General features: G+C 38.9%; 2 protein-coding genes across 4 annotated transcripts; one reads left to right on the forward strand and one right to left on the reverse strand.

Moving 5' to 3' along the window:
* Positions 1–28,116: 28,116 nt before the first annotated feature.
* Positions 28,117–44,342, forward strand: LOC114657641 (asialoglycoprotein receptor 2-like). The gene is made up of 3 exons (XM_028809516.2): positions 28,117–28,337; positions 28,701–28,801; positions 44,076–44,342. Exons 1-3 carry the CDS (start codon positions 28,149–28,151, stop codon positions 44,188–44,190), a joined length of 405 nt encoding a protein of 134 aa, XP_028665349.2. The 5' UTR covers positions 28,117–28,148; the 3' UTR covers positions 44,191–44,342.
* A 3,344-nt stretch (positions 44,343–47,686) lies between these two features.
* Positions 47,687–118,521, reverse strand: ano10b (anoctamin 10b). 3 transcript variants are annotated; one of them, XM_028810175.2, is made up of 12 exons: positions 118,408–118,521; positions 106,085–106,237; positions 94,957–95,130; positions 88,532–88,669; positions 71,360–71,476; positions 65,414–65,983; positions 61,013–61,068; positions 60,149–60,223; positions 53,076–53,240; positions 52,407–52,598; positions 51,180–51,317; positions 47,687–49,717 (listed from the first exon to the last, which is right to left on the reverse strand). In XM_028810175.2, exons 1-12 carry the CDS (start codon positions 118,409–118,411, stop codon positions 49,586–49,588), a joined length of 1,914 nt encoding a protein of 637 aa, XP_028666008.1. In that variant the 5' UTR covers positions 118,412–118,521; the 3' UTR covers positions 47,687–49,585. The 3 variants fall into 3 exon arrangements, with proteins under 3 accessions (XP_028666008.1, XP_028666010.1, XP_028666011.1); XM_028810177.2 differs by lacking the exon at positions 71,360–71,476; XM_028810178.2 differs by lacking the exon at positions 65,414–65,983.
* Positions 118,522–122,769: the final 4,248 nt, after the last annotated feature.

The following is a 122,769-nucleotide window of genomic DNA, read 5'->3' on the forward strand; positions in this document are numbered from 1 at the left end:
CATTTTATACGTCTGTTTCTCCGTTCCTCAATTGGCATAACAACAACAGTTCTTTCTTGGTTATCGATAGATAGTATATTGTTACAATTGCTAAATGTAAATCCTTTTCTGCCCCTGTTACTCAAGGTGTACCATAGGCATCTGTCCTTGGTCCATTTCTTTTTCAAACACACAGAACCAGTCAAAAGTTTTAGAATACCTTGGGTTTTCCACTTTTTCTAGTCCTCAAATTTAATCAGGTGAAGTGCAATGAATGACTTAAAACAGTGGAAAGGTAAGCAGTAAACACCCAGAGGTTTAAATTTAAAGTTTAGTTTAGCAAAAACTGAAAAAAGGAAATATCTGAATATTATAAATGTGTTTTCTTCAGAGAACAACTAATATGTTACAACCTACAGATGTTCTGCAGCAATTAAAGCAAATTAAAGTTGCAAGTTGATGCAAACAATTTGCACAGGCGTCCCAATTTCTGTTGAATAATAAAAACCCTGCCTGTCTTAAGGTTTTGTTAGAACAGACTGTGTTACTACACCCTCTGAAATACTACTTGAACAATATTCTAGAGATAATGGCAAGAAAATGGCAATTAACAAATGAAATGAGACAGAGCATTATTATCCTTAGAAGTATAGGCTTTTGATCTAGAGAAATTACAAAAAAACAAACAAAGGAAACACACACAAACACTGGAAGAAACTTTGATAAGAAGAGATCTGGCAGATCCAAAGTCACAGTCCAATCAGGAGACAAGTTTCTGAGGGTTACCAGTTTGCATGATAGGTGCCTCGCCACACAACAACTTCAAAAATTGTCCTCACAGGTGGCGCAGTGGTAGTGCTGCTGCTCTGCAGTAAGGAGACTGTGGAAGATTGTGGGTTTGCTTCCCGGTTCCTCCCTGTGTGGATAGCGCTTTGAGTACTGAGAAAAGCGCTATATAAATGTAATGAATTATTATTATTATTATTAACCACACCTTAACAGTGGTCAAAAAAAGCAAATCTCAATTTCTACTGTGAAGAAGTGACTTTGTCCAGTCTGCAGTAGTCCACAGCCAGTATTTCAAGGCCCTATTTTGTCCTTTAAGGAATGGCTTTCTTAATGCCACTCGCCCTGTCAAACCTGCAGCACAAAGTCTCATCTTCACAGTAGAAACCAGGACTTGCTTTTTTCAACCACTGTTAAGTTGTGCATGAAGCTGTTGTGCTATAAGGCACTTATCATGCAAGTTGATGACCCTCAGAAACTTGTCTTCTGATTGAGTTGTGACTTTGGGTTTGCCAGATCTCTTCCTATCAGAGTTGCTTATTGTTTCCAATTGAGACTTGAGACTATAGGATTTGAGATGATGTGCCATCAGGCTTTCATGACCTTTAACTATTCATAAACTATCATGCATGTTTGGCATTGGCTGTAAAGCCCGACTGCTGAATTGTCTGCCCATTGTGTCTGATACCCAGTATATATGCAGATCTTTCTTTTCACAAAAGCACATGCAGAGCTTGTTCTTATGAGCAGTTTTATGGGTACATTTGTGCATCTTTCTCTTAACTGGCCTCCCATTTCAGTAAAGAAGAGCAGCTAACTCTGAAAAAAATCAAAAATGGAAAAGGAACACCAGCAGGCCTTCAGAACAGTCTGTCATTGTTTCTTAATATGCTTCACAAAAAAAATACTAACATTTAAACCAATACACTCTGCACCTACCTCGAACAATACAATAAAAAGTAAATAAAGAAGGTGGTCTGCAATTACTGCCACATTCAGCTTTTAGAATCCTCTTTCACATTACTCCATGTTTAAAAAGTTTTACATTCAAAATATCCACATATTTTAAATAGTTAGATACAGCATACTTATCCCAAATCTTATGGGGACATATGAAGACAAAACATATTCTGAGTAGTTTGTCACCTAAAGAAAGACAATGGCTGTAAAATAAACATTTCTGCTTTTCTGGACCAAATGTTTCTAAATTTAAAAATTACTGCAAATACCTGTAGGACTTTTTAATTTCTTACCAGACAGCCATCAGTAACCCATGCTTCAACTTATGCTGTGTAATGTACATGTTCAGTACCTATATTATCCTAGTACTAATTTTAGTGATTGTTTTCCTAAAGACTTTGGGTAAGTTTTGCATTTGTATGACATTTCTGTATGCATTGATTTTCAATAAAGATTAACAAAGACGGGCGGCACGGTGGCGCAGTGGGTAGCGCTGCTGCCTCGCAGTTGGGAGATCTGGGGACCTGGGTTCGCTTCCCGGGTCCTCCCTGCGTGGAGTTTGCATGTTCTCCCCGTGTCTGCGTGGGTTTCCTCCGGGCGCTCCGGTTTCCTCCCACAGTCCAAAGACATGCAGGTTAGGTGGATTGGCGATTCTCAATTGGCCCTAGTGTGTGTTTGGTGTGTGGGTGTGTTTGTGTGTGTCCTGCGGTGGGTTGGCACCCTGCCCGGGATTGTTTCCTGCCTTGTGCCCTGTGTTGGCTGGGATTGGCTCCAGCAGACCCCTGTGACCCTGTGTTCGGATTCAGCGGGTTGGAAAATGGATGGATGGATTAACAAAGACAGATTTGTTTTATATTGTTATCAGTGCTGATATCCAATGCAAATCTCCTATAAAATTCTAATAGAGAAGGTAATTCCTTGTAAGTGACCTGTTGCAACATTCCCAAACTTTATAAAGCTCTAAACCGCCATTCAAGAATTATTATGAATGAACATTAACATATATTTTTTCTGACTTATAAGTGACAAAAGTGAATGCAAAAGGGGAAAACACTACTGACTCATTAGGAAAAAGCACCACAAAAAAGCTGAACATTACATTAAATTAAACATTACATTAACATGACATTAAAGGAGCCTGCATATCTGGTAAGAGTGTTTTATTAGGAGAAAAAAGGCCACTGCTATTAATTTTAGAAATAACTAAATGTAATATTTGCATGATTATTTTTTAAACTGCTGCCATGGTTGTATGTCCTCTAGTCAGTCAGTCAGTCATTTTCCAACCCGCTATATCCTAACATAGGGTCACTGGGGTCTGCTGGAGCCAATCCCAGCCAACACAGGGCACAAGACAGTAACAAATCCCGGGCAGGGTGCCAGCCCACCGCAGGGTACACACACACCCACACCCACACACCAAGCACACACTAGGGACAATTTAGGATCGCCAATGCACCTAACCTGCATGTCTTTTGACTGTGGGAAGAAACCGTAGCACTCAGAGGGAACCCATGCTGACACAGGGAGAACATGCAAACTCCACGCAGGGGGGACCCGGGAAGTGAACCCAGCTGTATGTTCTCTAATACTATTTAAATCAAATCAGTATAGTATACAGCAATTTATTTATCATATGCCTGCTATGTACAGCTTGAAAGGTAGAAATGGAGAATACACACAATGCTTTATATCATGGTAAAGGTTCACTTTGTGAGGCTTCAGTTGTCACACACTCTTTGTTTTGTTGTTACAGAGGAAGTGAGGAGGTTACAGAGAGACTTTTATTGTCAAAACTGTAAAAGGTCAGCGGAAACAACATTAATGAGTAAGGAAAATTAAGTGGAAAGAAAGAAATGATGTCATTTTCATAAAAGATACCACCACTGTAAGGGAGGCAGGGCTAAAACAGAAGATAGAAAATGCATGATTTTAATGGAAATAGGAAGAAAATGAATCAGAAAAAACAGAAATCCTGTCAAAAGATAGCACTGTTATCTAACAAAAACACATGGAATTAATCTGGTGGTATTTTAGTTCACAACAGATGATTAACATCAACTGCACATTTTGAGAAGAACAATCTACAATCAATAGCTGCATAATGAAAAGAACATCACAAAGTCTATCTTAAGATTGATCATTAGTTTGCAAATGTTTCTCAGAATGCATCATAAATAAAGTAACATGTTAAATGCATCAGTCTACAGTATGTACTCCCCCCCCCCCCCCCCCCCCCCCCCCCCCTTCTTTGCTTCTTAAACTGGCAACCACCTCTGCTAAGCATGTTGATAGACACCAACTATGTTAAGCATATTTGACATGACAGTTGTCTAAACACTAACATTTACACTTGAAATTATATAATTTTTTTATGCAATACACTAATGATTTTGTGGGATTACATTGTTATAAATAAATTATATTGATTTAAATAATCTGAATTGTTGATACAAATGCATGTTAATATTTAAACTTTCTATAACTATTTTGTTGGGAGATTCCTAGTTGTAAGTTTGTTGCTATCTTTACTTTGATGGAGACATTTCTGAATTACAATTCATTTTCAGAAGAAGTGGAAAGAAAGAACATGGAAGGATATGAATTGGGAGTTGATGTGTTTGGGTCAATATAGTATGTGTAAAATAAAGAAAACCTATCCAGAAGAATATCAGTTAAATTCTGTGTCTGATTCTCCATATTATTTAAATTAATTCATTGGATTGTAGCAGATACCTGTTCATACTTCCAGCCTCTTGGAACCTAATTACATCTGCCATTAATGTTCTCTTCACTAAATGTGCAGGTGATTTTACAATCAGTAATGATGCTTCATGAGTATTAGGTCAAAGTGACCAAGGAATACCCATGATGCCTTCATCTGAGCTAATTCTACAGTGTATCACAACCAAGAGTGACCAACACTACTTTCCTGCTAGACCACAACAAGTACAGAAGCAGAATCATTAATGATCATTAAGGCCCCTGTGCAGCGCCTTGAGGTGGGCCCATCCTGTCTAGCATAACTGTTAGTAATTTATTTGCAATTAGATCCTAGGGGCCGGTTGGGCAGTGGTGTCCGTGACCGCGTCACTATCAGATCACACACTGGTGACAAACAAACCAGCTCTCTAAATGGAATTTGTAATAACTTTTTTAATTGCTTTATTATAGCCATTGTAAGTTACCAAAAATAAAATAAATTGTGGGAATGGAATGTGGGAGGTGTGGGCAGTAGTAATACATAAATATATGCAAAATATGGACCTGCTTACTTTTCCAAGACAACTTTGTGAAGGAAGATGATTAAAATGTAATGTAAGCTAGAAAGTAGAAACTGTTCTGTGCTATAAAATGAAGCAATTTCAGTTTGTAACAAATTAAAACAACACCTGCTGACAGGACACTACTACACAATTGACCCATTGTACACAAGTTCTGAGAAAATGGACATCATAAAGTGGTCATGCTCACAAATCCTCACAGAAGTGACACTAATGCATAGTAAGTCATACTAAGATACACAATAAAACAAATTACTGATATGTTAAACTGTTAAAGTTTACTAAAATGGAACTGACTGACAAATCATAAATCATATTAGTTATAATATCACTAGTACCTTAAAATACTCACAAAGTCTTAACAATGTTTGGCTTGTCAAGTTGTCTGGCACGCTCATTTACAATTGAGAGTACAGCCAAACCACACTCTGTCTTGCGCCCTGGTGATTCTGATGTCATTTTTGATGACTTTTAACTTGGAGAACGATCGTTCACATGCAGCAACAGTCACTGGTTTAGCCAGAAGTAACATGTGAGCTGTGCAAATGTCACTAAAAATAGATGACAGTGCACAGTGACCTATCAGCAACAGTTCAGCTACTTCAAAAAGAGTCAACTTAGTTGACAGGATAGACTGAAAACATGCACAAAATGACAACAATTGAGAGGAAAATGCCCATAAAATGTATGCATTGAGACTATGAAACTGCTGTTTTAGTTCTTCTTATTCTTTTGACTGATCCCGTTAGGGGTTGCCACAGCAGATCATCTTCTTCGATATCTTTCTGTCCTCTGCATCTTGTTCTGTTACACCCATCACCTCCATGTCCTCTCTTACCACATCCATAAACCTTTGCTTAGGTCTTCCTCTTTTTCTCTTGCCTAGCAGCTCTATACTTAGCATCCTTTTCCCAATATACTCAGCATCTCTCCTCTGCACATGTCCAAACCAAAGCAATCTTGCCTCTCTGATTTTGTCTCCCAACCATCCAACTTGAGCTGACCCTCTAATGTACTCATTTCTAATCCTATCCATCCTTGTCACACCCAATGCAAATCTTAGCATCTTTAACTCTGCTACCTCCAGCTCTGTCTCCTGCTTTCTGGTCAGTGCCACCGTCTCCAACCCATATAACATAGCTGGTCTCACTACCATCCTGTAGACCTTCCCTTTCACTCTTGCTGATATCCGTTTGTCACAAATCACTCCTGACACCCATTCCACCCTGCCTGCACTCTCTTTTTCACCTCTCTTCCACAATCCCCATTACTCTGTACTGTTGATCCCAAGTATTTAAACTCATCCACCTTCGCCAGCTCTACTCCCTGCATCCTCACTATTCCACTGACCTTCCTCTCATTTACACACATGTATTCTGTCTTGTTCCTACTGACCTTCATTCCTCTCCTCTCTAGAGCATATCTCCACCTCTCCAGGGTCTGCTCAACATGCTCCCTGCTATCGCTACAGATCACAGTGTCATCAGCAAACATCATAGTCCATGGGGACTCCTGTCTAATCTCGTCTGTCAACCAGTCCATAACCATTGCAAATAAGAAAGGGCTCAGAGTTGATCCCTGATGTAATCCCACCTCCACCTTGAATGCATCCGTCACTCCTACCGCAGACCTCACCACGGTCATACTTCCCTCGTACATATCCTGTACAACTCTTATATACTTCTCTGTCACTCTCAACTTCCTCATACAATACCACAACTCCTCTCGAGGCACCCTGTCATATGCTTTCTCCAGTTCCACAAAGACGCAATGCAACTCCTTCTGGCCCTCTCTATACTTCTCCATCAACACCCTCAGAGTAAACATCACATCTGTGGTGCTCTTTCTTGGCATGAAACCATACTGCTGCTCACCATACTTCAATCATCACCTCACTTCTTAACCTACGTAGCTTCCACTACTCTTTCCCATAACTTCATGCTGTGGCTCATCAATTTTATCCTCCTGTAGTTACTACAGTTCTGCACATCCCCCTTATTCTTAAATATCAGCACCAATACACATCTTTTCCACTCCACAGACATCCTCTCACTTTCCAAGATTCCATTAAACAATCTGGTTAAAAACTCCACTGCCATCTCTCCTAAACACCTCCATGCTTCCACAGGTATGTCATCTGGACCAACAGCTTTTCCATTCTTCATCCTCTTCATAGCTGTCCTTACTTCCCCCTTGCTAATCCGTTGCACTTCCTGTTTCACTATCTCCACATCATCCAACCTCTTCTCTCTCTCGTTCTCTTCATTCATCAGCCTCTCAAAGTACTCTTTCCATCTGCTCAACACACTCTCCTTGCTTGTGAGTACGTTTCCATCTTTATCCTTTATTACCCTAACCTGCTGCACATCTTTCCCAGCTCAGTCCCTCTGTCTAGCTAATTGGTACAGGTCCTTTTCTCCCTCCTTAGTGTTCAACCTCTCATACAACTCATCATATGCCTTTTCTTTAGCCTTCGCCACCTCTCTCTTCACCTTGTGCCTTATCTCCTTGTACTCTTGTCTACTTTCTGCATCTCTCTGACTATCCCACTTCTTCTTTGCCATCCTTTTCCTCTGTATACTCTCTTGTACTTCCCCATTCCGCCACCAAGTTTCCTTTTCCTCCTTCCTCTGTCCACATGTCACGCCAAGCACCCTTCCTGCTGTCACCCTTACTACATCTGCTGTAGTTTCCCAGCTGTCTGGTAACTCTTCACTACCACCCAGTGCCTGTCTCACCTTCTCCTTAAACTCAACCTTGCAGTCTTCCTTTTTCAACTTCCATCATTTGATCCTTGGCTCTATTCTCTTCCTCTTCTTGATCTCCAACGTCATCCTACAGACCACCATCCTATGCTGCTTCACTACACTTTTCCCTGTCACCACTTTGCAGTCTTCAATCTCCTTCAGATTGACTCTTCTGCATAGGATATAATCTACCTGTGTGCATCTTCCTTCACTCTTGTACGTCACCCTATGTTCCTCCCTCTTCTTAAAATATGTATTCACCACAGTCATGTCCATCCTTTTGGCAAAATCCACTATCCTCAGACCTTCTTCATTCCTCTCCTTGACACCATACCTACCCATCACCTCCTTGTCTCCTGTTCCCTTCACTAACATGTCCATTGAAATCTGCTCCAATCCCCACTTTCTGTCCCTTGGGTACACTGTTCATCACTTCATCCAACTCACTCCAAAAATCTTCTTTCTCGTCCATTGCACACCCAACTTATGGAGCATATGCACTCACAACATTCATCATCATACCTCCAATTTCCAGCTTCATAATCATTACTCTGCCTGACACTCTTTTCACCTCCAAAACACTCTTGACATACAGTTCCTTCAGAATAAACCCTACTGCATTTCTCCTCCTATCCACACCATAATAGAACAATTTGAATCCACCTCCGATCCACCTGGCCTTACTCCCCTTACATTTAGTCTCTTGCACACACAATATATCAACCTTCCTTCTCTCCATCATATCTGCTAACTCTCTACCCTTACCAGTCATACTGCCAACATTCAAAGTTCCTACCCTCAGTTCCACTCTCTTTACCTTCCTCCTCTCCTCCTGCCTCTGGACACATCTCTCCCCCTCTTCTTCTCTTTCTTCTTCTTTGGCCAACAGTAGCCCAATTTCTGCCAGCACCCTGTTGCCTAACAGTACTGGTGGCAGTCGTTGTTAACCCGGGGCTCGATCGATCCGGTATGGAAATTTGTATTGTTGTCTGCATATTGATTTGGCAAAAAAAATTTATCCGGATTTGGGACCGGCACGAAGAAACACACTGGTGTGTTTGTGCATCCCCTGTGGCTGGGTTTTAGTTAAGTTATTAAAATTTTTTTTAAAATCTATATGGCCCCAAGTGGGTCCCCCAAGATCATAGGCCCTTGTGGTTTGCACAATCTGCACAATCCATTCCTACACCATAGATATATAAAAAATACAAAATATGTGCATGTTCGGTTAATTGCTAGTTTTAAATTGTCCTTGGGTGAGTTTAAGTTCTGGCTTTGTACGTGAGTGGGCTATGAATGTTTGCTTTCTGCCTTGCATCTGTGGCAGCTGGGACAGGCTCTTGTTCCTATAACTCTGAAATGCATATGACAAATTTAATAATACTATGTTCTTTAGTTTCACTTGAAAACAATATACTGAAGAGAGATTTTACTGTATATGTAGTGTAGGAGTTAAACACAGCACATCTGTTTATATTAGATTAACTTATTTCTAACAGTTTTTGATTTTGATTTGATATACTTTATCCCCAAGGAGAAATTGTCTTTTTGCATGATCTTTACAGGTCAGATTGAAGTTCAGCTATTGTATTGCACCCCAGAGCAATTTTCATTTTAAGGGCATTGCTCAAGGGCTTAATGGAGTATGATCCCTTCTGGAAATTTGTGATACTATTCCAAAATGACTTCAAGTAGAGACTGGCATTACTATAAGCAGAAAGCTATCACATATTCAATTTATATTTATTATGTGTCTGTTGCAATATTGTAAGCTTTGATGTGAATCTATCAATAAGTAGTCTAATTTATATGCTTGTTCTTGCAAACATTTTACAAATAGTATTATAATAGTCTGTTAAAAAGGTAATATAAACTTATATTTAAAAAAAATTGTTTTCCTATTGTAGGTGCTCGAAGTGGATTAAAAATTGCAATACTTGGTACCATTGTGACGATTGTTGTTGTACTTGCTGCAGTCTGGATTTTCAATTGTAAGTATTTTGTGAGAACTACAATTAGGTCCATAAATATTTGGACAGTGACACAATTTTCATAACTTTGCATCTATATGCCACCACAGTAGATTTGAAATGAAGAAATAATTACATGATTGAAGTTTAGACTTTCAGCATTAATTCAAAGGGCTTAACAGAAGTATTGTATAAGCCATTTAGGAACGACAGCCATCTTTATTCATGGTCCCTCCATTTTCCGGGGCTGAAAAGTATTTGGACAACTGACTGACAAGCTGTTCCATAGCCAGGTGTGATCAGGCCTTTTATTATCTCATTAAGTATTAAGCAGGTAGAAAATCAGGAGTTGATTACAAATGTGGAATTTGCATTTGGAAGCTATTGCTGTGAACTCTCAATATAATGTCCAAAGAGCTGTTTAGGCAAGTAAAAAACAGTCCATCATTAGGCAAACAAAACAAAACAAACTCATCCAAGAGAAAGCAGAAACATCAGAAGTGGTAAAATCAACTATCTGTTATATTCTTAAAGAGAAGGAATGAACTGGTGAGCTCAGCAACACTTGAAGGCTCGGACAACCATGGAAGACAACTGTGGAGGACAAATGGATAATTGCAGAATTCATTCCTTGTTAAAGAAAAATCCCTTCACAGCATTTAGCCAATCCAAGGACACTCTCTGGGAGGTAGGTCTATAATTGCCAAAGTCTACAATCAAGAGAAGACTTCACAAAAGTAAAGACAGAGGGTTTGCCACAAGGTGCAAACCATTGGTAATCCTCAAGCATAGGAAGGACAGATTAGACTTTGGCAGAAATATTTTTAAAACAACAGTCCAGTTATGGTACAGTTTTCTTTGGATAAATGAAATTAAGATCAATATGTACCAGAATGATAGATAGAGAAGTGCATGGAGTAGAGAAGGAACAGCTCATGATCTGTAGCGTACCACATCATGTGTGAAACACAGTGGAGGCAGTGTTATGGCATGGGCATATGTAACTGCCAATGGAAGTGGGTCACCGGTGTTTATTGGTGATAGATAGATAGATAGATAGATAGATAGATAGATAGATAGATAGATAGATAGATAGATAGATAGATAGATAGATAGATATATGACTGCTGATAAAAGTTACAGGATGATTTATGAAGTGTACGGGGTTGTATTGTCTGCTCAGATTTAGACAAATACTGCAAAAACTGACAGGACAATGCTTCACAGTACAGAAGTAGAATGAGCCAAAACACACTGTGACAGCAGACCAAGTGCTTTTCAACAGAATGAAGTGAAATATTTTTCAGTGATCAAGTCAGTCAACTGACCTCAGCCCAGTTACACATAAATTTCACTTGCTGAAGACAAAACTGATGGAGAAACTCCAAAGAACAACCAGCACCTGAAAACAACTACAATAAAAGCTTGGCAAAACATCAGTAGGGTGGAAACCCAGCACTTGGAGAAGGCAATGGGTTCCAGACTTCTGGCAACCATTGACTACAAAGGATTTTCAACCCAAGTATTGAAAATGATTGTGATATTCATTATTGTGTTAGTCTGTCGAAATACTTTTCAGCCCTTGAAATTGGTGGGAACATGCATAAAAATGGTTGTCTTTTGTAAATGGTTCATACAATGTTTTTGTTAAATGCTTTAAATTAAAACTGCAAATCAACACTTCAATAACATTACTTCGTTTCAAATCAATTGTGGTGGCGCACAAAGCCAAACTTATGAAAATATAACTCTTCAGATACTTATGGATTTAACTGTATGTGTAACATAAGCTAAAACATGTTTAAAGTTATAGAGCTCAATTTGAAATATATCTCTTTCCAATGTTCCTTTAACATCATTAATTGCAACCACAGACACAGTGGTTAATGCTAATTGTGTCACAGGAAACTGAGTTCAAATTCTGACCCAGTTAATGTTTATTTGAAGTTTGCACATTCTTGCCATATTTTCATTTTTATTTTCTTTCTGGGCATTTTTGGTCTTCTGTAAACATCCCAAACACATACACATTAGATTAACTGGCCCACTATATAGCCCACTGCGAGTGTTCAAGGGAGCCCTGTAATGGATTTGTTGCTTTGATAGGCTCTGTTGTCCAGTAATTGTGAAACAGGATTAAGCAGATTTAGCTATCAGCAAGAGTGAAAGGGAAGGTCTACAGGACGGTAGTGAGACCAACTATGTTATATGTGTTGGAGACGGTGGCACTGACCAGAAAGCAGGAGACAGAGCTGGAGGTAGTAGAGTTAAAGATGCTAAGATTTGCACTGGGTGTGACAAGGATGGACAGGATTAGAAATGTGAACATCAGAGTGTCAGATTAAGTTGGACGGTTGGGAGACAAAGTCAGAGAGGCGAGATTGCGTTGGTTTGGACATGTGTAGAGGAGAGATGCTGGGTATATTGGGAAAAGGATGTTAAGGATAGAGCTGCCAGGCCAGAGGAAAAGAGGAAGGCCTAAGAGAAGGTTTATGGATGTGGTGAGAGAGGACATGCAGGTGGTGGGTGTAACAGAGCAAGATGTAGAGGACAGAAAGATATGGAAGAAGATGATCTGCTGTGGCAACCCCTAACAGGAGCAGACGAAAGAAGAAGAAGAAGAAGCAGCAAATAAAATAATAATTGCGCTACACTTTAAGGTATTCCTTTTAGTCTACTTAACCTTATTTGAGACAATTACTTCACCATGATATGCTGATACATCCAATTGGATGCTCTAGCTCTTATCATCAGTGATGTACCCTGAGTTCAATGGGTGTTTCAGGTCTTTCAACTTTAGATACCCTCACTCAGGAGAACCAGCCAGGGTTAATCTGGTCCCGATTTGTTCCCCAGTAGCATTAATCCACGTATCACCCATCTTGATCCAAAGTCATTTAGAGGTTCTTTCCACAGCCTGGGTGATGGTTTGGATAGCGTTCCTCTTTGCAAAAGTCATGCCTAGCAGTGTTCATACTTCACTGAGTGAGCAGTCTGCAAAGCCTCTACATCCTATTTCAACTGACTGGCAGTGAGCTCATCGGTTCTGTCTCAGTCATTCCTACAATACTGTAGTTCTTGGTACTTACCAAGCTTCCTCTCATACACCTCCTCCATGCATTCTTCCCAGGGCACTGTCTAGTCTATTATGACCAATTGTTTGGAGGTCCCTATATCAGGCCGCAGTGATGTTATTGTAATGTGGACTGGAAATTTCAGTTGCTTTCCCACGTCAACCCTTAGCTGCCAGTCTTGTACAGTTGTAAGCAGACCTGCTGATGTTCTCGGCTGTAAATGGGTTTGCTCTCCTTCTTTCAGGATGTGTTTTCTGAGAGGGTGGGAGGTGTTTTCTGGCAATGATGACTGAGGAGACATTATTTGCCTGTGCTTTCATCATTTGATCGTTTCTCTAGCAGTAGCATCCTTCTCCCAGAGCCCTTTGAACAACTGTTAAGAATATGTTACAGTATCCCTTTCCTAGAATAGAGGTGGCAAGATGGTGTCTTACTCTTGTCCCAAATGTTGAGGTTTGCTGGGCTAGATAGGACATAACAGACAGCCTGTACCAAGAACTTTATGTACTGAGTTATGTGCTGGGTTTCTTCCTGTCAAATGTCAGACCGTGAGATGTCTACTTCAGTGCACTCTCCCACCTTGTCCAAACCCTCTACACTGCTTTCTTAGAGCATATAGTACATTTCTTTTATTAGTAACTAATGGATAACTTATTGTTAGAAGGTTACATGGATAGCATTTCAATACAGGGAATGCAAGATGCCTGAGCTATTACCAATACAGAAATACCGAAACCAATTAAAAATGCAACCTAGTGTAAGAGGTGTATTTTAGCATTTATTTTAACTGATGTTCCTAAGGTATATGAACTGAGCTCTTTTGAAACAGAATAGTAGAACTCACATCCAGATAAGTCATAGGCTGGGTTTATACTTCACGTGACGCATGCTCCAGCAGACACTGCTACTACATAAGAGTTGTACTTTTTATACTTGTGCACATGCTTTACTTAAACTGGAAGATTCACGGTGAGAAGACGTTTGGCTTCCCTGTGTTGTGAATTGCCTGAAACATCCATTACATTCCGAGGACACCTTGCCTCAATATCTCTGAAAAGGATGTTTAATGATTACATCCATCAATCCAGGGTTGTGCCCATTCCAGCAAGCATAAGACGCTAGGCAGAAACAGTCCTTGAACGGAGCATCAGCTCATCACAAGGTGAATACAAGCACACACTTACACAAGCATCATTTTAGCGTCACCAAATCCCCAAACCTTCATGTCTTTGGAAGGAAACCTAAGCACACTGTGGAAACCCACCAGGAAAACATGCAAACTCCAGGCAGGGAACACCAGGGATGTGACTCCCTGTGTTTCAACAGCGCTACCGTTATGCCACCGTGCCACCCCCACATGTGTAATTATTAACATTATTCATTATTTAAATGAAGTTTAATGCATTTCATCATGAAAGTGATATCAAGTATAAATCTAAGGATTCTAAATGTGCAGAGAGCTGGAATATCATAAATTTAACGTGTTCTGTGTGGTGATTGCTGCTTGCCACTGCTGTCATTTCAAGAGGAAGCCCCAGAAGTGCGTAGCGATTAAAAACTGGGTCAGTTTTAAGATAACATTTACATGGTCTACTTTAATGATAAAATAAACTGTGAGGTTAAAGTGGACATTTCGAGTTTAAAAGCGAAAAAATTTCCACTTTAATCACAAAATACACCTTTTCACTATGTCCTTATTTATTTTTCCTGTGGCTCAAATATGCTTCCATACATTCTGATGCTGTTGTGAAGGTGCAAAAAAAAAAAAAGACAGCACAGAAGATGGTATGTGAGACTTTTAAAAAGTATTGTGTCATTACATTGGGGAATACTGTATATGACGATTGAATATAAAAGCACCACAAATCCATTTGTATGTCGGTATTTTCCTTCACCACGTTGAACCATTCATCAAACATTGGAACACGCACATCAACCTTGTAGCATCCACAAAGCGGCTTTCTGTCACATGTAGACAGTAAACAGTGTAACAGATAAGGGCGCTATCGCCCTCTTGAACCCTCGGACATCACGCCAGACACCAGATAAAATCCAAATATTGAATTTATTACAAAATTCAGTGCACAAAGCACCTCCACCTCTACTATACTTCAATAAATCAATAACACTACAATAATCAATAATCCTCCACTCTCCCTGACGCGTTGCCACCCTTCCACCCAGCTCAGCTCGTCCGTCTGGTTTTTCCCAGAGTCCATTATAGTCCGTGACCCGGAAGTGCTTCTGAACCCTCAGTCCATGTGACTTCTTAGCACTTCCGGGTCAGATGAAAAACTCTTCTTTTTCATCCCAGAAGCACGTCATTCCTTCTGTCCATGTGACTGGGACGTACTTCCGGGGTGTAGGGAAAATAAATGTCCTTGTGCCTCCCTGCAGTGACTCCTGGCGGTCCCCATGGCAGCCAGCAGGGCTGTGCATAAAAACTTCGTTGTCCATAATTCCTTGCTGGCATTCGGGGCACCTCCATGCTGCAAGGAGGGCAAAATCTAGCAGCCTGGGGGTATTGGCCGGGATGAATGACCGGCCATATCTCACAACAGAAACTCTGACATCACGTTCCAACTTGATTGCACTGTGCAACTCATGCATGTGTTGCTTTAATTTCTGAGGACGTACTCAGAGAACGCATCAAATGAATGCTGCTACTGCATGGCAGCCATGATGTGTGTGTGTATGCGTTCTGAGCATGAAGTACAAACTGGCCTTTAGTGTTTTGAGATCATTGAACTACATATGACCAAGTGTTATTGTCTTCAGACAACAAATGGTGCAGCTTGAAAAATATTCTGAAAGTATTGCTATTTGATGGGATGGTTAACTTTGCTTGAAAAATATGACAGGAGTTACTGAGTTATAGCTATGTAAGTAAACTATCCAGCAATTACTGTGCAAGTATGTTCAAGTCGCAGCATATGATGCAGTAAGGTATATTCTAAAGAATTTTAAAAAGATAATGTGGAGAACATATGCATTTAAAGATATCAATCTTTCCTGAGAAAGTATTCCAGTTAAAAAAATAACACTCCATCCCTTTAAACAAGGTTCATAACTGACATGAATTGAGGTTATAGATTAATGAATATGCTGTATAGCATGATATTACTATGCTCATTTGGCTAAAATTAATTTAAAAGCCTGGCATCCTGCTGTACTAATCACACCAAAACCTCTATTGGATAAGTCTTGTCAAATGGTGAATCTATATAAAAAGAGGAATAGCTACAGAAGAAGAGGAAGTACATTATTGATACCACAAAGCTTTTTTAGAATTCTGCCTGCTGTAAAGTGAAGTTGTGCCGACATGCTTTTTTAAAAAATGTATTTTGTCTCATTTTCTCGAAAACTACATGTACTGTATAAGAAATAGCTTTTTTGCTTAATCACTTAAGACATTTGTTGCTCTTGCAGCTCAAAACGTAATGCCTAATAAAAAGCTCATTTTGTGGTGTAAAAGTAGAGTCTTATTTACAGTATGTATAAAGACTCATAGACAAGAGCATTAATTTAATCCATATTACTAACCGAGAATGGTAAACCGGATGGACGCAGGGACATCCGGCCATGGGCCGTGGACGCAAAAGACGTACTGCGCAGGCGCCCCCACAAAACCCCCCCTTCCAAGCAACGGAAACCGGATGCAAAGCAACATAAAATAAGAAATGAGGCGCCCATAGCACACAGAAAAAAGGAGTCAGACGCCGGCGCCGCACGAAGCCCATGGCACACGAAACGGAACACACACAAAGAAGAGAATTGAGACCCACGACACACAAACACCCCCTCCACTAACAGAGATAAAATAAAGTGAGGCAACGCCCCCTAGCACACAAAAAAAAAAGAAGTCAGACGCGAGCGCCACACCAACCCATTGGACACGAAACGGGACAGACTACGGACATAGCACACGAAACATACACAAAAAGCAGGATTCGGACCCACGACCACACTAACATAAATAAGAAATGAGACACAAAGCCCCATTACTGAACGAACCGTCCGTATTAAATATACGTCATCTGAACACATTCAAATTATGCAGCATAGGTCGATCTCATTACACTGATGCACTATTAACCGTTCAACCACAGAAAAGGCTCCATATTAACAGTGAGTGCGATCCTGCTTATTACTTATCCATATTTCTAACGCTGAAGAACAAACAAGTCATGAATTCACGCTCACGGGTACAAAACGATACGGCTCGAGTGACGGGACCAAACACACGAACCCGCATGAAAAAAAACAATACATGTCGGTCGACTAACCGACATACAAAAACGGGCAAAGCTCAATACAAACAATGAACACCGTAAACTGCAACGGGCTTCTCACACAGCACAGGCAAATCGATTACAGCTCCAGAATAGCACGTCCCAAATCCTGCACATACAACGACGCGCCTCTCAAACGGCACAGACAAAACATACACGTCAAGGACATCAACGACAGACACCTGCTAAACGATTGCACCAGTTAGCTGACAACGCGTTCAATAATGAGTCCACTATTCATGAAAATTCATTGGGATTAATGAATGTCATTTGCAATCATTCTCATTCACTTAACTTCCCTGAAGAAACAACTGCCAATACAAGTAATGAATTTACACGTTATTGTCAATAGGGTCAAATTTGACTGCCTCCTTTACATTCATATCCTGCATATCTACAGAAGCTTCTAACTAACGAAGTACCTGAAAGTAAAAACTTTATGAACTGCATTAGATCCTACAATAGTTCATTTGCTTTTGCATCTAATGGCATCCAGTCACTTACTCAACACCATTGATAAACTTCTACAAACGTTGATGAATAATAATATTCCCTTTGGAGAAAAGGTACTTTTATTAGGAGGAGATTTTACACAGTGCTTAACTATTGTTCCACATGCCATGCGCTCGGCTATTCTTCAGTCCACCTTAAAATACGCAGACAATTGGCATTGCTTTCAAAAGAGTTACGGAGATATTTGGAACAACAATCTCATTACACCAAATACCCCTTTTAACACAACGAACTATATTATGTCCAAAAAATATTAATGTTGATCACATTAATAACCAGGTCATTTCATTACTTCCTGGAGTGGCACAGCTCTTTCTAAGCTCTGACAAAGTTGACTCTGATGACGACAATGACCATCTTAATTTCCCCTTAGAATATTTGAGCACTATTAACCCAGCCGGATTACCACAACACAATCTTAGCCTTAAAAACGGAACAATAATCATGCTATTAAGAAACCTTAACACTAAACAAGGTTTATGCAATGGTACACGTTTAGTCGTCAACACCATGCCACACAATGTTATTAAAGCAAAACTTCTTACAGAATCACATTCTAACAATGCTGTTCTAATTCCTACAATTATCCTTACAACTTCTGACCTGGAATTATCTTTTACACTTAAACGGCGACAGTTCCCCATTAAACCTGCCTTGACTATGACCATCAACAAATCACAAGGACAAACCATAGACAAAGTTAGCATCTACCTTTCTGAGCCCGTTTTTGGACATGGACAACTTTGTTTGCTTCCTATATGCGTCATCTACACCTTCACACTATGCAATATCTCATTCATACATCACGCTCTTTGTAATTTCACAACACCAGGGGTTGGCAAGCGAAGCGAGCAGGGGGCGAAGCCCCCTAGTTACAAAGAAAGCACAAAAGACCACTTTATACGATTGTAACATATTACCTGCAAGTAAAAATAAATCCTTTTTAAAACTGACTTTTCTAACTTTTCCTGAACATCTACTGTGGACAGGGATTTGCACAGGGCCTTGACTGTATGACTGACGTGCCTTCCCACTTTCTCCTCATTGGTCCAAGTGCTTTTGTCTCCCCATTAGGACCAAGTGCATCACTTCTAAGCACAAGCACAGTAATTTCCCAATAAAGACAGATTTTCCAGTAGGATTGTTATGGTTTTTATCATCTCCCCACTGTCAAAAATTATTAGAGATTTATAAAATAACTGTTTCACAGTGCACATATTTTCTACCTTTCAGTTCAGGCCCATTGCAGGAAAGAAAAGCATTTTATATCTGTAGATATTGTGACAAAAGGCTCTATACGAGTGCTCAGCCCTGACACAGACAGACACAGGAGGCACACTGAAAAAACAAATAAATGTTTTATTTTCTTTTTCTTTGCCTGTGGGCAACACCTTCTCCGTTCGCACAGGCACAACACAGTTCAAGCACTAAGCATACACACAATCCCAATACTTTTCTTCTTCACTGTCTATCTTCACCACTCCTCTCCAGCAAACTTAGTCCTTCTCCTTCAGACTCTGGAGTGGTGGCTGCTGCCTCCTTTTATAGCCCACCCGGAAGTGGGAATGCAATCTAGCGTCCTGGGGGAGGTATTGTTCTGACCAGGTTTACTCCCCTGGTCCATACAGTGAAGAAGTGTCCTGGTCAGACAAGGACCCTGGCCATCTGTGACAATATCGATGAGAATGCATCTCTGTGTCTGCTAGCTGTGAGTGAAAAAGAGTTTTTGAATTCAAGTTTCAGATTTGACAGTACCATTCCAGCTCAGTTGGGTTGTGTCTGCTGACAAAGCTGAGAATATTTCATTCTGCATATAAATTTCCAAAGAATATTATCCAAGCAATTCTGGGTACATTCAAAATTAATGTTTATTTTAAATTGCTGAAAATCTATGTAATATATTAATAATCAATAGCAACTGCTGACGTGATATTAGTGCATGTTCCCAATTCAGTTAAGTCTAAACTCAGAAACCTATTGATGCTGTGAATATCACTATTAAAAGTTATTATCATTTTTATTTTGTTTTTGTTATGGAGAGGTCTTAATACGTAGAGTATATACAAAATTGTTCTATATTATACTTCCAGGTTCTGGAAGATGGTAATAATTTTATGATAACATATCAGTTTTAGTATCCTCCTAAATATCTGACCCACAATGTGCACTTTATTTAGGGAAAAAAATTTTTATTTTAATATGCTATGATGTGAACTCCCACTGTTAAGATGAAAAAAAAAACTATTTTTGTTACTTCATTTGTTAACTCATTTATCTTATAACAAAGAAGCATTGTCTGCAACTTCAGTTAAAGATTAGTTTACTGTTTTGGAAGAGGCATCTTCAACTTATATATTTTGTAAATGTACTGTATATCTTTTAATCATTTAATAGATCCTCAATAAAAGTTAGTCAAATGCTGCAGGAGGCACATGCATGCTGGTACAACATGCAATTTGAAATCGCTTGGCCCCCACTACCCACACCAAAAACAGAGATGACTATTGAACTGAAAGTGTTTGTATCATGGTCTTCTTTTGCCTGTTGGCCTCTGGTTCCAGAGAAAGAGGCTTGGTTAACTGGTTTGTCCTTTGTTCATCCACCCAGTCTTCCTCACTCTATCATTCCACCTACATTTTGTTATGAAGGTCATTGAGTTTCATCATGTTTTCAACAGACTTCTAGGTGTGATGTTGGACTGACTTAGAAAGAGAATCTGGAAGAGCCTTCAAGAGTTGTTCCACTATTACCAGTCCAATCGTTTTTTTCAGCACTGTGGGCTCCTACTTCTAACTATCTCTTCACCTTATCCCAAAGGTCAAATACATGGGCCCTAAATGGCTTGAAGGGTTAATATCACTACTCCTGGTATCTGTAGGATTTCTTTCTTCAGGAATTGATAGTCAATCTCCATATATTCTTTTAGATCATAGTAGACCTGCAGAACCTCACCAGTTATGGCTGGCATAAAGATTGAAGAAAAGGGTACTGAGTGGCATTGCTCCTAATGGCTTCTTCCACTATAAATTGTTCCAGAACCTGTATCAGTTTTACCTTCTGTGTTCATGGTTGGGGCTTCTCCACCTTCTTCTCCTTTCCATACTACCTCTTCAGCCAATATCATCTGCTTTCTGGACAGCTTCAGTTGTATTATATTGTATTTATTCAGCAAGTGTCTCCAGGATTGCTCTCTATTCAGATCCATTTAAGCCAGTATACCCTATGCCAAAATGGAAAAGAACAAGTACGTATGTGAAAAGGGTTAGTGTCCCTCCTTGAATTACCCCTTTTAATGCAACTGTCAGGTGTCATTAATAAAACAGAAGAGGAAAGTAACGTTTCATGCTTCAGCCACATTTCTGAGTCTCTGTCACTCATTTGTTTAAACTGATGTAACTTTTGGAGATCTTTGGGGCTGCATATCCCTGACACAGCAAGGGGTTCACTTACTGGCTGGTTAGAGGCAGCATGACAGAATTCTGGGTTGGCCTTCTTCTAACTGAGAAAGATCACTGTTAATTTTGTATTGCCATCTCAGTAACTATCACCAAGGTAGCATTTGAATCAGCCCCCATAAAGCTCTCAACATTTCCTAGCTTGTGACAGTACATATGATGCAGAACAGTTAAACAGGCAAATTCTTAACTATATCAGGGCAGGCCAGGCCAGGGCATGGAGTGCAACTTGAAGTAACATTATGCTTAACCTACTCTTGTGAAAATATATTGCATATCATTTTCTAGCCATGCATATCAAATATGTAAGCCGAAATTGTACAGTAGATTATATTGCAGATTTTTTTCTAAAAATGATGTAAAACCCAATAATGACAAGCAAATGTTGTACTCAATAAAATGTGTAAAATAATGGTTTAGAAATAATGTATTTTTTTTTAGTTCTAGGAAATATGACTACCAGCTCAGTTAAGGACAGTGAAAGTGAACATAACGATACAGGTAACTTTTCCATGGCTTAACCATTTTCCTTCATTCACAATTTAGCAAAAATTTATAGAATTAAATAAACATAACTTTAAATATCCTATAATAGTGTTTGTTTTATGCTGGGACACCACTATGTTCCACTCTACTCAGGAAGATAGGCCATCAAAGTCCATATCCATTATAATGACTGTTTCTTTTTTTAAACACTTATTCAATAAATGCTGTAAAGATGAAGAGAAAGCAAATGCTAGCTACCCTCCAGGTCCCAGCTGTAAGAGGTTCTGGTCCTTAGATAGAGTGACTCTCTCTTTTGTACGTCCCACACAAACACTGTGCCGCTCCCTTTACTTTCTCTTTCATTTTCTGTGTACACTTTCTGTCCAAATTACTTCTCTACCAGTTCAGCCCTTAAACTGGGCCATTGGCAGAGACTTTAGTTAGAACTGCTCTCTGTAAGTAAACTCCTGAGCTCCAACTTGAATTTAACAGTACAAGACACACTTGATAATATTCAGTGAGGACCCATATATTTTTTGTTTTTGGTGTAAATATGTTTTATCTAACTGCCTTACCTTAACCTTTCTTATTTCTATTTGTCTGTTTTATTTCATTCTGTCTGTTACCTGTTATTAGATGCAACTGAGAATGCGAATTTCATGTTTTCTTGTGTAAACATGACTAAATAAAGAAACCTAAACCTAAACCTATATTCTCATCAGGAACGCTTTCCTGACACCTGCCTAGCCATTTTCCCATCCGTTATGACCTCTTTCTCATTATTCTCTTCAGATTCCAAAAGATAAACTATTCGAGAAGCATGGTTGTTCAGTGGTTAACACTTTTGCCTCTCAATGCCTGGTATGTTTATAGATATTTATGCAAGTGTGCCTGGTGATTTGGTCTCTGATGTGAGTAGAGTTCTACCTTGTGCCCAATGCAGATGAAACTGAATCTCTTATCTTAACTACAATGAAAACTTCACTCGATCATGTATAAAACAGAGAGTAACTACTGTACTTCCTATTTCTATACTGCCTATATAAATATGCATTTTCTGCAACTGTTACACATCTACTGGATTCTGTTTATTATATTTTTAAAGGTCTTTTGCTTAATAGTATTAACAGATTAGACCAAATTCAAAATGCTGTTGCAAGTCTTAACTGGGTGAAATCGAGTGACTACATCACCACTCACCTGTCTTATCTACACTGGCTCCCATTATATTACTCGTGTTGTACTAGTACTGCAACACTACTAGCAAAAAATGCTTCTAACAATGAACTTCACTAAAAAAGTAATTAAAGTCACACTATTACCAGGATTCAGTTGGCTGTGGATCACTATAACCAAGATTATTATGGTTGGTGGAAACTGATTAAAAAGAACTTTGTTAAATTAAATAATAATTAAACTAAAAGCTGAGTGTAAAATGAAAACTAAAATTAATATTGCCAAACTTGTAAAACTAACCAAAAAAAATGGGTGGAAGAGAAAATCTATTTCTTCAATTCTTTAAAATGAACCAGTTACATTTAGACTGTTGACCAACGTTGTCTCTGAGATGCATACTTGCACAGTCAAATACAATTAAACTTCTAGGACAGAACATTTTCCTGTCACGTGCAAAGAAAAAAATCAGAAACTTCCCTCACAAAAAGTTTCCAAAGGAGGAGTGGTGTAATGGCCTCAATTATCAAACCTTGACATGGAAAGTCCGTATGACTTCCTTTGAAATCCTTTGAAAATTTACATTAAAATGACCCAATTAGTTTGTCTATATTTGATTATAAGCTGTTTACAGAGGAATTAGTTAGGCAGTAACTTTACATCAAACCTTTCATTATATGTTTGAATAAACCCTTAGCTTGTGTTTTGTCTGTTGTTTTATGTACCACAAAATTAAATTCTGAAACCACCAGTCACAATCCTTATTATTATAATATACATATGAAACTAAAATTGTTCCTTTAATGGAGTGCTTAACTTCTTTTTTGTTAATCTTTGGATGAAAACTTCTAGTAAGCTTTTTAATCACCCCAATCATGACAATAAGGATTCCATGTTGACCCCAATATGACAGAAGATATTTTAATATTCCTTTGCCCTCTACACCATTCCTATAATTTTTTATATAATGAAGGTGACTCTATTTTGCACAGCAAATACTCAATTAGTTACAATTGAGCCTGAACAATATTTAAAAAAAAAAACATATTTTTTGAAGACACAAATGTGCCACTGATCCATCTTCTGTTTTAACATTGAGGAAAACAAATGTACAGAAAGTATTAAGTATGACATTTTTGTTCTAAATCTGTCTCATTTACATCTATTACCATGATGCTGACTTTTGATTCGTTATATGGACCTTTCAAAGCTTTCCAATCCAATGCAGATTTATTAGATTGTTTTACATTTTGTTTATCATCAAGATATTTTCAGTCACTTTTCAGAGTCAGTTTTTCAGTAGTAATTTTCTTATAGAATATTTAAGTGTATTTTACTCTGATGACATTTTGAATTTTCAGCTTTTCGGTTGCTATATTGGGTTGTATTCTCCAGCCATCTGGAGTTTTTTTTTTTTTTTTTCTGTCCTCCCTGGCCATCGGACCTTACTCTTATTCTATGTTAATTAGTGTTGTCTTATTTTAATTCTTACTTTGTCTTTTTTTCTCTTTTTCTTCATCATGTAAAGCACTTTGAGCTACATTATTTGTATGAAAATGTGCTATATAAATAAATGTTGTTGTTGTATTCATTTGACCAGTGTCACATTACATGTGACATCATCAAATTCAGCCTGCAAAACACAGTGGCACTCTCATAGGTCTGTATCCTAGATGTCATGAAATGGAGTCTTGAAAAAGGCTAAATGGGTTTGAAGCCTCCAAACACAAGCTAAGAAGCTGACCAGGACTTTGACTAACCTGCCCAGAAGATGATTGCCTAAACCTATTCAGGCTTCAAATACTACTTGCTGGATTCAGCCAGAGCAGCTCCCAAAATAGGGAACTGGCAAAACAACACTAAATGTCCACAAAAGCCCAAAAGCCCCACGGGAGGGAAGAGAACTGTCAACCCTTGCCTTGTGAAGAAAAAGGGCAACAAGGAATCTTAATCAATTGGAGATTTATAACAAAAATAGAAAAATGCAGAAAATTACTTAATTGAGGAAAAGAGACAAAAGAAGTTGACTAAAAGACAATCTTTCAGCAAACAAGTCAAAACACTATCCAGAAAAGAGAAACCTAGGACAGAAGTGGGAAAGTCACAAAATCTAAATCAAATTAAAAAAGAAAAAATTATGCACATTTACAGCCTGCATAATAATTTACTCTACTTTCAACAAAAAAGATAATAGTCTTTAATTTCCTAGGAACATCTGAGTACTGGGATCTTTTCCGAACACAGATTTTTAGTGAAGCAGTATTTAGTTGTGTGAAATTAAATCAAATGTGAAAAACTGGCTGTGTAAAAATTTGGGTACCCATGTAATTTTGCTGATTTGAATGCATGTAACTACTCAATACTGATTACTTGCAACACCAAATTGGTTGGATTAGCTCGTTAATCTTTGAACTTCATAGACAGGTGTGTTCAGTCATGAGAAGGAGTATTTAAGGTGGTCATTTGCAAGTTGTCTTCCCTTTGACTCTCCTCTGAAGAGTGACAGCATGGGATCATCAAAGCAATTCTCAAAAGACCTGAAAACAAAGATTGTTCAGTCTCATGGTTCAGAGGAAGGCTACAAAAAGCTCAGAGATTTAAACTGTCAGTTTCAACTGTAAGGAATGTAATCAGGAAATGGAAGGCCACAGGCACAGTTGCTGTTAAACCCAGGTCTGGCAGGCCAAGAAAAATACAGGAGCGGCATATGCGCAGGATTGTGAGAATGGTTATAGACTACCCACAGATCACCTCCAAAGACCTGCAAGAACATCTTGCTGCAGATGGTGTATCTGTACATCATTCTACAATTCAGTGTAATTTGCACAAAGAACATCTGTATGGCAGGGTGATGAGAAAGAAGCCCTTTCTGTACTCACGCCACAAACAGAATCACTTGTTGTATGCAAATGCTCATTTAGACAAGCCAGATTCATTTTGCACAAAAAGTGCTTTGGACTGATGAGACAAAAATTGAGTTATTTGGTCATAACAAAAAGTGCTTTGCATGGCGGAAGAAGAACACTGCATTCCAAGAAAAACACCTGCAACCTACTGTCAAATTTGGTGGAGATTCCATCATGCTGTGGGGCTTTGTGGCTAGTTCAGGGACTGGGGCCCTTGTTAAAGTCGAGGGTTGGATGAATTCAACCCAATATCAACAAATTCTTCAGGATAATGTTCAAGCATCGGTCACAAAGTTCAAGTTATGCAGGGGTTGGATATTCCAACAAGACAATGGCCCAAAACAGTTTGAAATCTACAAAGGCATTCATGCAGAGGGAGAAGTACAATGTTCTGGAATGGCCGTCACAATCCCATGACTTGAATATCATCGAAAATCTATGGGATTATTTGAAGCAGGCTGTCCATGCTTGGCAGCCATCAAATTTAACTGAACTGGAGAGATTTTGTATGGAAGAATGGTCAAAAATCCCTCCATCCAGAATCCAGACACTCATCAAAGGCTATAGGAGGCGTCTAGAGGCTGTTATATTTGCAAAAGGATGCTCAACTAAGTATTGATGTAATATCTCTGTTGGGGTGCCCAAATTTATGCACCTGTCTAATTTTGTTATGATGCATATTGCATATTTTCTGTTAATCCAGTAAACTTAATGTCACTGCTAAAATACTACTGTTTCCATAAGGCATGTCATATATTAAAAGGAAGTTGCTACATTGAAAGCTCAGCTAATGATAAACAAAAATCCAAAGAATTAAGAGGGGTTCCCAAACTTTTTCATATGATTGTATATAACGCTTTTTTCACCACTCAAAGTGCTTAACCTAGTCAAAGGAGAGCAGCTTCAACTATTCCCAAATGTGTAACACCCACCTGGATAGGTGACAGGAGCCATTCTTGCACCACTATATTCATCACACAGTAACTATTAGATGGTGAAGGTTGGTGAGAGAGACAGTTAGTTAATAAGAGAGAGGAGACGATTGAGAGGCCAGAATGGGCAACCGTTTTTACAGCACAGCATCTTCATCCCTGCACTTGGTGATTAGGGTCCATACAGAGACCATATGGTAAGCACCCCCTGCTGGTCTCACCAACACCTTTTCCATCCGCATCCCAAGCTTTTCCTAGATGGTTTCCCATCCAATTGTTAGCTAGGACCTAACATGCATAGCTTTAGATGGATTACCTATTCTGCAGTGCAGGTGGCATGGCTGCAGTTCTTTCAGAACTCTGCAATAAATAAAATGACCTCCTGCTTCTGAGCCTTCTCAGTTTACTTAAATTGTCATCGGGATGGCTGACGCTTAGTGACATTGGTATGGCATTTCCTCTTGCGGCTTCACTCACAAAGAACAAGAAACAGAGGTACATTTAAAAGGATAGTACATAATAATATACATAATGAAGTAAACATAAAAAATATACAATAAAATAAAATATATAAACAAATATTAATATATAACACTAGCATTGGAATAAATCCTAAAACCTTACCTCATGTTCAGTTTGAATTTTGACATTTCATTAACTGTTTTTGTCTTTGCTGTAATCCACGTCAACTAAGATTTTTGCTTTCTGTTTTGGTTTTGGTACGTGTTCATGTCTGAATCTCTGGTTGAACATTCCTTGCCACATTTCTTCTCTCCATATCCTAGTCCATTTTTAATGTAGGCTACTGTTTATGTCAAAACAAGGTTGCACAGTACTCTCTGCCTTTTTATCCAGCAGTTTCTCTGTGTTGCCATTTGTTTCAAAACAGCATAATCTTGCAAAACAAAGAGACCCTGATCAAGGTGAGTATTGTTATAGTTACTACTGCAGTAACTTAGAGGCTGACTCTTTGTGTCCTTATTTTGTTATGAAAGACAAAGGTGCATGGTATGGATTCCAGAGCTCAAACAAGGGGTAATATATGTGTAATCCAGCAGTGTATCAATGTCACAAAGCTATGTAGCACAGATGTGAGAAGCAAGGAAATTGGACTGGGCTGCAATATTGACCATTCAGTGCCCAGGAGTAGGTAGTTATGCAATGGTTAACACTCCTGTGCAGTATTGCATACCTTGCTGCATTCAGAATTGCAGATTGCAGGGGATTGGGAGACAGTTGTGTTTTGCTGCCAGTTGAGGTGCAGGGCACCAAAGAGTGTGAGGCCCTGGATTTGGTAATAGTTGATCCTTGCAATAAGTATAAGTGAAGAGAGATAAAATGGTTGAATGTGCAGAGTGTGATAATGCTCTGTGACTGGAGGACATTCAAGACAATCACATTTTCAGGACATCTACTGTGGGTGAAAACATAATGGGTATTAGTTCTGGGGTTGTAATCACCTCAAGATTAAACAACATTAATACTTATTACACACAATTTAGGAGAATGGCAATCATTAACAAATACATTGTGAAATGTAAATGATTTAATTTAACAAATATAAATGGAACATGAATGGAAAAGGTGATTTATGAATGCTATTTTTTATTTTGTTATGTATCAATCAGATGAAATTAAAAGTAAACAAACAGAATGGAAGACTTTTGAATCAAGATCATATTATTTTGAGAAGGAGCAAAGAACCGATTGGGATTCTGCTAATTTATTTTGCAGAAATCAAAATGCAAGCCTTGCAGTGATTAATGATGAAAAAGAATGGGTAAGTGATCCTGTCAGTAATGTAACCATAAAGATAACAAACAAGCTAATACAATACCACTGTTAGCATTTTCTTTGTAATTCCATCTATCAGCTATTTAATGCAAATGATGTAATTAATGATAAAATTAACCAAATTAATAACATAAAGTGGATATGACTCTTTGTAAATTGTACTGACTCAATTCAAGATAACGGAAATATTACCTTTTTTATGTATATTTATTCTGATATTAACTTATTAGTACAGCATTAAACAAAAATTGTCTTTATTTTGTTTGTTTATATAAGTTTTAAAATAAATAATTAACAATAAGTTGATCTTTCTTGTCAGGAAATAATAAAAAGTTTTGCATTTTTAAAGGAATACGTTAAGCTTCACTATAAGGGTCCTACTTGGATTGGTGTGATAAACGACAATAACATATGGAAATGGATTGACAAGACTGCTTTCAACTACAATATGTAAGACATTCAGTTTATTTATTAGGAAAACTACAATATTTACCAAATTATATTAGTGTTGCCATATAAAGGTTCTCAGTTTCTCATGATCAGATAATCAGAGTAGTAATAATATTAAAGCAGTCTACCTATTCAGTTTTCCTTAAATTTGCAAAACCTATCACTATTCATGTTTTTCACATTCACATTTGGCATAATAAATGTTAAAATAAGGCATTACACTGCTATCTGTTTAATATTATAGATAAACTAGTTTTTTGATGACTGTAGTGGAGGTTAAAGGGCCCACAGCAAGTCACATCCTATAGATAGATAGATAGATAGATAGATAGATAGATAGATAGATAGATAGATAGATAGATAGATAGATAGATAGATAGATAGATAGATAGATAGATAGATAGATAGATAGATAGATAGATAGATAGATAGATAGATAGATAGATAGATAGATACTTTATTAATCCCAAGGGGAAATTCACATACTCCAGCAGCACCTTACTGATACAAAAAACAATATTAAATTAAAGATTGATAATAATGCAGGTAAAAACAAACAATAACTTTGTATAATGTTAACGTTTACCCCCCCGGGTGGAATTGAAGAGTCGCATAGTTTGGGGGAGGAACGATCTCTTCAGTCTGTCAGTGGAGCAGGACAGTGACAGCAGTCTGTCGCTGAAGCTGCTCCTCTGTCTGGAGATGATACTGTTTAGTGGATGCAGTGGATTTTCCATAATTGATAGGAGCCTGCTGAGCGCCCGTCGCTCTGCCACAGATGTCAAACTGTCCAGCTCCATGCCAACAATAGAGCCTGCCTTCCTCTCCAGTTTGTCCAGGCGTGAGGCGTCTTTCTTCTTAATGCTGCCTCCCCAGCACACCACCGCGTAGAAGAGGGCGCTCGCTACAACCGTCTGATAGAACATCTGCAGCATCTTCTTGCAGATGTTGAAGGACGCCAGCCTTCTAAGGAAGTATAACAGGCTCTGTCCTTTCTTACACAGAGCATCAGTATTGGCAGTCCAGTCTAATTTATCATCCAGCGGCACTCCCAGGTATTTATAGGTCTGCACCGTCTGCACACAGTCACCTCTGATGATCACGGGGTCCATGAGGGGTCTGGGCCTCCTAAAATCCACCACCAGCTCCTTGGTTTTGCTGGTGTTCAGGTGTAGGTGGTTTGAGTCGCACCATTTAACAAAGTCATTGATTAGGTCCCTATACTCCTCCTCCTGCCCACTCCTGATGCAGCCCACAATAGCAGTGTCATCAGCGAACTTTTGCATGTAGCAGGACTCCGAGTTGTGTTGGAAGTCCCATGTATATAGGCTGAACAGGACCGGAGAAAGTACACTCCCTTGTGGCGCTCCTGTGTTGCTGACCACAATGTCAGACGTGCAGTTCCCAAGACGCACATACTGAGGCCTGTCTTTAAGATAGTCCACAATCCATGCCACCAGGTATGAATCTACTCCCATCTCTGTCAGCTTGTCCCTAAGGAGCAGAGGTTGGATTGTGTTGAAGGCGCTAGAGAAGTCTAGAAACATAATTCTTACAGCACCACTGTCTCTCTCCAAGTGAGAGAGGGATCGATGTAGCATATAGATGATGGCATCCTCCACTCTCACATTCTCCTGATATGCAAACGGCAGAGGGTCGAGGGCGTGTTGAACCTGTGACCTCAGGTGGTGAAGCAGCAGCTTCTCCATGGTCTTCATCACATGTGATGTCAGAGCAACAGGCCGGAAATCATTCAGCTCACTAGGATGTGATACCTTTGGGACTGGGGTGATGCAAGATGTTTTCCAAAGCCTCGGGACTCTCCCCTGTTCCAGGCTCAGGTTGAAGATGTGCTGTAGAGGACCCCCCAGCTCCGATGCACAGACCTTCAGCAGTCGTGGCGATACTCCATCTGGACCCGCTGCTTTGCTGGCACGAAGTCTCCTCAGCTCTCTGCTCACTTGCGCTGTTGTAATTATGGGTGGGGATGTCTCTCCTATGCTGGTATCAGCAGAAGGATGTGTGGAGGGTGCAGTACTCCGAGGTGAGAGTGAGAGTGAGTTAGGGTGGTCAAACCTGTTAAAGAAGTTGTTCATTTGGTTTGCCCTCTTCACGTCTCTCTTGATGGTGGTACCCCGCTTTGAGCTGCAGCCAGTGATGATCTTCATCCCATCCCACACTTCCTTCATGCTGTTATTCTGCAACTTCTGCTCCAGCTTTCTCCTGTACTGCTCCTTCGCCGCCCTGAGCTGGACTTGGAGCTCCTTCTGCACGCGCTTGAGCTCATGCTGATCACCGTCTTTAAAAGCCCTTTTCTTCTGGTTCAAAAGGCCCTTGATGTCACTTGTAATCCATGGCTTGTTGTTAGCATAGCAGCGTACAGTTCTTACTGGAACTACAATGTCCATACAGAAGTTGATGTAGTCAGTAGTGCAGTCAACAACTTCCTCAATGTTCTCACTATGTGATCCCTGCAGGATATCCCAGTCTGTAGTTCCAAAACATTCTCTCAGAGCATTCTCAGACTCCGGGGTCCACTTCCTGAATGATCGTGTGGTTGCAGGTAGGACCCTCACTTTTGGTTTGTAGTGAGGCTGAAGAAGAACCAGGTTATGATCTGCTTTCCCAAGCGCAGGCAGTAAATCAATAGTCTTATTTCCCCGGGTGTTACAGTCCACATACTGGGAGAAGGCAGGTAATGTTTTGTCCAGCGTCACATGGTTAAAGTCTCCAGCGATTAGCACAAGCGCCTCAGAGTGCTGCGTTTGTAACTTAGCAACAGCAGAATGGATGATGTCACTCGCTGTCTCCACGTCCGCCCGAGGAGGGATGTACACGATGACAACAGTGATGTGTCCAAACTCCCTGGGCAAGTAATAGGGACGCAAACTTACGGCCAACAGTTCGATGTCCCTGCAGCAAGTGGAGATTTTGACGTTAACATGTCCAGAGTTACACCACCGTGTATTAACATAGAGAGCGAGTCCTCCTCCTTTGTGCTTCCCGCAGGTACTTGCATCTCTGTCCACTCTAACTGTGCTAAACCCGGGTAGCTCCACGTTAGCATCTGGGATGGTGGTAGTTAGCCACGTTTAGCAAAAACACAACAAACTGCATTCTCTGTAGGTCCTGACATTTTTCACCAGCGCAGCCAATTCGTCGATCTTATTTGAGATTGAGTTCACATTCCCCAGAATCACAGAAGGCACCGAAGGCTTAAAACGCCACTTTCTCGCAAGCCGCTTGATTTTTAGCTTAGTGCCAGCTCTGCTGCCACGATACCACCTTCTTACCTCGTCGGGTAAATAGGGAACCACACCGGCACTGGCATTTGTTCTCAGCGCTCGAAGTTGAGTACTTGAATAGACGAGTCTCGGCGTGTAAAAATCCATGCCCATGTTGTAAAAGTAAGTGTGTCCAGGGAACGAATCCACATAAAATAAAGTAATAGGAGTGATCAATAAAAAAGAGAAAAATAAAAGTAGAAAAATACACATACACATACAGTCATACACGGAGCTGCTGAAAAGGCTGCCACTCTCGGCGGCGCCGGAACTAACTAACTAACTAACTAATCCCAAGGGGATTAATAAATTAACTAATTATTAATTAATTAATAAATTAATAATTCAACTGAATGTCTACTCTTAGTTTTAACATAAAGGGAAGACTTGGTTAGGGACATTAACGCTGGAGGAAATCTGTTCAGGTTCTGAATTTGGTTTTGATCTTACATTATTTTTTACTTAAGCTTTAGTGTAGTCCTTATTTCTGTCTCTCGTGTGCCAGCAACATCAGTTGATCTTCTTAATATATTCATAACATAGAAAAAAACATCTAACAGAGTATGTCTGCCTTTTCCTGACAGTTACAATTAGAAAATTACAGCTAGTATATCAGTATTATACATAGGCACTCTGCTCACTCATATTTGTTATCAGAAAGTGCAATGCTTTTGGCACTCCAAAGTCTTTGCCACACACTTGACGTTTTTATTTGACATGATTAAAAATAACAAAGGGTTAAGCACAGTAAAAAAACGATAAAGAAATAAATACATATCCTTAAAAAAAATTGCACAAATTGAACAAATAACTGACAATAGTATTTTACTGAATACCTCAACATTTTAAATGACACTCTCAAGCTATTTAAATTATATTTGGCTGCTAAAATATATGGACTAAATTTTCAAATTATCTTATCACTATACAAGTTAGATGCCTATTTAACATTTTGTCAGTACCAGAGATGCTTGTAGGTACGGTTAACTATAATCTATATTTCTAATATATTCACTGTTACAGAGTCTCTGCAGTTCTAAGTTTAAGGTGTAGTTGCTGGGTAAAGTATGGTTTTAGGCATATCAAAAGGACTGTGTCATGGCAGCAGTATACTTCACATTTATTTGGCTGACACCTTTATTCAAGGCAACATACATTTGAGACACACTTGGTTATATTTCTTTTGCCTTTCCAATTGGAACACAAACAAGTGAAGTGACTTGCTCATGATCATATTGTGTCAGCAGCAGGATGTGAACCCACCAGTTCAGGGTTTTAAATCCAAAGCCTTAACCACTATTCCACACTGCCTATCAATATATATGAATGTACTGTATTATACTGTATGTGTTATATGTGACTGTGCTGCTAATGTGTGCGTGTGTAAAATTGCATGTTAGTTTATGTGCCTACAAACAGTCAAATTGTTTAAATCATCACATAAATAGATAGATATAGAGGTGAAAGTCTGAGTGGCAGAGATTATAAGCGCAAACTGAGAGAATTGTTATACTGTATGTAGTTAGCACAATAACACAAAACATTTGAAACTGGCTACTAAAATCTTTAAACAAAACAAAACTCAAAGTTACCAAACAGACTAAGGTCACATCCTGAAGTATTTCTTAGAGATTTTTTTATTCTTTTACAGATCTTTTCCTTTACAGGTTCTTTCTTTTCCTTTACTTTCCTTTGTAAACACATTTTAATATGTAGCTCAGTATTATTAAGTTGATGCAACCTTGCATATTGCATGGCCCATATGTTTAGCCACCAAATTCCCAAAAATGGAGGTAGTTATGACTTTAACAATGAAAATGGTAAAATTCTGAAACAAATTAAAACAAAAAAAACTCAAAACACTACATTGTTTCTCGAATCTTGATATATACATACTGTACATACATCACAGATATCAGGCAACTGGCTGAGAAACTGCAGTCATGAAATACTTACTGTGTATGTGTGAATGGTTAAGGAAGTAACAAAAGTAATATCTGTAGACTATGCCACACCTCAACTAGTACGTTCAACATCTGAGTGTCAAAATCATTTGTTCTGCATGCAGTAGATGTCAGTTTTCATGCCTTTAACTTAAAATCTGTTAAATTCCACCCCATGGATAAAATAATTATTTTTTAATTTGATTTAGTTTATAAAGGCAGGTCAAAGATAAAACCAAATACAAACTTATAAACAAAGAATGATCAAAAGGAAAATGAGCAAGACCAGGATTTTCATAACAGAATACCAGTCTGAGCCATATATTCTGAACTTAGCTTGCTGAATTAAATGTTGTGTAAAGAATAACAACATGAGAGGGTTGGAGGATTAGCCAGACCACACCATTTGCTGCAATTGGGGAAGGTAATAAAGATTCTTTTGCTACTGGAAATGCAGTTTGCACATGATGCTGAAGTGTCTTTCAGACTTCTTCAGTCAACAACTGACACTATCTTGTAAGATGTTGTGAATGTGGGCAAATAGGAGGGGTTGGGAACATTTGCTGTGTAACCAAAATGCACATTGAAAAGACATCTAAGAGAAAAACAACATTATTTCATTAAAAAAATAGAATTTTTATTTGGGTCCATGGCAATATGCAGTTATAAATAAAAACAACCTGAGTGTCAGGATTTGGAGGGGTGCAGGTGCACATGATAGTGAGGCGGAGCAGCTCCAGGATGTTCAGCTAATTGTGCATTTACATGTAGATGAGTGCAGTTCAGTGGATTACCTTTGTCTCATTAGCTCTCTTGGGTCTAGTGCCATACCCAATAATATAATGAAGAATGTGAGAGAGAGAGAGGTCAGAGGCTAATTGAATGAAAGAATGAAAGTGATGCAGATGCAAACCAGAGCAAGTATTGAATTGGAGTAAAGGCAAGTGGTTGGAAATAAGGTACCTTGAGTGGAGCACTTGGCCAATGCTCGAAGGGACAGAGGTTGCTTTTGTGGATAGTAACAGGAGTGGCCTATTGCTCCAAGTGGGCTCTCGCACAAGGCCAAGAAACAGCAGTGGGAGAGTGGAGCAAGGCTAATAGTAAGGTTCACTGCTGAATGCCCTGGGTGGTGACTGGAGCTCCAGCCCATTTTAAAGATTCACTGCGCTTCTCGGTGAGTGACTCTGCCTGCTGAGGAGACCTGATTGGGCAAGTGGCAGAGACGCAGTTTTTAAAGAGAAGCACCGTAGCTTGTAGGATTATAATGGAAGGACTCAGCCAGTGATTTTAAACTCATTTTATGGATCTATTTATTGTTTTTTATGGATTTTAACTTCCACATTGGGACACACATTTTTATGGATTAATTATTGACTATTTGTTTAATGGATGGAGCACTCCACTATTTTACAAATGAATAAAAGCACTGAGCACTTTTTGCACCATTTCTTGCTAGTCACAGCTCATCCTGGACTGTTGACAGTTCCCGGTTCAAGGGAATATGGCTGTTGCAGCCAACCCGGTCTGTCAAATTCAGTTTTCCATGTAACCTCAAAAACTACATTTTTTCTTACTTTTCTCTGAAATTATACAGACCTTTCTTAGTCTCTTCTGGGTGAACCCTTATCTGGGCTCCACAGCCCAGAATCAGTTCTTAAAAAAGATGGTCTGGGAAGGACTGTTAAGCCTGAGCCACAAAACTCTGGGAAGTACTTCTGATTTCATATTGGCTATGCAGTTACCATGTGACCATATGCCCACAACTTTCTCTGCCAACCCCAGGTGTTGCTTCACTTAAGAATTCCATTATACCATTAAAGGGCCTGATAAACACCCAGTTAGCTGTCCTTTCCAATGAGCAATAGGGGAGTATGTATAGTACACAGTGTCACACTGCTACCATCTATTGGAATTATGTCAGTCTTCAGGCAGTATTTTATAAAATTATGGGGAATAATGCCCTCTAGTGACAGAAGGTCTCTGTTCCATTGCCTGCAGTCCCCAGTCTCAAATGGGTTCTCCTTTTCAACCAGCTCTCTCAATCTATTCTCACCATTTTCTCTTTGTTTGCTTTTAATGACATCCTTTCTGGATTGCATAACATATTAGTACAGCACCTGTGAGACTTATGGACCAAAAGTACTACTGGGTAAATTAGCTCAACATATTACTGGCACACAGACCCCTTCTGTTTAGTACATTTAAGACAAACAGCATTATTAAAAAAAACTCAGCCAATCAAGTGCACTCATTTTTCTCCAGGCTCCGTCCTGACAATTATTACAGGACCATTCATTGAAACAGGGCCAATAATAAGCACACTGCTTGATTCAGGGATATTTTTTACATTCAGGCCATTAGAGTACTCAACAGCAGTTTGTTAACACCACATATACATCTAAGACTACATGAACGTACCTGATTTGTGAATGTTTTATATGATGTGCATATATGCATAATGTTCTACTTAATATATGAGGTTGTATTCATTGTCTCCTATTAATTCATTCATTAAAGCACTGTAACTCGTTTGTGAGAGACACGTCAGTAAGAATCTTATTGCATTGCATACATATGATCATGAACATAATTGGCTTTGGAAGGGGAGATTTTTGACATAATTAAACAGGATAATGCATACTCTGGGAACGTTCCACAGCTGAAGATGACTCCTACCCTATTGGTATTCATTGCCATCAGTGTGGAGAGATGGTTATCTCTGGTCTGGTGTGATCCACAGAAATACATCTGGTGAAGGGTAAAGAACAAAGTGTAAACTGTAGGCTTAAGTAAACTCAGGTGCTGTCAAGATGTATTCAAAGATCCTACATTTTTATTTAGCATTTTTTCACCATTTTTGCGCCATATGATGACATTAATATCATCTGCTCTGTCATTTTGAGTTTTGTTTGTTACCACTTCATTATTTATTTATTTATGTTTGCTAAGCGCATGGTGTCATGCTCAATTTATTTATGAGCAGGATGCATGTTCAGTTATTGTCTGAGCCGTCTTTTAATAAAGAGGAGGAAGCAACTGTCTCTGGTAATTTCTTTTTAAAGTGGTTTTTGAACTTTAGTTTTGAATTTAACTAATTTCAGCATCAGTCTCCGCTTCCTCTTATTCTTGCAATTCATTTCTTAGACTTCTCTGTATGGACTCCTACTCAATAATGATGCTCCTTTAATAATTATTAAAATCAGTCATGTCAGTCATTATCCAACCCGCTATATCCTAATACAGGGTCACAGGGGTCTGCTGGAGCCAATCCCAGCCAACACAGGGCGCAAGGCAGGAACAAATCCCGGACAGGCTGCCAGCCCACCGCAGGGCGCATACACACATGCACACCCACACACCAAGTACACACTAGGGAAAATTTAGGATCACCAATACATCTAACCTGCATGTCTTTGGACTGTGGGACGGAATCAGAGCACCCGGAGGAAATCCACGCAGACATGGGGAGAACATGCAAACTCCACGCAGGGAGGACCCGGGAAGCGAAACCAGGTCTCCTTACTGTGAGGCAGCAGTGCTACCACTGCGCCACTGTGCTGCCATATATTAAAGTATTACAAAATAATCACAAATACGTTAAGATTTCGCAAAAGCTTAGGAAATGGTATAGGATGTTTGACAAGATGTAAACGCATCTGGGGTTTTAGTCACCTGGGCACCACTACAGCTACAGTAGGATGCAAATGATCCACCTTTGTGTGCAATGAAATGCCAGGTGTTAAATATCAAAGCACATAACTTATAAAACCTAAAAGCAATTGCTAATTTGTATGCTAATATTTAACAATAAATGGAAATCAGATTGTGAGTGTGCCCTTTGATGATCTGGTATCTCCTGACTCCTACTCTGCAACAGTGTCTGGATACTTGCAATTCAGCACTAAATACTTAAAATTAAGAAAAGGTAAGAATATACAGTATGCTGCAAAATGATTTTTAAAACTTTAAAATGCTGAATCTGGTGACTTATGTTTTAACTAACTACTCTCTGAAAATGGAGCCTAAATGAAAAAAATACTTAAAAGCAGCTTGCATTTAAGAAACTCCACTTTGCATATATACACATTTTAAACACAGAACACTTCCTGGTGTATATTAGGACAATAAGAAACCATCTTAATTACTTATAGTCCTATATTGCAGCCTATTTTAAATCTGGAGGCATTTCTTGCATCTAACTGAGAGGTGTTATATAATATAGTTTCAAAATTAGACTATTTCAAAATGTGTGAAATGTAAGTATACAGGATCTCATTTTCTGGGCGGCACTCTCATGTAATTTTTATCTGCTTAAAACTTACAACAGTTACAAACTATAATGAAAATTAAACAAGCAGGCTTTGTATTATCAGTTCTATCCTACCTTCCTTTGTAATACAGATCAAAAGGACTTTATGGAAAGTGACATTAAACTCAGACTTCACCTTCACTGCACCTTCTTCTTTGATTTGTAACACGTACATTCATCAGCCCATTTCACAAAATCACTTTTTCAATTATAGCATTATGGGGAACCAGACTCTGCTGTGACACAGTTGAGTACAAAGCAGGACTTCAGCTCTCCTCAATCAATCAATCACCTTCTAATAATTCCATTACCACTGCCTCATACAGGGTGATTTTGGAGTCAACAGTCAAAACTAACTTTCATGTCTTTGTGGTCATTATCAAACCAGCTTACTCCTGTTAGGGTCACAGAGGACCCAGGGACAAGGCACAAACCAACCCTGGAAGAGGCAACTTTTCAACTGACAAGGGCGCTAATGCAAACACACTGGGACATTTAGTGTTACCAATTTATTTCAATTCAGTTAAATTTATTGCTGAAGTTCACAGTGCTTGAACAAGTTTCCACGTATAAACCATACATCATTAACATGCAGTTAGCCTAACATTCAAGATATGAGACCTAAACATAGAATTCAGAGAATAGACACAAGGAGAGTCAAAATCATGACATTCTATAAATATGTGAAAGAAAAATTAATTATTATTTAACGGAGTAAAAATTATGAAATGAGAATAAAATATTTACTCTTTTACCGATTGGAGTATTCCCATTAAACTGAGGTCCCCTATCCTCGATGAGTATTTATAAGAGACTAAATAAATGATCCATTTGTTTTAACTGACAGTCTTAAAAATAAAAAAAACTTTTTGTAAAAATGACTCATTTAAATAACAGGAAAAATCACGTGAAAACTAAAGTGGTATGCAATGGATCATTGTAACTCGACCTTCAGCTAACTAAATCACCTAAACACAAACACTGGTGTTATGAATAGATAATTTTTTTAAATAATTTGTTCCTGTGAAAGAAAGTTTACTCGATCAAAAATAAAACCCCCAACTTTCTTGACATTAAAAACCACGACTTTCTTGATATTTTCGTTTATAATTTAAAAATGGAAAAAAAAATCTGAAAATTTAACAACATCACATTAAAGTTCGATAAATTCTGAAAAGAATGACACCAAAACATTTATATGTAGGTTTTAAAATAAGCCCGATTTAAAGCGTGACAAAAAACATGACATAAAAAGTCACATAAAATCGTTGCACTTTTAGGCGTAGTATTTTATATAGAGAGAGTAGATAACTCAAAACATCAAGGATTTGATTATTATAGTATGGTCCTTAAATATGTTTACTTAGAACAAGTAAGCACTCTTGAGTTGTCTTTTGCTTTGATTATATTTAAAATACAGGTAGTACAAAATATTTCTTTTCTATGAAGAGAAATACTTTTAGAAACAGAAATAATGTCACACTTATTTGCAAATGTTTGTTAAAAGATAAAAAACATTCTGAATGTTGCACAAAACATTGCCTTTTAGAGAAATAACATTAAACTGAAGTTAAATCACTATAGTTTATTTATTCATGTACTGTAGTCCCAACATGCATACACTCACTTATCACAAGCTGAACAGAATTTATTACATTAGCTACAAAAACCCAATCTTTCAGTGCTGACAGGCTAACACGATTAGCCTCAAGTGTTTAGAACATTTACTCTTTGATGACTTGGTAATTATTTCTCATTGTAGAAATAAAAAGCACAACGTCATCTAACCTATTTTCTTTATTGTGCACTGGAACCTCATTCATGCAATGCTGTATACCAAGTTTACTAATGCATATTTTATAGGCTCAAAAAAAGTAAGGGTAGACTTCAGGCTTCAGGGATATCAGTCTGTTCAGTTAGGAAGCATAAGTGATTATGACTCAACTTCAACTGCTTTGCTGCAAATAAAAGTGACAACAGGTGCACTGGAGAGGCAACAGCAAGACAACCCCCAAAATGGGAACGATTTTGCAAGTGGTAGCCTTATCCTTCATGGCTGATTCTTTTCTCATCCTTGTCACTTCTGGTAACATGAGGTGGTACCTGCAGCTGATTCAGATTGCACAGGTAGTCCAGCTCCTCCAGGATGGCACATCCATACACACCGTTGAAAGAAGGTCAAACACCCCAGAGATATTATTATCATTGGATGCAGAAAAAGCATTTGATATGATTGAATGGAACTACCTTTTTACTGCATTGGAGAAATTTGGGTTTGGCCCGAATATTTGTGCATGGATCAAACTACTGTATACCATTACAGAAGCTTCAGTTTGTATTAACAACATTTGTTCAGACTACTTTAAACTAGAACGTGGCACCAGACAAGGATGCCCCTTGTCACCACTGCTGTTTACAATCGCCATTGAACCACTGGTGGTCCACTGTCGAAATTCTTATCAGATAAAGGGGATTATCAGAGAAGAACTGGAACAGAAAGTTTCTCTATATGCAGATGATATGGTTTTATATATATCAGACCCAGAAAACACTGTGCCTGCAGTTTTAACAGCACTTACAGAATTTCAAAAGATATCTGGTCTCAGAATTAATCTGAATAAAAGTATACTCATTCCAGTGAATTCACAAGCATATAATATTAGATTGGACACTGTACCTTTTACCATAGCAGATCAGTTTAAATACCTAGGGGTAAATATCACAAGTAAACAAAAAGTTCTTTATCAACAAAATTTTGCGGTCTGTATGGAAAAAATTAAGCAAGACTTGCATAGATGGTCAACCCTTCATCTCACTCTAGCCGGAAGAATTAACATTGTTAAGATGAATATCCTTCTTAGACTTCTTTATTTATTTCAAAACATTCCAATATATACTGTATCAATAAATCATTTTTTAAGTAATTAGATTCAACCATAACCTCATTTATTTGGAACTCAAAACATTCACGTATCCGAAGAGCGACCCTACAAAGACCTCAGGCAGAAGGTGGCATGGCTTTACCTAATTTTCAGTTTTATTACTGGGCAGCAAACATACAAGCCATAAAAGCATGGACACAAATAGATGAACAAACACAGGCTTGGTCCGCAATAGAAGTAAAATCCTGTAGTACTTCTTTATATTCCCTGCTCTGCGCTCCAATAAATGCAAGTTATCGCAAATATACTAATAACCCAATTGTGCTTTACTCTCTCAGAATATGGAAGCAATTTAGAAAGCAATTTAAGATGGAAAATCTTTTATCTGTGGCACCCCTGCAGGAGAACCACCTCTTTCAATCCTCGCAAACGTATCCAGTTTTTAATACCTGGAAAAGATTTGGGATTAAATTGCTCAGAGAGATCTTTATATAGACAATATCTTTGCATCCTTTGAACAATTACGTTCCAAATTCAACCTCCCAGCTACACATTTCTTTCAATATCTTCAAATTAGAAACTTTGTTAAACAGAAACTGCCCAATTTTCCTCATCTCGTACCCTCTACCATGCTGGAAAAAATACTGCTCAATTTCGAGGAATTAGACATCATTTCCGCAATATATAAAATTTTATTAGAGTCCCTTCCTTTCAAAGATCCAAGAGGACAATGGGAAAAAGATCTCTTAATTAATATATCAGAAAAGGAGTGGAAGGTAGCAATGCAGAAAATTCACTCGAGCTCCATATGCGCAAAGCATAGAATTATTCAACTAAAAATTATATGTCGAGCTCATCTGTCTTGCTTAAAACTGTCCAAATGTTTCCAACCAAGCTCCTGCCTCACTGGGTCACATGTTTTGGGAATGCACCAAATTAACATCATTTTGGACCAAAATTTTTAAGTGCCTTTCAGACAGCTCCTAACCCATTAATAGCTCTGTTCGGTGTTCTTCCAGATGGACTTCGAAGTGGAGAAGGACAAGCAAACTGTGATTGCATTCACTACACTTTTTGCACGCAGACTTATTTTGTTAAATTGGAAGAATCCTAACTCTCCTCTGATAAGTCAGTGGGAAACTAATGTTTTATATTATTTGAAATTGGAAAAAATCAAATTCTCAGTTAGAGGATCTGTACAGAATTTTTTCAAAACCTGACAGGATCTATTCAATAGTATTTTAGAATAAGAAGAAATAATTATTTACGCATTTCTTTTCCTTCTCCATATATATATATATATATATATATATATATATATATATATATATATATTCCTTTTTTTTTGTTTGTTTATTTTGCCCTATTAAAAAGCCCTAAGCAATTCTCCTTTGGCCATGCTCTCCTTCTCAACGGTGGGGTTTGATCTGTCTTCAGTTCTTTTCTGTATAAATTGATCTATTTGTATGGAATGATTACAATAAAATTAATAAATAAAATGTAAAAAAAAAAAAAAGAAAAAAAAAAAAGTAAGAAGGTCTCAAGAGCATGGAGGGGATCCCAGGAGATGGCCCGTCACACGAGGAGAGCTGGGGTATGTGTGGGCCAGTCAATTGGCATTGATGCCTTTGTCATCCTGGAACTGCCTACACACTCTGGCTACATGAGGCCTGGCATTGTCCTGACACAGGAGGAACACAGGGCCCACTGCACCAGCATAAAGTCTGACAACGGCTCTTAGGATTTCATCCTGTTACCTAGCAGCATTCAGGATACCGTTGCCTAGCACATGGAGGTCTGTGTGACCCTCCAAGAATGTGCCCCTAGACCATCACTGACTCACTGCCAAACTGATCATGCTGGAGGATATTGCAGGCTGCATAATGTTCATCACTGCATCTCCAGACTATTTCACATCTCATTGTGATCCTGCTGTCATCTGTGAACAGAATGGGGTGCCAATGGCTGAGCAGGCAATTGTGGTATTCTTTGGTGAATCCTAATCAAGCTACTTGGTGATGGGCTGTGAGAACAGGTCCCACTAGAGGACATCAGGCCACCATGTCACCCTCATGGAGTCTGTTTCTGACAGTTTGGTCAGAAACATGCACAACAGTAGCCAGATGATGGTCATTTTGTAGGGCTCTGGTAGTGGTCCTCCCGTTGCTCCTCGCACAAATGAGCAGACATTGGTCCTGCTGCTGTGTTGTTGCTGTTCTTTGGCCCTGTCCAGCTCTCCTTGTGTAACAACCCATCTCCTGGTATCTCCTCCAGTGCTCTTGATACCTTCAGTTGGCAGCACATATGGATGTGCCATCCTCGAGGAGCTGGACAAGCTGTGCAACTTAAATCACCTGCAGGTACCTGGTGCCAGTAGTGACAAGGACACTAGCAAAATGCAAAATTATAAAAGAATCAGTCAGGAAAAATAAGAAGAGAGCAATTGTCTGTGTCCACCACCTACATAATCATTCCTGTTTTGGGGATGGTGTTGCTGTTGCCTCTCCAGTGCACGCACCTTTTGTCAGTTTCATTTGCACCAAAGCACATGAAGTTGATTCCCAATCACTTATGCTTCCTATTTGAAAAACAGATTGATATTACTAAAGGTTAACTGTTACCTTAATTTTTCTGAGCAGTATATATATATATATATATATATATATATATATATATATATATATGGTCCTTCATCAAAATCATCATTTCTGGGTTTACCTGAGTTAGCCAGTTGCTATCTGTCTCCTCCAATCTCCAATCACAGTATTTTTTCTGGTACCTTCTGAGAAGTAAAAAATGATCTACAGCAAGTGATGATATTGCATGCTTGTTAAATTAATTTCCTTTTATTTTCAGTTTTAAACATGAAGTTAAACAACAGAAAGATGGTAGTGACTGTGCCAATATTATGAATGAAAATGTATTTGCTGCACCTTGCAAAACGCGTTCCCACTGGATCTGTGAAAAGTAATATGTTAACCGGAATCTTCTTCAGGACCATCCATCATTTAAGTTAAATTTGTATTTGATACCCAATGTTAAACAAAAAAAAAACTACTGTTACAGTACAGATATCTTTACAATTGTTTACTATAAATAAATGCTTGCACCAAAACCAGCAGTGAGACTGATTTATTTTAAGTATTCACAGTAGACCTTTGAATTTAGGAATAAAGGTGAGACTGAATCTTACTACCATCAAACTATACCAGTTAAAAAAAAAACATGAGAAAATTGGTTAGATTTATTTTCAACTGAAATGCACTACAAGGAATTGGTCTTTGTTTAGAGATACAAACAGAAAATAGCCAATATATCTTTAATCTTGTTTATATGAAGGGAAATAAATAACATAATATTTAAGATTCAGATGTCAAATGTTTTTTTTGTATCAGACAAAATGGGTGCAAGGAATGTGTCATTTATAATTGTTACAATAGTAGTACACAAAAGTGTATTTTCAGAAGAAAGAGAAAAGAATATTTTCTAAATTCACTGGTAATATAACAAGAAGCGTTTCTTACATCTTTCCTCATTAATGTGTAAAAAATTCATAAAAATGATACTGTCAGAATAGCAAAACACAAAATAGAGTGAAGCTTGTAAAAAATACTCACCCATCTGTTTTCTGAAGCAGATACATATATATTTTCAATATCAAAAGGGAACTAAGTTAATCCTGGGCACGATTCTAGTCAATAACTGGCATGCATACATACACATATACACTCAATTTTAATGTATTTATTAGCAAATAAAAATGAAATTTGCAGCTTTCCTAAGCAGTCAGACATTGGTTTATATCTGTTCACACTGTTTTCTTATTTAGAAAATCAACTCATTCTGTTATTGAAGACTGACATTTATTAAAGACAACCTGCATACAAGTATGCTGTCATTCCTAACCCATTCATTTTTTTACTTTCCAGAGAAACTGTTGTGAACCAATTTGTAATAGAATATGTTGGTCTTTTTTCTTCCACTTCTTTTTAAATATTTTATTCAAACATCTACTTTATTATGAGCTAACAGACACAATTGTAAAATGTAAAGTTGCTACACTATCTTATTACTGAAACAGTGCATACATGCACATTAGATAACATGGCAGTGGAGTGCACCAAACTATTGTAGTTACTTAAATTAAGGTTATTATTTGAGTTGTTGGTTGGGAGCATGCTGCACCTACCACATGACGGACCACTCCAGGATCCCAATTAGGACCCGACTGCAGCCGTGTAATGAGTGACACCTCAGCACCACACTAGGTGTAATGGAATGGAACAGTCAGTCAGTCACAGGGTCAGGTTCATTTATGACATTATGCATTCATATGTGGAGGTAACCAGTTTTACAATATAAGCATTAGAAATCAGTCATATCCATATTCTATTTCTGAGAATATGTTTAATAATAATGTGATCTCTTTTTAAGTCTGAACACGCTTTAAATATAATGGACTATTCTCAAGGCAAAAAACTAACAGCTAATCACAAAACATAAACTTACCTTGGAGAAGTTGTTACTTAATCTAATCAGCACAGATGTCATTTAAGTACAGAAGGAAATATGAGTAAGGAAATTAAAAGAATACATTAGCTCTTCCTAGTCATGATTACACAAATTGTGTAACTATTTTGGCAAAAATGGTTAAACATCAAGGCCAAGAAATGAAAAGTAATTTGTATGGAGTAGGCAAAGATGTTGTCAAGAAACAGGCAGAAAGTCAGAACTCTTAGAGGAAGCCAGAAAAGCATTTGTAAAAACTTGAAAATTCTACATGAAAAACTTTACTGGGGCTTCATCAATGGTTTTTTTGTTTGATTTTATTTACTGTTTACAATTGCTTTATGCAATTTATTGTAATTTGCTGTTTTGTTATTGTGTTATTTAACAATGATGTATTATAAACTGTAATATATTCTGTTAATGGTTTATTAATTATTTCTTTATGATTTAATTATTCTATTCATACTCACTTGTGTTTTAAACATAGAGCCATGGTGGGGAGTGTCCTTTAAGAAAGCCACCAATAATTCTCCTTAAATAATTTTCCAGTCCCAGGCCAATGACTGGGATATTGTATTGTTTCTGATTTCTGTGAGCTTCCCTTCCCTGAGATGTCCTAAGGTAAAAGTTTTAAGGTCTTGTTGAACATATAACATTGGAAACAAATTATTATTATTACTGTTTTTAACAGTAAACTGACTAGCATAAAGCGCTCCACTGAACGTCACAGAAAATCCTTCTTTCATACAACCATCACTAAATAACTCCTCTACCAGTCATTCATCCACGCAATAAGCTGTTCCTTTTTTCTGTAATCGATCTGCCAGAAAATTTTTCAACTACTTAGATGTGCAATAATTTGTCTTTTCCTTCTCATGTGAATAACTTTTTTTTTAGTTCTCAGAATGTGCAATATCTCACAATTTATGCAATATTATTATGTGAAATACTTCTAGCTTAGTGTGCTATTACTGTTTAGTAAACTATGGATTTTTTAAGAGAGTTGTATAGTATTTAATATATTGAATTCACTGTGTACCTGCAGATCTTAGTGAATTAGGATTTATTGTAGTTTATTTTGATATTTATATTCTATTTTATTTTACATGCTTATTTTTTTATATTTGCTCTTCGTGTTACCTGTACCTTTGTCTGTTTGTACAGTTGTAATATAAGTAATTTCCTTCGAGATTATAAAGTTTTTCTGATTCTGAAACATTTTGGCTTACGTTTGTACCTTCCCCTTTTGGAATTACAAAGTTTGTTTTGAGGAACTTCTTTATTAATCTGTTTTGGAATTACCTATTTTTTGTGTAAGTGAAAATATACTGTTATGATAGTGTTTGGGGTTTATTAAAAAAATCACTAAGAATAAAGGCTGCCTTTTATAAAATGTCCCAAAACAAGGATACCATGGCTACTGTGATGCCATCTTAAATTTCCACATAGAAGTGATGTCATAAATAGTGACATCTGTAACATGACCTGTGCTGTAGTTAATCAACTGTATGGTTATGCTCACAATTTCAATTGCAAAAGAGCAGTTCCTTCTGCAAATATCAAATGTCCAAAATGGGACCGTAAAGATGTCATCATCATAAAGATAAAAATAATAAAAAAAAAAAACATGTGGCAAAATGAACCAGTCGTTTTCATGATTTCTCACAGACCTGTTGTCTGAAATAACACTGTCTTGAAATCAGCTGCCGATTTACACAATTTGTAATTTGAGCACTCCAGCAATACCTCTCGCCATTGTTTGCCTCACAGAGAAATAGCAGATACCTGAGATCTTCTGACAACAGTCTTTTCACTAATAAATAGACCCATTTGTGGCTTGTATTGGGTAGAATTTAATTAAGGTAAAGTTGTTCTCATATAGCACATTTCCACAGTGTAATGCATATTTACTGTTCAATTATCCATCCATTTATAAAATACAAAAAACATAATAGAAAACAATGCTTGACACAAGGACAACAATGTGAAGCAATATTAACATAAAGATCACAAATCTATAAGCAAATATTTTCTTTCTCTTGTCTTTTGTGTTGATTTAATTATATTTGCTCCTATAACCGACTCCTCTATAACTATTATAATACTTTTTATTCTGGTGTTTTCGGGTTACTTATCAAACTACTGACATGTATAATCAGTTTTTTTTTTCATTACAATTTCCACTAGTATAGTAAGGACAGGAAAGTTCTTTGTGGGTTAAAAAAAAAAAGAATCACATCACAGTTTTAAATGACCCCCTGCCTTTAATTTCATCATTGTTAAATCAAAGTAACTGTATTAAGTTAAGTACTATTTACAAAAATTCATACACCCTGTGCATATAATTTGTTTTTTTATTTGCAGCAGTCTGTACTATTTATTACTTGATGAATGTTGGTTACAGAAACTACAGAATCTACTGTGCAATTTTACTTCAGTGCAGAGCAAAAATACCAAAAAAATATTTTATTAAGGATAATAAGGGAGGCTATGAAAAGGTTGTTAATATGTAATATATTTCAAGTTTCAATAAAATAAATAATGAGTTGAACGTGCTTCAGTTGAATTACCATTTCTGGTCATGAAGTCCAGCATTACAGGTGGAGAAAATTTTGGCCACAATGTACAATTAGGGCAGTTTCTTTAAGTGTTCTTTAAAGAGATGTAGGAGTGTAAGTTATATTTCAATGTGTTAAGATATAATCCACATCCAAGAAATAAGTGATTCACTCAGTAAACAATTAGTAAAGAGGGATTTACTATCACAGCACTCGCTGAAATTCCTCCTTAATTAACAGCACACACAGAATAAAGAAGAAGATGACAAGGTAACATCAGTTATTAGTATCTCTTTAAAAAAGATACATTTAGATTTAATCTAATACTTTACAGACAACTTCAAAAAAGTGATTAAAAAAGACACTTAATCCAATACTTCATTTTGCTTCAAGAAAAAGTGCAGTTGTGTACTTACATATACAGTATGATTACAAGACATTGAATATTTTATTTGCAATTGTCTTTAAAACCAACAGTGACACTTAATCTTTTTTATTCCTCAGATACACCAATATCTCATTGTCTATAAACTTTTGAATAATAACAGCCTTCTAATCACTGCAAATGTCTGCCATAAAATAAAGATATACCTCATGTCAATATACAGACATAGAATCTTTTATGTCAGATTTCAAATAAAAAGCATTCAGAAGTTTGTACACGTCCTTACCACAGATTGCAAGAAACTGAATTGATCTGAATAAACTGACTGATAGGACAGACAGACAACCATTCATTACCTTTGCTGTTTCTGACTATTCACTTCACACTAAGGTGATCCTGGAAGGTCATGAATGGATCTTATCTGCTCCAAATTTGTGCATTTGATCACATTTGTTTGAGTGCTGCATAAGTCTAATTTTAAATCTGGATATTTAGAATCAAAGCGTTCATTCTCTCCGGAAAGATGGTCAACAAAGCTATTTTGCAGGGTCACTATTTTTAAGGGACTTGTGTACATTTTGCACATCTATCTGAAAAGCTATGTTTTTGTTAAGTCTCATTTCTAGACCTTGTGCAAAAATGTAGGTGCATTTTTCTAAAGCTGATTCCCCTTAATTAAGTAAATTTTAGTTATTAAGCATTTTTACCTAAACATTAAAGTGATTTTGAAAGTTGCATTCAAGTCAACATTGTCTTTCACAGAGATATACTAAACCTTTATTTTCTTTACAAGTTAAAAATATGCATAGTTTACAAAAAATCCACAGGAATTGTATAGAAGAACAAGGTGCATTTAAGTCTGCAGTGCAAATAATAAAGTATGGCTTCCTATGTCCTAATAATTCCTTGTATCATCACAAGCCTTGCTTTTGTAGTTTGAGAGCCTGAAAAGATTGAAATTCTATTTGAGCAACTTTTATTCTCACCCATTCGGGCTCATCAGGAATTCCAAAAGCTATAATTATCTTGAGAAAAATAAGCGCTTGCTGTAAAAAAGAAGAGAAAAAAATTAAGTTAAAAATAAAGTACTGTAATGGACAATTAGCCTGTCCACAGCTGTTTTCTGGCTTGCAAACAGTGCTACAAGGATTGGCTCCACAGACCTGTGGTACTGAATTGGAGCCGGCAGATTTAAGAATGTTATAGTTATATTATGCTACAATACACTAATAGTTCTTTTACTGAAACCCTTAATAAAGAGTGTTCAGATTATTATAAAATCATGAAATCAAAAAACAAATAAATATTGGAAAACTAAGACAGTTCTAACTATCAGTTTGTATTAGTTGTATAAAACTGTTCATAGTCTTTGATTACACTGAGAGGATTAAACATGAGTAATATTCAATTAAAAAACTTAACTTATTTCATTAATTGATGGAGCTTAAGATTTAAGTTGTTGATGATAAACGGTAAAATAGAATGATAAATATCATGTTTTCAAGATACTGATATATATTTCAGATTCATTTTTAATGATTACTTTGTGATTTATCATTTGATAGAAAATGCATCTCTTTTTGAAAAATGTCTCTATTATTTAACATTAAAAATAGAAATACAAGAAAATGGTAGAAGGCACAATTTACAAGAGGAGAAATCTGGACATTCTTGGCTCTGGAAACAGTGTGAAAATATCACTTAAAAGCATGGGGACAGTGACAAGAAGTCACCTCATAGTAAGGCACTGTATTAACTGCATAAAAGTAACAGCAGTTTTGAACTGAAATCAGTAGATTTTTCAAAGTTTAAATATCAAGTCAGATGTTTTAACTAGGAAGGCAAGAATCAACTAAAAAAGCCTAAGACATATAACAAAAATCATATTCCAGAAATAATGCAGGAACTTGTGAACCAATAAATGAATGCGTAACCAGATCCATATTGTAATTCTTAAATCGTGGTCAGTGAATGGGATAAATTTTGCAAGCAGAAACATCAAATCACAATGAACGAATGAATTCTTAAGGGTCTGGGTTGAATTTACAGCCTTGGACGAATTGCTAGCTTAGAGCACACTTATATATGGTCATGCTCATGACATCATACAACTTAAATTCAGAAAAACACACCCTTACAATTGGTCCCCAAAACAATGTCAAAAGAAAATTAAGAGATTAAGGAACAAACAGGAAAAATTAATTGCCATGACAGGCACATAATTAAACCAATAAATACCTTGTAACTCTTTGACATCAAGACGTGTGAAGGTGGGCTGTCAAGGTGCAGTAATGTGTGCTGGTGTGCAGTCACAGTGCAGAATGTAGCTTTCCATGTGCTACTGCTTGGGACATTTTTTTCCTGATGCTTTTAGTAGTCACTGACTACAGACATATTCTGGGAATTTGTGTACGTCCTCTATATATATTAAGGGTTTTCGAGGTTTCCATTCTTACAAATGCACCACATTTAAGTAAATATGAGAAAAAACTATTGTCATCTTCTTACCTCAAGGACAAAAGCAAGAAATAGGACTGTCTTGTTGTCAATTTCATTGTTTTGGCAGTAGGTTGTCATCTGAGGTAACATCAGAATGAGGAAGCAATTGGATATGACCGATACAAGTCCCAGCATTTCAAAGGCAGTCTGAAGTGAATAAGGCAGATGGTGAAAGTAAAGAGGCATGTAAACCATCCTTTAAGTAACTAGCAGTTTAGCTGCTATGATGTTAGGCTGTAAACCAAAGTCTATAGTCCTGTGTGATCTGTGATCAAGAGCTCAACATACCTGTACCATAAGTTTAAACATAAAAAGGGAAACAATTGAAGCTGTGTAATTCTAAAGTGTTTTGTTTCCTTAGTCATTTTAGTGGATGTTCTTAGGGAGGGTATTGGGAGTGGATATTTCTGGGAATGGGAGATATGCTAATTATTTTCTAATCATGGTGGAGTCAGAGGAAGAACTGCAGAGAAGGGTAGTTGAGTGGCAGGAAGGCTTTAGAACAGGGAAGATTAAAAGTAAATGCTGAATATTTGTAAGTCATGGGTTTTAGAAGAATGAATGGCGTGAGACTGTTATTAGAAGATAGGGCAGGCTTACATCATAAGAAGGTAGACAAATTTAAATGCTTGGGGTTAGTTATAACTCAAGATGGGGGTTGTGAAGTGGAAATAGATGAGAGAATAAAGGCAGCATGGAAGAAATGGTGGGACTTGTTTGGGGTGATTTTTGCTAAAATGTTGTCAACTGTAGTAAATGTAAAAATCGATTTATCAGTAATAAGTGCAGTGTTGATATATAGTGAAGAGACAGAGGAAAGAAGGAAAAGACAGCAAAGGAAACTTGAAAGAAATGAAAGCGGAATTCTGAGTTGGGCTTTGAGTATCTCACTTTGGGAATGAATAGGCTAGTAGAAGGACATATACAAAAAAGATAAGTGAGAAAATTAGTGATACTAGATTTAGATGGTGTAGGCATGTGATTAGGAAAAATGTGGGAGATGGAGACCCACATGGAGGACTGTGGGGGAAGGAAATGAGGAAAGGAAGTTGAATGAAAATGATGTGGAGAATAAACAAAGATGATGGAGACTCATCAAGGTAAATGATCCTTAGGAAAGGGACAGCAGACTTGAGAACAAGCAGATAAAAGGCTTCTAAAGAGGTACCATGTAAAATTTGTTGATATTTTCTTGTGATGATCTTTGTGATCAGTTATTTCACTTTTCATTTTTACCTGCCAAATTCCAATGTTTGCTTCTGGAACAGCAAAGGGTTTCTGGAAGATCCTGCAGAATTTCAATGCATCAGTGCGGATCTCTGTTAGATTATTGAGTAATAGTAGGGCCCCTGTAAGGGGGTAGACACAAGAGAAGAAACTGAGGTAGCCAAACTGAAGGAACAGCTCGATGTATTCACCAAACAAACCCTAGAACAGAATTGTAAATAAACAAGCAAACTTAATGGGAATTAAAAGTTAATTAATATTTAACACTGTATAGTGTGAGCTGGAAAAAGATGACATAATGCTCTACTGTCACATAATGTACACATTTTTTTAAATCTTATCATTAAAGAAAAGAATAAGGTATCAAGATAAGGTAATGCCATAAAAACTATAATCTTTTTAACATTTCAGTACTTTTTTGATCATACCTCATAACCTACTTATTTTTCTAACACCTCTTATAGCCACACTCCAATCACTGTTCTACAAAAATACTTAAGTCGATATTGGCCTGTTATGAGTGAGAGTGAGTGTGAATGTGTGTTTGAGTGGCAGCCCACCTAGGGATGGGTCTCGCTTATGACTCATTAGCTCTACCTCCCCAAAGGCCCAATTAAAAAATTAAGCAAGTTCAGTAACTATATCGAAGAATGGATAAAATTACTTAGAACAACTCACTGCGCAAGTTGTCATTTGGCCTTGGTAATGCATCTTGTCAATGTCTGGATCATCCTTAGATTGGTTCTTCCCTGGTAAAGGAAAAAGCCTTTCCTTCATGTACGGTATTAGAGTCTCAGTGCACTGGTTAATCACCTGACTAACAATCAGCAATGATGCCAGCCTCTGTAAGCATAAATGATAAGTGTAAAAAGCAGAGAAAGAAAAGTCCTGTGATAGCAAATATTTAGGGTGAAACAAATATCAGTTTTTGTTTGTCAATACTGTAAGCTGTCAACTAATACTAACTTTTTCTAGTGCAATTAATAAAACGTACCAACATAAGACCCTTTACCCAACACACATGTTTTTCAAACAACACAATATAGCACAAGTTAATAAGGGAGAATATAGCACAAGTGAAAGGGAAATGAAAAATGCTGTTCCTTTCAGGATACTATAAAGTTATTGCAGGCTAGCAAGATGGTTGAAAAGGAATCACTCTGATGGCACTGGGCAAGGGAAAATCCTGAAAGAGACTCCTCTTATAGGAAAAAGAGTGGTAGTAGCAGTAAAGTTTGGCCATATGCTGCTGGCCTCAATCAATCTCTAAGGAGAAGGCCAGGCATCTGTAGTTAAGTCACCTACCCATCTTGTCTGTTAAGTCACCTACCCACTACTGCTGCAGAGGAACATTACATACCTGTCCAGGTCACTTATTTCTCTCACCTGAACTGGTTCTCTGCCACATTGCCCTTCCAGGATTTGTTAATTACTGGTGGGGTACTACCTCTCCTCCCAATGAGGAGCTTTCAGGAGTTTCCCCTTCCTTGTGGTATCCTCCTGATGCCATTGCCCCTGGCAACCTGTGGCTTTCTGGGCACCACTTCATGATATGCAATTGCCCAAGCACAGGCAATCAAATATCAGATGTAAATAACTGATAACACCCGATAACTGCAATAATCCGAAAGGTCCAAATCCTCTTAATTTATTCTGTTCACAATATACAGTGGTGTGAAAAACTATTTGCCCCCTTCCTGATTTCTTATTCTTTTGCATGTTTGTCACACAAAATGTTTCTGATCATCAAACACATTTAACCATTAGTCAAATATAACACAAGTAAACACAAAATGCAGTTTGTAAATGGTGGTTTTTATTATTTAGGGAGAAAAAAAAATCCAAACCTACATGGCCCTGTGTGAAAAAGTAATTGCCCCCTGAACCTAATAACTGGTTGGGTCACCCTTAGCAGCAATAACTGCAATCAAGCGTTTGCGATAACTTGCAATGAGTCTTTTACAGCGCTCTGGAGGAATTTTGGCCCACTCATCTTTGCAAAATTGTTGTAATTCAGCTTTATTTGAGGGTTTTCTAGCATGAACCGCCTTTTTAAGGTCATGCCATAGCATCTCAATTGGATTCGGGTCAGGACTTTGACTAGGCCACTCCAAAGTCTTCATTTTGTTTTTCTTCAGCCATTCAGAGGTGGATTTGCTGGTGTGTTTTGGGTCATTGTCCTGTTGCAGCACCCAAGATCGATTCAGCTTGAGTTGACGAACAGATGGCCGGACATTCTCCTTCAGGATTTTTTGGTAGACAGTAGAATTCATGGTTCCATCTATCACAGCAAGCCTTCCAGGTCCTGAAGCAGCAAAACAACCCCAGACCATCACACTACCACCACATTTTACTGTTGGTATGATGTTCTTTTTCTGAAATGCTGTGTTCCTTTTACGCCAGATGTAACGGGACATTTGCCTTCCAAAAAGTTCAACTTTTGACTCATCAGTCCACAAGGTATTTTCCCAAAAGTCTTGGCAATCATTGAGATGTTTCTTAGCAAAATTGAGACGAGCCCTAATGTTCTTTTTGCTTAAGAGTGGTTTGCGTCTTGGAAATCTGCCATGCAGGCCGTTTTTGCCCAGTCTCTTTCTTATGGTGGAGTCGTGAACACTGACCTTAATTGAGGCAAGTGAGGCCTGCAGTTCTTTAGACGTTGTCCTGGGGTCTTTTGTGACCTCTCGGATGAGTCGTCTCTGCGCTCTTGGGGTAATTTTGGTCGGCCAGCCACTCCTGGGAAGGTTCACCACTGTTCCATGTTTTTGCCATTTGTGGATAATGGCTCTCACTGTGGTTCGCTGGAGTCCCAAAGCTTTAGAAATGGCTTTATAACCTTTACCAGACTGATAGATCTCAATTACTTCTGTTCTCATTTGTTCCTGAATTTCTTTGGATCTTGGCCTGATGTCTAGCTTTTGAGGTGCTTTTGGTCTACTTCTCTGTGTCAGGCAGCTCCTATTTAAGTGATTTCTTGATTGAAACAGGTGTGGCAGCAATCAGGCCTGGGGGTGGCTACGGAAATTGAACTCAGGTGTGATACACCACAGTTAGGTTATTTTTTTAACAAGGGGGCAATTACTTTTTCACACAGGGCCATGTAGGTTTGGATTTTTTTTCTCCCTAAATAATAAACACCATCATTTAAAAACTGCATTTTGTGTTTACTTGTGTTATATTTGACTAATGGTTAAATGTGTTTGATGATCAGAAACATTTTGTGTGACAAACATGCAAAAGAATAAGAAATCAGGAAGGGGGCAAATAGTTTTTCACACCACTGTAATTTTTTTCTGTTTTGTGTTTCCCTTTTTTGAAATCAATCAGCACAGCACAGAGTAATGAACAGCAAAACAATCCGTAAGTCCTGAACCACTCAGTGAAAAAAATAACAGGAGAAAAAATGGCAAAGAATTTGTTACAAAAAATGGATCATGGTAAAAAAAAACAAAACAAAAAAAACATGAACAAAAAATTGCCTATAACAGCAAAGCTATCATAAAGCTTAGAAAATGAATCACTTCAGTAATTTTAATATGTGGAAACTGTAATCCAATAATATAACTGAAAATGGCTCTGTGGGATTCAGTATTGATGATTTTCAAACACAAGATAAATAGAAATATGTCTAAAGTGTGTTTGTGGGGAGAGGGCTTTAGAATATAATGTTTTTTTTACTGTATATTATATACCAGGGAAGCACATGCCAGTAGAATAAAGTCTGATTTAGCAAAAGCTGCCCTAATTGTGTTCATGAGAAATGTAAGGGTTTATTTTATGAGGTAGAAGTACAAGAATAGTTGTGTGAAATATTTAAAACTAGCCAACACGCGGCATACCATACGCCGCATAATCAGGCCGCTTTTTTAATGATTTTTAAGCACAGGGAAAAAATTAATATTTGAAAAATCCGGAGGAGAGGGGGAGGACGCCCATTACGCCCCATCCGTCATGCTAGTCTGCTGATTTCTCGTTCAGTAACCTGTGAGTAGTGATGGGCGGGGTGAAGCCTCGCGAAGCATCAACACGTTTGAAGCAATTGTGTCGGAAATCGTATCGAAGCTTCGAAGCATTTGACACTCACCTCTCTCGTGACACCTCCTGGCCATTTTCATTAATGTTACAGAAACTTATGATACACTTCAATGTCGTCTGTTAAAAGTCGTATTGCTTTTATTTTTTCGTAGCTACAGACTGACAACGAAGAGAAGGGTTCGTCAGCAGCTTCTAGTGTCTGATATCTAAAAAATATAAATATAACTAACACCGACAGGCAGAATGCACTATATGATAGCAAGAGTTAAACAAAATAAGACGCCTCACCTCATGCATTCCCGGCTCTTTCAATTAGTATTTACTTTTGCACTGTATCATTATAATCGCTCCTGTTATTAGTATTATAATTAACCCTGATCTTTTCTTGAGATCACATTTAATAGCCTTAAATGTTTTCTTTGGTCTGTCTTAATTAAAACGGAGTAGACAGAAAATAAAGGTTTATCCCTGTACTTTGCCATGATATAGGTAAGCACATTTGAGAAAGAAAATGTGAAATCCTTAAATCACAGATGTCATTATTCGATCAAGTATTAAAATCTGCAGTGCTTCGAACCCTCGACACAGTGTCGAAACCTTAGTATCGAGCGGCCCATCACTACCTGTGAGTCACGTAGAGTTTTCATTGTTGTTTGCGATTCTGGCCGCTTTTCGCAGACTGAGTTGTTCCGGAGTCACAGTTGAGAAACAGTTTTTTAATGTCTTTTAAGCACAGGGGAAAAAATGAACATGTGGCCCAGTGCATTCTTTAACTGCCTTGTGGCGGTGTAGTAGTACGGCCGCTTTGCAGTAAGGAGACAGTGGAAGATTGTGGGTTCGCTTCCCGGTTCCTCCCTGTGTGGATAGCAAATTATCCGCGACAAACAAACTGTTTTACACACTGCAAACCAATCCGCGCCGCTTTTTCAATGTTTTTTAAGCAGAGGGAAAAAAATGAACATTTGGAAAATCCGTAACGCTGCTTTCAGTAAATACAATGCACACGCGTTTAATTTGTCAGCAACTTTTTGCCAGCTGTCTTTTCTGGTTTGGGCCGCTTTTGCAGTGTTACCTCTTGTGTATATTATATCTTGAAATCCTTCGAGTTGCTAATTAACTAACTAACACCCACCCACTCAGCCTGTGTGAAAAAAATGCGCCCGTTCTTTCATCATTTTGTTGCAGCCTATCAAAGACTTGCTGATCATGTTTTGTTGACTCAATATATATTGGCTTTTCACTCAGCCCGAGGGCGCGCATTCATCTCGGATTATTACATCCTGCTAGACTAATCTGCTACACGGCTGCGTTTGAAAAACCGACTTATCCCGGATGAGTTTCACCGGCATTAATGATTAGGAATCTGGTTGGAACAAAACCCTGCAGCCACAGGGGTTCACCAGGACCGAGTTTGGCAAACACTGCTGAACAGAGACAAAACCGACTCAGGTGAGGAGTGGGGGCGGGCAAAGTAGTTGCAGCTATTGATTATTCAGTGTTGTTTGCCTGGGTGTCTGATCTGCTCAACAGGATTATAAATAAAAGGAAAACAATGTGAAGGCAATGTCACAGGTGATACTGTGGTATAGCAGGTCCACAGCTCCCCTTCAAAAGCCCATTTTTAAATAAATAATCATCGCACTCACAGTGTAGCGAGGGGCGTGGAAGTGTGGCTGAAACGGTTTCAGGGTAGACTTGTGCTTCGGGCATTTCTTCCCTGTGCAGTGTGTGAGCGAGCGAGCGAGCGAGTGAGGAGAGAGAGAGAAAGCCGGTACGTTAGAGTGAGCGAGAGCAGGCTCAAAGGCAATGTGTTCCTGTGGTATAGCGGGTCCATAGCTCACCTTCAAAAGGCCATTTTTAATCAGGCGACTGACAGTAGTGGAGTCAGGCACAGAGAAGGTCAGCTGCAGAGAGAGCGTCTCGACTGTTGCAGGGCCTGAAGCAGGTGAGACGCTAATGAAAAAGAGGCATAGGGCTTATTGGTTTTTAAAGACTGCTTCCTTCATTGTGTTTTAACTTCAGTTTTAAAGGATTGCGCCGCTCTCTCTTGCGCTGCCTGTGTGTGCCTCTGTCTCTCTGTGGCGCAGCCTCTATGTGTGTGCGCGGCTCTCTCTCGCGCTGCCTCTGTGTGTGTGCGTGGCTCTCTCTCCCGCGCTGCCTGTGTGTGCGCTTGTCTCTCTCTCTGGCGTTGCCTCTGTGTGTGTGCGCGTCTCTCTCTCTCGCGCTGCCTGTGTATGCCTCTGTCTCTCTCTGGCGTTGCCTCTGTGTGTGTGTGTGTGCCTCTGTCTCTCTGGCGCTGCCTCTGTGTGTGCCTCTGTCGCTGCCTATGTGTGCGCGCGGCTCTCTCTCTCGCGCTGCCTGTGTGTGCCTCTGTGTGAACCAAGATTCCACTGAGGTTGACTAATGAAAAGTCAACGTGGCTCAGAGCTGCAAGTGGACTGTGGCACAGACAAACAGAAATGACGGCATGTTTTTCGAGGCGTCGCGTCCGAGTTGGTGGGCGTGACTGTGAGTTTTTCGTCGTATCCAATGGTCTAAGAGTTGATGGGCGTGGCTCCTTCCTGCGTGCGCCATTGGCGTCTTACTTGTCGGCGGTTTAGTGAATCCACGCCCCTTCCGGCGTGCTTTCCATGGTCGGCTACTTGTCTTCTGGCTTAGTGAATTATATATATAGATAGTCAAGTGTTTGCTTCAGTTTGAATGTTTAAAAGACTAAATATTCTTGATTGTAACAGACTTTTGTCATTTTTCACCCTCTGATAGAGGTCAATAGAGGGTACATCGATAGTAAATGTTAAAAAATTAAAAATAATATCATATTTGTAATCACTGACATTGAAATAGTCTAAGACAATACCTCACATATATTTGAAATTTTTAACCTTCTGGAAGTGGCTCTTAGAGGGCCACTGGTAAACAGTCATATATCAAAAGTGATCATATTCATAATCAGCAACTTCGAAATAGCATAAAATGACACTCTACATACTCATATTAACAATCTCATTTTTTAAAAATTTTGTTAAAAGGAGTAACTTTGGCCCCTCAAATCCCATTAGGGGATGAACACCTGGAGGTAACTGATGTGGCAAGCACAACTTTGAGCCCTTCTAATAATTTTTGCTGTAGATACCTATTGGTTGTTTTTCTCTTTGTCATATGGGTGTAATTTCCTGCACAAACTATGCTCCAAAATTGAGGAGTTTTCAGGTGTAGAGGGTCAAAAATAGGTGGGTAACCCCTAAAAGCTCAACATTTTGCTCAACATCTTGCTCAACATCTGGACATCAAGATGAGTCAGACAGTATATCATATATTGGGGTTTTTCTGTTCCAGTGAGTTAAGATGTGCCAGACAAAAAAATGAAAGCTCTGACTCATGCATTATCCCATTATTATTTGACCATTTCAGCTTTTAAGCCAAGAAGCAAGTTCTTCACTATACAGTTGACCCTATCATCATAAATATGTCCTTAACTTATTGCTTTGTAAAACACATCATGGAAATAGGTGAAGTTATTTAAAAAGGTTAGACATCATCCTTATTCTATAAAGATCTGTGTGACTGTGTTGAGCAATATAGTACTGAGATGTCTGGATTTACATAATCTGACAGAACATTGACACCTAACATGGTGCATAGTAGACATGTTTTAATTTTACTATCACACTCACATCATTGTATTTCTGTTCTTGATTAAACCTTCAGTGAGTTACCTTTTGTAGAAGCTGCAGGTCTTGCTTGAAGAAAGCAATGTGAAATAAAACAGCAAAACTGTTGAAGAAAGTGAACTAAAAAAGAGAACAACAATAAGATGTTATTACTTAAAGCAGAAATAGCCTCCTCCAACTTGTCTACTAGTGACGAGCATAATTTCAAGGCTTCATTTTCAATACTTTTTTCATCAGTGAAACTTTGCAGAATATTTGTTCCTGGGAATGCTTTGGCTGCCAAGGCTTTGTTGATGTTACAGTCACTAATTACTTTCAGGCTAAATCTCTATGCAGATGACAAGACTTCAGCTGAAGCAATGCTGCTCTGGAAACAATTTTTAAAAGATTGCTTCAGGTTTTACATTTTTTTGTGCAATACTCATATTTTCCATTAAGTGTAGCAAAAAATACAGTGGGCGGCAAATAAAATGTAAGCATTGTTTTGCAGATAAAGCTGCTAAAAGTTTTAAAGTGTGACTTAAAAATTTTACTCTAACTGTAACAAAAATGTGTAGGTAAAAGTCAATTTACTGGTTGTGGTGTCCAGTAATTACAATTTTCAGGCTCCCTTTTCTGGTGCAACAATTTTCTAGGCCTTCCCACAATAGAATGGGCCGAAGGTAAAAGTTGCCAGCAGTTTTAAAGCTGCAATATGTAATTTCTTTAAGAAACTATGACTTACATCTCATAAAGTTTCAGACTTTCACATGGTATACAGCTAAATAATTAATTTTGTGATGTTTGCTGTAAAAAGTGTAGTGTTTAAGGCACATTAATGTGTATAAAATGTATTTTAGTAAATCATTCATTACTGTTACTTCAATACAATGAAGAGAAATCAAAAGAACAATGTCAATTAACACTTACCACAATAATTTTAAGTGTGTAAAAATTTTGAAATGAAGACTCCACTCGATGGTTCTCTAAAAGATACAGTTTAAATGCTGTTAAATACATTTTACAGTACACAAATCAGCTAAGTAATTAACTATATTCTCTGTTTAGAATCCATTGCCTATTATATAATGTTAGCACCATATTAAACAGAGCTGTTTCATCCACTATGGGTGGTAAAGCACTGCCCGTCAGTTTTTAACAGCAAAAAAATAAGATCTATAAATTTACTTGAAAGTGAGTACTTATTTTAATGGAATAAATACAGTGTCTTAAACAATGTTTAATGATGTGTTTTTCAGGAAAATATTCAAACTAAGAAATTACCGACATAGAAGCTATATTAGGTTAGCTGCCTGTGATATTGAATGTTTGTTAACATTACCCTGTGGGAATAGTTTTCACGTCTCTTGATTTGAATAAATTTACTTTTCATTAGCCAAAAAAACAGTGCAGAAAAATATTAAGTTAGAGCAGTGAAGAAAACCAAGTTGTCCATTTGAGTTGGTGTAGCTACACAAAACTGACACGTGATTTAAATTCCTAAAAGCCAATTGAGAAGGGACTGCTTGTCAAAAAAGTTAAACATTAAACATGTTGGACCAGAGAAGCCAGATAGTCCTATAAAGCACATTTTATTTAACCCAATAAACTGTTGAGGGGCTGATCTCAGACAAGGAAGAGGATAATGAATGTGAAGGGGGCAAGCAACTGCAGCATCTGCACAGAGTGAAACAGAACAAGTCATATCATCTGAAGTAGATTGTTACAGAAGCAAAAGTGGACAACAAATACAGAAGGCGCCATTACAGCTCTGCTTCTATAGTGTTGCTCATTCTTTAGGTATTAATGAATTTAGAGAGCTAAAACATAAAAAAGAAGTGCCACTGACCACTTAACAGGAAGCCCATGAAAGAGTCCCTATCATTGCTATGAGATTGTGCAGTGGGGAGACAAACAATGAACAAGACAGTATGCCAGTGTAGTGTGATACTTCTGATGCCATAAGATCCTGAATGTTCTGAGCATGGAATTGTAGAAGGGCAGAGCTCAGATGAGAAGGAGAAGGCTGAAAGTTAGAAGTCAGCACGAGTCACATCACCTGTAAAAGCTTCTTACACAAGACAAATTGGACAAAAACACAGAAGGTGCCACATATGCTTACTATAACTGGACTGCATAACAACTGACTGCTGCATAGTGTCTTAGGAGCCACATTACAATGATTACAAAAATGTAACTGTGGTCTGGGATTATTGTGCTGAGTACCAGACAATGATTGTGTAATTAGATATAAAAATTAGAAATTAAAAATCGTTTAGGATTAAATATTAGTTACTGCAGAAAATCAATAGCAGAGCTACACAACAGATACCTTGCTGTTACTACCCAGCAAAAGTCTGAACACTTTTTAAGTTGAAAGAAGTGATGCACATAACTCATGGAGAGTTATGGCAAATTCAGGTACTGTAGCATTTCAGGTACTGCAAAGAATAATAATAATAATAATAAATTTAACATTATACAAAGTTATTGTCTGTTTTTCACCTGCATTATTATTATTCTCAATCTTTAATTTAATATTATTTATTGTATCAGTATACTGCTGCTGGACAATGTGAATTTCCTATCTATCTATCTATCTATCTATCTATCTATCTATCTATCTATCTATCTATCTATCTATCTATCTATCTATCTATCTATCGCACTTTATATTTTAGAAATGGCTAAAATATCCTATTACAGATGCTATTTAATGCTAATGGGTTGAATCTGATACAATTAAATTAAGTAGAAAAGAAAGGTGGGGATTTGGAGATTTATGTCAATGAGAAACAGTAAAAAAAAGCACATTACAATTAAAGCTGAAATGTGTGATCCACACTTTGAAATCTGATCTGAATTGATCCACACTGCTGACTAAGAGGGGGTTGTGTCATCCTATTAATATTTATTTTAAACTCAGCAACAGAAATGATTCATTCTGTTACCAACACTGTTAAGATGAGTCATTCTGAATGCTGGTGACTTCAGCCAGGGAGCTCTGGATAGAATAAACTTCTAATGGCATGTTCCTTTTATGGACACAACAAGCTGGACCTTGTAGGACAAAGTGGCACACTAGGCTCTTTGTACCAGTATCTGCCTGTTCATCTGATAATAAATGTGCAAGAGACTAGTCAATATCCCACTGCAGAACCCCCTGTCCGCTGAAGACATCGTGAGCCAGAAGGCACAAAATGGACTCAAGCATGAATAAAAACCTATAATTCAAGGAATCACAATCTGTTGGACAGAAGTACTTGCCTATGAGGAGACAATTATTTTGTAACTGAAAGTGACTGTAATCCAATCAGGAGAAGTTATAAGTTACCTTAAAATCTGCTGTACCAACCTAAAGATGCTCTTCGGTTCTCTCAGGTGGCTCTCTCAAGGTAATTCTTAGGGAACTCCCACAGGAGCTCAACTCTCACTCTTTAAAATGACTGAAAACCTCTTACACCTGCACTCTGAAACTAAAAAGCCATGAGCCACTCTTCTTTGGGGAACTAAAGCAGACACCTTCTTCTCCATGTGAACCTGAGATCTGATATCTAGCTTGCCAAGCTAAACAATGAACCAGTCTGAAGGCTAAACAGGCAGCCATCACTTCAAGAAATGAAGTTAACATCTAAACTCTTGTGCTAAAAAAAGTAATGCTTTTTCCTGTGACATTGTAGACAAACACAGCAAAGGGCCTAACTGAGGAAAACACCGCACACAACAAACTAAGAACCATGCAACAAAGAGACATGCAAGAAGAATTATCCACTTGAACCTGGAGAAGCATCAAAGCAACAACTCAACACCATTGAAAGACTTGATATAGTAAAACTGTCAGTGCCAAGATATGTTATATTTGTCTGTCTAGTCTGTCTGTGTCCTGTCTTATCTCTCTATTATAAAAAAAAATCTTGGAAGGCTTGAAAGGAGACGAGACATGATTTTTCTCTGAGACACTTTAATGTCCCGCGAGACAAGGCAGTGAGACAAAAGGACAGCTGCTGTACAAGCTTTTAAATGTTTGAAGTACTGTGCGACATGCAGATCACGGAGCATGGCAGCAGCAGCAGCAAGCCAGCAGCTGATCCGACCGAATCTCCTTAACGTGCATTCAGCCCCCCTTTTTACAACACAAGTGGGGGAAGGGGGTGGGCAAGTGAAGCGAGCAGGGGGCGAAGCCCCCTAGTATATCAGTATATAAATGCAGTTAGCATATTTCTATAATCCTTTTGTTTATCAATAAATTGTATTATTCTGTTTCTTAAAAGGGCGGCACGGTGGCGCAGTGGGTACCGCTGCTGCCTCGCAGTTGGGAGACCTGGGGACCTGGGTTCGCTTCCTGGGTCCTCCCTGCGTGGAGTTTGCATGTTCTCCCCGTGTCTGCGTGGGTTTCCCCCGGGCACTCCGGTTTCCTCCCACAGTCCAAAGACATGCAGGTTAGGTGGACTGGCGATTCTAAATTGGCCCTAGTGTGTGCTTGGTGTGTGGGTGTGTTTGTGTGTGTCCTGCGGTGGGTTGGCACCCTGCCCGGGAATGGTTCCTGCCTTGTGCCCTGTGTTGGCTGGGATTGGCTCCAGCAGACCCCTGTGACCCTGTGTTTGGATTCAGCGGGTTGGATAATGGATGGATGGATGGATGGATATATATATATATTATATATATATATATATATATTCTTTTTTTCCCTTGAGTATCTGTAAAGTTTTAATTTCCCCTTGGGGACAAATAAAGTTAGTTAGTCAGTCAGTCTGTATGTCTATTTGTCTATCTAATCACCAACAGTCCAAGCCCATCCTGCCATCATTACATACACTGTAGATTAGACTTTTAGTAGTACATTAACTGAAAAAATGTGGGTATTTTCAAATTTTTCAGTTTATTAGGAATGTGGTACAGTTTAGAAAAGACTGTCTGTGAATAATGTTAATTTTAGCATTTAACAGCAAATTGTGTGCATGTAGAAACAGAAGATAGTATACATCTTTATTATTTATTGATTAAACCTCATAACCATTGAAAAATATTGTACAAATCATTGCAATTTCTAGAACATGATCTAAAACATATGGCGGTTGAGCCTTACAGTTTTACACAGGCAGCTGTCCTTCATGGACTGAGATGTTATATGAAGCATTGTACATTTTCACTTTTTCACCATGTCAGTCATAAGGACAGATGAGAAAATTTTCACTGGAGATTTCAAAAAATTTATTTTATTTGCTGAAAGATTATTACCTAAGTACCTAATAACATTTTTTTAATGGGACACTCACTTTCTTTAAAAGAACACATGAAAACATGAATATAATTCTTGGAAACACTGCTTACCCCACTCTGTGAGTATTTCTGCAATGCCTTTGTAGAATCTATTCATCAGATCAGTGTAGAGCGTATGCACTATAGATGGTAGGTAGATGAGAGGTAGTGTGAGCAAGCAAGGGGTCTGTTTGTAGTAATACTTCATCAGACGCTCAAACCAGAAGAAAGCAACCATCCCCATCACTGAAAGTCCCAGTAATGCACAAACTAGAGGCCCAGACACCAGCCACATCCGAACTTTTCTTTTCCAACTGGGATAATAAGGTTCTTGCCGTCTTGTAACAGGGTTTTTCCCTAAAGGCCCCCAATAGCTGGGCCGAGGTTCCTCAAAATTGCTCTTAAGCAGCAGGGTTCCCCAGTTATAAGCCAGTTCTGCACTTCTACGTTTCCATAATTCTAATACTACTGTGGACCAAATGACATTAAAAATAGCCAGTGTTATGTAGCCAATCAAGGAGTCCCAAGGCATTAGATAAAGAAGTCCGCCCATCACTGCAGGAGGCACCATTGACCAAGTGTAAAACACCAGGAAACTGAAGTAGAAAGCTATTGGAGTACCAAAGTAAGAGTGGATGTCATCTGCATAGAAATTAAAAAAGAAAAAAAACTTCATAAACTGTTCCAAAATAATCAATTCTGTGACTTAAAAAATACTTAAATCATCCCAAAAAATGATTATTGTGCATGTATAACAAATTACCTCTGCAGAAGGAAATAAAAGTTGTTAAAAATGTTGTTACAGACCATAAAGACACAGCAGATTTAAAGACGCTTAACTTGCTTATATCCTGTAGGTTACATGCCTCAGCACAACCGCTCTTTGCCATTTGTGCATCTTGGTTTGAGAGATAGAAGCATGTGAGAAAAGAAAAGTTGTTACTTGGAGTCTGGGCAGTTTAACATGGAAAATTCACAGAGGAGTGGCAGGGAGATGCTGTAGAAAGGACGTTTCAAGGAGGAGTCCAACAGAGTCTTGCCACAAAAAGTGCTTGCCTAGAATCATTTCATAATAAAAAGATGCTAAAAACCAGTGGAAGTAGAGATTGAAGCTTCTATAAGTAGCAAGAGAGTGACTCAGGAAACGTTACCTAGAAGACGTCTTGTCAAAAGAAAGTTGCATGAGTGTTGGTAGGGTAGGTGGGATTCACTATAGTATTTGTGCTGTGCTTTCTGTTGTTGTTGTTGCCTCACTAACAAAAACGAGGGAAATCACCAAAGAGATGAATGGACAGAAGCACACAGCATAGGTGGGTTTGCATAGCAGTAAGTACCCTTTATAAGACATTAGGTCACCACTAGAGTGGTGAGCATTGTGTATACTTAGACATAATAGAGTTGAATACCTCTGATCAAGGTAGCAAGGATGGAGTGAATGCTTCCCACAAGTGAGCAATGACCAATGTTATCTAGAGAGACAGACATGGCTAAGAATGTCTGTAAAAGGAAAGAATGGACAAAATATGAAAACTGTGAGAATACTGCAGATGCTTTCTGGGCAATTGCTGCTTGTTTTATGTTTTGTTTTCCTTGCTTGTAATGGTTTGCTGAGGTAGAATTAGCAATTGAGGAAAAGAGGAAATCCTCTAAGGAGTGGCAGAAAACAGGCAGAGGGTGACATGGCATTCAATTAGACGGCAAAGCAAAATACTAGTGTATCAGCTGGGAGAGGTGTGAGTTTGTAAATGAGCTGCAGTGTGAGGTAAAAAAAAAAATTGTTTTGAATCATGAAGCAGATGACAAAGGAAAGACAGAATTTAGTATGTGTGAATCGCTTGAAAATTACTGTAGTACTAGGGTGTTGTACCGTGTTAGCCATTACGAATGTAGAAAAAAGCCAAGCAAAACGACCTTTTATTGGCTAACTAAAAAGATCATCTTGCCTGAAGAAGAGGCCTGAGTTGCCTCGAAAGCTTGCATATTGTAATCTTTTTAATTAGCCAATAAAAGGTGTCATTTTGCTTGGCTTTTCTCTACATTGAAAATTACTGAAAGGAATGACATGAGTGATAGTAATGGAATTAAGGATACCAGGAAGAAGCCTATGGAGAAGTTGCTGAATGCAGAGAATAGTAGAAGGTCAGTGCTGTATGTTTTTGAAGGAGGAGTTTGCAAAAGCACTGAAAACTATGAAGATTGGTAAAGCAGTGAGTGTTAGGAATGTGGACAGCATTGGAAGGTCCTGGAGTTGAATGGTTCACAGATCTGTGAAATGTGATTGTATGTGAAAGTTCCTAGTGATTGGAAAAGAAGTGTAATCATTTCTGTATACAACAAGAAGGGTGATCAAATGGAGTGTTGGTGATATCAACCAATCAACAGTTTGCAGCAGGTATTGAATATGGTTGAGAGAGTGGTAAAGAAAAGGATCAGAGATGAAGTGAAAGGTAAGAATGCTCAGTTTTGTTGCATGCATGGAAAGGGAAAAACTGATGTGGAGTTTGTTGTCAAACAAATTCAGGAAAAGCATCTGATGAAAGGAAATGATATGCATTAGTAAATCTGGAGAATTTAATTGACAGGGTGCCATAAGAGGTGCTGAGGTGAGCATAGGGAATGTTATGTGTGGGTGAATGGTTCATTTCTCTGGTAATGAAGATAGCAGAGGTTTTGAGGTGAAGGTGCACTACACCATCCTTTCTGAATTTGTTGCCTTCTGTGACAGTAATGGAGATGGTGACTGAAAGATTGATATGGGCTCTTGGGCTCTCTTGGATTCCAGTGATCTTGTTTTGATTGCAAAAAGTGAATTGGAACTGGAGGAGAAGATGCTGAAATGGAAAGCTTGTTTGGAAGCAACAGGCCTTAAGGTAAATTCAAGAAAGACAGATGATCGAGGGAGGCAAATGGGCAGGAGGTGTGGAAGAGGTAGGTGGATAGCTGTGCAGCAAGTGTGATAAAGGTCTTGGGAAAATTTCAGTCCAGCACACATATTGTCTGAACCGGAGCATAACTAATCTAGTGATGTGAAGGGTAGTCTGGGGGAAGCAAGTATGACCTTTGTTTATAGAAAGAACGTGAGGGGTGCAGAATTCTGATGCAGCAAGTGAAAATTTAGATATCAGTAATGGAGTTGTTTTAGAGAAAGTAAAAAAAGTTCTGCTATTTAAGTGACATGTTGACTGTAGATTTAAATGTAGGTACTGATAGCTTGGGTGAGTGGTGCATGGAAGAAATTATTGGAGCTTACCTCTGTTCTAACTTCTAAAGGGCTGTTTCTGGGATTGAAGGGTAAAGTTTATGAAAGGTGTGTGAGCAGTAGTATAGTTTATGGAAGTGAGACATAGAGTTAGAGGAAGATGAATTCCCTGGTAAGACAAAGACCGGGTGTGCCAGTGATAGATGGTGTGCTGAGTAGAAACAGACTCAAGTGGTATGTGGAACTAAAGGCAGAGGTTGACTGGGTGAAAAAGTAACTAAGATGGAGGTGGAGGGAATGAGGCCCATATGAAAATCATAGAGAACATGGTTGGAGGTGGTGTCAGATAAAATAATAATAATAATAATACATTTTATTTATATAGCGCCTTTCCCATGCTCAAGGCACTTACAGAATATAATAAAGAACGTCAGAATATACAGTATATAGCATTGTACAAACCAGATAAATAAATAAAGAAGATTAAGACAGTAAATTCTGAAAAAAACAGACAACATAATTGATGGTCTAGCACACACATACAGGTTACATTGGCATCTTGACAGAGAAGTAAACTGAGAGAAAGGTAATAAAGTAGAGCTAAAAGCCTTCCTGAACAGATGAGTTTTGAGTTGCTTTTTAAAAGAATTCATGGAGTCAGCTGACCTGATTAATTTTGGTAGGTCATTCCAGAGTCTGGGCGCTATACAGCTGAAGGCCCTGTCACCCAAAGAGTGTAGATTAGTGAGGGGCACAACAAGATTACCAGAATCAGAGGACCTTAGTGGGCGGGCAGGCACATAGTGATGGAGGAGGTCACTGATGTAGTTTGGTGCAAGGTTATTTAAAGCTTTGTAGGTTATTAGTAGGATTTTATATTCAATTCTGTAGGACACAGGGAGCCAGTGAAGACGGAGCAGGATGGGTGTGATGTGCTCGCTGCTGCTGGTTCGAGTAAGGACTCTTGCAGCTGAGTTTTGAATAAGCTGGAGCTGTGATATAAGATTAGAAGGGGCACCTGCCAGTAGGGAATTACAATAATCGATGCGGGATGTGATAAAAGCATGGACAAGTTTCTCAGCATTAGAGAAGGAGAGGAAGGAGCGAACACGGGATATGTTACGGAGGTGAAAGTAAGAAAGTTTCTTAATGTGATTTATGTGGGTGGAATAAGTGAGGGAGGAATCAAAAATGACACCAAGATTTTTTACAGTAGAGGCAGGTCTGATGAGATCACTGCCAAGATGGACTGGGAAGGAGCTCATTTTATTAAGTTGCATTTTAGTCCCAATTTGCAGGAGTTCAGTTTTATTGCAATTTAATTTTAAAGAGTTCTGCTCCATCCAGGTTTTAATTTCACTAAGGCAGGTTGTGAGCTGAGAAAGCTCTGATGAAGTTCCACTTTTAACATTGAAGTAGAGCTGGGTATCATCTGCATAAAAATGATAACCCAATCCATAACTACGGATAATATGGCCAAGGGGAAGCATATAAATACAGAAAAGCAGAGGACCAAGGACAGAGCCCTGAGGGACTCCTTGTGTGACTGGCACGGAGTTGGATCTGCTGTTGCCAAGACTAACAAACTCTTGCCTATCAGTCAGATAGGACTTGAACCACTGGAGGGCAGTGCCAGAGATACCCAGCATGTTCTCCATTCTGGACAGTAGGATGTCATGTCTGACTGTGTCAAATGCTGCACTGAGGTCTAACAGTGAAAAATGAAAAGAATGCATGTGTGAGTGTCCCAAAAGGATGCCAAGGACTGTGGAAGGTAGAAGAAAAATATTTGGTGGGTAACATGATAACCTGAAAAAGCACTGAAATTGGCTGTCAAACCGGTGATGAAGAAAGTGATGCTAGTGATGTATATGTTAGGGGCCAGTGCTTCTTTAGAGCCCATTCTGTTAATTGACTTCATATATATATTCCTAAGGATGGTCAATAATTATAAATATAAAGTAAGCCTTTCTTTCTGGCATTCTTATGATGGCATGCATAATTGTTTTGTCAATGGAGATTTACTTTATAAATCTGTACAAATTTAGTTGCTGAACTTTTATTTCACCATAGCTGATATTTTGTTTAGCTCACAAAGCAGTGTGTTGGTGCTAATGTGTGAATATTATTGGCTTGTTTAAAAACATTTTGAGTTAGAAACTTTTAATGTATTCATACTCCCAATAAATGGATGTACCACTAATCTAATACAATAGTCCAATATATACACTTTCTGAAAAAAGTAAAAATGATTGTCTCCTTAATTATTCAGGCTTGTGAGCTATAATGCAGTAACATGAAGTTATGGTTTGGGTGCTGCAAATGAAGTTTTCATATTCATATGATGCCTATATATTGAGACAGTCAAACAAATGACTTCTCTCTCTGCATGGACCTGGTGCCTATTCCAGGTGCAAGGCAGAAAATAACCTTGGATGAAATGCTTGTCTATCGCATATCACAGGACACAGGGAATACTGAAGCACATATGATGCTGATGGAATAGGCTCCAGCTACCTAAAATGGAACAAGCATATTCATAAAATGGATGAATGTATATATTATTTTGTTATTTAGAATCTTTTCTTTTTTCTGTTTTTATTACATATTTTATTTATATATTTTTTTTATTTATTATTTATTTTTATTATATATATATTTTAAATCTGTAATTGCTTCAGTCAGGATATGCACCAACATTTGATACTGTGCTTTTCAATAGATGTATAACCCTACAAATGTACAGAATTTATAATATTTACTTAAGCAATGATTAAGCATTTATAGTTTTATATTCCTTATTTCACTTATAATCTTACCTGTTGGTATAGATAAAGAGATCTCTGTGTACCATTGAGTAGCAAAGGCTTTCAGTTTGACTACGTCATGCAGTGGATAGACCTTCTTCACTAGTCCCTGCTTCACAAGCTTTCTAACTGAAATTAAAATGACATAAAAAATATTTTAAGAAAGTTTTAGATGAACAGTAAGCTGTTTAACTGTGCTTTGATTTCCTTGAAAAAGAAGCTTCATCTGAACAGAATACATTTGTGGTGGTCAGCCTTTTCTTTGCTGTTTTAGTAAGACTTATTACAAATTGACTAACTTTAGCAAATGTATTTTACTCTTACAAAACCAGTTAGAGTAGGTCTGCACCAGGGATATTCTTTAAGTCCTTACCTCTTTGATCTGGTTATGGATATGTTGAGTCATGGTATAAAAGACCAGTCCTGCTGGTGGATGTTTTTTGCAATTGACATTGTGTTGTGTAGCACCAGAAAAGAAGAAGTGAGAAGAATTGAGAAGGGATTTGGAAGATAGAGGATTGGAGATAAATATAAAGAAGACAAAATATATGAGGTCCTCCCTGCATGGAGTTCGTCCCTGCGGGTGCTCCGGTTTCCTCCCACAATCCAAAGACATGAAGGTTAGGTGCATTGGCGATCTGAAATTGTCTCTAGTGTGTGTTTGGTGTGTGTGTATGTGTGCCCTGCGGTGGGCTGGCGCCTTTCCCGGGGTTTGTTTCCTGCCTTGCGCCCTGTGTTGGCTGGGATTGGCTCCAGCAGACCCCCCGCGACCCAGTAGTTAGGATATAGCGGCTTGGATAATGGATGGATGGATGGATGATGAGGAGGATTCAGCCTGTGGGGAGAACTATTAAAAAGAGTGAATAAATTTGAATATGTAGGATCAGCAGTAGCCCAAGATGGAAAATTAGATGCTGAAATATCCCATTGAGTGCATTGTGGATGGAACAATTGGAGGAAGGTATCAGGAGTAAGGTTTTTAGGAAATTGGTAAGAACAGTAATGATGCATGGAGCTGAGACATGGGTAGAAAAGGGAGTGCAGTAAAAGAATGTTGAGATGGATTTGTGAGGTAAGGAAAAAGGGACAGAATAAGACATGAGACAATCAGAGGCACAACAAAAACTGGAGAGATATCTAAGAAACTACAGGAAAGTAGGATGAAGTGGTATGGACATGTAATGAGGGGAGACAAAGAATATGTGGGCAAAAGAGTTTTGTGAGTTTTCTCCAGTTTCTAAGTTCCTTTTGTTGGTGTAGGAAGCTGTACTTATTGACAGTATGTGAAATTTCTGCTCTGCTATTATTGTGAAGTAGAAGCATCTAGGAGCAACAGCAGCTCAGCCACAAAGTGATATTCAATGCAAACTCACAACACAATCGCCTATTCTCTTTTGCATTACTCACAACAAACTACCAAATTGCGTCTGGAAGCAATATCAGCTTAAGATCTGTGCATTGGCAGCACCATGAAATAGTTTGCAAGGCTGCACTTAAGACTAACACAACTATGCACAATGCCAAGTGTCAGCAGGAGAGATGCAAAGCCCACCAATACTGGATTCCGGAGTGATGGAAAAATGGTTTCTGGAGTGATGTATTATGGTCCACTATCTGGCTGAATCGGGGATAGGCAACCTTCTTGATTACATAGTGCCTACTGTAAAGTTTGGTGTAAGATGGTTAAAGTTCTGGGGATTTTTTTAGGGTTTGGGCTAGCCCCCTTCATTCCCATGCAGAGTACTGTTAATGCTACAGCATACAAAGACATTTTATACAATTGTGTACTTCCAATTTTGTGGCAACAGTTTGGGGAAGGCCTTTTTCTGTTCCTGCATTACTGTGCCCCTGTACACAAAGCCAGGTTTATAAAGACATCGATTGATGAGTTGATTCTGGAGGAACTCAAGTGGCTTACAATGAGCCATGACCTCAACCCTATTGAACACCTTTGGGAAAAATACAGTACATTGACTGTGATTGCCACAAAAGCAGGGTGAAAGTCATATATTAAAGCCAATGGTTTTGGAATGGGATGTGTATTAAGCTTATATAGATGACTGTCAAGTATCCACAAAGCTTTGGACATGTAGTGTATATACAGTGTATATATCTCTCTATAATATAAAAAAATCTTGGGACGAGACGAGACTTTTTCAGAGAGACGAGACGTGAGTTTCTCAGAGAGACACTTTCATGTCCTGCGAGACAAAAAGTAGATAACAAAATAGTACGTCGTAAAGAATTCAAAAACGCTGGCGCGATACACATGCAGAGCAGGTTAGAGATAATGGAAGTACGAAAATTCGAAAGTCTCCAAAAAATGATAGTAAAGATCACATTAGCACAAACAGAAAACATTACTCAGTGAAATAACGGAACAGCAAAAACTGATCGAATATATTGTTCAGATTTATACTTTAAGTCAGAGACTTGTAGATCGTCTAATTCATGTTGCCATCAGGGAAAAGTAGTGTTTCTTCCCAATGAAGAGGCATATCCGCGAGAATTAAAAGATTTGTTGTTTGGTGGAAGTGAAATCCACATAGGCTGTCACGCTTGGGTCACAGAGTTGCACAGATACATAGGAGATTGTAGAGACAGAAACGTTATTCAGACACTTCAAATAAACATAAGTCTCTTTCAGGAGTGAATCGAGCTCTGTGTGTAGTTGGAGGGGACAGGTCCATCTCTCATTTAAAAGAATAGAAAATCTTCCTCTTTGCAGGGGCGCGCCTCGGGAGTGGGACCCCAAACAGGAGCAGAGGATGTCTGGAGAAGAAAGACAAGGCAGTGAGACAAAAGGACAGCTGCTGTAAAGGCTTTTAAATGTTCGAAGCATCTCACGCGTCATGGCAGCAGCAACATGCCAGCAGGTGATCAAGCAAAGAGGACGTAAAACAAAAACTGTGTTTGTTTCCCATTGTATCACCATTTAAGAAAGGGTTTCGGAGGAGCAACCGCGTCTCCTAGGGGTGCGTTCAGCCCCGCTCTTCACATTCCGAGGGACATAGGCGCAAAGTGGCTAGCGCATAGTGCATGTCGGGTTTGGGGAAGGCCGTAGGGGTTGGCAAGCAAAGCCCCCAATATATATATATATATATATATATATATACATCCATCCATCCATCCATTTTCCAACCCGCTGAATCCGAACACAGGGTCATGGGGGCCTGCTGGAGCCAATCCCAGCCAACACAGGGCACAAGGCAGGAAACAATCCTGGGCAGGGTGCCAACCCACCGCAGGACACACACAAACACACCCACACACCAAGCACACACTAGGGCCAATTTAGAATCGCCAGTCCACCTAACCTGCATGTCTTTGGACTGTGGGAGGAAACCGGAGTGCCTGGAGGAAACCCACGCAGACACGGGGAGAACATGCAAACTCCACGCAGGGAGGACCCGGGAAGCGAGCCCAGGTCCCCAGATCTCCCAACTGCGAGGCAGCAGCGCTACCCACTGCGCCACCGTGCCACCCTATATATATATAAGCTCTTTTGAGCGTGATGGACAGCCAGGACTCCTACTTAGCTGGGATGCCTTTGTAACTGAAGGACCGGAGGAGGGAGCTTGCACGGGACAATACCTTCACTACGATAACAGAGGGCAACCCCCCTGGCTGGAACCTTAATACTCTCAGGGCCCGTGGCCACCGATGGGGGGTGCATGGAGAATGGCTGAGCCCTCCTCTGCAGGGCTGCTGCCACACCTGGATGTACGGCCTCGAAGGAGATTTTGAAACACCTGGAGCACTTCTGCATGCTCTATAAAAGGGGCTGCCTCACTCCATTCGGACAGCCAGAGTTGGGAGGAGGTGGACAAAGCTTGCTGGAGGAGTGGTGGCAAAGAGGAAGGAAAAGAGAGAGAGAGAAAGAGAGACAAGAATAAGAAAGGGATTGTGCATTGGTGCTTGTTGGTACTGTGCTGGAGTGGTGGGAAATGAGGGAAAAATGTTTCCCATGCTTAATAAATGGGTGTTGTGTGCTGAAATTGGGCTCTGTGTCAGTTGTGTCATGGATGCTCCCTTACCTGGCCATGATGCTTTTTTACTTAAGGAATGTGAGTGGTTAGTTGGTGGTACCTTTCCTGGTTGGGAGGCTGCTATAATAGTTGGACAGAATGAGACTGCTTCCCAGGGTCCTGTATTTCCCCAGTAAAAATAATACACTGTATGGTGACATCCCTCTGGCATGCATCCTGCTTGGATACCCACAGGGCAGCAGGGTAGTTTTGGTGGGCAGTCCTGTTGAGGTCCTCGTGTGCAGCTAGGGGCAGCAGCTGGAGACAGACTCCCCTGTCACGGGGAGGTCCCGCCATACCTGCAAATGCTTTCTGGATAGAATGTGATAGCACTGGAAGACTCCAAGTCCGGTATAAAGGAATCTGGTCTGCCTCACTCGGAGGTCAGAGTCGGAAGAGTAATTAAGATAAGCTAACCTGGTTGGAACAGAGAAGGGGAGAATCATATTGCTGGAGCTGTGGAGTGTATTAAGATATTTGTGGAAATAAATCTGTTTATTGGCATCTGGAACTGTGTCTGGGGTGCTGCAATGCCCTCTAGATGTTTACTATACACACACACACACACACACACATATTATCTATACTAATAAAAGGCAAAGCCCTCACTGACTGACTAACTGACTGACTGACTCACTCACTCACTCACTCACTCACTCACTCACTCACTCACTCACTCACTCACTCACTCACTCACTCACTCACTCACTCATCACTAATTCTCCAACTTCCCGTGTAGGTATAAGGCTGAAATTTGGCAGGCTCATTCCTTACAGCTTACTTACAAAAGTTAGGCAGGTTTCATTTCGAAATTCTACGCGTAATGGTCATAACTGGAACCTCTTTTTTGTCCATGTACTGGAATGGAGTGCAGCTCGATGGCCGTGAGAGGCGGAGTTGCGTGTCGCGTCATCACGCCTCCTACGTAATCACGTGAACTGAAAACAAGGAAGAGCCCCAAAGAGCGTTGAAGAAAACATTCATTACACAATTGAGAAAGTACGGTGTAACCTTAAGTTTAAATTAAGTTTATAGAAACGCTCCCCCTGCCGTTTGCAATATCATATTCGCGAGACACAAGTTTAATGAGAAGACACGAGGTATAAATGAGACTTTGAATCACTTTGTAACGGAGTTAAAATTGCTGTAGCGAGAAACTTTTAAGTGCCGGGTCTTAGCTAACATTAAATAAAGCCGTGGACATCGCAACATCACACAAGAGAGCGGCTCACGTGAACTGACTGAACTTTGAGGCAAGATTGCTTTTCTCCTGTACAACTATACGTTGCATTCTCAAGAGTGTGCTTGCACGGCTTGGTCATATTACAACCAGAGTGCTGAACTGACAACGTGATATACAAACAGAACTATAACAATCGTAATAAACGAACAAAAAAACAGCGGACAACCCATGGATTAAATAAAAAGGCTGCTTCCGTTGGCGAAGCAACGAAAAAGGAAGACCTTATATGGCGTTCGTTTATAAAACAGCGGAGAGGCTGTGTGAAGTCAGCTTCACAAAAAAACAGATCCTTAACAAATTGTTATTGGTATATTTTCCCTCAATTTAAAAAGGTTTTCTTTTCTTCTTAATAAAAATTTAAAAGCAGTACTTCGCCGGTGCGAAGCGCGGGGATTTCAGCGACTGACGCATACAGATATATTCATGAGTGCAGGTACTATGGAAACAGAGCACCGTGTAAACCTAAAGTTTAAATTAAGTTCATAGACCTACAAAAGGTTGCCATTGATTTGAGGCAAAATTGCTTTTCTCCTGTACAACTATACGTTGCATTCTTAACAGTAAGCTTGCACAGCTTGGTCATATTCCAACCGGAGTGCTGAACTGACAACGTGGTATACAAACAGAACAATCGTAAAAACAGCGAAGAGGCTGTGTGAAGTCAGCTTCACAAAAAAACAGATCCTTAACAAATTGTTATTGGTATATTTTCACTCAATTTAAAAAGGTTTTCTTCTTAATAAAAATTTAAAAGCAGTACTTCGCCGCTGCAAAGCACGGGGATGTATAGGGGAGGCAACCACCCTGGATGTTGAGGGGACCACGGGAAAGGAGCAAGGAGGCTCAAGCCCATTGGGGCCCATGGCCACCACCAGGGGGAGCCCTGAGCCTTGTCGAATCTCTGGCCGGAGGATCGTGGCGGTGCAGGTAAGTGAGACCTGCGGCATAAAAAGAAAAGGAGATGCGAGAAAATTCGTCCCGGTATCATGTGGTTCCGGTGACCAAGTAGCCACATCTCCGACAGTGGGGGTGACAGGGCTGATCGTGTGGTAGGGCTGGTGCCAAGACGCCGGCTGGTGAGTGCCGCGGGTTTTAGTGCACCATTGCCAGAGCCAGCGTCAGTCTCAAGTCGCTCCACAGGGGTGCAGATGGCGAGGGGTCTCTTCCTTTCCCGTAGGGATGCTCAAGCCTTCGGGGCACCCCAGAGGAAAAGAAAGAACCAGAGGAGTGAAGCCGGCTCTTCCCACAAAGGGAGACGTGAACCCACGAGCTCATGTACGGAGACGGGCCGCCCTCTGCGGGTGCAGAGGGAAGCTCCAAAGTCAGCGGGGAAGCCGAGAATGTGAGTGGTCCCATTGGATGTCCCAACCAGGGGGTCAAATCCTGGGGTGCCGGTTGGAGGGTGGAGCGCTGCCTTTGCATGGCACAGAAGGACGCCAGGTGGTGGTGTCCAGGCAGCATCTCCACCCCTGTTTCTGCTTGTTGGGGTGCAGGACCGGACCCTGGATATGCAGTAGGACCCTCTTTGTGGGAAATCTGCCCTTGCGGGATGGGCTGCTGTGCCCAACGGGTCTTCACTGGCGATGGGGCAGTGTCACAGGAGGCTGGGGGACAGACCCAGCCGGGACGCCTGGAAGGACTGGGAGGTGGCTTATACATCCCCCGGGCAACCGCCCTGGATGTTGAGGGGACCACGGGTAAGGAGCAAGGAGGCTCAAGCCCATTGGGGCCCGTGGCCACCGCCAGGGGCACCCCGAGCCTCGTCGAGACCAGGAAACATGCACTTCCGCCACATCTGGTAAGATGGAGGAAGATCCTTCCAGCGACGCCTGGAGTGCTTCCGGGTGCAAGGGCAGCACTTCCACCACACCAGGAAGTGCTGCCAGAAGAACATCATCAAGCACCTGCACCAAATCTGGTGGAAATAAAAGGGGCCACCTTCCTACGATAAGGGAGCTAGAGTCAGGAGAGGGAGCAGGGCAAAGCTCCCGTGAAGAGAGAAAAGGCGGCCCATGGACAGGGAGAGAAAGGCCCGTGTGCAGGGTGATTAGTACTGGGAGCACTGTGTGCTGTGCGGGAAAGTGTCTAATGAATAAACATGTGCTTTTTATAAAGAAGTGATGTTTGTCTGGTGGTGTTCGGACACGGGTCTCACAATATATATATTATATATATATATATATATATATATATATACAGTCATATGAAAAAGTTTGGGAACCCCTCTCAGCATGCATAACAATATACTCTACTTTCAACAAAAGAGATAACAGTGGTATGTCTTTCATTTCCTAGGAACATCTGAGTACTGTCGTGTTTTCCGAACAAAGATTTTTAGTGAAGCAGTATTTAGTTGTATGAAATTAAATCAGATGTGAAAAACTGGCTCTGCAAAAATATAATAATTTTTCTGATTTGAATGCATGTAACTGCTCAATACTGATTACTTGCAACACCAAATTGGTTGGATTAGCTCATTAAGTCTTGAACTTCATAGACCGGTCTGTCCAATCATGAGAAAAGGTATTTAAGGTGATCAGTTGCAAGTTGTGCTTCCCTTTGACTCTCCTCTGAAGAGTGACAGCATGGGATCCTCAAATTAACTCTCAAAAGATCTGAAAACAAAAATTGTTCAGTATCATGGTTTAGGGGAAGGCTACAAAAAGCTATCTCAGAGGTTTAAACTGTCAGTTACAACTGTAAGGAATGTAATCAGGAAATGGAAGGCCACAGGCACAGCTGCTGTTAAATTCTGGCAGGCCAAGAAAAATACAGGAGCGGCATATGCGCAGGATTGTGAGGATAGATAGATAGATAGATAGATAGATAGATACTTTATTAATCCCAAGGGGAAATTCATTATGGTTACAGGCAACCCACAGATCACCTTCAAAGACCTGCAAGAACATCTTGCTGCAGATGGTGTATCTGTACATCGTTCTATAATTCAGCGCAATTTGCACAAAGAACATCTGTATGGCAGGGTGATGAGAAAGAAGCCCTTTCTGCACTCACGCCACAAACAGCATCGCTTGTTGTATGCAAATGCTCATTTAGACAAGCCAGATTCATTTTGAAAAAAGTTCTTTGGACTGATGAGACAAAAATTGAGTTATTTGGTCATATAAAAAGTGCTTTGCATGGCGGAAGAAGAACACATTCCAAGAGAAACACCTGCTACCTACTGTTAAATTTGGTGGAGGTGCCATCATGCTGTGGGGCTTTGTAGCTAGTTCAGGGTCTGGGGCCCTTATTAAAGTTGAGGGTCGGATGAATTCAACCTAATATCAACAAATTCTTCAGGATAATGTTCAAGCATCAGTCACAAAGTTGAAGTTATGTAGGGGTTGGATATTCCAACAAGACAATGACCCAAAACACAGTTTGAAATCTACATAGGCATTCATGCAGAGGGAGAAGTACAATGTTCTGAAATGGCCGTCACAGTCCCCTGACTTGAATATCATCGAAAATATATGGGATGATTTGAAGCAGGCTGTCCATGCTTGGCAGCCATCAAATTTAACTGAACTGGAGAGATTTTGTATGGAAGAATGGTCAAAAATACCTCCATCCAGAATCCAGACATTCATCAAAGGCTACAGGAGGCGTCTAGAGGCTGTTATATTTGCAAAAGGAGGCTCAACTAAGTATTGATGTAATATCTCTGTTTGGATGCCCATATTTATGAACCTGTCTAATTTTCTTATGATGCATATTGCATATATTCTGTTAGTCCAATAAACTTAAAGTCACTGCTGAAATACTACTGTTTCCATAAGGCATGTCATATATTAAAAGGAAGTTGCTACTTTGAAAGTTCAGCCAATGATAAATAAAAATCTAAAGAATTAAGAGGGGTTCCCAAACCTTTTCATATGACTGTCTATATATAGTCGGAGATGGCTGGGGGGGGCGACCTGGCCAGGACGCCCAGGAGGACCGGAGGAGGGCCTACGCCTTCCCCAGACCATGTGGGGGCAACTGCCCTGGTACCTTTGGGGGCCACGGGTACAGAGCTTTGAAACTCAACCCTGTAGGGGCCCATGGTCACTGCCAGGGGGCACCCCTATGCCTTTGGAGCCCTGGACCTCAGCACTTCCGCCACACCCGGAAGTGCTGGGGGGAAGAGGAGCAGGGACACCCGGAGTGCTTCCAGGGATGCAGCTGACACTTCCGCCACACTGGGGCGTGTCGGTGGAAGACTGCCAAAACACACCTGGCGCACATCCGGGGGAATATAAAACGGGCCGCCTCCCTTCATATTGTGACTAGAGTCGGGTGGAAGACAGACGAGGTCTGGAGGAGAGAGAAGGAGGCGGCCTGAAGGAAGAGAAGGCATTGTGTGTGTTGGTCAGGACTTTGCGGACTTGAGGACTATTGAGCAAGTAATTGTAAATATGGAACAGCCTGTCTGTGTCCGGGTCATGTTCCACAATATATATAACTTGTGTATATATATATATATATATATATATATATATATATATTGTGACATGTGAGGCTCTGTCTTGCACCCCAAAACATGAGGCTGAGTCTCAGTACTTTAGCAAAACCAGCTTTATTCAGCTTGAAACAGGAACAGCACGGTTATTTATTGTAGCGGGATCTACCACTCTCTTATACACAGAAACAGCAATCAGGCAGAGTTGTGGCCAGGTTAGTGGCCAAGTAATACTGTTCCCTGCATTTATAAGGTTCCTTGCATCACCCATCGATCACTATAAGCTCGGATTTGCTTTTGCAATGAGCCGCTGCAGCGCTGGGAGCCTGCAGTTGCCCTGGCGATTAATAAGCTGTCTTCCACAGCGATCGTGCTTCAGGATGCTTTTCAGCATGTCGTCCAGTTGGGGGGAGTCCCAAAAGAGTTTAGAAACCTTACAATATACATAAATTATATATTAGATCATATTAGATTAAAGTTTATTAATCTTCAGGGAGAAAATCATTTGCACACCACAGTAAAGATGTTGACTCAGACTATAATATAAGAAAGAAGAAAGGCCAAGCAAAATGACACCTTTTATTGGCTAACTAAAAAGATTACAATATGTAAGCTTTCGAGGCAACTCAGGCCCCTTCTTCAGGCGAGATGTAATCTAACACGGTACAACACCCTAGTACTACAGCAGAAGAATAAAAACATACACTAAAATAAATAATAGTACATTGAAGTTTGCACTATGTTTTTATCCCCCAGTAGTGCTTCTTAATGCACTGTGGAGGTATGACTAAAAGTACACCAAGAAATTGTTCATAATGGCATCTACTTTTACCACTATCCTCTTTTCCACAACAGTCTCCAGAGTGTCCAAAGTCAGTCGTATGATGGCGTTGGCCTTATTGATAGGTTTATTCAGGCATTTTGCATTTCAGGAGTTGCTTCCCCAACAGACACCATGTAGAAGAATATACTGGTAAAATATTTCCAGCAGCTTGTGGCACATATCAAAAGATCTGCATCTCATCAGGAAGTACAATCTACTCCGACCCTTCTTACAGTGGTGTGAAAAACTATTTGCCCCCTTCCTGATTTCTTATTCTTTTGCATGTTTGTCACACAAAATGTTTCTGATCATCAAACACATTTAACCATTAGTCAAATATAACACAAGTAAACACAAAATGCAGTTTGTAAATGGTGGTTTTTATTATTTAGGGAGAAAAAAAAAATCCAAACCTACATGGCCCTGTGTGAAAAAGTAATTGCCCCCTGAACCTAATAACTGGTTGGGTCACCCTTAGCAGCAATAACTGCAATCAAGCGTTTGCGATAACTTGCAATGAGTCTATTACAGCGCTCTGGAGGAATTTTGGCCCACTCATCTTTGCAAAATTGTTGTAATTCAGCTTTATTTGAGGGTTTTATAGCATGAACCGCCTTTTTAAGGTCATGCCATAGCATCTCAATTGGATTCAGGTCAGGACTTTGACTAGGCCACTCCAAAGTCATCATTTTGTTTTTCTTCAGCCATTCAGAAGTGGATTTGCTGGTGTGTTTTGGGTCATTGTCCTGTTGCAGCACCCAAGATCGATTCAGCTTGAGTTGACGAACAGATGGCCGGACATTCTCCTTCAGGATTTTTTGGTAGACAGTAGAATTCATGGTTCCATCTATCACAGCAAGCCTTCCAGGTCCTGAAGCAGCAAAACAACCCCAGACCATCACACTACCACCACCATATTTTACTGTTGGTATGATGTTCTTTTTCTGAAATGCTGTGTTCCTTTTACGCCAGATGTAATGGGACATTTGCCTTCCAAAAAGTTCAAATTTTGTCTCATCAGTCCACAAGGTATTTTCCCAAAAGTCTTGGCAATCATTGAGATGTTTCTTAGCAAAATTGAGACGAGCCCTAATGTTCTTTTTGCTTAACAGTGGTTTGCGTCTTGGAAATCTGCCATGCAGGCCGTTTTTGCCCAGTCTCTTTCTTATGGTGGAGTCGTGAACACTGACCTTAATTGAGGCAAGTGAGGCCTGCAGTTCTTTAGACGTTGTCCTGGGGTCTTTTGTGACCTCTCGGATGAGTCGTCTCTGCGCTCTTGGGGTAATTTTGGTCGGCCGGCCACTCCTGGGAAGGTTCACCACTGTTCCATGTTTTTGCCATTTGTGGATAATGGCTCTCACTGTGGTTCGCTGGAGTCCCAAAGCTTTAGAAATGGCTTTATAACCTTTACCAGACTGATAGATCTCAATTACTTCTGTTCTCATTTGTTCCTGAATTTCTTTGGATCTTGGCATGATGTTTAGCTTTTGAGGTGCTTTTGGTCTATTTCTCTGTGTCAGGCAGCTCCTATTTAAGTGATTTCTTGATTGAAACAGGTGTGGCAGTAATCAGGCCTGGGGGTGGCTACGGAAATTGAACTCAGGTGTGATACACCACAGTTAGGTTATTTTTTAACAAGGGGGCAATTACTTTTTCACACAGGGCCATGTAGGTTTGGATTTTTTTTCTCCCTAAATAATAAAAACCATCATTTAAAAACTGCATTTTGTGTTTACTTGTGTTATATTTGACTAATGGTTAAATGTGTTTGATGATCAGAAACATTTTGTGTGACAAACATGCAAAAGAATAAGAAATCAAGAAGGGGGCAAATAGTTTTTCACACCACTGTATATAGTGCCATTGTATTGTCAGACCAGCCCATTTAGCTGTTCACATGGACCCTTTTGTGAATTGGAGTCCCAAACATACCAAAGAGGGAGTGATGCCCTTTAATAACCCTAAAGGCAGGGCCTAAACCTAACCAGCTGGCCCAGGTAGACTCCCAAATCCACAGAGCCTCAAAACTACTAACTGCAGGCTTCTGGCCTAACAGACCCCAAACAAGGCAAGCTGGCAAAATAACAAGAAAAGTCCCAAAAAATATTGTAAAAGCCATACAAGAGGAGGATGACTGTAAACCTCAACTTGTGCACAGAAAGACAACAAATAAACTTTATAAATGAAAGGGTTTAAGAGAAAAAAAAATACAAACAAAATGCTCAAAAGAACAAAAATAGGCAAAAAAGGCATTGCCTAAAAGGCAATCTTAACCAAACAAGTCCAATTCGCAATCCATAAGACAAAATCCTTAAACACAAGCAAAAAAGATAAAAAAAAAACAAAACAAAAAAAAAAAAAAAAAACAGAAAATCCAAATAAAATAACAATACTTACAAACACAAGATCAAAGATCTTGGACCACTGGAAGTCCATCACTAACTCTTTTATCTTGTTGATACTGAGCTGCAGGTGCTTCTCCCTGCACCACAAGACAAAGTCCTTCACCAGCCTCCTGTACTCTGACTCATTCTCATTATCAAAACAATACAATCCTTTGATGGAGGAGCCAACTGAGAAGTTCTATAGATTGCAAGAGCTGATAATATACTAGAAATTAATTGTGAAGAGGGTAAACAGGATGGGAAACAGTACAGTTCCCTGAGGTGCCCCACTGTTACACACAATCATTAAGCCTAACAGGCAACACTTTAGTTTTGGTGCTGAAAAAGTGTATCTATTACTCATTTACTCATATGTAACAAGACCTTAACAATTGCTTCTTTAGGTCTTCATAACACTTATAAAACATCAGTGTTAGGTTATTCATATCTCTGTGCAGTGTGGCATAGTGTCATGATGATAAAATTACCTGTTAATAGGAAGGATTCACAGGTCTAATACTAAATATGTAATATCAAGAGAAATGTGTCTCAGTTAAGCCACTTCAGACTACTCTGAGTTGACGTATTCTTAGTAGGTCACATTGCAGAGATAATAAACACTTTACTGATGCGTTGTAAGTGTTATGAAGACCCAAAGTGTTTGTTAAGGTCTTGTCATATAACAGTAAATGATTAATAGAAGCATTTTTGCTGCACATTTACTTAAGTGTTGCTGCCTAACAAACTGCCATCTCTTTGTCAGGTAGTCCATGATTCGGGAGATCGTGCAGGCATCATGTTTCATAGACCTTAGCTTATTCCCTTGTCTGTTAGGCAGGATAGTTTTAAAGGTGCTGGTGAAATCTAAGAACATGATCCTGACTGTGGTGACAGCTTTGTCCATGTGGTATTGAACTCTGTGGAGCATATACAGTAAACAAGAACATCCTCAACACCTATATGAACCTGACAAGCAAACTGCAGAGGATTTAGATGGCCTGTAATCAGGGGTCGGAACTGTTTCAGTACCAGCCACTCAAAGGCCTTCATAATGAATGTAGTGAAAGCAACTGGCAACTTCTTGGGGGAACTGGAGTGTCCCTTCTTTGGCACTGGGACCACACAAGACGTTTTCCACAGTAGGGGAAAGTACGCAAACTCAAGAAAAAGGGAGAGCAGGTACTGACCCCACAGAGCAGGTTGGCACATGATTTCAGCACTGGGGGTGATTTCATCAGGCCTCATGGCCTGATGGAAAGTTGCTGCTCTGCTTTCAATGTAAAATAATTTAACATTGCCTAATCACTCATTACTGAGAAGTGGAATGTAGTGTTGCCTAAATGCAAAGCCATCACCAAATCAACTTTATTAATTCAACTTGAAAATAAATATACAAGGTCTGTCCAAAAAAAACCCAAACTTCTTAAATAGGATGCCAATGAGACAACATATCAGACTCAGGATAGTGGTGGTGTGTGACCTTGACATTTAAAATCCTTACTTGCTTGATAAATCCACATCAATTAGTCATCAAATAACATGCAGTCCAGAGAACCTGTCTCCTGTGTCTATTGCATTTTTTTAAAAGTTGAAATATAAAGTATCTTGAGCAGCAACATGTTTATGTGAAATTCTGTGTGAAATTGGCAAACAATTTTACCAACACTTTTGAGATGTTGCAGCAAGCTTATTTAGATGATTGTTTAACCTGCATAGTATGTTATGAATAGTACAGATATTTCAAATTGAGCAGATTATCTCAGAACTGGACAGTGATCAGGTTGAGAAATTGCATGTTTTGATTCATGAAAATTGTCATATAACTGTTCATGAAGCTCCCGAATAACCAGCAATCAGTGACATGTTGTGTCACAGAATTTTGATTGAAAAACTGCAGATGCATTGTGTTGTGTTAAAATATGTGTCATGTCTCTTGACAGATGAGCAAAGAGCGAACTGTGTGACAGTCAGTGAGAAGTTGTTAGATATTTCAAATGCTGATACATGTGGTGATGAAACATGATGTACAGTCCAGGTGGACTTTTTTTTTTGCTCCCAATGTTGAAATCCACCCTGAAAGGTCACTGACTTTAAATGATAGAAAATTAGCCAAGGTACCTATGGGACATTTAAAACATGAGTCAAAGGTCTACACCCATGACTGCATAGCTAAGTACAGCTCTAACACCATCCTCAAGTTTGCTGACGATACCACTGTAATAGGTCTGATCAGCAAGGACGATGAGACGGCCTATAGGAAGCAGGTTCAGACTCCTGGCAGAATGGTGTCAGGACAACAACCTCACCCTCAATGTTAGTAAAACTAAGGAGATGATTGGGGATTTCCGCAAACAGGCAACAGAGCACAGCCCCATCTACATCGGAGGTGAGGCTGTGGAGCAGGTCAGCAGCTTTAGGTTCCTCGGAGTCACCCACACTGATGACCTTAAATGGTCAAGTCACACTGCGGCAGTAGTCAAGAAAGCCCAACAACGCCTCTACTTCCTCAGGAGACTGAGTAAAGCCCGGATGTCCCCCACAACCCTGTGCAGATTCTACATGTGTACTGTGGAATCCATCCTGACAGGATGTATCACATCAACTGCTCTGTTCAGGACTGCAGAGCTCTACAGCGTGTGGTGAATACAGCACAGCAGATCACAGGCACACAGCCCCCTGCAATCCAGGACATCCACACTACACGCTGTCTCAGGAAAGTGAACCATATCAGGCAGGACACCAGCCACCCTGCACTGTCACTTTTCACCCTCCTCCCATCTGGGAAGCAACTAAAGTCCATTCGGACGTGCACCTCCAGGTTCAGGAACAGTGTCTACCCAACTGCAATCAGACTCATGAACAATCAGTAACCTTGTGTGACCTCCACTGCTACCTGCACATATACTTCTGCCATTGTCTCTATTTATTCTTAGGATTCTGGTTTTATTTATTAACTTATTTATATTCATTTATTTATTGTGTGTGGGTTTTTTTTTTTTTGTCTATGTTCACTGTCTGTGGGGGCACATGCAAGCAAGCATTTCATTGTACATGGTACTTGTACACATGACAATAAAGAATTGAATTGAAGGATGCATTTCAAGTATGGAAAAATTGTTAGGAGAATTGTATATATATAGAGGGGGGGGGGGTGCTTTGAAATGAGACAAGTCCGATTAAGTTTTAATTTTTTTTTTTTTTTTTTTTTTTTTTTTTTTTTACAAAGTTTGGTTTGTTCTTGGACAGATCTTGTAAACTGCACTTCAAAGATATGATGACAGGGGAGAGGCAGCAAACAAAATAACTTCACCCTTGTACAAACTGGAAACTAAGTAAGCTTCTAAAGACATATGGTTGTTGCATAAAGTTACACCTGATAAATCTAGGCTTGTCCCAATACAAAGTATGGTAGTAGGACCTCCTTTTCTGAAACTCACTAAGGTTTCATGTTAAATAGTGTTTTCCTAATGCAGATGCTCAATTCAAATCAATTTTATTGCCCCAAGGTGGAAATTTAGTTTATCAGCAGGTTTTTTGAGGAAACCACAATGTAACATTAAAAAAACATCACAAAGAACACAACCATGAAACATAAACTTTGAATTAAATAAATACAATATAGCAGTAAACATTATGTTTATAGATTCTGCATATTAGACATAAAAATCAACCAATATTATGACTTGACTAATGACTGATGCAAATGGTAACTGTTCATCCCATTAAAGTTGAAATTATCTAGACAATTATATGCAGTTGGCGTGAAGAAGTATTTAATGAGTTGCACTTTATTCTTGGAACCTTGAACCTGTGACCTGATGGTAACAACTGAAACTGAGAATGTATAGGCTGCGTCCTGTCTGATAGAATGCATTCTGCTTTCAATATTACTTGCTTATTAAAAAGGTCTGTCAGATTTGACTGTTGAGACATCGTTATTTTGCTGCTCCAGTTAACAATTTGATGTATTCTGTTTTTGTAACTGACTACATTTTCAAACCAGGCTTAGCACAATATATGTAAATACAGATTCCAAACAAAATTTATAAAAGATGTATATATGATTTATAAAAGATTGACATAATGGTAAGAAACTTCATTAAAATCATTTGGCTTTCTTAGACAGTCCAGGCTCTGCTGTGCCTTTGTGCAGAAGGCTTCTAAGCTCCTTTCAATTATTTCAGTCAATATTCTGTGAATTACAAACTCTTGAAGTGACATGATCAACTAGTTAAAATATAAAACCTTATTTAAATACTCACATATTAACTCTCCTTTGAGAATCTTTTTGTTCATAGGCCAGCCTGGAATAGATTCCTCTTCCACAGTCTTTAAATGATCCAGCCTCTGTTTAATAATGTACTGTTTCTCAGCAAGAGTCACAAACTCCTCATCATTTGCTGTTTTTAACAGAATGAAAATAAATATTTTATAAAACTTGTTAAATGAATGACAAATGAAGAGGTTTCATGTTTAACTTGTGTCAAACAAAAAACATAATAAACTATAAATGTAGTAGTTTGAAGCTAATACTACAGTAAAGGCTGACTTCTAGTTTCAATATATTTTTAAACATTTCCTTTAAACAAACGTATGTAATTTAAGAATAAATACACTAACGAGAGGAGATGGCATTCTCAAGACACCATGAGAAAGTTCCTGCTTTAGGCAATGGGAATACAATTATGAATAGTTAGAGACTCATGGTCATCTTATTGTACTGGTGGGATGGCCCAGGCAAACTTTGCTTCCTCTTCTTTATTGGACAGAAGTGACAAAACAGTAAGGTATATATGATATAGCTTCTGAAAATTTAATTACGGCAGATTTTATGACAGGAATGTAAACAACTCAAACCCAGTCTGACACTCAGACACCACAAACTCCAGTAACAATGAGATTTATATAACAGAAAATACTTTTCAGAAAGGTACTGTAGCAGCGCTACGTGACTTGAGAATTTCAGCTACCAGCAGTCACTGCTGTGGCCCTGATTGAATGTCTGAGGAGAGCACAGAGGCTGTTGGGGACAAGATGGGTCAGTGGGAGATTTAAAAGGAAGCCTGATATACAGTAAAAAGGGGAGGCCATGTTGTTTGTGTCTGAGTTCACCTGTCTGTCTTGTCAACTACAATATACTGTTACCAGTGGATTATTGTCTTTTCTTGGATCATCATGCCTGTATGGATGTGAGGACTGTCTTGTGCCTGCCTGTTGGATTTATCAGCATGCTTCAAGAGAGGGAGTGGTCCCAAACCTCTCCACCTCTTGCCACATCAAGGACACCAGTAGAACTGTGTATACAATGGGTCTCCAACCTTTTTTCCCCTGAGGGCTACTTTTACAAAATGAAAATGGCTGAGAGCTAATAAATGTTTTCTGACGTTTACTCTCATAGCTTATTTCAACCCAAACAAACTGAGTAAGCTTGTTTTGCCTGAACATTTACAAAATGTTGGTGTCCACAACTCACATTTTGCATTAAAACATCACAAAAAAATTTCGTTCACCTGCAAGTGCATTTTGTATGTTGGTATGCATTTTCTAGTGTACTCTATCTCATACTATTGACTTAAAACATAAATGCTGTCAAAACAAAACAATGCAATTACAAATACACAGATATTACTTATTCATTTGTCATTTTGTTACATGTCACTGTTTCACTTTACAAGAGTTTTCACGTGTCCAGTGTATCCAGTGCATGTGTGATGTGTTTCTTAGTTAGTGAGATGACTGGCACTGCATGGAGTCAACAAGATAGGCAGGTTCGCTCTTATAGAGTCATTTAAATGTTCATCTGTCTGTCTTGTTTTGAACTTTGATTTCATGACATTCATGTCAGAAGAGGCAGACTCACAGAGGTATGTAGACGCTAACAAATCAGACATTTTCAGAATTGCTTGGTGAAGATGCTTATAGTTATCTGGCTCTACTAAGTTCCAGAAATGCTGAGAATGCTGTTGAGACTTTAACTGCACATTATTTTGAAGGTTTACTAATATATAACATATAAAATCCAATGTCTTTCTGTCTGTATGTCTGTCTGCTTTTCACGAGAGAACTACTTAACGGATTTAGATCAGGTTGTTTCTATAATTTGCTTGAACATTCCAGTTGATTTTGCAACTTCTCTCATTTCACTATGTATCATAGTTTGCTTGCCGTACTGATTTATTTGCACGAATCCGAGATCCACGCAATGGGCTGGGGGGAGAGGCCTTCCTCATTCACTTGCCAGCTTCGGGGCGTGTTCCTTAACTCCGCTTAGCTAGTGAACGAGAGAACAATTGAATTGAACTTTGTTTGATATTTAAAATAAAGTGTTTCTTACTTCTTGATGAATATGAGTAAGGATAGTCTCTTAAGTGTATGCCCCATTGAAAAGAGATTGCAATTCAGATTGTGGATCGTGATTTTGTGTTAAAAGGATTGTGATATAATTTTTTGGAAAGATCACCCACCCCTAATTTGACTAATCAAGTTTTCAAATTTATGTAGGATTCATTAACCCTTTGGCGAGCTACTTGAAAAGGGGTTGCGAAGTACCAGTAGCTCGCGAGCGACATATTGGAGACCCCTGGTGTATACAGTACTTACAGAAAGCTGTTCATTGGATCATCATTTTTCTCCTTCATTTCACACCATCTGTTGCCGCTGGATATTGGACTTTGTGTTTATCGTGTTTGTTGTTGTTACCATTTTGAGTTACTTTTGTGATCACCGACCAAGTAGCTGAGGAGGGTTTGGTTTAACATTTAGTTTGATTTTTCCTTCTGTTTTTTTAATATACTCATTTTGATTATTGTTCAAGTCCTGTGGTTCCCTGTCTCTGTGTGTGAGAGGTGCGAGTCGGGCCAAGGCTGGGTGCGTTCCAAGGGCCACCACTGAAAAAATAAATAAATCACCATCCTTGCAGTGGTGTTAATCTTAGCAGCATTGTACCTGCTACAGTATACAGTGCATCCAGAAAGTATTCACAGCGCATCACTTTTTCCACATTTTGTTATGTTACAGCCTTATTCCAAAATGGATTAAATTCATTTTTTTCCTCAGAATTCTACACACAGCACCCCATAATGACAACGTGAAAAAAGTTTACTTGAGATTTTTACAAATTTATTAAAAATAAAAAAATTGAGAAAGCACATGTACATAAGTATTCACAGCCTTTGCCATGAAGCTCAAAATTGAGCTCAGGTGCATCCTGTTTTCCCTGATCATCCTTGAGATGTTTCTGCATCTTAATTGGAGTCCCCCTGTGGTAAATTCAGTTGATTGGACATGATTTGGAAAGGCACACACCTGTCTATATAAGGTCTCACAGTTGACAGTTCATGTCAGAGCACAAACCAAGCATGAAGTCAAAGGAATTGTCTGTAGACCTCCGATACAGGATTGTCTCGAGGCACAAATATGGGGAAGATTACAGAAACATTTCTGCTGCTTTGAAGGTCCCAATGAGCACATTGGCCTCCATCATCCGTAAGTGGAAGAAGTTCAAACCACCGGGACTCTTCCTAGAGCTGGCCGGCCATCTAAACTGAACGATTGGGGGAGAAGGGCCTTAGTCAGGGAGGTGACCAAGAACCCGATGGTCACTCTGTCAGAGCTCCAGAGGTCCTCTGTGGAGAGAGGAGAACCTTCCAGAAGGACAACCATCTCTGCAGCAATCCACCAATCAGGCTTGTATGGTAGATTGGCCAGACGGAAGCCACTCCTTAGTAATAGGCATATGGTAGCCCGCCTGGAGTTTGCCAAAAAGCACCTGAAGGACTCTCAGACCATGAAAAAGAAAATTCTCTGGTCTGATGAGACAAAGATTGAACTCTTTGGGTGAATGCCAGGCGTCATGTTTGGAGGAAACCAGGCACCGCTCATCACCAGGCCAATACCATCCCTACAGTGAAGCATGGTGGTGGCAGCATCATGCTTTAGGGATGTTTTTCAGCGGCAGGGACTGGGAGACTAGTCAGAATAAAGGGAAAGATGACTGCAGCAATGTACAGAGACATCATGGATGAAAACCTGCTCCAGAGCGCTCTTGACCTCAGACTGGGGTGACGATTCATCTTTCAGCAGGACAATGACCCTAAGCACACAGACAAGATATCAAAGGAGTGGCTTCAGGACAACTCTGTGAATGTCCTTGAGTGGCCTAGCCAGAGCCCAGACTTGAATCCGATTGAACATCTCTGGAGAGATCTTAAAATGGCTGTGCACCGACGCTTCCCATCCAACCTGATAGAGCTTGAGAGGTGCTGCGAAGAGGAATGGGTGAAACTGGCCAAGGATAGGTGTGCCAAGCTTGTGGCATCATATTCAAAAAGACTTGAGGCTGTAATTGCTGCCAAAGGTGCATCGGCAAAGTATTGAGCAAAGGCTGTGAATACTTATGTACATGTGATTTCTCAGTTTTTTTTATTTTTAATAAATTTGCAAAAACCTCAAGTAAACTTTTTTCACGTTGTCATTATGGGGTGTTGTGTGTAGAATTCTGAGGAAAAAAATGAATTTAATCCATTTTGGAATAAGGCTGTAACATAACAAAATGTGGAAAAAGTGATGCGCTGTGAATACTTTCCGGATGCACTGTAAATGCAACAGTTATGCAGTATACACAAATGAAAAACTTAAAAAACTAAACCACTCAAGGGCATGACTATAAAATATAGACCTATCTTCCTCTTTCTCTAACTTAAATCAATGGCATATTCTCCTCCACTTCTTTGTTCGAGTTTTCTCTTCTCTGCCCCCAACTCTAAGCTCATCCCCAAAGGGATGGGAGAAGTTTATAAGGGATAAGCACTTCCCAACCCTCTTCAGAGTAGTGTGACCTAGGTGGCACTGCATTTCCAGTGGAATCCAACTTTTTAAAGAGACAGACATCAGCAAGAAAATCTTAACATCAGCAAGGAAACATAAGATGTGGCTGCAGCTCACCAATGTGAACATTTAGTTACCCTATATCCCTGATACTCAAGAATGCCTTGCAGTTTTGACTGGGGAGTTTTCTAAGTAAACTTTTAGACAGAAGGCTGGCATACAAGCCAGGGATTGTTCCAGACAAACTTTTTCAATGGGATGAAGATCCCTTTATAGTACAGCCTGACATCTAGCATTTCTTCACATTGGCACCTTGAATAAATTTAGGTTGTTTCATGAATGAGAAAAGAAGGAAATACAATTTTAGGAAGATGATGATGTGGAGACGTTATGTGAAATAACATTCTAAAAATAAAGAAAGCTTTATTTGCGGAAGGTAAAGGAATACATTTATGACAGGGTGAAATGAAGACTGGCACTACACCATGCTTACAGGTCAGTTAGATTTATTTATGTGAAGTGTGCACATTCTCCTAGAACTCTTATGGTTTTCACCAGTTCCTTACAATAGTTCAAGAAGAGGCTGTCTAATATGTCCAGTGCTGGACAAGTGTACTATCAAGGGTGGGTTACCACCTCATGTCCACTGCTACCATAATTTACTCTTGCTCCCTGAGAATCAGTGCTGTTTTTGTCACATCAAATTAACTGATAATCCTAGAGGTCTGCATACGTTTCACAAAGAAATATGTATCTCTGTATCATTTTCCTCAGTGAATAAATAAACAAGCATACTGTTTTTGTGTCATTTGTTTAATTGAATTCTCTTTATCTAGTTTCAGGACTTATGTAAAAACATGTCATGTTTTATGACATATTTAGGCAGAAATAGAGAAAATTCTAAAGGGTTCACTGACATCATCTCCAAGGTTCTTCTTGACTTTTAAGTTTTTGAGCAACATGGTAGTGTAGTGATTGCCACTTCTACCTAATAGCTCTAAAGACCGGTGTTCAGATTCAAATGCATCTGGTGCTCCCTACCCAGGCTTCATCTATCTAATTCTCTGGAAAATACTGATTAAGAAAAATATTGACTTTTAATCAAGCAGCTCTGCTGACCTAACTCATTTGCATCCATATGTATCAATTATTTTTTTCCCTGGTGATTGCATGTTTTTTATCTTTGACTCTATCGTTGACTCTGACTCTATTTCAAATTAGTCTGGTGTCCGGTGTAAGTGTGGCTGTATGCTTAATTAATTCTTCCATTGCACTCAGTGCTGCCATGATAGGCACAGGTCTGAAACCTGAAATGGATTATGTTAGAAAATGTATGCAGGTTATCCACAACTGTGTGTCTTCTGACATGACATGGTATTACAAAAGGTTGGTCCATCATAAAGATGAAAATTAAGTAAAAACTGAACTGAATTAAAGCTAAAAAATATTCTCAAGTATAAACTGAAATCAAGTAATTTTAATATGAATGTTATATTCATCCGCTTACTAAATCTTCTTAATTTAGTTTAATGATGACAGTAAGTCAAAATTCTATGTTGGTATTATCAAGAAGAAGGCAGGAACCACACATTGATGACATTATACCAACTTATAGATAGCAATCAAGTAACACTTTGAGATTTGAGGAAAAACAGAATACCTGGAAAAAAATAAGGACACAACGTGCATGTGCAAACTGCACACAGACAATAACTAGGTTGGGACTAAAAACCAGTCTCCTGGAGCTGTGAGGAAGCAGTACCCACCTTTACAGCACACAATATAGAATATTGGGCCTTTAAATTTAATCATATGATTATTTTGCTATTCATATTCTGTCAATGCAATAAAAATGTAATACCTGCATTTGAAAAGTTTTCTCTGTCAGTGATGGAGAATGGCATCACTTCTCCGTTGTGATAGATTTTAGAAAGCCCAAGGGTCTCAGCTGAATGTAACAGAGTGCAGTGAGAAATGGAAAGCAGGATCATGTCCCCCTCATCATCTTCACCAGGATGAACCAACAGTTCGGCTTCTAAAAACAAAAGTTAGAAAGTAAGACGGTCATAAATTCCATGTCATAAAATTAATTGATTCTAACAGAATATTAGAGATATTAATATTAATTGTATTATATTAATTATTATTATTAATTATTATATTATTTTAATATAGGTATTAGGTTTAGCATTCTGGACCAAGGTAAATTTATGTTTTTGAAGCCTAGCTAAAAACAGAAACACAGTTTTATGGCTATATCCACACTACTACAGTTTCATTTCTGTGCCCACACTAACATTTTCACATCATTTAGGAAAATATTTTCAACCATACTAAAATGACCAAAAACATGTATGAAATAATCATGCCCCTACAATGAGCATGCTCAAGACATGGACATCTTAAACTGGGCATACACTGTGCAATTCTGGCATGATTTTAAGTCCAATTTGCAGTCACCAATTGGTTTTATGTACAACTGAGAATTTCAGCTTCATCACCCATTGTTTCACATGCAGTATGAAAGAGGTTGTGATGCCCGATTTATTCTTATGATTAGGCTGTTGCATGATCAGAAAAACAAGTTTCAGTCTTGTAGTGCGAGCTGTCTCACAAGTTTATTTTCTGATGTTGCCATCAAATTTCTTAAAATTCAATGTGCAGCAGCCACAGTGAGTGTGTATGGTACATGTACAGTCTGAGCCTCCCATGATATAGCATGACAATTGGCCTGCATGTGCTTGTGCAATTTGGGCACATATACGACTGATGACTGTATTGTGCAGTGTGAATAATCAATTAAACATGGTTTATAAATAATTTAGATGCATACAGGTAAGTAACACAATAAGCACCACGGAAAACAACTGCCCTTGACAAACAAATCTGTTCACTAATTACAACCTTGGTGGATGGCTCTCTGCAGAAAGTGTTAAGGAAGGTTAAGAACTAACTTCTGCAATTGAGACAGATCAATTGGATGAGGCCTACCAAAATAAAAATTATTAAACAAGTATAAACACGTGTGCTGTTTTTAAAGATGTAAAAAGTGACCACTTAATTTCTTATCTCTAGTTAATAATCTTGAGAGCCTCACTCTTTTAAAACCTCACGAAGTATACAAGCTACAAGAGGAAAGTTCTGAGGAGAATGAGGACTCAGAGAGCAGGAGTACTACAAGCGTTCCCAACCTAGCTTGTACCAAGCCCACTTTGCTTTTGTACTTGGGATCTTTAACCATAAGTATTATTAGTGTTTGCCTTCTGTGACTCAAATACATTTGAATGTTAACCTCTATGGCAGCTACAGAATTTCTGGCATAGGTTGCACATTTTCACGTAACTTCAAGTACTGTGAAAAACATCTAATTTATAAACATCTAAGTCTCCCAAAAGACTCCATGTTTCCAAATTTGAAAGATAATGGTTTGTCACAGCATTATTTGTCTTTAAGAAAAGAACAAGTCAAGTCAAGTTGGGGAACATGCACCGGTACAGTGCACTGCCTCACCCACAACACGATGAAACAACTCGGGATCCCAGTTGGCAAATCCTCAGGCAGACACACAGTCCAGTCCCACCCTCCGGAAATTACCCTCTATCTGCTGCAGCCAGGTGTTACGTGGGTGACCCCTTGGCCTGGTCCAGCCACTCGGATCCCCAATAATGAGTATTTTAAGAGCTGGATCACCCTCGGGGAAACGCGCCACATGACCGTAGTGCCGTAACTGACGCTCCCTCACAATGCAGGTAATGTTAATCATTCGGGACTTCATGAACAACCGCTCATTCTAAAACAAAGTCAAACCAATGGTACCCAATGATTTTCCGGAGATACACAGTACCAGAGGAGTTCAGTTTTCATCTCATGTCACTGGATAGCGTCCATGTCTCGCAACCATATAGCAAAACAGGAAGCACCAGGACTCTAAAGACTTGGACCTTCGTCCTTTTGCATAGATATCGGGAGTGGCACACACTCCTTTCCAGCGACCTCATGACCCCCCATGCTCTAATCCATCTACTGACTTCATAGGCAGAGTCACCAGAGACATGAATGTCACTGCCAAGGTAAGTAAACCTCTCGACAAGGTCGACACTCTCTCCGCAAACAAACACACTGCTGATGGCTGTGCCCAAGAGGCCTGGATCTTGATTTTTATCGAGGATACTCGCAAGCCCAGACACTCAGACTTCTCACTCAGTCTCTCGAGTGCCCCAATCAGAGCCTCTATTGGCTCCGAGAAGATCACAGCATCGTCAGCAAAGTCAAAATCCATGAATCTTTCTTCACCAACAGATGCCCCACAGCCGCTGGACCCCATGACCTTGTCCAACACCCAGTCCATACAAGCATTGAACAGAGTAGGAGCAAGAACACACCCCTGATGAACCCCAGAATCAGCTGGGAAAAAAACAGAGCTTCTGCCTCCACTCTATACAGCACTCACAGTATCAGTGCATAGGCCGCTCATGATATCCAGTAACCTCGAGTGGATCCTACAAACCCTCAGGATGTCCCACAGGGCAGCTCGATCAACTGAGTTGAAGGCTTTATGAAAATCGAGAAAGTCTGCAAAGAAACTCTGCCGATATTCGTGTTTGTGCTCCTAGGATGAGGTCGATGGTAGACTTCTTAGGCGTAAAACTAGATTGCTCCAGTCGCTGGTAGGTGAGCAAGTGATCATGGATCCTATTGAGGAAGACCTTAGCAAGGACCTTACCTGGCACCGAGAGCAGTGTTATCTCCCTGTAGTTGCTGCAATCCAGGCAATCACCATTCCCTTTCCAAAAAGGGATGACAAGTCCCGTTTTCCAGGCAGTTGGGATGATGCCAGTCTCCCAAATGGAAGCAAAGATTTCTTGCAATGCCAGGAAGACAGTCTTACCACCAGCCTGGAGAAGTTCACCCCGGATACCATAGATCCCTGCAGCCTTTCCTCCCCTCAGCGGGTTCACTACCTGTGCAATCTCAGTGAGATTGGGTGGTTCACAGCTAATTGGAGGATCAGCCTCAAGAACCGTGCACCCAGAGATATCCAACATCCTAGCATTCTTCTCCAGTGCAGACTGAGTGACTTCCTTTGATGTCCCCCAAGATTGAAGGTGTTGTTTCTTCCAGACACACATCCAAAAGACCAATTTGAAATAGCAAAATTAAGGTTGCATCAAACTCCTGCTGACTATTCCTTGAGATCTTCAATTTTGGCTACAGTTGAGTGCCTGGCTTGTTTCATTTTCACTAGTCACCAGCTGGATATTGTGTTTCCTGTATTAAAGCTGAAGACTGGTCTAAATTCTCTGAAGAATTATTTAAGTATGCGGTCATTTGGACCATTGCTGTCACAGAAAGCAATGCCCTACTTACAGGGTTTTACCATCAAGCAGGACATACTTATTATATATTTTATGCCTACCACAGGATAAAAAAATCAAGGAAAGCCATTAATTGCTTTTTATTTTATCTATTCGATACTATTAATTCTACCACATCAGTACTGGGATAGAAAACACGTGTCTAAGTTCCCATCACATGGTACAGCGTTTCAATCTTTGAACCCCTGAAGCCGGCCTATTCAAATTGGGGTTCCCCCTCCTGAGACTCCATCCCATATAGTCCATGCAGTAGCGACACATGTCACATTATCAACAAAATGTGGAATGAATAACAAAGCCATGACTAATCACATGTGGTGATTTAATAAAAGCCTATGTTCCCTCAGTGTGCACTAGACGTTATATTCATGTATGTTAGTAATTGTTGTCACTTTTTATAGGTTTGTGTACTGATCGATTTGATATCATTGATAGTTCTTTTTTGGTCTGTTAAAATGCACTTTGTGATGTGCCTGGGTCATATTTGACCAAAATATTTATTTTATTTCAAAAGGGAAACACATGTTATTGCTAATACTGTTCATGTTTTTGATTTTATGCACTTTGAAATGTGCCTAGGTCAGATATGACCCTAATGTTTATTTTTTATTTCAAAGGTAGAAAAAAGCATTGCTACTACCTCAGATTCTGTTCAGTTATAGCTTTTTATTGTTCTTTTATGCACTTTTTGATGTTCCTGTGTCAGATGTGATCAAATTTAAAAGAAAAACAATGAATAAACACTACTTGTTTTTCAATACATTCATTTGTGTTGGTTTAAAATTTGCCATTACCTGCTGCATACCAGCTGCTGAAAATGTTTGTCCCAGCTAAATGTCTTGGTTTGAAAATCTGGCCCAACTGAATTTATAATGGAATAGCCCTGCTGCAGTGATGAGTGAACTCCACAGTATTCGTTTTGCCTCAAGCTCAGAGAACGGCTCATTCCCGGAAGGTAGCATCAGATCAGAGAAAGTGCACTCACCCATATTGCCTGCACCAGTGTCCGAAAATATGAGTGGCAACAAATGGAATTGCTGTCTTCACACTGCTAGCATTTATTTTGCATATAGCTCAATTTATCTTTTAATTTCTGGAATCCATACTTGCGGATTTAGAACACAGTGCCTCTTGACTTGACACTTAGCTTGCTGTCACTCTTCTTTTGCATGCCTCACTTTGTAAATGTCTTCTTTTTGCATTTCTTGATTACAACATATAAGGGAAGAACACGCAACTAGATGCACCCATGAGGTATCACAAAATGTTCTAATAAATTGATTTGATATACACACAAACTGCAAGTGGCTTTGCAGACTTTATAAATAATGAGGTGTTAAACATCCCCTTAAAGTAAATGTGTGGAGGAATGAGCAACGAGAATAATTTCTAATTGCATGCAGTGCTTGAAGTATTCCATTACTCACTGGTACTCCATACTGGCACATTCCTGTTCTGTCGTTAGGAATACTGACTTTTAAAGTATGCATACTAGTGAGTACTGGCAATTCTCACAACACACTTCCACTATTAACCTGTATTTAGGAAAATAATTTGTCCTTTCAATGAGCTTTCATACTTTCAAGGGGAACCTTACTCTCTCCAAAATAGTTTTTATAGAGTATATCAGCTCTCTTTCAGACCTCCAAGGAGGAATCTTCCCTACCCCAGATCTCTGAAGAAATTGCAATGTCTGCATTGTGTCTACAACATTATAACATTATATATGAAGGAGAAGGATGAAGAAACTGAAACAAAGGGGATTGCCACAGGAACTTTGTTCCATTTCAGCCACTGATTATGTGTCAGTAACATCCAGGAACTCATCAAGACTGCGTGATCAAGTTAGACAGGCTACAAGTCAAGAACTCTTTTCTCTAGACTGTACAAATTTCTTTTGCTGCTTTCTGATTTTTTCCTTCTAAATTTTTTGACTTCTAAAACAAAAACATGGCTCTAAGGAGTACAGTATTCCTCTATTTGTCAGTGGTAAATTTATGGTGATACTGGACTGTGTGGTGCTTATTTTGAAGGAAGATAGATAGATAGATAGATAGATAGAACTTTTTATTATTTAGCTTTTTATAGAAGCTCATTAAATAAATACATCAATACATAAATACATACATGCATCCATTATCCAACCCGCTATATCCTAACTACAGTGTCACGGGGGTCTACTGGAGCCAATCCCAGCCAACACAGGGCGCAAAGCAGGAAACAAAACCCGGGCAGGGCGCCAGCCCACCACCGGGTGCGCACACACACACCAAGCACAGTTTTTTTGGAATTGCCAATGCACCTAACCTGCATGTCTTTGGACTGTGGGAGGAAACCGGAGTACCCGGAGAAAACTTACGCAGACATGGGGAGAACATGCAAACTCCATGCAGGGAGGACCCGGGAAGCGAACCTGGGTCTCCTAACTGCGAGGCAGCAGTGCTACCCACTGTGCCACCATGCCACCCCATACATACATACATGGGTGTGTGTGTGTGTGCCCTGCGGTGGGCTGGCACCCTGCCCGGGGTTTGTTTCTGCCATGTGCCCTGTGTTGGCTGGGATTGGCTCCAGCCGATCCCCGTGACCCTGTAGTTAGGATATACCGGGTTGGATAATGGATGGATGGAATAAATAAATAAATAAATAAATAATTAAGCAGACACACTTCAATCTGAACACACACCAGAATGACTATAAGCCTAGAAAATTAAAAAGAAGGAAAAGTTCTGACTTAGCTGTCACAGTCACAGTGCGACATTATGCACATGTATTGCTGTTGTTATAAAGGAGCCCCAGTAGCAATTATTGATGCACTTCTGCTGAATAATTTGTTGGCTGAAAGTTTTCATTGTTACTGGGTCACAAAGAGATTGCTCACAATGGCACTTTTTTTGTTTTAATTCTCTCCTTTGCTACTACTCCGAGTGGGTCCAGAGTGTGTCCCATAACCGAGCCTGTTTTTTTGAAGCTCAACAAAGCTAAATTCAACTCCCACCAAAGAGAAAGAGAGGAAGGTAAAACTTTAACAGTAAAAAAGAGGGAAGAGAATCCTTTTCCCAATATAAATGGTTATTCTAAATGTTATTGATTAGATCCTGTCTGGTTTTAAAAAAGTTTTGAACAGATCCTCTAAGTGAGAATTTAATTTTTTCAAATTTCAAATTGTACATAACATCAATTACCCAGGAGTGGACTAAGATTTTTACAGTTGAGCAAGATAAGTCTATGTGCTAGTAGTAGATAAGGGCAATTATGATCTGTTTGTCCTTCTCCACTTTAAGCCCATCTGGAAGTACACCAAACACAGTTGTTAATGGATTAGGGATGCTTGTGATATCAAGGCTGTCTGATACACATTTAAAGATTTTGGTCCAGATGATGTTAATTTGGTGCGTGCCCAAAACATGTGGCCCAGTGAGGCTTGAGCTTGATTGCAATGTTCACAGTTTGGATCTACCCTGGATACATTTTGGACAATTTTAAACGAAATAGTTGTGCTCAATAAAAGATTTTAAGCTGAATAATTGCATGCTTTGCTCATATGGAGGTAACGTGAACTACATGCATGGCTGCCTTCCATTTCTTTTCTGAAATGTTGAGGAAGAGATTATTTTCGCAATGTACTCTGTGATCTCTGAAAGTAAAGGATTTTAAAATGTTTTTATATATTATAGAAATGCTGTCTGAGTTCTCAAGACTGATCAATATTTTTTATGAAATAGAAATAGGTGGGAAGTGAGGAAAATTGGGCAAGATTCAGTTTAGCAAAGTTTGTTATTTGAAAGTACTGGAAAAATTGTGTTGATGGGAAGTTAAATTTGAAGTTCATAGGATGCAGAGACATTATCTATATACAAATCTCTAATCCAATACATTTTCCAAACATTAAAAACTGTGCAAGTCTGAGAGGGTGGAAAACGGTGGTTATCAAGTAGAAGTTCAAAAAATAAAAACGTCTCTGTCTTGAAGTGCCTCCTACATTGGTTCCATATTCTGTGTGAATGAAGGACAATTGGGTTGTTAGTATATTGATGATAACTTGTATTTGCTTGTAATATAAAGATGTACTTCAAGACTATATTTCTACTGCAGACCAAGCTTATGTGTGTTCATCAATTTGTGTCAATGTCCAGGTTTATAAAGCTTGTATATTTGCTGCCCAGTAATAAAACTGAAAGTTAAGTAGTGCCATGCCACATTCTGCTTTAGGTCGTTGTAGGGTCACTCTTTGGATGGATGGTTGTTTTGTATTCCAAATAAATGAGGTTATGATTGAATCTAATTTCTTAAAAAATTAGTTGTTAATGTATATGGGAATTCTTCGAAAGAGAAAAAGAAGCTCGGGAAGGTTTTCCATGTAGACAGCAAAATTTTGTTGAAAAAGACCATTATATTTACTTGTGATGTTTATCCTAATGTATTTAAAGTAAACTGCAATGATAAATGGAAAGGTGCACAATCTAATATTGTGTGCTAGAGAGTTCACTGGAAAAGTACACTTTTATTCAAATTAATTTTTAGTCCAGATATATTTTGAAATTGTGCTAGTGCTGTTAGGACTACTAGCACAGAATTTTGTGGATCTGATACAGTATATACAGTAGCATAGCTAGTTGGTACCATTCAACAGTATTAAATGCTTTTTCTGCATCCAAAGATAATAAAATCTCTGGGGTGTTAGACTTTATGTGTTTATATATTACATTAAACAGGCGTCGAAGATTGGAAGTCAAGTGTCTGACTTTAATAAATCTGGTTTGGTTTTGTGATATTACCTAAGGAAGCACATTCTCGATCCTTCTAGCTAGAACTTTGTAGAGTACAGTGGAACCTTGAGATACGAGTTTAATTCGTTCCAGCACTGAGCTCGTATAGCGAATTTCTCGTATCTAGAACAAACTTCCCCATTGAAAATAATGGAAATCCAATTAATCCGTTCCGCACCCCAAAAATATTAACATAAAAATCAATTTTCCTAACAAATAACACTGATAAATAATATATACTGTAGTCTACCTTTAATAAATAACACTGGTAAATAATATAACTGATTATTAAAAGAATCAAAACAGGTGTCCAAAGTGCAGTACAGCATTCAATAAATCTTTAAATAAATAATCCTTAAAACAGTTGTGAAGTGGAGGTTTAAAATACACAAGAATAACAATCCTTTAACACAAGGTTAAAACGTCAACAGGAAGCAGTCTTTAAAAAAGAGATGACAATCCCCGGTGCTTCTTCTCTGTTAGCGTCAGCATCTCACCTGCTTCTCCCATGCGGGCTCTGCAACAGGCGAGACACTCTTAATGCAGCTGACCTTCTCTACACCGTCCTGCTTCAGCTGTTTGGCTCGCCTGTTCAGCTCACTGTTTAGCTACACGCGAGCCTGCACTCGCTCGCTCTCCCGCACCGACTTTCTGCTACTGCTGCTTCCTGCCTCCTCCTGCAACCTCCGTTCTCTTTCTCTCTCTCTCTCTCTTCTTTTACTTCTTCTCCCCCTTAACTGGCTCGCGCTTCTCTATATATGCGGGGAGGACATGGCAGCTGCAGCCCATCAGCCACAGGAACAATCATGAATGTGGGCAGTTTCCCACCTGTGCACTTAGGTGAGAAACGCCCACACCGCAGATCGCCCTGCGGCTCGCTACAGCTACCACGCCCCCTCGCTAAGCCGCGAGCTATACCCACAGCCTGGCTCGTGGCTCATTACGCGAGCCAATACTCGTATTTAGATCTGAATTTTTCGCTCATACTTTCCTTGTATCTTGAATTTCTCATATACAGAGGTGATTGTATCTCGAGGTTCCACTGTATCTTAAAATTGTTATTCAGAAGTGAGACTGGTCTGTAAGATGCACATTGTAATAAGTGATATTACCAGCCTAGCACACCACAGTGTAGAAAATCACACTGGCCATCACAGAGTTATAGAAGATGTGAAGGGTGTCACTTCCCACAACAAGGAACACAGTCTCCTGTGAAAAAAAGCCTCCTCTTCCCTTTCTTATATATTTACTCTGTGTTCTGAGACCAGTCCAACCTGTTGTTAAGCCCCAAGTACTTCTAAGAGTCGACCATCGCTACATCCACTACTGGAATACTGACCTGACATAAAGGCTCTTTGGTGCGGTGAAACCAATAACCAGTTCTTTGGTTTTGCTGATTTTAAGGTGCAGACAATTCTCTTTGCACCAAAAAACAAAATTCTCTACCTGACTCCAATACTCTGTCTCATCCATCTTAATTAACACACCCCATAAATGCAGAATCATCTGAGAGTTTCTGCAAGTGACATGACTGATGATTGTCTTTATGTTCAGCAATCTTTGATAATGGCAATGTGATAATGTCACAAAATCAGCAACAAAAAGTAGTGGTGCCTATGATAAAATTGACAAGAAAATGTCAAACAGTGAGAGCACAAAACAGTAATTAAAAAATATTAGTATAAAAAACATTCAAGAAGAGATTTCAAGAAGTTCACAAAACATATTAATGACAGAAGGAATTACATTGATAAAGACAACTGAATATCCTCAAGTTTCAAAATGAGCACTAAAAGTGAAGTCAGCAGGGAGTTGAAGCAGATAGACATTACTGGCAAAATATATCTGTTGTCACAAGCAATCCTTCACCAATCCAATTTCCAATACCTAAGGATCACGGAGAGGTGTTTTACCATGCCAGGAGCACTGGGCGCAAGACACAAACCAGCCTTGGACGGGACACCAGTCCACTGCAGGGTAGACTCAACACACTCCACCCTCAGAATTTCCTGATGTTTAATGAGTACTCCGTCTTGCTGACAAATAAACATTTTTGTTTGAAACAGGGAAAAACAATTTCTGCTATTGTTAAACACTGCCTTTGTTATACTATGTTATACTATATTTTACTGGGTATTGTCATTAACCTTCTTCAAATGTTCTTAAATGTACCTTCAAATGGAGCACTCTATATGAGTAAACTTTTCTAATGTTATTTGTAGATTCCTTATACAAGTGGTATGATGTGTAATCATAAGTTCTAAGTAGCAAAAAGAGAGTTCACAATAAAGGGAATATCCATCCATCCATCCATTTTCCAACCCGCTGAATCCGAACACAGGGTCACGGGGGTCTGCTAGAGCCAATCCCAGCCAACACAGGGCACAAGGCAGGAAACAATCCTGGGCAGGGTGCCAACCCACCGCAGGACACACACAAACACACCCACACACCAAGCACACACTAGGGCCAATTTAGAATCGCCAATCCACCTAACCTGCATGTCTTTGGACTGTGGGAGGAAACCGGAGCACCCGGAGGAAACCCACGCAGACACGGGGAGAACATGCAAACTCCACGCAGGGAGGACCCAGGAAGCGAACCCAGGTCCCCAGATCACCCAACTGCGAGGCAGCAGCGCTACCCACTGCGCCACCGTGCCGCCCTAAAGGGAATATAACTTGAATAATTTGTTATTTATGTAATGAAGGGCATTTACCCTTGCTTTCTAGTAAATTAGACAGTTGAGTAAATTTGTCTGACTTTTTCAATGGTTCATAGAAATTCAAAATTCAAATATTAAACAACTTTTCTAGTAAGCAAAAAAAAATTTTTTTAAACAGACCTTGAATTTTAGATATTAGCCACTTCTTAGTCTCTGGAAGAATCTTTTTGTCTAACTGGATGACCACCAGTGGTTGAATTCTGTTTGAAAGACAACATTGGCAAGTTCCTCTGTTCCAGGAGCTCTTAGCCAGTCTGGCACTCCGAGAGCGATCTGAAACAAGTATACGTGTATATATATATATTAAAAACGGTTTCATTTTAACATATTCATTTTCTTAAGCTATTTCATTCATACATTTTACAGATTATTTTTAACATCATACTTTAAAGGTTCAATTTTTATGAGCATCTCTTTGCCTGAAATTCTTTATATATAATAAAGACCATTGAGCAACTTTGAAATTTTGACTTTTCCCATTCTTATATTACATTCTTTCATTTTAAACTCTGCCAGAAAGGATAGTTATTCTGTGTATTCATTACTAAGGGCTTTTGAGAAGCATAGTGTTTCATTGAATATCGCTTGCATGCTCCCACTAAGTTAAAGGAGAGGTAGCTGTGATGCTAATAAGATCCACTCCAGAGATAAGCTACACTGACATCAGTATGTAGTCAAGTACTGGCAATCACATTGCATTGAAATTAATTGTAAGTACAGTATATTTAGTATTTTTGGTTAATTACTATATAGGGTTGATTTAACCTTTTATAACTGAGAGATTTCAGGCACTAGGCCATAAGCCTGAAAGATCTGTCAAGCTGAATAGCAGTGCAGGGTATTCTGTGAAAGCTGAAAGGCAAAGCAGGACTTTAGAATGTTTTGTACAGATGGTCTGTTTGGAGTTTAGTGGACCTTTTGATCTCCATGGGGAAATTAACTTGTCTTCAGAGGCGTAGCTAGGGTTTTCAGCGCCCGGGGACAACTGAAGATTTCGCGCCCCCTCCTGTTTGCCAAAATGCAATGTGGAAGGGAAATTTGGCACCCCCTGGATGCTGCACCCGGGGACAGATGTCCCCCCTTGCCCCACCTTAGCTACGCCACTGCATGTCTTATGATGTCTTAGTAATATTCCCGTGTTTTGGGAATCTGTCTGGTCTTCCAGAAGAAGAAATCCAGGTGCTCAGTTTAGGCAAGAAGTCAGCAGTGACTGCCTTTCACTAGACTTTTTTTTTTTTTTTTCCAAAAATAGTTCTGTCAAATTTTAGTTCAGTCTTTTTGCTACTTTGTTGCAAAAAAGGAGTGTCTGGTTTAGTTGCTGCTATTCTAAAACTAGGAGAGGAGTGAAAAACATTTACAAGGACATTTTCTATCAACTGCATAAGTAATTCTATTTTTTAAAGCAACTTAATAATTACTACATACCACATTTTTGTTCATATTTATATAATTGTAGCACCAGCACGTTAAATGATTTGAACAAATGTAGCACTGCTGCTGTAAGGGGACCCGGGTTCACTTCCCGGGTCCTTCCTGCATGGAGTTTGCATGTTCTCCCCGTGTCTGTGTGGGTTTCCTCCCACGGTCCAAAGACATGCAGGTTAGGTGGATTGGCTGTCCTCAATTGTCCCTAGTGTGTGTGCTTGGTGTGTGTCCTGTGGTGGGTTGGCCTCCTGTCCAGGATTGGTTCTCGCCATGCACCCTGTGTTGGCTGGGATTGGCTCCAGTAGGCCCCTGTGACCCTGTGTTAGGATATAGCGGGTTGGAGAATGACTGAGTGACTAACTGATAATCTGTGTTCTTTCTAATTTTTAGTTAAAAAACATTCTGTGCAAATTATTTTAATCCAACTTAATATTTCCATGCCTAGAGCCAAAGCACCAAATGTACACTTGAAGTATATGAGCATTTATAACTACAAAATATTGACATTACCAACACTGTCATTTTTATACATCATAACAATAGTGGAATTGATTTATATTATTTAAACAGAAAACAAAGAAATGCAATGCCAACCATTTAAAAGTTATATAGACTAATATTAAATTACAGAGACATTTGTTTACAGCAGGAGAGAACAAAACATAAGACAAGAGTATCATACATGTGTGTCTGTGAATCTGTGAAGTAATACCACCATGGACTGAGAGGGGGCACTAACATTCTCACTTTTTCACTCTGCAGTGGCAAGAAGACCACAGCAAGGAGAATGGACTACTCCTCTTCCGGTTTTCCAGGTTTAAAGTCTACCTCTGCCAGAGAGGGGGAATCAGTTTTGACTCGACTGAGGTGAAGGATGGAGTTCCAGTACCTTAAAGAACTTTTGCCTGAATGGATTGGCTTAATTTTCAGGTATTTGTAACAGAGGCATGTACTGTATATCGTTCATATTTGTTTCATTTTGGTACTGTAATTAAACAGGAATGATTGGCTTGATGCCCCCGTACTTCTTCTGGGATCTGCAGTATCTTATTTCGACCACAAGAGATATAAGAAAATAAACTAAGAGACTGCATATGACAGAGTTATAATCAGTACACACACCCATAAAATTTCAACAAATAAGAATAATGAACTCTAACAGCATACAATAATAATTTATAATTCAATAAAGTCCTTACAGTTTCTAGAGTTCAGAATGCTTAACGCCAAAGATAACATAGTTAAATAAATTATTCTCAAGCCTTGGGATCCTATCCATATTACTAACCGAGAATGCTAAACCGGATGGACGCAGGGACATCCGGCCATGGGCCGTAGCCGCAAAAAGACGTACTGCGCAGGCGCCACAAGAAATAAGGGGCCGCGAGAGGCGGATGAGGGGCCGCGAGAGGCGGACAAGACCACAGAAAAAAGGAGTGAGCATAGAAAAAAGGAGTCAAAGAAATGAGGCGCCGCGAGCACAGAAAAAAGGAAAAGGCACAGAAAAAAGTAGTCAAACGCAGGCGCCGCACGAAACCCATTGCACACGAAGCTAGCACACAAAAAAAAAGAAGACGCTCACGCACAACAGCAAGGCACCCCCCCACCCTACAGGCACCGGACGGGACACACACCAAGAGGGGGATTCAACAAGCCCCTGGAACACAAAAAAAAAGAACACAAAACCACCCCACACACCCTACAAGCAACGGACGGGACACACACAAAGAGGGGGATTCAACAAGCCCCTGGAACACAAAAAGAAAGAAGACGCTCGCGCAACAACAATCCTCACCCACCCCACCCCCCCCCCCCCCCCCACACATCAATAAGAAGTGACACCCAAAGCCACATTTCTAAAGGAAACGTCCATATTAAACATACGTCATCTCAACACCTTCACACTAGGCAGCATAGGTGTCAGAATAGGTGGATCTCCTTACAATAAAGCACTATTAACCGTTCAACTGCAGAAAAGGCTACACATTAACAGTGAGTGCGATCCTCCTTATTACTTATCCATATTTCGCATGCTGAGGAACAAACAAGTCATGAATACACGGTCACGGGTACAAAACGATTCAGATCGGATAACGGGACCAAACACACGAACACGAATGAAACAACAAAATACACGGCGGCGCATACAACGCGCTTCGGAAACTCCGGGAGAAAAAATGTCTCGGCTCCAAAAACGCAAAGCTCAACTAACCCCGTTACAGAGACGTGCCCAAATTGACAGACACAATGAACGTAGACGCATACAGCGCGCGTCTCAAAGTGCTGTATCGAAACAGGCACGAGTTCAAAACGAAAGAGCTCGCGTCTCAGACATACAAAAAAGGGAGCGAAGAGACAGAATAAATGAACGCAGACGTGTACAACGCGCATATGAACTGCCAGAAAACAAGCAAGCAAGACTCCAAAAGCAGAAAGCTCAACTGACCGACATACAAAAACGGACAAGGCTCGATACAAACAATGCACGACGTAGACTGAAATGGACTTTTCGCAAAGTGGAGGCGAATCAATTAAAACTCCAAAATAGCGCGTCACAAATAATGGACATGCAACAACGCGGCACTCAAACGCCACAAGCAAAACATGTCCATCGCGGACATCAACGCCAGACACCTGCTAAACGCTTACGCCGGTTGGCTGACAACGCCTTCAATAATGAGTCCACTATTGAGGAAAATTCATTGGGATTAATGAATGTCATTTGCAATCATTGTCATTCACTTAACTTCCCAGAAGAAACAACTGGCAATACAAATAATGAATTTACACATTGTTGTCAAAAGGGGCAGATTAGACTGCCTCCTTTACATTCATATCCTGAATATCTACAGAAGCTTCTAACTAACGATGTGCCTGAAAGTAAAAACTTTATGAACTGCATTAGATCCTACAATAGTTCATTTGCTTTTGCATCTACCGGAGTACATATCAGGCCACCAAAAGGCAATGGCCCATACTGCTTTCGCATATGTGGACAAATATTGCATCACATTGGAACAGTGCACCCTGAAACAAATCAACAACGCAAATATGCACAAATCTACATCCTAGATCCAGATGAGGCAATCTATCAACGAATTAACCTTCCTGAAAACAAACAATGCACAGAGCTTATAATGAGAAACATCACTCATGTCATAAACAATCACCCATTAGCTAAGTCTATAAAAATGCTACATGAAGTTGAAAAGGAGGCCAATACAAAAGCAAATGCAGAAGGTATAGCAGCAACCATCTTTACTACTAATGTTGTATACAAAGAAATATTCCAATAAAACATTACTCTATGCCAAACACTCTATTTGTTATTTCTATAGGCATCATCCAAACCTACACACTATTCTATATCTAATTCATACATCTCACTCTTTGTCATGCCCCAACGCCAGGGGTTGGCGAGCGAAGCGAGCAGGGGGCGGAGCACCCTAGTAATACATATATGACAATTTATGAAAGTAACATTTTTAAAGAATGTTTTTATTAATGCTAAAAGACAGTTAGGGAGAAATATTGTGGAAAATATAAAACCTGACACAAATTGATTATTTTACTGTTTTTTTAGGACTATAACAAAAAAGGTGATGTAAAGTGCATTAGGAATTTTAAAAGCAAACTTATAACATACTGATAAAGAAAGAGCAAATACTCTAAATTCAGATTTTTGACAATTTCACATGTGAAGAGATCAATAAACTCTCACCAGCCACAGTGACTGTTAAGGTGGTACTAAGTGGTTTACAATTTTTAGGGAGAGAGTGTTTCTCAAATTAAAAGTCTGAAATCAAGTAATTTGTAATTGTCCTGAAGCTCTAAAGAACAAGCCCCAAAAACTGTATCTCCTTTTATAAGTTGTAAAATGTCCTCATTATTGCCTTTCAGTTTGAGTGCATTGGATTTTTTACATGCATACCATTAAGGGTGTGTTGGTGGGAACTGAAATTGTTTCTTTGACAACACCTTAGCCTGAAAATGGAATGCTGTTCTTATCAAAAAAATAGAAATGAAAAAAAAAAAAAAACACTTTGAGTAATAATCTTACAGTAATTTTAAACACTTATATTTTGTTAATCATTATGTACTATTTTGTGTAAAATGGAAATTGCATTTAAAAGACATCCACTGTATGTCAATTAAACAGCTACAACAACATGACATTTTATTTTAGCCTGTCTAAATATGAATCACATCAAGGTTTTAAGCAGTTTTACATGATCATATTTCTGGAATGGATGTCTTGATTTGTGCTTTCATATAATCTAATAAGGGGCATCTCTGTGGGGGTAGTGGCACTTGGTTAGATGAAATGACTTCAAAGAAATGCACCCCCATTGCATACATTTTTCCTGGGAATTCTGCTTAGATTAGGGTTTAGGTACACTCTTGTCTCCAGATCGCACTGCCATTTGTAAGCACTCTTTGACTGACAGTAATCCCATTCAAAGAATTTTTACCGCTTTAGTAGAGGCTTAGTTTTCAAATCTTTGTGATCTCATGTCATTCGTGGGTATTTGCACTACCTAGAGAGACCAGAAGACAGTTTGGATTTGTTTTGAGACCAGAAAATAAAAATAGTCAATTTATCAGGGCAATGAGTGAAAAATTGGAAGCATAATACATCAAATAACAAAACCTAAACTCAAAGCCATAATCATAGTCAATGGAAAGTTTGTGAAGCTAACACAATGAAACACACTTGCAAAGTTTTTAGAAAATCCATAATCTCATACACAACAGTGACCTTAATACTGTTGCGATGGCGATGTAATATGTGACACACCTCTTGTCATTTAACATAGCACCTGTGACTCAAAATGGCAGTTGCCACTGGACAACAAAATGGCATTGGAAAAGGCACATGTTCAACTACTTGTGTATGAAACAAAAAATAAATGTCAGAAATTGATTCCTCAAACCCTAAAAAACCTATCATTATGTTTTAAATGCCAGGCTAAATACAATACAAATTGAGAAAAAAACTACATTTAGCATGTCTAACTCTTAAAGACATATGAATATAGCAGTGATGCAGTAAAGGACGGAGGAGACCCAAAGGAAAGTCAGACGTACACTAGAAGAGACCTGCTGTTAGGAGAAAACTCAGATTTGGAAATTTTTCAAGATCTGGCTGGGACTTTGCCTCAAGCCATTCAAAATCTATGGGGAGCTGACGGAAAGCTTTTATAAAGGCAGGAAACAAAAAGCCTCAGTAAGGCATATCTATATTCTACTATTTTCTTGTATTTCTCTTGCTATGCCATCATTTGGCTGCCATAGTATAAATGTAGCAGTCATAAGAGGGACCAAGGAGGAATTACAAGACTGCAATGACATAAACATGCAGTAAAAGCCACACTAGAGTAGTCATGATTTTCAGAAAGGCAAGGGTGTGACCTTCACTTTATTTTTCTTGTAACATTTACAGTGGTACATCAAAGATGCCATAATGTATGCTGCAAGTTTGTATTGTAAGCCTGTTTAAACACTTGTGCAAGACACATATGATACAAAATATAAGTTCAGACTTTAAAGAACAGTACTGTTGCAGTTGATTTGTTGTTCCTTTGCTAAATTAAAAAGACAAGAAAATGGAAAACTTTAATTCTTTTAGCAAATTGTCTTTTTAATTTGTTTTGTTCTCCTAGATTAGGTTTTAGAACCCTGAACTAGTGATTCCAGTTACAGTAATGCAGAGTTTTCATTTTGATTTGTTTCAGTTTCTTACCGTGTTGGTTGTCTCACTGAACAGTAGCTTATTTACAGTCATGTGAAAAACTATAAATATACCCCATGGAAATTGTTGACTTTTTCAACATACTGTATTTGAACAGGAAAACAGTATTAGATCTTTATGCAAACAGTGCCTAGAGATAAATGTAATTTACCTGAATAAAAACACAAGCACCATTTGTCTTTTCAACCATTTGTTCAAGAAAAATATCATCAGATGTAATGGTCTACTGCTGAGAAAGTAAGTACACCTCAGAAACTGGTATTGCCCCCTTTATCAGAAATGATTTCATTTAGAGGGTGGCACATTGGTAACACCTCTGCCTTAAGGTAAGAAAACCAGGGTTCACGCCCTGAGTCCTCCCTGTATGGAATTTGCATTTTTTTGCATGGGTTTCCTCCGGGTGCTCCAGTTTCCTCCCACTGTCCAAAGACATACAGGTTAGGTAAACTGGTGATGTTAAATTGGCCCTGTTTTTTGTTTGCCCTGTCCATACTTTGTTCCTGCATTGTGCCCTATGCCAGTTGAGAAAGTCTCCAGGCCCTGACCTGTAACTCTAGTCTGTATTAAGTTAGTTAGCAAATGACATAACATGACTTCTTGTATGTATTTTGCATAACTGCCAACCAGCCTCTGATATGAACTCTGTGAAATTTTGACCACTCCTCCATGCAAAATTCCTTCAGTTGCAAGATGTTTGTGGGTTTCCTTGCACGCACTGCCCGTTTCAAATCTCCCCACAATATTTCAATGGAATTCAAATCAAGACATTGACTAGGCCAGCCCATAACCATTAATTTCCTCTTTCTGAGCCATTACTTTTTGAATTCACTAGTGTGCTTCAGATTATTATCATGTTGAAAGTTCCACATCCAAATCAACTGAACTTTCAGAGAGATGGCCTCATATTCTCCTCAAATAAACTTTGATAAGATGCAGAATTCATAATTGGCTTGATGACTGGAAACTAACCAGACCCTGCGGCAGCAAAGCAACCTTACACCATAAGATTTCCACTACCATGCTTCACAGATGGTATGAGATTCTCCTCCTGAAATCCTGTCTTCGGTTTGCGCTAAACTAGCCTACTGTTACTGTGGCCAAACAACTCTGTCTTTGATTCATCTGTCTTGAGCACATTGTTCCAGAAGGTCTGGCCTTTGTCTATACAGTAATCCCTCCTCCATCGCGGGGGTTGCGTTCCAGAGCCACCCGCGAAATAAGAAAATCTGCGAAGTAGAAACCATATGTTTATATGGTTATTTTTATATTGTCATGCTTGGGTCACAGATTTGCGCAGACACACAGGAGGTTGTAGAGAGACAGGAATGTTATTCAAACACTGCAAACAAACATTTTTCTCTTTTTCAAAAGTTTAAACTGTGCTCCATGACAAGACAGAGATGACAGTTCTGTCTCACAATTAAAAGAATGCAAACATATCTTCCTTTTCAAAGGAGTGTGCGTCAGGTGAGAGAGAGAGAGAGAGAGAGAACAAAGCAAGCAGTCCAAAATCAATAGGGCTGTTTGGCTTTTAAGTATGCAAAGCACCGCCGGTACAAAGCTGTTGAAGGCGGCAGCTCACACCCCCTCCGTCAGGAGCAGGGAGAGAGAGAGAGAGAGAGAGAGAGAGACAGAGAAAAACAAACTGAAAAATCAATAGGTGCCCTTTGAGCTTTTAAGTATGTGAAGCACAGTGCAGCATGTCCCTTCACGTAGCAGCTGCACACAGAATGTAGCAACGTGAAGATAATCTTTCAGCATTTTTAGACAAGCGTCCGTATCGTCTAGGTGTGCGAACAGCCCCCCTGCTCACACCCCCTACGTCAGGATCAGAGAAAGTCAGCGCAAGAGAGACAGAGAAAAGTAAGCTGGGTAGCTTCTCAGCCATCTGCCAATAGCGTCCCTTGTATGAAATCAACTGGGCAAACCAACTGAGGAAGCATGTACCAGAAATTAAAAGACCCATTGTCCTCAGAAATCCGCGAACCAGCAAAAAATCCGTGATATATATTTAAATATGCTTACGTATAAAATCCGCGATAGAGTGAAGCCGCGAAAGGCGAAGCGCGATATAGCGAGGGATCACTGTATTAGTGTTTCCCAACCTCGGTCCTGGGGACCCCCTGTGACTGCAGGTTTTTGTTCCAACCAGATTCCTAATTAGTGACAACACCTGATAGCACTGATCTCATTTAATTAGCTGGTATTATTTTTCTTTTATTCTAAATCCGAAAAAGCACAGCAGCATGATTTTTACATTTATAAGACATTTAGAAATATTTCTGCTTTTGCTATAGATTTAAATGCTTAACTCTCTTTTGTTGATTTCATTATATTTTGCCTTTTCTCTGTGCAGTTTTTCCCCTTCGTTGTATCTTATTAATGTCAATTAAAAATGAGCAGAGCAGGCACACTGGCAAACAACGCTAAATAATCAAAGGCTGCAACTACTTTAGCGTCAGACCCACGAATTAGTAAATAAAGGATTAATTAAACAATTAGAACACCTAGAAAAGCAGAATGAAAATCAAGATGAAAATATTGTTAAAAAGAAAAAAATACATTATTCCCATATAACTGCTTGGTACATTTTAATATATATATTTTACCAAACTTAGTTTTCTAATTTCTATATTGTTCCAAAAACACAGAACATGGGAAATAACACATCACTTAATTAGCCCAGGAGTCCAATTAACAACAGAAGCTGGTTGGAACAAAAACCTGCAGCCACAGGGGGACCACAGGACCGAGGTTGGGAAACACTGGTCTATATGTTCAAAGGAAAACTGTTGTCCTATTCTTTTTGGACAGCAAATGCTTTTTTCAGGCACACCTCACATGCAGGTCAAATTTGTACATTTTCCTTCAGATTGTAGGTGCATTTACTTTAACACCAAACCTTACAAGGAGTTACCTGCAGATCTCATGATGAAATTTTGGGGTTCTTGGAAACTCCTTTCAGTATCAAGCCTTCAACTCTTGGCCTGAATTTGCTGGGATGGCCAGTCATGGACAAATTTACAGTTGTTTCAAAACTATACCACTTTTAGATGATTTTCCTTGCTGTGGAATGATAGATTTCAAATAATTTTTAAATTCCTTGGCAAACTCCTAGGCATCCACAACTTTCTTTCAGAGGGCCTTAGAGCCGTTTTGATCTTGGCATGATGACACGACACAAATCAATAGCAAATGGAACACCAATCCCTAGATATCTAGAGTTTAAATAAAACAGGTTCGAATGTTTACTTCCTAAGGAAATTTTAATCATTATAATCATGGATCTGAAATGGGGAAAAATGCAGGGGTTTACCTAATTTTTTTCAAGTGAAAAATCTGCAGTTTTGTTAATTTAGATTATGAAAATGAATACATACATTTATGTGTCATTTGTTCAAGTATATCACCTTTATCTGTAGGCTCTATTTTCATAAAGAATTTATGTTTGCCTGTTCAAATACAGTATGTTGAAAAAGTCAACAGTTTCAACGGGGTGTACTTACTTACTTTTTCACATGAGTGTAGTTCATGAGCCAAGGGTTCATTGTCTAGTTGAATAGACTTTTGAACCAACTGCCATCTGTTTTTGTTTATCATTCAATGGAAGTTGTTCTGGTCTTGATTATTAGTGACTTTCCTGTCTCTGTGGAGTCATACACACCTCTGAATGGTGGCTTCACAGTTTTTGATGAACCATGTAACATACAGAGAGATGAGCATTTTTTACTATTCATTCTTCAATTTAGATGGCTGTAGTCCTCATTTCTGTTTGTCTGTACAAATGACTATCCTTACCTAAGTGTCAGCTGCCTTGAGTCTTTCCTGTCTGCTTTACAGGCAACAATTATTTATGCACACAGCCTAACTTTTAATCAAGTGACAGCTGGCATTGTTTTGTATAATAATATTTAACTTTTTTCCATAAATATTTCTAGATTTATGTTCTGGTTTTCATAGCGCAAGACATTTTTTCCTTTGCATCATTCTGATTTTGACCCATCCTTACCATGGATAGTAAGTTCTGGCTGCTTTCATTTTGTCTACAATTTCTGAATGAATTAAAATTATAAGTAGTAACTCCTTATTTTGTTTGTCACCATGATTTCTAGTGCCTAGATATTGCACCTCTGCCACTGAGATATAACACATCCACATGGCTGAATCATGATAAGAACGGCTTAGATAAAAGAAAGTTAGTGTTTCAAAGTACCCCTGACATAGCATTTGTGTTATTTCAGTTAAGAATATTTGGATGAACTTAATAATTTTTTTTTGCCAATAATCACTGCCATCTTGAAATGAGCTACTACATTAAATTGCAAAGAAAAAGAAAGGACATAAGAGAGCAGAGTTCATCTGTTAGAGATCTGTCTTGAAAGGCTCAGGGCTGTAATTTCAGGCAAATGTGCCTCACCAAATATTTACTGAAAGGGAGTAAATTTTTATTATTTAGAATTAATAAAAAGTGTTTGTAGAATTTTGTACACAATTAGACAATTAAGAAATGTCTAAACTTGTCAAATTGTAAAACATCTAACTGAAATATGTTAGGATTAACTATTACAATGCAATGAAACAGACAAAGGTTATAAGCTCTGAATCTACATTCAATGTGCAGTGTGAGGTTACTGCAGGGCAAGATGATATATCACCATACTTTCTAGGATACATTCTTACTTTGTATCAAGTTGATAATAAAATGAAATTAAAAAATAAAATAAATGGAACAATAATTGTATTACTATAGTACAGATAAAAAAGTAATAAAAATAAATACTGTAAAGAACAATGTACAAAATTATTATGCTTCTCTTAAATCAACATTCAATATATCACATACTTTTTACAAAGCCCTGTTATTTAAGTAAGTGGTGTTCTATACTAGATTTCAATCACTTATGAAGAATAATTAACTGCACAAAGTGAACAATTACAAAAACTTTCAAGCGCATGAATGGTGCCAAGACTGAGTGGAGTAATTAGGTGTTGTCTGGGTTCCTAAATTGATCATTGGTACCACAGGCCAGAGATGTAACATATGTTATTACAAATTTGTGCGTTTCATTATTTTAAATGTTATGAAAAAAAGATTAAAGATGCTCAACTGAAGAAAGAACTATTAGAATGAAGTCTTTTAAAAAAATAGTATCATACATTTTCTGTAGCTGCAAAGAAACCTATTAGACAAAAATATATGGCAATACTGGGAAAATAACTTTAAAAAGAATAATGCATAATGATCGAAAACGAAAATGAATTTTACCCATTACGTTGTCTGCAGAAGTTCAGTGTTAATGCGGCCTTGTGCCATTCAGATGGCTCAGTCCTTCCTGTTCCTGGGCTGTCTGTGCATGTAATAACTTTGTTGTATTGTTAAAGCAAGTTCTACAGGCTGATAAAAGGAATGCAGCACAGCTTCTTTTCTTACTATTCACCCCGCCCATCTTCCAGAGAAGTAAACCTATTGAAAGGGAGGTCTCCATATGTGTCAGACATTAAGGAGTTCATTGGTGAACAATTCTTAATGCTAATGTGGATTCTACTTAAATCATGTGATCCCTTTTGCTTATATTCTTTTGCAATCAGTTCTCATTTATTACAATTCCAAATAAATATAGCAATGGAAACAAATACTGCTTTTGTGGCTTCCCAGACTGTAAAAATATTTTTTTTATTTTTACACATATCCACTCATATACTGTATAAGACATAAAAAAAGGTTGTTCATAGAAACGCCAAGGAGAATAAAAATAAAAATTTGCCTTTTATATTCTTGCTACCTCCAGCCCTTCTTTTTGCTTCCTGTTTCTGGACACTCTTTCTTCCTAGTTACTCAATCATCTATACAAAGAGCCCACAGACTCATTTTCTAACCTGCTTATGAAGTAAGAATGTTGAGGGCTAGTGTGCACCTCTGTAAGATTTTTTGCAGATCATGATTGAATGCAATAAAATAAAATTGAATTTAACATCATGAAATACATAGTATAGCAAATGACAATGAAATAATCCTTGAAGGGACTACAGTATGAGTTGCCATTATTGTAGAATCAGCATCAATATAGAAACTATGAAGCAGTCAATTGACTATATGCAGACAGTAGTGCTGACGCACTGCTGGTGAAATCTCGGCCAGCTCAGTCACATCTGTTGTCTGTTTTACAGCTGTGATTTTTGTTTAGCTTCAAGAATGTCTGAGAAAAAGAAATTTAAGTTTCTGCTCTACAGCTGATCATTGTTGTGTATCTTTATGTTCAGCTTCCAATAAGTACAACAAAGTACTTAGCTTTTAGACATTTCCCTCCGATGTGGAAACCCGATCTAAACTGATTGTTACTATCTGGAGAGAGAGCTTTATGGTTATTCCTGATACCCGAGTTTTTAACTGGCACTTTAGAAAAGAGGATTTTCATGAGCTAGGGTCTGAGACAGGGTGACGACTGCTGAAGAAGGGAGCAGTTCCTGCATTGTTTGTGTGGAACAATTTCTCCTTTCTACTTTCCAAACCAGAGGTTTGGGAGAGGAGAAAGCAACTGATGGAGGATGACACACCGTTTGAGAAGGAGGAGGATAAAATCCTTGAGAAGCATGACTACTCTTCGGCTCTGGATCAAGCAGTTGTCAACCTAGTGCTTGATGAAATCCTGTCTCTCCGAGAGGAGATCCTCCAGCTGAGGAAACAAATTAAGACCCTTACAATAAAACAGTGGTTTGACATTCACTGTTTTGCTTGCTCAGACAGAAACATTTTCTTTGCAAGATGTCCAGAAGACTCATGTTATTATGTATTAAGCTTATATACATATTCACCTGTCCCTGAATGAAGTTTAACGACTAATTATTGAAATTCTGTTTCTTAAAGAATACCTAATGTAATCACATATTTGTCTCATGTAAATTCGTAGTAGACACAGGTTTTTAATATGTCCAGATCTTAACTTCGTTATTATGGATGTAGCTAGAAAAATATAGTTTGAAAGATACAGTATAGCTCCTGATGTCTTGCTCAATATTTTGAATGATGTGACTTACGTTGTTTACCGTAAGTCTGGGCACATCGTTAAGTGATTGAGTGAAAAACTCCATAGCTAGTCTGTTTTAATATCAGTGCTGGAAATAAGTTTGTATATGGTCTAGAGCATAAATGTAGCAAGTACTTGCCTATTAGGGCTACCTCAGAATGAGATCTATAGAGGGTGCAGCTCCCTCATGTAGACTTGGAGTCATTAAACCCCACTGCACTATGATTTTCAGTCTTAGCCTTCTATTACATTTTCTTAGTGAGTCATGAACAGTTTCAATACAACCCCATGATCATCTGTCATGTACTATGACATCTATGATATCAGCAACTCAGTGATAATGGTTTGCAACTAGCCACTCAATGATTTTTCACAAGTCACAGGAGCAGACTTTTGTGTGTGTGAAAATTAACAAAAATGAGTGCTCAGTTTTAAGTAGAATACATACCATGCCCATGAACAGACAGGAGCACAATCAAATCTAAAAGAAAATAAAAACCTGAGAAAAGCAGTGGTGACCTAAAGAAACAAATGAAATCCAGTGCTCTAGACCAGGCATGTCAAACTCACTACCATTGGTGGGCCGCTTTGACTGCTATACATGTGTCAGTGGGCTGTACTGTAACAAATACTATAATACTATTATACAAAGTTACTGTAGCTTTCTTTCCAATACTGAAAACTTTAAAAAATGTAACACAAACGCTCACTGAATTCATTGCTCAGTAATTCAAGTTGGAAAACAAATCCTCCAAAAATCAAATTGTCATTTGAATGCTTAAGACCCTGACATGTAAGAATATGGACAAGATTCTCATTTCTTAATTAATGTGTCCACAGACGAATTTTGCCTTGGAAGCTTTTCACATCATTGTACATTGTAGTTACAAGTCTGTGTTTTTCTTGTAACTTCAGATTCAAGTCATACAAATGTCCAGTCAAATACACAGCAAATACCAAGTCCTGCACCCACATGTCATTCAGAAAACTCACATCTTTTTCTTTCATCTCTAGAAACAATGTAACTTCTTCTTGCAGCAGGAAGAACCTCTTCAGTACTTTGTGACAAGATAACCAATGTACCTCCGTATAGTAAGGAACGGTGTCAAATTCACTTCCTACATCCTCCAGTAATGAAGTAAACTGTCGATAATTTAGTCCACATGCACGAATGAAGTTGACTGTTTGTGTAACTGGTATAAGGACTTGTGTAGTTTCAAAACCTTTGAACGCAACGATTGTTTGTGGATTATGCAGTGGAAGAAAGCAAACTTGCAATCAGGTTTTTTCTCACGTATTTTTGACAACAGCCTCGCACCAACACCATTAGTGTGTCCCACCATTGTAGCAGCCCCATCTGTTGCCAAACAAACAAGCTTTTCCATAGGCAGAGTGTACTGAGAAAGAACTTCTTCAACCTTATTGAAAATGTCCTCGCTGGTAGTTGTGTCATGTAAGGGAACAAGTTCCAACAACTCCTCTGTAATTTCTAAGTTTGTGTCACAAGCTCTTATAAATATAGCAAGCTGTGCAATGTCCATTACATCCATTGACGTATCAGTGGCGATCGAAAAGCACTCTAATTCAATTGACTTATTTCGAAACTGTTCCCTCAAGTTGCCAGCCATGTTATCAAATCTATCAGCCACTTTATTCTTTGTTAGTGATATATCTTTGAAAGTCTTTGCTTTTTCAGGACATACAATCTCTGCTGCTCTCACAATGCACTGCTTAATGAAATCTCCCTCAGTATACGGTTTAGCAATGCTCGCAATAAGTTCAGCCAGTGCATAACTAGCTTTTACACAAGCCACGCCTTGTTTATGCATCTTGAAGAAAAGTGTCTGCTGTTTAATGAGATTACTTTTCATTTGTCACAGTTTTCCTGTGTATTTGTCATGAGTTTTACGGTGGGTTTCGTAGTGCCATTTAATATTGGACATTATTGCAAATCAGACAATGAATTTTATCATTTCTTGTCATATAAAAATATAGCAGTTCCCATTTCTCTTGAAAGATACAATGCACATCTTGTAGCTTTCTTTTCACCTTGGTCGAGGTCATCGTACTCTTCATACTACAATGCAAATATTTTGTTTTAAATTAAATGACAAAGACATAGGCCTATCAATTTACGCATGTTTGGCATTGTGCAGCTCAAAATTTTACTTTACAAAGTTTATATTGTAAAATAAGCTGTTATGCAAAAAGCCCCCTGACCTACACTAATTTTACAAACTCAAAATCACAAAAATTTGTTAATAAACAACTCACCAACTTCTCACGTCCACTTCAGATCTTCAGCTGTAGTCTGCACTAAATGTTCATTACAATACTAGCACAAAATTACATAAAACTAGAGCAAAAAAGGTGAAAATATGCGAGCTATTACTACTTGCGATGGTCAGTTCTGCCCAGTGGCCAGTCTCAGCAGCCCAGCCAGTAGTGTAGCCTGCCAGGCTGCTGCAGCCTAGCACTTCAGTTGCGACGTCGCAGCTCATTAACTTTGGTCAAGCCTCATGGTTGGGGGCAGTGTCATGCCCAGGGTATCAAGGAGCTGACACCGCAGCTACAACTATATAATAGCAGACAACAATTCCGGT

This window comes from Erpetoichthys calabaricus, chromosome 9 (assembly GCF_900747795.2).
Source record: "Erpetoichthys calabaricus chromosome 9, fErpCal1.3, whole genome shotgun sequence".
NCBI lineage: Eukaryota > Metazoa > Chordata > Cladistia > Polypteriformes > Polypteridae > Erpetoichthys > Erpetoichthys calabaricus.

What these genes read in the sequence shown, in the direction of transcription:
- LOC114657641 (XM_028809516.2), top strand. Translation starts at nt 28,149, where the DNA reads ATGAATGCTATTTTTTATTTTGTTATGTATCAATCAGATGAAATTAAA. An exon ending in TTAATGATGAAAAAGAATGG is followed by an intron (nt 28,338 to 28,700) that starts GTAAGTGATCCT and finishes GCATTTTTAAAG; the next exon opens with GAATACGTTAAGCTTCACTA. An exon ending in ACTGCTTTCAACTACAATAT is followed by an intron (nt 28,802 to 44,075) that starts GTAAGACATTCA and finishes TTTTATTTTCAG; the next exon opens with TTTTAAACATGAAGTTAAAC.
- ano10b (XM_028810175.2), bottom strand. An exon ending in GCTAATATCTAAAATTCAAG is followed by an intron (nt 95,131 to 106,084) that starts GTCTGTTTAAAA and finishes TTTTGTTTTTAG; the next exon opens with AAGCCGAACTGTTGGTTCAT. An exon ending in AGAAATACTCACAGAGTGGG is followed by an intron (nt 61,069 to 65,413) that starts GTAAGCAGTGTT and finishes TGTATCTTTTAG; the next exon opens with AGAACCATCGAGTGGAGTCT.